General features: G+C 38.6%; 7 protein-coding genes across 10 annotated transcripts in view; 3 read left to right on the forward strand and 4 right to left on the reverse strand.

Moving 5' to 3' along the window:
* The window catches only part of kat7b (K(lysine) acetyltransferase 7b), an 8,360-nt gene extending 94 nt beyond the window's left edge, over nt 1-8,266 (reverse strand). The window contains exons 1-14 of the mRNA XM_030121990.1: nt 8,084-8,266; nt 7,230-7,380; nt 6,887-7,135; nt 6,675-6,757; nt 6,377-6,460; nt 6,158-6,256; nt 5,918-6,028; nt 5,591-5,782; nt 3,782-3,871; nt 3,527-3,667; nt 3,346-3,439; nt 2,742-2,888; nt 1,961-2,067; nt 1-947 (exon numbers count right to left, since the gene is read on the reverse strand). The exon at nt 1-947 is cut by the window's left edge and continues 94 nt beyond it. Coding sequence (XP_029977850.1) covers nt 846-947; nt 1,961-2,067; nt 2,742-2,888; nt 3,346-3,439; nt 3,527-3,667; nt 3,782-3,871; nt 5,591-5,782; nt 5,918-6,028; nt 6,158-6,256; nt 6,377-6,460; nt 6,675-6,757; nt 6,887-7,135; nt 7,230-7,380; nt 8,084-8,101 — 1,668 coding nt within the window. The 5' untranslated portion in view covers nt 8,102-8,266 and the 3' untranslated portion in view covers nt 1-845. The remainder of the gene's footprint in view (nt 948-1,960; nt 2,068-2,741; nt 2,889-3,345; nt 3,440-3,526; nt 3,668-3,781; nt 3,872-5,590; nt 5,783-5,917; nt 6,029-6,157; nt 6,257-6,376; nt 6,461-6,674; nt 6,758-6,886; nt 7,136-7,229; nt 7,381-8,083) is intronic.
* A 3,951-nt stretch (nt 8,267-12,217) lies between these two features.
* Nucleotides 12,218-15,150, reverse strand: ptges3l (prostaglandin E synthase 3 like). The gene is made up of 7 exons (XM_030122026.1): nt 15,015-15,150; nt 14,746-14,859; nt 14,564-14,630; nt 14,353-14,451; nt 13,775-13,864; nt 13,085-13,147; nt 12,218-13,007 (listed from the first exon to the last, which is right to left on the reverse strand). Exons 1-7 carry the CDS (start codon nt 15,047-15,049, stop codon nt 12,999-13,001), a joined length of 477 nt encoding a protein of 158 aa, XP_029977886.1. The 5' UTR covers nt 15,050-15,150; the 3' UTR covers nt 12,218-12,998.
* A 2,562-nt stretch (nt 15,151-17,712) lies between these two features.
* Nucleotides 17,713-23,490, forward strand: aarsd1 (alanyl-tRNA synthetase domain containing 1). Its single transcript, XM_030121843.1, has 12 exons — nt 17,713-17,838; nt 19,809-19,937; nt 20,091-20,250; nt 20,382-20,439; nt 20,524-20,680; nt 21,246-21,362; nt 21,639-21,769; nt 21,856-21,922; nt 22,111-22,202; nt 22,356-22,410; nt 22,489-22,583; nt 23,122-23,490. Exons 1-12 carry the CDS (start codon nt 17,800-17,802, stop codon nt 23,258-23,260), a joined length of 1,239 nt encoding a protein of 412 aa, XP_029977703.1. The 5' UTR covers nt 17,713-17,799; the 3' UTR covers nt 23,261-23,490.
* A 145-nt stretch (nt 23,491-23,635) lies between these two features.
* On the reverse strand, nt 23,636-54,540 carry LOC115410269 (myoferlin-like). Of its 4 annotated transcripts, XM_030121839.1 has the most exons (55): nt 54,331-54,540; nt 53,582-53,637; nt 52,683-52,774; nt 48,828-48,936; nt 48,614-48,707; nt 46,571-46,734; nt 45,862-45,990; nt 45,708-45,770; nt 45,571-45,621; nt 45,440-45,470; nt 44,974-45,089; nt 44,745-44,871; nt 43,533-43,636; nt 43,348-43,416; nt 43,212-43,255; nt 42,534-42,616; nt 42,265-42,303; nt 41,810-41,934; nt 41,573-41,686; nt 41,256-41,433; nt 39,812-39,936; nt 39,511-39,620; nt 38,873-39,065; nt 38,493-38,648; nt 38,261-38,392; nt 37,946-38,109; nt 35,740-35,854; nt 35,387-35,489; nt 35,024-35,166; nt 34,646-34,816; nt 33,566-33,659; nt 33,395-33,472; nt 33,078-33,259; nt 32,767-32,925; nt 32,463-32,564; nt 32,219-32,380; nt 31,272-31,437; nt 31,111-31,187; nt 30,897-30,956; nt 30,229-30,240; nt 30,030-30,128; nt 28,275-28,403; nt 28,000-28,155; nt 27,814-27,905; nt 27,535-27,705; nt 27,285-27,433; nt 26,358-26,497; nt 26,169-26,257; nt 25,993-26,088; nt 25,671-25,812; nt 25,436-25,535; nt 25,058-25,251; nt 24,710-24,819; nt 24,430-24,577; nt 23,636-24,230 (listed from the first exon to the last, which is right to left on the reverse strand). In XM_030121839.1, the coding sequence occupies exons 1-55, from the start codon at nt 54,416-54,418 to the stop codon at nt 24,192-24,194; spliced, it is 6,234 nt and encodes a 2,077-aa protein (XP_029977699.1). In that variant the 5' UTR covers nt 54,419-54,540; the 3' UTR covers nt 23,636-24,191. The 4 variants fall into 4 exon arrangements, with proteins under 4 accessions (XP_029977699.1, XP_029977700.1, XP_029977701.1 ...); XM_030121840.1 differs by lacking the exon at nt 42,265-42,303; XM_030121841.1 differs by lacking the exon at nt 30,897-30,956.
* Nucleotides 54,541-61,195: 6,655 nt separating this feature from the next.
* On the forward strand, nt 61,196-83,975 carry LOC115439425 (WD repeat-containing protein 49). The gene is made up of 18 exons (XM_030163263.1): nt 61,196-61,282; nt 61,898-62,044; nt 64,942-65,064; nt 65,146-65,317; nt 65,424-65,470; nt 65,565-65,702; nt 68,293-68,481; nt 69,614-69,805; nt 71,142-71,597; nt 71,723-71,872; nt 74,413-74,597; nt 76,621-76,760; nt 77,465-77,613; nt 77,859-78,076; nt 80,681-80,787; nt 81,383-81,435; nt 81,580-81,681; nt 82,450-83,975. Exons 1-17 carry the CDS (start codon nt 61,196-61,198, stop codon nt 81,658-81,660), a joined length of 2,634 nt encoding a protein of 877 aa, XP_030019123.1. The 3' UTR covers nt 81,661-81,681; nt 82,450-83,975.
* Nucleotides 83,976-84,816: 841 nt separating this feature from the next.
* On the forward strand, nt 84,817-102,132 carry fam20a (FAM20A golgi associated secretory pathway pseudokinase). The gene is made up of 12 exons (XM_030122344.1): nt 84,817-85,734; nt 85,979-86,636; nt 88,384-88,577; nt 89,735-89,785; nt 90,988-91,066; nt 93,923-94,015; nt 95,389-95,504; nt 98,797-98,977; nt 99,058-99,167; nt 99,269-99,350; nt 99,436-99,495; nt 101,391-102,132. Exons 2-12 carry the CDS (start codon nt 86,266-86,268, stop codon nt 101,659-101,661), a joined length of 1,608 nt encoding a protein of 535 aa, XP_029978204.1. The 5' UTR covers nt 84,817-85,734; nt 85,979-86,265; the 3' UTR covers nt 101,662-102,132.
* A 5,586-nt stretch (nt 102,133-107,718) lies between these two features.
* Nucleotides 107,719-121,628, reverse strand: prkar1ab (protein kinase, cAMP-dependent, regulatory, type I, alpha (tissue specific extinguisher 1) b). Its single transcript, XM_030163653.1, has 11 exons — nt 121,485-121,628; nt 119,635-119,850; nt 118,064-118,234; nt 117,866-117,957; nt 117,713-117,774; nt 117,204-117,250; nt 114,287-114,445; nt 114,107-114,167; nt 113,786-113,907; nt 110,908-110,989; nt 107,719-110,188 (listed from the first exon to the last, which is right to left on the reverse strand). The coding sequence occupies exons 2-11, from the start codon at nt 119,806-119,808 to the stop codon at nt 110,016-110,018; spliced, it is 1,143 nt and encodes a 380-aa protein (XP_030019513.1). The 5' UTR covers nt 119,809-119,850; nt 121,485-121,628; the 3' UTR covers nt 107,719-110,015.
* Between the last annotated feature and the right edge of the window lie 268 nt (nt 121,629-121,896).

Here is a 121,896-nt window from a genome sequence, read left to right on the forward strand (position 1 = left end):
TACTGATTTTAAAATGTTTGTGTTTATTACAGAATCTTTATCCAGAATATATCCATCTGTGACGACCACTGCGTTTGATGTTCTGGAGAAATCACACGAGGAAGGTAGGATTATGATGAGTCGTATATAAAAACCTGAGGGTTTTCTCTTATTTCCATGTGCATTCTTTCAGTGGTTTGGTCATGATTATTTCCATTGATGAAAAGATTAAAAAATAAACAAATGTTTCATTTCTTCATTTGGCAGGCTCACAAGAGGAATGGATTCAAATCATGTATTGATGGAGCCAGAAAAAGAAGCACACATTATTATCATCTATACAATTTTACACCAAAGAATGTAACCATACATCATACTAGTCAAAATACACTCCTGTTCATGCTTATAGTGTATTAACTTCAAACAAAAACTACTACCATCATCAAAATGCACAAATTCTGGAAAGAATTATAACAGCCTGTCAATGCTGCCAAATGTAGGTATGTTATTATTTTTTGCAAAGCAAAACATTCATTAATATCCACCACACTAGACCATTTATCATCAACATTCAAAGCTTGGTAGATGTAGGTTATATTAAAACAAATACAACAAAGACATTCTCTACAGTTTGTTTTTTGACAATGTTTTGAGAACAATCTTTCATTTTGGAACGTATGGGACTGATGACATAAGCTGAAAGTAAAAAATAAAAGTAAAAAAAAAAAAAAGTTCCATGACAAAAATAAGCAGAGGAAAAGCATGAAAGAAACAACACTGATCTTTACTGACAGTTAGCAGGTCGAGGCTACTTGTGGCTAGTGAGGCTAAAGGTGAGTTTATTCAGCAGCCTGAGATCTTAGTGCTTATGTCCCCTTGGGTGGGGTCCATTTTAGTGAAGTCGGATCAATGGTTTTGTTACTATTGCCTCGCTTGATCTCCTTTGCTTTCCACTCATCGATCAGATCCTAGGAGAAATGGGAGGGGCAGAGGGGGCCGTAAAGCAAAGATTAAATTCAAGTGTAAAAGCAGTGTCATGTAGTTATGATCCAGATGTAAACTGTCTCTAATGGCGCTTCAGGGGCCCTGGTTTTGACACCAGCTCCCAAATAATACTTCTCTCAACCACTTTTCCAACTATAAGACTAAGAAAATTACATGCCTTTTGTTTTTTATTTTCAGCTCGCTGGCATTTTACACAAAATACAAATCTATTTACCACAATTTGCTGTAACTTGTGTGTTTAATTTTACGTTTCAGCACCATTACTAGGTTGGTCACAATTACCCCGTGACCGTATTGTGACTTTTTTTTTTTTTTTACATATAACCATGAATATTGGACCTAGTTATGATAATAATGAGCATTCACTTGTATAAAAACTGTTTGGTGACACTAACAGAAATAATATACATCACATATCTGGCCAATTTACTATTAATAGGACCTTTTTTGTCCATAGTATGCTTTATTTTTGTACAGGGTTTGTGTGTTTAAGTCATGCCTTATCTGCCATGTTTGATGTGAAACCAACAAACAGAAATGTTTTATATGTTCCAAAATTCTGTCAATAAATGGATTTTCTTCGTCATAAGGTATATGTGCATAATTAAACTACGATCAGACTAGTAGTGGCATAACGTTCACAGAAAAGAGAATAGTATTGTTACATTTATTTATGTGCAATCAACACCTTACAACAGTCCCATGGGGCATTCTTCAACACACACCAGCTTTAAACATGAACTCAAGCCATTTATCATGACTTGACGCTGTCTGTCAACATAGTAACATCAATAAAGTTGTACAAAAGCCATGTGTGAAAACTGTATTCACTAAACCTGGTGTCATTTATGGAAGGTGGTATCAAACAATAGGACTTTTTTGATAGTTTCCAAACATAACATAAGTGAAAGTTCAGAACCCAGCTCTTAGTAAGACAGAAATAACTCAGAATAAAGTCAAAACAGAGTCAGCTTACCTGTCGCTTTAACACCAAGTGCTTTCCCTTCCAGTACTTGAGCATCTGAAGAGACTGAAGGGTACTCACGATGTCCACTGGGTTGACAGCAGTTTCCTGACTGATCTCTGTGCATCAAAACATATTTGGAAAATGAATGAATGAATAAATGAATGAACAAACCAATAGTAAATGTTTTATACAGGCGTACATGTTCTGTTAATAAACAACTCTACCAGAACATGTCCTCATCTAACAAATCAAATATTTCAGATCCTTCCATTGGATAGTTACTGCAGTGATTAAACATGTTCCATCTACAAGTTCTTTAACTGCTGCAGTGAGTAGTTTCTCATTTCTTAATCAACCACCAGTTTAACAGAAATCATAAAGACTGGACTGTGTTTCAATGCAAAAAGGTCATCTGGTCTGATGATTCCAGAATGCCCCTGTCCCAGACTGATGGGTGCATCAGGGTGAGAGGAGAGGAGGGTGAAGTCATGCCTAGCGCCTATAGTACAAGCCTGTGGGGTCAGTGTTATGATCTGGGGTTGATTTAGCTGGTCAGGTCTAGGTTTGGTAACATTATGTATCCAAAAAAAAAAAAAAAATGTTGTGACCCACATTAGACTTTCACAAATATGTCACGGCAAATATGTGCTGAAACTTCAGCTTAAGGCTATCCAAAGAAATTATCAGTGGGAAGCGTTTTTACAAAGCATATACTAAACAACACAATGCATTGTGGGAAGTCTTTCTAGAAAAGTTGTCAGCCTATACGTCTATTTGTGTTTTAACTCACCTTTAATGGAGATTTCCTTTCCTTGGAAGTTATACATGTATCTGAGTAGGACTTCCTTCCAATAGCTCCGGTAGCTGATGAGGCCCAGGTCAGACAGAGGCCTCTCTGGTGAACCCACCTTCTCCTCCACTTTGGACAGCAGGTAGCCTGATAAAAGCACACAGCAAAATAATATTATATTCAAGGCCAAAAATACAATAATCCATAGAAAGAGGAAATGACACACATATCCAGTTACTAAAAGTTGTACAGGATCCAAAAGACCAATGAATAAAAAATGAGATAAGATCCACACAAACTGTGAGCTCCCAGGGAGATGTGTGGTGAATAAACATCTCCTTGGGAGCTCACAGGTTGTGTGGATCTTATCTCACTTTTTATTCAAAAATAGAATAAAAGATTATATAAAGGGGATATCTATATCCATCTATAAAAATATTATATCATATTTATTTATTTTCTTTTTTTTTTTAGAAATGTATTATGTGATTCATGAAAGCTTAAATTGTAAGAGGCTGTTTAGTGATTTATTGTACCATAGAACAGTCTCATTTAATGCTGCCGTGTAAGAAACTGTCTAAATGAAATAAATACATGTACATACTGAAGTCGATGAGCATTTTTCCAAAGCCCTGCCTCATGTATTGTGGCATTGTCAAGATACAGGACACATTGTAGTTGAGGAAGGAGTTCTTTTCCTACAAATAAAAAGGAACCACATTTTAGCTGCTTCTCGACATAATTTTATGAGGATACACATTAATATATGTTTGTGTTTTGTTTACCTTGGAAAAGTATCCCACTAAATGGCAGCCAGTGTTGTCAGCCTCAGTCATGACGTAGAAGAGAAAAGGCTCCACGTCGTAGTACAGCGTTTTGTGGTCCAAGAAGAGCTTGGCAAGTAAACACAGGTTCTGGCAGTAGATCTAGGGATTAAAAAGTACTTCATCAACCTGAATCACATAAAACTCTGCAGTTTCCCCAAACTGTTAGTGAAAGTACCAAATAATAATAACAATAATAAGACACAAAACTCTTACTTTATTCTTCTTTCCATCAACTTCAAAGACAGATATGGACCCTTTTCTGTAGACCTCATCACCGGGAGGATGCTTCCACACACACTTGGCCTGAAAACACAGTCACACCACTGTTACTGCTCATACCTCAGTGTATGATGCAAAAACAGGGAGCTTTACACTTACAGTATCAGTCACTGGTTGGATTTTATGTATATGTGAGGGAGACAAAACAAACAAACAAACAATAAACAACCAAATGCAAAATTAAGTCTTAAAGTTCAGTTCATTTTTCATTGCTTGCACAGAGAGACTAAAATGGAGTCACAAAATATTTTAAGTTAATCCTTGCCACTCAGACACACCCTTGGTAAATTGCTGTGGGAATAATATACAACTCATTATATGAACATCCTGGCGGTGTGTGTTTAAAGGTCACATCTTCAGGCTTTACAAAATGCATTTTTTTCATCCTCAAAACCAGAGATATGATAGATTTAAAAACCCTCTAAGCACAGCACACACACTGGCATGTTTTCATGACGTTTTCGCTATTTTATTAATATTTTTGTTATTTTACGCCATAATAAAAATGGTTCAAATACTTCTGTGAACGAATAATCTTATCTTTTTGATACACACTCCATTGATGTGTTGAGATTCACAGTCAATCACAGAGCAATGTGCACGTCTTCAGCTCTGACTGTAAGAAACTGGATCGGTCCTTTGCCCCTCAACTTATGCAACATAATCAGCTGAATCCCGCGTCCCTCAACTTTTACCAATCAATGGGCACTTTGGAATCCCTATAGCCCTCCCTATTATAGTTTTAGCTGGAGAGGTATGGGGAGAGAGGTGAGAAATCCTGTAAATCTATCGAAAAAGCAATTTAATTTCAAGCACCAAAACACTTCGTCTACATGTGAGACTGTCTTTTCACAAGAGATTTGAACATTTTCACAAATTTGACTTCCAGCTTTCAGAATTCAGGCTGAATTATCCCTCTATAAAAGTCCTCAGTTTACATAAAGCTGAGACTGTCCTGAACATTTTGATATACAACACTTGGTTAAAGTTTGATGTGCAAATACCTTAAAAAGGTGGATTTGAGAAAGTCTGTAAAAATCAAGAGAATACTCTTGGAGCTCTGAGGGTTAAAAAGAAAATACAAATGTTGCCGTTTTAACAAACAGAGCTGTATACAACTCAACATTTTATAAATCTACTAAATTGCTAATTTCTTTCTCACAATTGATGCTTATGATGTTTTCATGCAATGGAATTCAGCATTTTACATAAAACATTTCTCCTTTGTTACAGTATGTACAGCATATATCACAGTATCATATCTTTATGAGTAACTATCACATGTTGTTCTGAAGTTGAGTAATATGCAACAAGGACACAGAGGTTGCACAGAGAAAACAGCCTTAGCTTAAGCTACACTCACTTGCTCATGTCTTCAGTTTACATCACATAACTCAGATTCCTCCATGAGTTAAACATGACAGCTACCTCTATTATAATTATTTCTCCTCACCTTAATCTGTTCTGACTCCCTTTGATGAATATGATCCTGATCTTTCAGAATTGTATGCATTTATATGGTATTTTGTCAATTTTAGCATTTAGCATATGTTTCTGCACTAACCTTTATTTATGTTACATCACACATATTTCTCTGGTTTTTCTGCAAACTTTAAACAAAAAATGCCTAAAATGTCACTCAAGTGATTATGTAAAAGTTTTGGATGCAGTTACTAAATCATTTTATACATTAATGATCTGTGTTTGTGGTCATAGGCCTTGACATGACACTCTGACTCTCACCATGTGTCGCCTGAGTATTGTTTGGCTCTTCATGTACTTGAGGCAGAATTCACAGACATAGAGGCGCCCCAGACGTGCATACTCCTCAGGATAAGGCGAGTGGTACCAGGTGTCCAGCTCATAGCGACCAAACAGGATGGTCTTGATCATGTTACTGCCCTCTGTGATCTGACCCTGAATGCGAAGCTTCTCCTGCAGAAGAAAGATAGGAAAGCACCGAGTTACTATTGGTATTTGTAGAAAATGGTATCTACACAGAATGGGAAGCAACAATTACCATCCAAAAGTAAGTGTGACACTGATTGAGATATCAGAAGAGTCCATTACCAGATCTTCAGAAGCTCGAGCCTGGGCTTTCCTGAAAAGCTCCAGGTCATATTCACTGGTAATGTTTTCTAGCAGCGGCTCTCTGGTGTTTCCATGTGTCTGTCGATGCTCCTGTGGATCAGACAGGGAGATGAAACATGAGACACAACATAAATAGTACCAGGTTTAACAGTGACACATAATGAGAATCAACATGGAAAGCTTCAACTGAATAACTGTGTTATGATGGTAACAATGTACCATGTGCTTTTCTTTCTGCTCCTTCTGCAGGCTAGAGTTTCGCCCTTTCCTCATCTCAGCCACCTGCTCTTTGTACCGGCTCTGTTTGGATGTTGGTGTCTGAAAAATTAAGGAAAACAAATAAACCATAAATGGCAACATACATTTCATAGACTTCCTGTCAGAGATTAAATGAAAGTACTTGAATGTCAGTCATAAATATAAAAAAATAAAAACTACCTGGTGACGGGTGGCATGGCGTGAGTTGCTTTCTTCCTGTCCCTTCACCTCCTCTTCCTGCTTCTCACGACTGATGGCTTTCACCTGAAAATAAAGAGTTGATGGGGAGGTTGTCAGCTCAGTGGTCAAAGTCTTCAGTTCTGTTTCAGCTCCGTATATTTTTCTGCTTATTTGTAGGAGATAATGACCATTAGCAGGATCACGGCAGATACTGCTAAGTAAACAACTGAAAACAACAAGTATAATATTAACAATTGCACGGAAAGAGAAAACTACCTACATTTTTTTCACTACTTACTTTACACTCATCAGCAGAAAGATTGTGGTACAGAGGGCAACCTGATACAGCAAAATGACGTTCATGTTTCCCTGTGAGATGACCTGTGCAAAGCAAAAAAAATAAACAACAAAAAAAAAAACAAGCTCATGATCAAATGATGCCAGTGTAGATGCTGAACAAGACTCCAGTTCAGTAGTCCAGTTTAAATCAAGAGTAGAAAAGGATTTTACCCAGTGAATTGCACCCTGGAGTGGGGCACTTCATGTTAAAGTTGTATGTCTCATGACAGCGGCGGCGCTTGGGTCTATGGGAAAGGTCCTTATCTGAGTCTCGGTTGGCTTGGTCTTTGGCCTGGCTCTCATCATGAGAAGCATTGGGGCTAGAAATGTCCAGCTCCGATTCAGAAGATGGGGCATTCCCTGTGGGCGTCAGTGGTGGAGACTCATCGTGATCAGCGGCTCGCTTCAAGTCTGGAGTATCTGGAGTAAAAGAGTCAAACCACAACTTTGACCTACCACCAGAAACACTGCAGCACAGAGACTCATGTTGCATTTAATTCAAGAGTTTGCTCACCCTGAGAGCTCTGGCTGAGGCGAGTGGAGGCTCTGGTAAGGCGCTGTCTCTTGGGCACATTCCCATCACTTTCTGAACTATTGGTTTGTTCTCTTTCAGCAGAGGAGTCAGAGTCTTCTGTTCCATCTGAGCCACTTCCAGGCATATGTCTCTATTAAATTTAAAAAAAAAAACCTGGATCAAAGGCATTCTTTACAAAGTCCTTACTACTAGGCAAAAAATTACAAGCTGTGATAGAATAAGTTATTTTTAACCAGCTCACTGAGAGGCAACTGACAGTCTCAGTTTGGGTAAATGGGCTACAAAACTATGTGACAAAACAAACCACAATATACAGAACTCTAGCGTTTAGTATTTCTCAAAGAGCCACATGCCAAGTTCTTAGGTTGCAAATGTACACAGATTCCTTAACGTCAAAAAGGAGCTAAGCTACTGTTAGATGTATGCTAAATTAGCAACCAATTAGCTCAGGTGGAACTCACGGATTTTAGAGACCAGCTGACTAGTCTTCTCAATCGACTATGAAGATCGCAACATAAATTTGGAAAAATTCACATCTTGCCTCGTGATGTTTAATGATAAATAGCTATTTATATTTTGTATAAATCAACATATCCATGAATACAGCACCAGCTAGCCATTGTAATCTGCCCTGCTATGCTAACTTCTGAATATATCTAGTGTTAATCGACTATGGCCTACGTCATTTTGAGCAGTCACGGTTTGGTTGTGTTAAAATGAAGAATATGCAATGAAATTTGGTGGAATATTTTGTGAACTGGGGAGATAATGGAACATACTGGTGCTAATTTAGCTAACGATACCCTCTATGTTGTGCGACCTACATTTCTTACCTGTCGTCTACGTGGCATGTTCTTCGTGATTAGCGTTAATCCCTGTGCGATTCGAGTCACGAATGACAATATACCCCTAACTTTCAAAGAAAATGGAGGAAAGGAAACTATTTATTGATCTTTTTTCACAGAAGTTCTTGGGTATACCCGGGTAGCCGGAGTCTCTCGCGCCACATTCTCCGCACAGACAGAATGGAGTATTGCATTTCCGGTAGAAAAAGTCAACCTGTTAAAGACATCCGGTCACCACCAGGGGGCGACAGACTTTTAAAAAAAAAATTAACTTATGTATTTATTTTCTGTTATATAGAATACAATGGGGGCATAAAGAATACAAAAAAACATTAATACAACATGAACAGAACATAACAGAACACAGCCAGGCGACAAAATATACAAGCAGAAATAATACATTAGTTTATGTAAAGATTATATGTGTTAAAGAAATCAGTGGTTTTGAATACTTGAAATATATTGTTTAATCTTAGTTTTAAAGATTAAAAAAGAAGATTTGTGATTTGAGAATTTAGATTTATGAACATGATATTTTGGTAGAAACAGAATTAGACTGATGATGTAATATTGATCTGATTTGGTAGCAGGATATGAGAAAATACCAAACAACATTTTTGCATAAGTAAGAGAAAAATCAGAATCAATATTATGATAAATAAAAAAGCAGCCATCTTGCCAGAAAACGCTTGAGAAGGGACAGGGCCAAAACAGATGATATAAGTTTTCTTCTGATTGCTTACAAAAAGAGCCATCCACACTGGTGTCCTTTTTATATTGTTGTAGGAACAGTTTGCAAGGATAGAAACGATGAATTGATTTGAGAGAAACTTCTCTTATCCTGTATATAATTAAATACTTAGAGGGTAGACACCAGATTTTCTTCCATTTCAGGTTAGGAATGAATTCTTAAGAAACCCCATTTGGAACAGAGACAACATTCTTTTGGAATAAACCATGTATATTGCGGTTGTTTACTCTGTTTTGGCCAGAAAAACAAATCTGGCCAACTTCAGAGTCAGGAGGATTCAAATTCAACAGATGTAGCTCAGGATCTGCAAAATTTTTGAGAAGCATTATCACACCAGACGGGATAGCATCAAAAACCATATTCCCTTGGAGGTATAGAAATGCCAAACTTATCTAGTAATTCAGAATAAGAGAGTAAAATATCTTCTGAATTGAAAAGTTGTTCAGCTAAAAAATGCATAGAGAAAGAGGGCCAGGTGTTCTGGAAAAGTAATATAAAATTCAGATGTTAAATCATCAACCCCAGGAGATTTATTGAGTCTTAAGCTTTTAATGGTAGATAGGACTTCATTTGGAGTTGAGTGGTTATTGCAGAATTTTTTTTGGTCATCACTGATTGTTTTTGTTTCAGTAAGATGTAAAAGAAAGTTGTCATTTTTTTCATAATAAGATTATATACATTTCTATAAAATGTAGCACCTTAGTTGGCTACTGTTTTGGGGTCATCAGTAATAACATCATTAATATTAAGTTTTAAGATAGACTCGAACTTGCCACAGGCTCTTTCTAGTTGGAAAAATTATGCAGTGTTCTGTTCCCCTTCCTCCAAACGTTTTCTTCTTGATCTAATAATCTTTGTTTTCATTACAGGGTGGGGAAGCAAAATTCACAATGAACATTTAGTTGTTTTTTTCTCAGCAGGCACTACGTCAGTTGTTTTGAAACCAAACATATACTGATGTCATAATCATACCTAACACTATTATCCATACCTTTTCAGAAACTTTTGCCCATGAGTAATCAGGAAAGCAAACGTCAAAGAGTGTGTGATTTGCTGAATGCACTCGTCACACCAAAGGAGATTTCAAAAATAGTTGGAGTGTCCATAAAGACTGTTTATAATGGAAAGAAGAGAATGACTATGAGCAAAACTATTATGAGAAAGTCTGGAAGTGGAGGAAGCAACAAAAAACGTGCCAAAGCTTTTATTAAAGCTCTCAAAGCCAAAATCCTAAAGGATCCAACCAAATCCATGAGAAAAATGGCAATTGAACTTGAGGTAGACAACAAGACCGTTAGAAATGCAGTAAAATATTATTTGAAGTTAAAATCTTACACAAGAACACCAAAACACTTGTTGACAACAGCAACAAATCCAACTTTAACAATTTTTGGGAATCATGTTTATGGCCGCCTTCTAGCCCAGATCTAAACCCTCTGGATTCTGCTATTTGGGGCGTTTTAGAACATGCTACCAATAGAACATCACACAGCAATGTCGACTTTCTTAAAGATACTATTAAAGAAGAATGGGAGAAGATGTCACCCGAATATTTGAGGAACGCTTGCGCAAGTTTCAGGAAGCATGTGAAGGCAGTTATTGAGAAAGAAGGAGGACACATAGAATAAAAACATTTTCTATTATGTCAATTTTCTTGTGGCAAATAAATTCTCATGACTTTCAATAAACTAATAGGTCATACACTGTTTTTCAATCCCTGCCTCAAAATATTGTAAATTTTGCTTCCCCACCCTGTATATATATCTCATTTAATTTATTTTGTAGTACTGTTACATCCTGTTGGTCCCTTTCAGAAAGGTTTTCAGGGGAAATTTGGGACAATGCAGTTATTCAAGAAATCACATTTGTTTCTTCAAGTTTTTTAGATATAACTAATAAGGCCCCAAACTCTGTAAAATATTTGGATACCTCATATTTGAAGAGTTCCCAATTTCTACTAAAACAATTACCAATTGAAGCCTCATTCCAGAAGTGATTAATTAAAGTTTGGACCTTTTTTTTTTTATTACTGATTCCTTTTTTTTTTACTTAATTTTTATTTAGTTTTGCTCGTATAAATATACAAGACATTTTACATACATCAACATATTCAATCAAACATCCACCTATGGCACACATGAAAAAAAAAAAAAAAAAAAAAAGAAAGAAAGAAAAAATGGATATCTGCGGTAGACATTGACCACAACCAATCACAAACAAAACATGAATGACAAAAAACATACATGTATGTGACCACTTCTTCCAAAAGCTTAATCATGCAACTCCATCTCTTTGTAAATATCTCTCCCTGAATTCTAAGTACATATGTAATTTGTTCTGATAGATTTCCCTCACTTTCTCAATTCAAATGCAGTGGTGTAGTCGACTTGATATGCAGGTATACACTGTATGCCCACTAGAATAGGTCCCAAATTTCCATATAACCACTGAAGATATGTATCAGCATGGTTTTATGACATACTTACACTTTCCCTTTTTTTTTTTTTTTTTTTTTTTTACACTTTGTGGACCATAGGGGCTTCTGTCAGGCATGACGTGGACATTGACTAATAAGGAATTAGCGAATGTATATGGTGGGCACGAGTCAACAACTTGAATTGGTCCAACAGCATTTTACGCTTTCGTTTCCTGTATCTGCGCTCTCTTTACTAAAGAATCCAGTATGGTGCACCACCACATTGGGGACTGCATGTTGGTGGGTTCCTAAATCTAACATTTCCAGACCAGTGAATTGGAAGGGATGGTCCAATTCCCTGGACACCTCCTTCACCAGATATTATTACCATGGATTTCTTACTATGATACAGCCAACATGGAAACAAATCCAGCACCGTCTGGATGTGCTTCATGCAACTAATGGTATCCATATAGAGGTGGATTAACCCATAAAGACCCAGTGCTATTTTTGTGGCAGTTCCCAAGTGACTGTTTCTCTATTTCTACCTTTCTTAACTGAATTATCACCATTTTTTTTTTTTTTTTAATAATATTGTCTGCATTTTGCATTTTTTGGTGGAAATCATGTATTTTACTACATTTAATTCACAGATCATGTAGATGTTCATAATAACTCAGAGTAAATTCAAATTATATCAAAACAGAGAAAAATGAAGAAAAAATTACTTTTTCTGCTAAGACATTGCTAACTGAATGTAAAAACAAGTGTGTCCATCCACTGTCATTGATCCAACCCCATGGGTTTTACTGGTGCATCAGTGTTGTAGAAGATGACAGTGTTTCCACGGTAACTACGCAGCCACTGAACATCCAAATCGGTCATATCTGATGACCATGAAAAGATGACAAACTGCAATTTACATCAATTATTTACATGGATTGATAGAATTAGTGGCTCAGCAGGGATTAAACAGTTTACATCAGCAGAGGGTTTTGGTCAGTGGTGGCTGTCTGGGTCTCTATGTGTCAAATGGCATATACATTTTATATGTGTGATATTATTTTCTGCTCTCACTGAATAATTTTTTAAAATACTTTACTCCAGATCATAATATTTGCTAATTTCAGAATTTCAATGTGAAATTCTGGCTTCATCAACTAGAACAGTATATATCCACCACAGGGAAGTGTCTCAGGCATGGTGTGGTTGGAGACAGGTGGATGCTCTCTCCTGCACCACTCATGATACCCTCCTATTCCTTCAGGAAATGTTGGAAGGGGGTAAATCCCCCTCAACTTTGAGGAGAATAGTGGCTGCCACAAAAGCATTCTAAGTTGGCTGCTGTCTGTGGATTGCTGTGACCTCGTACAATCTTCTGGAGATAAAGAAATATATATCCAGGAGATGGCACCATTCAATCATGATTAAGCCATGTTCCTACAAAAACTCATAAAACATAAATAACATCACTCCAAACAATATAAAACACAATTTTCAAAGCATAGTTGATGCATTTTTTAAATTACTATTACTTTGAACAATGCTATGATAGTGTCATTTGTCAATAAATAACCACATAGAAAATATCACATATGTAAAAATAACATTTTGAACAATATTGTATTAAATTGTCTGCAAATATTACAAGCTTTAGCAAACGTAGTACTGTCTGTAGTATCCAGAGCAAAAAAGTCCAAGAGATGTCCAACATACAGAAGACTGCTCTGAAAGACTCAGTCAGACTGCAAGAGAAAAAGAAGAAATTGTCAACAGACCTGTAAAATGAAGCTATTATTTGTCATTAAAAGTCTATACTTACATCACTGAGATCACCCATATCTGGTGCTGCTCCTTTGTTACTGCTTGCCATTTCTTGAATCATCTGAAAAGGTTAAATCACACTCGTCTAAATCCACTTGTCGAAGCCCCAGAGAAAAAAAATTACATGCAGTCTCTAAAGACCCATAAAGTTCCAGTGCTACTTTTGTGGCAGTTCCCAAATGAATTTTTCTCTGTTTTTAATGTTTCTTAAGTGATTTATCCTCATTTATTCTAATATTAGCATTCTGTTTTGTTTTTTTTTTTAAGAAAATCAGGTATTTTCCTATAATTTAATTTATTGATCATATAGATGTTGATAAAGGTTCAGATTAAAGTTGAGGGTTATTATATTAGAAATAGAGAAAACTGAAGAAAAAGTGACTTTTTTAGCAAAATATATCATTAACTGAGCATAAACCAAGTGAGTCCATCCACTGTCATTGATCAAACAGTGTTTCCAACTTCACTACAGAGTCTCTGAATGTCCAAATGCGTCATATCTGATGACCATGAAAAGATGACAAACTGCATTTTACACCAATTATTTACATGGATTGATAGGATTAGTGGATCAACAGGTATTAAACAGTTTAGATCAGTAGATGATTTTGGTTTCCAGTGGTTGTTTGGGTCTTTATGGGTTAAAGTCTGTAACTCTAAATGTATGTTCCTGAGCACATTCACTCACATCCATGTATCTGTCGTACTCTTCCTTTCCATCATCTTCCTCATTCTCCCAGTCCCTCCAGTTATCAAAGTCTACAGAAATCCAACTAGGCTGCAAAAAGAATAAGGAAATAATAAAAGAAACACAATAAGAATACATCTAAGTGCCATGAAAGCCACACAATTTAAGCCTTAACCTAAATTATTTCCTCTACATCACAGGTATTTTCAGGTTTCCAAAAGGAGCAGATGGATAAAAGTTTGCACCATTTTAAAGACACAGATGTACTCTGAACATCAAATCTTGTGATATTTCTTTTTGTACTGAATTTCATCAGTGTATTTTCCTCGTTGAACCAAACAAGTAGACTTAAATCACAATATTGTACATAATAATCTCATAGTAAACCTTTTCACCAACTCATGCTGCTCCATAAAGACATAAATATGCAAATTAATGCTAACAAAAAATTATTTCCTCAAAAAGTAACATATTAAGAGAGAGATACAGTGTAAACATAATTTTTCAATTTTCATTTATTTCAAGTTCATGATTTTAAAGACACACACACACACACACACACACACACACATACATACCCTGGCTTCATCCCTCTGGAGACGAGGCCATGCATAATCAGGCTTGACTTTTCTGAGCAGGATGTTGATGGTGCGGTCGTACACTCTTTCTCTAGAGTCCTTGAAATGATGAAACGACAAATATACTTTTATATATGACGTCATACAGGATAATAACACCGCACCATAATCAAATAAACTATTCAGTGAAGATGAAAAGCTGGACACTAACATGGATTTGGACTTTTTCAAAGAAGTGCAGCTCATTGTAGAACACGTCATCGACATCATTTTTGCAGCTGTTGTGGAGACAGGGAGGGATTGTCAAGGGAACATTATTGTACAACTTATACACACTGACATTTCACAGCCTTGCAAAAACCGTTACACAAGAAAGTGAAAAATGGCGCTCACCATAAAATCATTTTGTCTGGTTGGATATCAACCTGGACATCTTTAGGTTTCTGAACCAGGAAGTTGACGGTGACATATTTCTTTCTGTCAAACCATATTGCATGTGCTGGCTGGCTGTTGAGATATAAAGAAACGATTATACATTATAGACTATGGTTATCAAATATATTAGTCTTTCAAAGAGCAAAATCCTTTCTTAAGTAAATGGATTAGTCAAAAAGTACATGCTGCACACTGTTGTTACTTAAAGACAAACTTGCAGAACTTACCTCTCCTCTGGCCTGACAATTTTGACCTTGTTCATTTTAACTCTTGTCTAAAACAAAACAAACAAACCTTAAAAATCACTATATGTCACTCTTTTGCCTTGAAGACTAGAAAACATGTGGCACACTCATGTGTTCTGTGTTCTCTAATGGAGCTGCCAGGGCTTCTACTACTATTTATAGAGCAGTTAGTATCAGCAGCTGGGGGAGGGGGTGGGAGTGGGGCTGGGGGGTGGGGTTGCCTGCCACAGCCCATTTACCAGCCCTTTATGGCTTGTGAGTGGAACTCTCGAGAAAACAGATGCATTTTCTGGGATCTCTAAATTTCAATGTCCCCTGATGGTGGTGGGGGCTGGGAGATCCCAAACCGAGTGGTACTGAAAATGTACACACAGGAGACTGAACTACGTCGATATTTTGTTTACAATGAGAGAAATATAATGGGTTTGTAAGGGGTAGTGGAGAATGGAGAACCTACATGTAACACACTGGGGTGAAAGTCACTAATGTCCTTTATTTTGAGTTCATGGATTCAGACACAGAACTCTGACACAGGCAGGAACATGGACTGGAAATGGACTCTGAAGACACAGAAGACCAGTAGCTCATTGTCTCGTCATAGGAGTGAAAGTTCCAAACTGCATCAGATGACCTAAGAAAGCGGTTCCCAACCCTTTTTGGCTCGTGACCCATTTTAACATCACAAATTTCTGATGACCCCAGGCATTCAAAACGGAGACTTTTTATCCTAAAATTAATTTGTTTTCGATCATGTACTATGTTGCAAATAAATATTAATTTTAGGGGACATTTAGGCCACACAATGTATATTATTATGGACGGAGGCAGAAAAGCCAGGTGTAGATTACTGCACAAAGTGAGAATTTTATTTTCCTTGGTCAGGATATATACAGTCAGTCCAGCTTGTATTTACAAGGCTGACAATTAATATGGAAAAAACAATAACTCAAACTATGAATTATGAAAGAGCTGCAGCATCTGAAACCGACCACAATGAACATTTGAAAGATAAACAGTACTACAGTGCTTCAGTTTCAGCTTCAGAGTTTGTCATGTCTTTTAAGTATTGGGATTGTCTGTCAACTCACCACATCTTTTTTTGTTCGTAAGTTTTTTTTGTATTATTTTTATCAATTACTAGAAATTTTAGCTACCCCATTTGAATTCCAGGTGACCCCATGTGGGGTCCCGACCCCAAGGTTGAAAAACACTGCCCTAAGAGCTGGTGTGTCTTCATTAGAGTATGCAGCCTCAGCTTCATCAGAAGACACCCATGAGTGTTTGTCATAAGAGGCCGGTGCTGTGACTTCATCAGACGACATGGGTTCATCAGAGCCAGAGTTCGATGGGCAAACCTGCATCTCTGTTTTGGAGGTGATCAAACTCAAAAATGAACCAACTGATGTGGATGTTCATCTATCTAAAGCTCAGATTAAACCAAAGATCCACAATAACAAGAATCTTGCATGTACTTGCAAAGCACCCATCTACAGTGTTCTGAAACTGTACAAGTGCGGCTAAACAAGGTGGTGTATTGTTTACAAAGTACCAGCTGATGACTGGCAGCTTTTTTGTCACTGATAGTCGTACGTAGCATAGTGGAGCATTGCAGTGATGACAAAATAAAGACAAGAAATCATGAGGATTTGGAGCCATCCATGTGTTCTTCAGTGGAATACACTGGGAACTTGACCTAATATTTGCCCTACAGCAGATGTCCTGTCTTTTTAAAGTTCCTGGACCCAAAACTCTGCCATTTCAGCTAACTGAGGGTTTGTAACTGACACAACCAGTTGATTTTGCTACACTACACCCTAAAATCAGTGCTTGGAAATTGGATGTGACACCATCCGCTGACTGGAGTTGAGTTGAACACAAGACCAGAAAAAGTGCAGCAGCTTTTTTCTGCATTGATGCTGATGTTTCAGCCAGGATGGACATAGAGATAAAGGGATGCTGCAGAGCTTGATGGAGACAGATTCTCTGTGTCCTTTCAAGATGCAACATCCTTTTTAAAAGATGAAGGAATATCCTCCTGCCCTCCAATTCAACAGCATCTATTTCTGAATACATCTACATTTGTACGACAGATCATCCTGTTTCCACTATTCAGGTACAAATACATAATAGGTTCTGATTCAGTTATTCTGATTGAATGACAGAGAGCACCTACGTCAAACAGCCCATCCACAGAACTGTGTTCATTGTGTGTAAGACAAGACAGGATATACCATATCCACACATCAGAACTGTGGAATAAAATAGAAAAAGTCCTTTTTTTTGTATTAAGCAACAGTATGTGATTATGGGTTAGGTTTATATGTTACCTTAAAAACTGTCAGTTTCATATTTATAGTTCTACTCCATCCTTTAATTAAACACCTACTGTCTTACATATATGATATTTAGTGTTGGTTCCTGTGCTCTGTTTTAACACTTCAACTCTGTTCTGTTGGATTAATGTTTTATTTGTTGTGACCTGCTTTGTTTGTTTATTTTTACACTTTTTGGCATTTCATTGTGATAACTATGATTACAAACGAAATTTCCCGTTTGGCTGCAAGATAACATAATTATTTGGTGAATGTAAATCACAGGTATTTTCTTCGTCTTCAAAGGGATTGCGTTGATCCAAAGTCGAAGTAGCTCTGTTTGGTCTCTTTCGGTTGCCGTACTAAGCTGACAGCTGCATCCTCTGAGCAAAGTACTCAGGCTAACTTTAGTATCTCGTATGATAGACCTCAGGTTTTCATAGAAATTCTTCAGAATGGCATTTCAGTGTCAACGGGACTGCTATATGAAAGAGGTATTTCAGTGATTTATGCAGTTTAAAAGTTTAAAAGCATGCGAATTAAATGCAAGAAACGTGTCCTGCAGTAGAGGTTAGCATAGTTGCTAACTCCATGCTAAAGCACTAACAGATCAGTAGTTACCCAACTGCTGCAGCCAGTAACTGTCCAGACAACCCTGGGTTTGTTATTCATTGCATTGTCTTCCACTTAATATAGTGAATATATATATAGTGTTTTGGGGGTGTAAATAAGTTCTTGGTGTTATTTAAATTGTGCAGCCATATGATAAGGATCAATATATAATTGAGGGACTTTTTGAGTTTCCCTAGCAGGGTAACATAGTTGACAGGTATATTTAACATTTTTGCTGTTTTCAGGCCTAAAATCAACATAACCATAACACCACATGGCATTTTTACAGAAATATTCTTCTAAATATCATGTATACAATTGAGTAAAATTGAAAGTTATTTATAAAGATATTGTAGTAACAGTGTTGACATAAGAGTGTGATAAATACACACTTGACTCACACACTGCTTCATGTTAAATACCTAAGAAAGAGGAGAAAGAACAGATCTTGGAGTCTTGCCAGTGTTTTCTTCAGGACGAAATGACATGTGGAGCAGGTCATATGATTTGGAATTAACACACTTCCTTGAGAGGTGTTTTTATAATGGGTAACGTAGTTGAAAGTGATTTATCTGACACAAATGCTATTTGTTGTTTTCCATATAAAATTTGATATAGTGCCTAAAAAGAAATATCTCATGATTATCTCGACTTATTTAAAAGAAAACAATCGAAACAGTTTTTGAATAAGCTCACTGTATTATTGTTTAGCTTATTAGAAGGTGGTTGTTATTAAATTCAGACAGTTATTTAGTTCACATTTTAGTATATCTAGTAATTTATTAATTGTTTGTTAATCATTACCTCCGCCAAGGAGGTTATGTTTTTGCCAGGGTTTGTTTGTTTGTTTGTTTGTTTGTCTGTTTGTTTGTCTGTCCGTTAGTGTGCAACATAACTCAAAAAGTTATGGACAGATTTGGATGAAATTTTCAGGGTTTGTTGGAAATGGGATAAGGAAGAAATGATTAAATTTTGGTGGTGATCGGGGGTGGGGGGGCCCACAGGGGGGGCCACTGATCAGCCTTGGCGGAGGTCTGCGCTCTCAGAGTGCTTCTAGTTTATTAATATGACAACCCTGCGATGAACTGGCGACTGCCCATAAGTAGCTGGGATAGGCTCCAGCAATGACCCTAGTGAGGATGAAGTGGGTTCAGATAATGAATGATTTATTAATAAGTGATTACCTCCGCCAAGGAGGTTATGTTTTTGCCAGGGTTTGTTTGTCTGTCTGTCTGTCTGTCCGTTAGTGTGCAACATAACTCAAAAAGTTATGGACAGATTTGGATGAAATTTTCAGGGTTTGTTGGAAATGGGATAAGGAAGAAATGGTTAAATTTTGGTGGTGATCGGGGGTGGGGGGGCCCACGGGGGGGGGCGCAGCCCAGAAAATTTCATCAAAATCTGCCCATAACTTTTTGAGTTATGTTGCACACTAAGGGACAGACAAACAGACAGACAGACAGACAAACAAACCCTGGCAAAAACATAACCTCCTTGGCGTGGGGGGGCCCACGGGGGGGGGGGGGGGGGGGGGGGGGCGGGGCACTGATCAGCCTTGGCGGAGGTCTGCGCTCTCCGAGTGCTTCTAGTTTTTTCTGTAATTAAATAATCATGGAATTTTAAAAGATATGTTCATAATGAACATAACAAACATGAGGGTTTTTTTTGTTGTTTTTTTTTTTTTTACTTTTAATAAAGATGTATACAAGATATATCCTATGGACTTCAAAAGTCCCTCAATTATATATTGACCCATAAACATAAACAGTTAGATTCAACCCTGTGTCAGTATGCTCTTAAAACTGTGTAACAGTCCATTTATGTAACAGTTATTATAATGGTTCTGTTGTAGTTTGTCACATCTGTAGTATCCTGCTGCCCCGCCGAGCTGAAACAAGAAATCAACGGGAAGAAAGAAACTGTCAAGGGTTTCAATGTGAAGCTCCAGGACACGATCCTGTTCCCAGAGGGTGGGGGTCAAGTAAGTAGGAATTTCATAATCAGAGTTAAAGAGCTTCTACATCAAAACAGGGGATGAGCTAAGAGTTTACATGCTGCTTTTCAGAAAGCTGTCACTGAGCCCCAGACGCATTCACATTTATCGTTTTCTATTTGTTGTTTTGCTCTTCTCCAGCCGGATGATCACGGACTGATCGGAGACATCCCAGTTTTGAGGGTGACTAGACTTGGTCCTGAAGCTGTACACTTTGTCTGCTCATCACTGCAGGAGGGTCAGCAGGTGCATGTGAAGGTGGACTGGGAGAGGAGGTTTGATCATATGCAGCAGCACTCCGGTGAGGACTACTGAATGTGTGAGAGGACATGTGTGTGTTCTTAATGTGATATGAGGTCACTGTAACACATCTGTGTATGTCAATCAGCCTTTTTCTATGTCATAAGCTGAGTGTTTCTTCCTGATTTGAAGGTCAACATTTGATCACAGCTTTGGCAGATACAATGTTTGGATACAAGACCACATCCTGGTACTACGCCCTTTATCAACCTGAATTCCCTTACCTCTCTCCTCATCTTGACTTGTGTATGACCGTGTTGTCTTTTCATTCCAGGGAACTGGGACGTCAGAGAAGCACCATTGAATTGGACACTCCATGTGTGAAACCTAATCAGCTCCAAGCTCTGGAGGAAGCTGTAAATGAGAAGATTAGAAGCCAGACCCCTGTCACTGTTCAGCTGCTTTCTATAGATGACCCAGCTGTGGAAAAGGTGCACATGTAGATACTGAACATACAGTGTTTAACAAATTTATTGGCCCACCTTTCCCTGTTTGTCTCAGAGATCATCCAGCATCATAGTGTTTTAATGGGAACGTTTTACAATTATGATCAGGCATTTGAAACTGAATTCACCTTTTTTATTCCCAAAACATGAGCTGGCTCAATCAAGCATAACATTCAGCCACTAAAACTAATTATTATGTTTAGGAATGCAAGTGAATAACTATAATTTGACATAAATTAAAATGTACTTTACTATTTTTTCAGTTTTTTTGTAAAACAGGAGATTTGAAAATTCATGGTCAACAATATGAATTAAATTTTTTGTAATAAAAATATTACTTTGGTTACAGAGCTTCTACATACTACTACGTATTAACCATTATAGAAACACAAAGTATTTTAGTCATAACCAATGCTGTTAATTTAGGGCAGCTGTGGAATAAATAATACATTTCTTCAGCTCTGTACATGTGCAAAACAACAACACAACTGAAGTTATTCATAATAAAAAATATTTCTATGATCATCATGGTGCTGAATGTTTGAATCAGGTGAGGAGTCGGGGGCTGCCAGAGGACCATGCAGGGCCCATTCGGATCATTGACATCGAGGGAGTCGATGCCAATATGTGTTGCGGAACTCATGTGTCTAACCTGAGTCATTTACAGGTACAATAAGTACTCCTTATGAATTCATTCTAAGATTTATGCCATTAAATTGTAACAAACATCATACTATAAATCAACAGTAATAATGGATATCTTTCCCCTACCAGTGTCAGGTTGTCATGGTAAACACAGTTTTTAATGTTTGCCTGATTAAAAGTTTTTTTTCTAACATTTTATTTTAATCTGACATTAATAAGATTAAGAACATTAAAATGTTAGAAGCATTATGACAGAAAAAATATTTATATGCTTTAATTATATGTATCTTCCTTTTAGGTAATAAAACTACTGGGGACTGAGAAAGGAAAGAAAAACAAAACCAACCTGCTGTTCCTGGCAGGAAACCGGGTACTGAAGTACACAGAGAAAAGCTTCAACACAGAGCGTTCACTGGTGTCTCTGTTGAAGTAAGACCACAGTCTGAACCACTCAACCATAGAAGAAGACCTAAAGAAACCTTTTAGAAAGTGATTTACTTGATTTTGTTTCACAGAACTGGACCTGATGATCACGTTGAGGCAGTGGACAAATTACAGAAGTCTGTAAAGCTGCTCCAGAAAGTAAGATTATTTAATCATTTTCCTCCCACTTCATTCTTAGTGACTGTGGCTGAATGGCTCCTCGTGTTGTTTATATTTGATAATATAATAAAGGTGCAATTCCCGCTGCTTGCCAGCAGAGGGAGTCGTTTGCTGCCTGATAACAAATTGCACCACTAACCATCATAAAAATAAAATGTCTTTGGCAGACTAACCTGAACATACTACGAGACATGGCTGTGCTAATTGCTCAGAACTTTAAGAACAATCCACAGAGAGGAAACTTTTTCAGCTTCCACAAGTAAGATTCAAGCTCAGGCCATTTTATTATCATTCTACATTAAACCTGTGTTCTGTTGTAAAGTTAGTACCTTTGTCTTAGATATCACCACAGACACTTAAAAATATTTTTGACAAAGGAAACAATATCATGCATAGTGTTTTTTCTCCACAGAAAAGAGGGTGACAATGAGTTCATGAATATCATTGCCAATGAAATTAACACTGAGGTAAGACTGTAACATTAGAGCTAAGTGCTTGGAATAAAGAATTAAATAGTTTGGTTGAGTCATTTTGTGTGCTCTCAGGAAACATTAGTTTTTCTCACTGTTGGGGAGGAGAAGGGACCCGGTTTGTTTCTACTGGCTGGACCCAGTGGACCAGTGGCTGAATTGGGACCACGGTAAGACACACCACTATTCTATCAGGTTATAATGGTAATACAGGGTGTCCCAAAAAAATTGACATCATTTGAGATGTCCATATCGGAGTGACTACATGGTCAGGAGAAATGATACTCAAGAGGATTTATTTTGGACATAAAATGTTTTATTCTACAAATTTCAAACAAAAAATTCTGGGGTTAAGGTTTTTTTTCTGGACAAACAGCCTTCCTCTTGGATGCCCTGTCCAAATCTGCTTTCCTGTTGGTGCTTGTTTATGAAATTTTTGTTACAAATTTGCATTGTGCATTCACATTTGGCTGAGTTTGGGCGTACTTCAATACACATAGAATGGCTTTTCTGTTGCAGTAAACAGCATGTCTATTACTAAAAGCACAACAATAGAAATGATTTCACTTTTTTTGAGCAAAAAGAGCTAACAAATTTAAACAAATTATTAGGTGATGAAATGTCAAACTTTTTTGGACACCCTGTACTTACTATGAGTCAGTTGCAGTTAAGTTTGGTGTACAACAGTGTTGTTACTGTGTTTTCCAGTGTGTTGGAGATGCTGCAAGGGAAGGGAGCTGGAAAAAATGGGCGTTTTCAAGGCAAAGCCAACAGTCTGTCTCGTAGAGAGGAGGTGGAGGCTTTCCTCCAGCAGCACTGCACACATCACACCTCAGAGGAAGAATAAATATGAAATGTCTTCTATTTAGCAAATGGAAACCATAGACTGTAGGGTACTTTTTCCTGTCCTTCTTAAATATTCATGTTTTTTAACATCCATTTAGGTGCACACATCCAGAGAAATTTTTACCAGTGTATATATTGGTATGTGGGTACAACATGCGCTGTACATATGTCAATGTTGAGTTTCATGTACTGTGGCAATAAATTAAAATTTCACTGGAAAAATCCTCCATCTTTCATGATCAGGTTTATTTTTTTGGTAATACTGAATGACATCATGGACCTGTATGAAGAGACTTAAACATTATTCTTCACTTCACTTCCATTTTACAAACATTAACCAGTGGTTTCTCTAGTAAAAGAAGACAATTCATGGTCATTGAAGCTTAATATTTTTTTAATTTACAAGATATGTGAACATACAAAAACACAGGCACACTTGACACCGGTGGTAACTTAACTGTCATTTGCTCTGAGTGAGAAGAAAATAGAAAGTCCTGTACATTAATCCAATCGAATAGAACCATTTTACAATATAATACTTGGGTTTTTTGGTCTTCTCTACACCAAGTATACTAGACTACTCTAAACACTTAAAATATTGTGCGATCCATAAAAAAATAACCACAAATGACACTTTAAAAGCACCACAGAAGAGTCAATCTGTCCAACTTTTGGAGACTGTAAAATGTATCCATGAGATTACTTGATAGTGCACAGGGATTTCTATTTTCTAAGCATTCATGGTTTTGTCTGTCACAATAGTGCAGTGTGGGTCGAGTGTTTATGGTAAAGTAAGTGTGTAAATATATAGTGCAAATGTGCATAGTTCCCATCCCATTCAATTAAAAGCATAAAAAAACATGTCACTCATTTTGCAGTGGTTTTCCAGTTCCTGTAATCTTGCAGATGCGGATTTGTCCTCCAGAGTTATTTTAGACATTTGGTTTGACTATCTTCATTGAGATGTAGTTCTGAAAAAGACAAAAAAGAGCAATTAGAATGTTGTTTTCTGTGGACATAAACCATCTGCACAACAAGTAAACAGCCTTTATATAAAACAGTGATAGTTTATGTGCATTCAGTGTAGACATTATTGGATTTGAGAAATGGATCAAATATTTACACTCTTATTTAGATGTCAGATGACTTGTACTAAATGTTTTTACTTACCGGTAAAGAGTACAACAGGATGGCCACAAACAGAACCACTATTAACAGAATGAGGAGACCAAGGAAGAGCCACTTGAACCTTCGCCATACAATGAACTTCATGGTCTTGCATGGGTTGGTGAACCAAAAGAAGGAGGTTTCTGGGCGTCTGTTATGTTCAAAGAAAACAGGGAAGAGGTTTGTTAGATATTACAGCTTCATGTGTTTACTTCAGTGCTATATTTCATTATATCTTCATCGCTGAGGTTGAAATTATGTGTGCAAATATGTAGGTTTTTACTTGGGAGGGTCCAGTTTTGGATTCATGTTGGGTTCATCTCGGCCTTTTCCTGCAGGTCTCTCATCTACGTCTGCTTCACTTACAATCTCCAGTGTCATTTCCACTTTGCCCTATACACGTGATTACATCTTCATTAACAATGGGCGCCATTGATGATTACAGAATAATCAAAATATAGCAGTCTAGCACTCAGACCTCATAATTTATCATTTATTTATGAATGACTGTAAATTTCATTATGAAGCTTCATTTCGCACCGTATTATTAATGCAGCTTGAATTATGCAATAGATCATGTTTTAACAAGCCAGTATCCCCCAGAATGTAGGGAAATATTATCCATACTTACACCCAGGGCCCTGTTTCCTTCCTGTTCAATGAAACAAGGCCACCATCCATTGACAGACTGCTGAGCAAACAGAGACTTTGCCTGCTCCATCTTGTGTGGTGTGCCCATTTCCACATCATCTATCATCTTCAGGGAGCATTTCTCTGGGGTCTTGGCAGGGGGAACCAGGTTACGCAAATCCAGCTCCACCATACCTGAGATGACAGGGCAGAGATTTCATATTTAACAGAGATTACCTGTAGGCAGATGTTTCAGTCTACATAACCTACTCGGTATGTGTTATGTAAATACTGGGATCATTAAGGTTTAAACCATGGTACTTGTATTTGTCTAAAAATGTGTGCATCTCTCCTACAATTAAAAAAAGGGGTTGCTTACCAAGATAATCATCCAATGAGAACTTGTCATTATCCCATATTTGAATAATCAGCTTGGGGGGAATCCTGAATTCTGTTTTATCAAGACTCCAAAAGTGTTCCTGTGAAGACAATAGAGGATGTTTATTTTACATCACACTTTTTTTCTGTGCTATCAGCACATGATTACAAGATTTGTTACCACTGTGACGTCATTGTTCTTCTTAGCCACTTGCCTAAAAATACTAAAAGTTTACCTTCTTGGACACGAGGCAGAGTTGTTCCGCAGGCAGGTACTCAAACTCAAAGACGAACCTCCAGTTAAAGTTGCCATCACCGTCCAGAGACCTGTAATGGACATCGGTCTTCTGCTTGTCCTCCTCCATCCCAGGCATCCACCTGACACATGCAGGAACAAGAGTTACTCAAAGCATTTTATACTTCTATTACTGATTTAAGGCTGACTGTATACTATTAATGTAGAGTAATGTATTAATATAAAGTTCAACTAACATACCATTGTAAAAAACAGACTCAAAATTTACTTAAACATTTGTTTGAAGTTACAGTGTTACATACCCTTTGACGTAGATGTCGCTCATGTGTTCTCCTGTGATGCTGGTTTCATCTAGTGTGACATCAGTGGTGTTCCAGATGACCGCACGCAGGAAATACCTTCACAGCCGAACATAATGATGTAAACACCTTATGTATATGTTTTAACCACAGGTACTATCGATGAGTCCCACACTTACTTCTTAGGCTTCCGTGGTGTGATGTCAAAGGGAGGTCCAGGAATGCCAATGCTTTTGGGGAAAACGTCCACCCACATCTGAAGCCTTCCCTATTCAGCCAAATGTAGGGCTTATACAGAGCTAAACATGAGCCATATTAAAAGGGGATTGTACTGTAAAGATCGCTGTATGCAAGTCAAGACGTCTAACCTGAGACAGATTTGGCTGGAAGGTGCTGTAAAGTGTCCTGGTCTCCACATGTTCAGGGACAAGACCCTGTGTTCGCAGCACATGCAGACAGAGTCGTTCTCGGGGCGGACCCAGGTGCTGATGAATTTCCTTGGTGCCCTCTAAATGTGAGAATATTTGATCCAGTCATCACACACAATATGTTTTAACAAAGTCATCATGTGTGTGTTAAGCAGTGACTGAACAGGCTCAGGCAGAAGGTCTGACTACAATCTGATCAACTTAAGCTTTAAATGTTCAGTGTGTCATATTTTGTCACAACAAGTGGCATATTCATAGACTCCCCACCCTCCCCTACAGAAGCAGCAAAAAAACCTTCATTACTGCCAGTGTTTGGTTTGTCCAATCTGGACACACTCAGAGGTAATTCCATGATGGTAATAAGATGCCATATCCTTTAAAACAAGAAAAAGAAATTCGGTCTAATTTCCTACAGAATCATGATGCATGGACATGGTGGACTGCATGAGCAGAAACCAGGTGTGAATCTAAATGGTTAATTTTAAAGTAAAAAAGGAAAGGATATTCTTTTCTGTGTGATTATACACAGACTAACACGTAATTCTGATTGACATATTCCATTATCCAAATGCAAAATCCTCTTAAAATCCAACATAGAACCCTTTAATATGAAAAACAGAAAAAAACAAAATTTACACTTCAAAAAGTTATATTGCATTAATGGAAATGCGACTGCTTATTTTTGTACAATAAATGTACAGATACCTCTGATGGTATTTGCTCAACTGTCTTAAACCTACATGTTGGACATTTGAGAAAATGACTTTAAACTGATGCTGAGTGTGGGATGAAACTACTACTTACTCAAATCCCAATTAGAGTCTATCATATTTGTTTATATCACTGTATAGTAATAACAGACATTACCAAACTCAGCCAGTGTATACTCTTTGCCATTGAAGGTCAATGATGTGCCGTTGTCTTCAGTTCGAGGTCTGGACAGGCCTTTAAGCCGAGCCAGGTTGTCCAGGATCTGAGATGGCTTTAACTGGTCTCGCCATTGATTGATCCCTGTGCTGTGATTAATATAACAATTAAAGTTAATTGCCTGACGGGATGTATCTAAGAACATTTACACTTGTATCTTTTAACTGACTGTTCCTTGTATTATTCTTACATGCAGTAGGTTTGTGGCAGGCCGCAGTAGGAGTTGTACCGGGACAGGAAGCGGTTCTCCAGGTCAATCACCGTCTCGCCAACTTTCTCATCTCGGCTCAGGAGATCATAGTCATACACTGAGATTTTCAGGTCCTTGTCCTGGGGCAGGAAGCATGTCATCTCAAACATCCTAAACAAAAACCAGCGTTTGAAAAGGTTAATGATGCACTGATTCCCTCTCTGTTTTGTCATTGTTATTGGGTCAGTGTTTTCATTCCTGTTTATACATAGTGTTTACCTTCCAAACACTGGGCTGGTGGTGTTGGGCAGGTAATGGTCTTGGTCATCAATTGATTTCTTTCCCAGGGATATCTTTATATATGGATCACACTGAGCAGAAGAGACAGTCCAAATTCAATCAGAATAAGTGGAGCAGTCGATGTGTATTCAACTTGTTCTGCTGGTTTTACAGATTCATTCTTACTCTGCCATTGTTGTCCTTGGGCTGAAGATCAATGGCCCGAACCACATAAATCCTAACCAGACATTCCTGAGGACCACTTTCAGGCAGTTCTCTGAACTGGCGGGGAGGAGCAGCAACACCAGGGTCATCTGACAGAGGGTACACCTTAAATGAACCCTGAAGGACACACACAATCCATTAGTTTTCTGGTTTGGTTGAGAAAATGTAACATTATTTCAAACAACAAATATTAGCTACTACTAAAAACCTCCAAATCTGTAATGGGTTGAAACTACCTTAAACTCTCCAACCACAGTAGGGTCATCATCCCCACTTTCATTCTTGCCTCGCAGTAGTTTGAAGGTGTCGCAGAAATCAGTCAGACCTTTGAATTCTGGGACACTCTCCAAATCAGAGTCATACACCTGAAAGAACACATTCAGTGGTGAAAGAAAAATCATTTATTCAAGAAAAAAAATACCCCCCCCCCCAAAAAAAAAAAAAAAAACCACACCATCACAAGAAAAACATCTATAGGGTGTCCCATAAGTCTCCATACATAGGAAAAATAAACGTTTCTTGACATAAACCATTTTTATTTACATAATATGCTCTATTTGACTGCCATTTTGTTGGGAACACATTTCAATGCATGTCTGCTGAAGAACTATAAAGAAGAAATATAAAGAAATACATGTTAGAACTATATACACTGAACAAAAATAGAAACGCACCACTTTTGTTTTTGCTCCCATTTTTCATGAGCTGAACTCAAAGATCTAAAACTTTTTCTATCTACACAAAAGGCCTATTTCTCTCAAATATTGTTCATTAATTTGTCTAAATCTGTGTTAGTGAGCACTTCTCCTTTGTCCTTTGCTGAGATAATCCATCCACCTCACAGGTGTGGCATATCAAGATGCTGATTAGACAGCAGGATTATTGCACAGGTGTGACTTAGGCTGGCCACAGTAAAAGGCCACTCTAAAATGTGCAGTTTTACTGTATTGGGTGGTCCAGGGGGGTCAGAAAACCAGTCAGTATTTGGTGTGACCACCATTTTCCTTGCACAGTCTTCTTCATGAATTCTCTGAAACAGCTTTGGAGATGGCTTATGGTAGAGAAATAAACATTCAATTCACAGGCAAAAGCTCTGGTGGAGATTCCTGAAGTCAGCATGCCAATTGCATATTCCCTCAAAACTTGTGACATCTGTGGTATTGTGCTGTGTGATAAAACTGCACATTTTGGAGTGGCCTTTTATTGTGGCCAGCCTAAGGCACACCTGTGCAAAAATCCTGCTGTCTAATCAGCATCTTGATATGCCACACCTGTGAGGTGGATGGATTATCTCAGCAAAGAAGAAGTGTTCACTAACACAAATTTAGACAGATTTGTGAACAATATTTGAGAGAAATAGGCCTTTTGTGTACATAGAAAAAGTTTTAGATCTTTGAGTTCAGGTCATGAAAAATGGGAGCAAAAACAAAAGTGGTGCGTTTATAATTTTGTTCAGTATATGTATGGAATGTATTATGTCTCCTATGTATGGAGACTTATGGGACACCCTGTATATTCAAATCCTCTAGTACAAGTATGTTTTCCACTTATAATCTTAGTAACAAGTAGTAAATGTGTATCATAGGTTTGGCTTTCCTGTTTTTTATCTTTAAAAAGTCAACTTTTAACGTGTTAGAAAACAGATGTATTTCCATATTTGTGATGCGTTTTCTAGATAATACAAGAACATTTTTGGGTAAAAAATTTTTATTTAGCCTCAGAAGGATAATTTTTCTTAACACATAATGAAATATTTACCCTTAACTTTGCTAGACAAATAGTAGTGTACAACATTTGTCTCTCAGATGTAGTAGAGCCCAAGTATTTAGATACATAAATAGATGTGATCAAGTAAGAAAGGAGCACCTGAAATTTGTACTTCAGTAAAAACTACAAGTTACATTCCACCACTGTGCACTGAGGAGAAACCTCACGCTTAATTCACAATAAAACACACACACACACACACACACACACAACGTTCATCTTACTTTAAGCGTATCATATCCTTTCTTGAGGTAAGGGCCACATTTCTCCTGGTCTCCAGTTGAAGCGTAGAATTTACTCCACCAGTCAACTGTCTCCTTTTCCTAAGGGTTGAATTGCTTAGTGTTAAATTAAATGCAGTAAGAATAGGAGGAAAGTGTATGCAGATTAAGATTAATTGATTCATTTTTCTTGAATTCTCACCTTTTCTACATGCTTTGGAAAAGGAAGAGAACACAGAGAAAATCATAAGTAATTAGACAGTAACATAATTGTATGAACACATTCATACAGTGCACTACAAGTATTAACAGGCCAGTGAAACAGTGAATTATTGTGAAGAAAAGTGGAGAAAGAGATCCCAGGTGCAATTTCAGTGATGATGAAAGAACTGGAAAACAAGGGCGTAACCATGGGCGATGCAAAATTTGCTAAAAGGAACTAAAGGCAAACCAGCCCTGCCTTTATTTGGTCCATCTGTATTAGAACTTTGCATGAAAGACATCAGCCTCCAATTATGATCAAAGCAATTACACACTGATTTTACTGAAAAGTAATTCCCTTACTCAAGAGTCCAGCATATAGTATTATTTGTATCACATATGAAGCCATAGCATAGAACTGCATATGTATACATGACACTGCATAATATATGCTGAGCATGTTGCGCCCCTGCTCTGACAAACAGTATTAATTCACTGTGCTCATTAAATGCGTGCAGATTTATTGACGTACAATCACAGCTGTGACATTTGCCACATAGATTAATGGCATTGTGATATTACTCTGAGGCTGTGGATTGAGCAGTCTCTACAGTGTAATTGGTGCCCAGCCTTGTGAATTAGAAAGCTACAATAAGTGACCATACATACAAAGTGGGAGGAAGTGGGAGAAGCCATTTTGTCGACAGCAGCCGACATGCTGTACATAAACTGAAAGCCAGAGTGATAAAGGTCAAATTTGACTAGAGTCAAATTGTGTACTTGTCAGTGAAAAAGAGACATAGTGATGTGCATTTTTAAAGGCGAATCAGAAACATACAGATGCCAGTAAATCTATGTGAACTATCTGCAAAGCTAGAGTTACCTGAGCTTCTAGAAGTGGTCTTGTTTCCTCCATGTTAATAGAGAGATGTTTGGAAGGGGTGGCCGCCATCAGAGCCACTATTGATAGCAAGTACAGCATTAGTAGGAGGCTTTTGTGGGAGTGTAATAATTCTGCAGATAATTTTTTGTATCCTTCCATACTTTTAGAAGACATGGCTCCTTCTGCAGTGATGACATACGGGTCGCATCTGAACTCCTCCAGAGAGGTGATGGTGCATTGACCCACCACAGGCTTCCTGCCAAACGGACGGTGATCGATCACCTTCAGCACAATCGGAGGGGTGTACATCTCATCCTTAGGAAGAAGCTGAATTCATGGTGTAGAGTAAATCCAGAACAACCCACAGTTATGTATACAACTCTATAAAACATCTTCAATAAAGAAAATTCAATTTGTAATATGTTTTATCACTAAAAATTGAGGAAACAGTATATTAACCACATAGTATGCAATTTCTGCCACTAGATATCTCTCAATCAAAACAATAAGAAAATAATGTATGTAGACAATATTGGAAGTACAATGAGGTCATATAAGGTGATATTCTAGAAAATAGCATAAATAAGAAATAAAAATTTTAGTAAAGGTCATAAGATGCCATTGACAAATGACAGTTCATTTGAAACAGTCTGGTGTATTTAACCTCCTAAGACCCAGGAAATGTCAGCAAAGTACAAGCTTTTTTTTGTTTTTTATTAAATAAGTGCCTATATTGGAAACATCATGATGCAACAGTTTTTTCAGATGCAGTTTTTACAATTTTTATGGAATGTCCTTTGTGGTGGACAGTTTTCTTTTCTTTTTTTGTATAAAGTTGTGAAACTCTTGTCTACAAATGTGGACAGAAAACCCGTAGCTGGGTGTCAGGAGGTTAAAGTGCATAAATCAACAAAATCTATAACAGGGAAATGTCTTTTTTAGATTCTTTCATGCATAAATGTAACATATATTAACTTTATATCTTATCAGAAAACCTAGGGTGTTTTCACACTTCATTAAAGGATTTATGTATATTCAATAATTTGGTATGACTTCTGATGCTGGTATTTTTGTCCCTATTCAATATCTTGTGTAATGATGTTATTACCACTTTGATAAAGAGCACTGAGGTGGGGAAGTTGGGGCTCTTCTTCATGTTCTTGATGACAGCTGACTCCACTCGCTGTCCACCGCACTCCACCACCAGGCTGGGTGAGGACACTGAGGCCAGCTGAAAAGGCTTCATGTTCCTCAGACCCCAGGCTAGAATCTGAGAAATACAAAGAAGGATTAAGACACATCATATACAACAATATGATTATATTCTGGCATAAACTGAGGTTGTGCGCTACCTCCACAGCTGTGAGCTGCACCACGGGCCGGATACCCTGAGGAACCATGTAAAGGTTCTCTGCTCTCTTTGGGGGAACTAGAGGAAGATCTGTCTCACCTGACTACAGACACAGACACAGGTGAGCATCTGGAAGTTCATGTTTAGAACTGCACAGGATGATGTATAAAGGTTAGGCAGTTGTATGAATGAAAATAATGTATGGATTTGGCATTTTCTAGTGCAGGTTTCTGTGCCACCACAGGTGGCAGTCATGTTCAAAAGTCCTATAAAGTCATTGGTTTCCCATTGCTTTCAGTCCACACCTTGTCTTTAAGGATGAGCTCAGCAGCCACCAGTGCCTCCCCTGCCCTCTGGCCCTTCTGGATGATGGGATGCCACAGCAGTCTAGGTGTCTGCTCCATTCCTGGATTTAGCTTCACCATTGGGCGACAAACGCTACGGCCCAGCAGCTCATCTTTGCCCTGGAAAAATGACAGAATATTTACATTTTTAGAAAAGGTTGAGGAGATCATTAAGGACAGCCATTGAGTAGGTAACACGTGTTTCTATAAAAAAAAAATAAATAAATAAAAAAAGAAATGCTGGAAAATCTGAAAAATCGATCACAACCTACCACTTGGTCATGATCATAGAACTCCATCACAACATCAGGAGGGCGGCTAGCAATGCTCTGGGGATCTCCGTAAATTTGCACATCATTGAAAATCAGAGTTTGGTCCCAGGTGGGGTTCAGTGTTGCTTGCAGCTTCTCTGTTGTCTTACTGACATGCAAGAAGGAGATGTGTGCATATGGATCTGTGAAGTAAATAAAAGGAGAGGAGTTCATATTCATCTCATTTCCAAGTTACCACAGTGACAATCATTTCAACCTCTTAATATTTATTAAGTGATCTGATTGTGTGCTTCATGTTTGTCAGAGTTGGTTCTTACCAGAAAAACTATCTTTGTCCATAGATGCCAGGTTTCTTGCTTGATAAATATAGACACGAAGATGGTACATGTATGATGCTATGGAGGAGGGGAGAAATACAAGTGAAAGCTGAATGTATGTTTTCTGCGTATTACCATTACTCATATGTGTGTGTGACTGTGTTGACTCACTGTCAAAGGAGCAGGACACAGTGGGTGTATTGGCACCAAACAGTTTGGTGGTGTCTCCTTTGGAACCCTTCTCTTTCTCCTCAGTATCAATACCCTGAGAAGTGAAACAACCAAACACCTTAAAGCTTTGACGTGAAAACACACCACTGCTTTGTAGATGTGTTTAATGCATAAACAAATATTTGGCTGTCAGTGACTCAGTGAGGTTGGATCCGGTTCTTGCCTTTAGATACATATGATTGAGATTTTGCTGTCCTTGCCCACAGATCATGGACGGGACAGTAATAGTAGAGATAAGTGAAAACTCTACTAGATTAACTACTTTTTCTGACAACTTGGTATTTTCAGTCACATTTCAACAGAAATAGCTGTGCTTTCTCAAATTACATTTTCAAAAACAGAGGCATGGCTTTGGCTTTAGTTTATGTCACTCTGCACATTCATATCATCAAGACCAACACAACAAAGAGCTGTGTTGGTGTGTGCATCACTGCATATCAAAGTGAGAACACATTAAAGCCAAAACAGTATAGATGAGGTCAAACAAAGAAATTATACATAAAAGATGCAACAAAACAAAAAAAATTAAAAAGACAAAACTGACAATAAGAAAAGGTTGTTGGAATTTTTCAGGTTCTGTTTCTAACATTAAAAACTGGTTTGCACATTGGAGTAAAGGAAAGGCTACTAAAATATCAGTTTTAATAATTTGACATGATAAATATTATATCAAGAGTATTGCACTGTCAGTATGTGATGTTCAGTTAAAGTTCCACTAATACAGCCAGCAAAAATGTTCTTCAAAAGGCTTTTTTTTTTGGTCCAGTTTACACCCTACTTGTACATTTCTATATGAGTGAATAAAGTGTGTTCTTTTGCCACCTATGACATAGATCATGTGCATGATTTTGAATCTTTTCAGCTGTTTTTAATTAGCCTATAAATATATTTCCAATACATCTTTTGTTGTGTAACCTTTGTTCTGAAATCTGCCATCAGTCCTGGTGAAACCACATTCAGATTCACATTAAAAACATAAAGTGGTTTCAGCAAAACATTACTTTGACATTCATAACTCACAAGCGCCCCCTCCAGTTGGAAGATAGCAGATGCTCCCAGACGGTCCTCTGGTGCCATCTTCCGTCTCCAGCGCCTTCGACGAAATGTGTCAGATGAACGCTCCTTTTGGTGAAACTTCCATCCAATCAGAGAAGAGAATTCCCAGCCCTCTGGATCACCTTGGTCCCGCCTCTGTGAATCAACAAGCAGCAAAACATTGATTTGAGATTAAAAAAAGGCAGGTGGACTCATCAGTAATACAAAATGATAGAGTCAGTAATAATTTCTTCATAATCTGAGTTGTGTTTATAAAAATTACATTTAATTAAACCATTTTCAAAAACCTTCAATAGCTTCATATGAGTGATGATTATATAAATAACCCGGCTTCTACAGTACCTCTGCAGCTGATCCTGCTGGAACTGCGGCCCTCTTCCGGGGTCGAACCAGTCGTCTCCTGCGGTGGACGTGGTAAACCTTCTCCGCAGAGACCCAGGACCGAGGCTTGTCATCTGGTGGAATGGTCACTCCATACTCCCACCCTTAAAAAAGAAAATACAAACATATGAGCTTTTTAGAGGTCTTTAGAGGAAAATATGGACTACAGATCACAGATTATTGTTTTGTAATGAAATTCATCTGTGCAAGAAAGTTAGAGTGAATCAGAGCTTTACAAAACAAACATTGCAAACTAGGTATGTTAATAAATTACTCTAGAACTTGAAACATGCTAGTGTATAGATGTGAAGAAAATGTCCACACCCTGATCATCGACAGCTCTGTTGTCATCTACCGTCCACTCGTCCTCCCACATCCAACCAGGAGGACACTCAAATTCTCCAGGGTTGCGACTCTTTTCTCCATTCTGTCAATAAAATATCTCAGTTTGGTAGTTCTTACATGTATTGATGCTACACGTCCGCCCTGCAATAGGACAACTTAATAGTCACTATTCTATCAGAAGAATCTCTACTGAAGAAGGAGAAATAATCATGACATTTAAGTTAATGAATGTTCATCTAATGTGCCAAGCTGCACCAAGTAGACAAGGAAAAGAGTTGTGGTGTATGTGTCACCCTGTGCACAGTATTTGCATAGGAGCTCGTTGTTCTCACCACATCGGTGAAGGGCTCAGAGGCAGCTTTCCACTCTCCACCGGGGAAGCGCGTCTCATTTTGGAAGACCTCATCCATGAATTCAGTGTGTCCTGCATCAGCTTCTGTTAGCAGTCTAAAACGAAACACATGTAGCATGTCTATATGAAGAGCAAATGTACTCAACAAGCAATACTTAACTCTTTAAGTGCCAGACAGTTAAGGGGCTAATAAGCCTTAAAAGTGCCACAGAATTTGGCCGTTTTTCAGTATTTCGCGTTGTTTTTATAATATCTGAAGAATCCTGCAGGAAACCGCTCGGTAACATCCGACCGATTGCTGATTACATTCAAAACGCACCGGACGCAGCCGATTCATTATTGATCGTAATTTGCATAATTTATAATAATAATAATAATAATAATAATAATAATAATAATAATAATAATAATAATCTTTATTTATATAGCACTTTTCATACATTAAAAACTGTAGCACAAAGTGCTTTACATATCAGTTTAAAAATCAGTACCGCCCCCCACCCACACCCACCCACTCACCCGCACACACACACACACACACACACACACACACATATACATGCAAACCCACAAGCTCACACATACCTAAGAAGACTGACTGAGCACGGGTAGACCAGAACAAAAATGTACAAGTAAAAGTAAAACATCAATTTAGGAGGCGCTGTCTCAGGGAGCCATCCGCACCAGGATGCAGCCGCCGACCCCGGCGACCAGGCACCAGCAACACAGCCTCGCATCCCAACTAGTGGGAGAGGGCCAACTGGGACCCCCACCCACCAGAAAGGAGCGGACCCCAGTGAGAGAAGGCGCCACAGCCCCCGGAGTCCACAGCCGCCCCCCAGCATGGAGGGCTCCCTCTGATGAAACACCGGAGAATAAGAACCATTAAAAAGATATAAAAATATTATTCGGTCGCATGACCTCAAATTCCCGTCTGCTTGGTCTCAAAAGGGGGACACAGAAAGAACGTCATCGAAATGTGAGAAAGAAATGGGGGTGGAAGGTTTGTTTGTACACAAATATGGCGTGTTCTCCAAAGCCGATCTGATCGGCCCGTGGCACTTTACAGGTTGTTTTCGTAAAGCCGATTTAATCGGCCCATGGCACTGAAAGTGTTAAAACAGTGGGGGAAAAAGTCATGTTTTGATAAGGACTGTTTACACATTTTGGGAGTAACGCCATTGTTGGACATATTTATTGTTCAGGTTCATTTTGAAGGTGTGTTCTTCCTGATGTTCCTGACGGACAACTTTGTGTTCCATGTTCTCTAATGCTTCCAGTTATGTAATACACAATGAGGGCATTAACACAATATCTGGATTCTCCAAGTGCTGCACCGTATTTTTCTAGACATTTTTTTCAGCTTCCTCTTCCATCTACCATCTGTCTGCACATGGCAGAAAGTTACTAGTTTAGACAAATATATGCAGGATGTTGCTGTAGAAAACCAATTATACAGACTGGCTGCTGACAAGGACCCGAAAAAGAGAGCATATCACACCAGTGCTCAGGTCTCTGCACTGGCTCCCTGTGAGCTTCAGGATTGATTTTAAAGGGCTTCTATTGGTTAATAAATCTCTTAATGGTCTTAGTCCTATTTATTTATCTGATTTGCTTTTGACATATGAGCCCTCTTGGACCCACAGGTCCTCAGGTAGTAATCTTTTAAATGTTCCTAGAGTCCACACCAAAACACATGGTGAGGCCTCATTCAGCTGTTATAGTCTATTACTTAAAATCGTGGTCTATGGCATGAAAGGAATGTAAACAGTAGAGGGCAGATGTATCCCACTTCCAATTCCACACAACCAACAGAATATGTAGAGAAAAAAAGCACCTTCTATTGAACACATATCCAACCTCCAGTTCTTTAAAACCAACTCCCGCTGTAAATCTAACCCTTAAAACTTAGAATAAGGTCATTTTCCCCAATCAGTGAGTCACATAATACAAGACAATAGGTTAATGTGTCACAATAAATGTCCATAGTGAAGTTGAGGACATTAACTGCATTTCTGTTTTAAAATTAACTTGGAAAAAAAAAAAGGTTTCATCGACTATGTTGTATGTAAATGTAATGAGATCCAAAAAAAATAAAGTTAAATTCTCTTGCTTCACTTGAATATTTTAAAAGGGCGGTTGTAATATTGGGGGAAAAAAATATGAAGAAGTATAATGACACTCACGCCTTCTCTGGGTCGATAAACCAGTCTTCTTCCCACTCCCATCCTCTGGGGGGCATGAAGTACTCTTGTTTCAGCTTGAGCTTGCCTGTTACGTCTGAGTATTTGTGGCGCCCAACAAGTCCTGTGGTTCCCCACTTCCCAAATACTTTGGCCTGGTTCTCATACTGGAATGCAATGGACAGCATGCTCATTAGACTGCTGGCTCTAAATAGTGGTCGAATCCCTTTATAAATGGTGCATGTCAAATCACTTACAAAACAATACGTGCAATAACTGGTTAAATGTTGTGAGTATGAGTGGTATTTATTACTGTACCAGCTCAGCAAACACACTGAAGGTTCCCTCAGAGAAGGAGTTAAACTTCTTCTCATGTGCAGACAGACCCAACCACATGTTGACTCTTATCTGAACTGGGACCTTCGAGCCCTTAGCTTTATCCATGGGGTACTGGAGCAAACAAGACATCCAACATTAGGATTTCAGAAAACATTTGTTTGTGCATTACATTTCAATTATTCACTACTTTGTGTTTTGACTGAATGTTCACCTGTAAAAAGACGGTCTGCATCTTGCCACAGTGTTGACCACAGGCCTGCTCACTGTATGTGGAGAAGAGGATTTGATGAGCAGGGATGCGACTGTATGCAACCCTCTTCTCACCTCGAAGCATCCAGATGATGACGTCAGGCAGGCTGTTCTGGGGCTGATGAATGGAAAAACAAACCAGGAAAACTAATGACTAAATGACTGGAGAAGCTTTATTTGCTATGTATTTGTGCTGGTATGATTGTTCTGTTGCATTATTTTATCTCTCTGTGAAAAAGAATATTGTGTAAAGCATTATCGCTATAACAGTTTCTCTCAATTTACCAGAAAAAATCATTTAAACAACAAACTGAAGTGAGACATTTCTTTCTGCGTTTGTACCTCTTCTGCCAGCTGTTTAAGCTTATCCAACCAGGACTCCAAGTCAGTCAGCGTTTCCTTGATCTCTCTGGCCTCCTCTCTCATGCGTTTTGCTCCTTCTTTGATGGTATTTAAGGCACTGTCACGCAGCTTCTTAAGCTGGATGTCTAAGGATGTCAGGTTGGGGCGGCCCTCCAGCTCCGGAGTTGGGAAACTAAAGAACACAAAGGCAAAGTCACATCATTTAAAATAATATGGATACGATCCTTTAGTAAACTTAGAAATGCTCCATTATAAGGTCAAGTCCTTAAATAAAAATGTACATAAGTATCAGCAAAATTTGTTCATAATTATGAAAAGCAAAAGGAGTCATTATGTAGAGGGGTCTTTTCAGAGTGTTATTTTGATATAGATAATATGATTCTGCTTGTAAGTGCTGCAAACTTTAGATATTCGTAAACTACTTTGCAGATTAGTAGCATAGTAGTGCATCATACAGTATAATAAAGTAAGAATTAACAATAAACTTATCAATGCAGCAGCAAGTATAATATTTTCCTCGGAAATGTAAGGTATAGTCCACCACTGGTTTTTGTCAATCTCCCTTCTGGAGTCACTGGATCTGATCGTGTTTCTGTAACACCATTTCCTTTATTTACCTTTCTAGATCTTCAATCAACTGATTGAGCAACTTCAGCCACACCTCCACTAGTTGGTTGTCAGAGACTTTAGCCAAGACAGCAGTTTTAAACACCTCTAGGTTGGATTGCTACAACAAGAACCAAACAAAAGAGTGAGGATTATGTTCCCATCCTACACCTCTATGACTAACTCACATTGACACATGTACACATACAATATTTATATAATACAAGAGTATTAATGACCACAAGCAAAGATTAGAGCTTAAAATGAAATTAATCAAAGCAGGATGGGGTTGTAGAGATAAGGCATTCTTACCAGGTGGTTGGTAATGTAGAGGATGATGTTGACAGCGTCCAGGCGGTGGCTGATGTCCTCCCAGAATGAGTTAACCACAACGACCGGCTTAGTGCCAGCCCAGGGCAGGTAATAGTAATGGTTACCTGGTTAAAACAAAAAAAAAAAAAAACAGACCAGCTAAACTCCTAACATTAAAATGGCCTTTAAATTTTGGCTAAATCAAACTGAACCACAATGACTTTTTTCCTGCAAAATAAGCAAATTAACATACATTTTTAACACAACTTTATGTAACTCTTAGGCCACAAAATGTGAGGGTGAATGGTGTTTTATCAGATGTTCTTTTATCCTCTACGGGTTCTCCACAGGGCTGCGTCCTCTCTCCTCTTTTATTTGTTTCATATACAAACAATTGCCAGAGCAAGCACGATGGCATGGCCCAGTGGTAAATGATTGTTTGGAATGGTGTGACTCATTTTTATCCATTAACGTGGATAAAACAAAGGAGATGTGTATCAACTTCAGGAAAAATCCTCCTGCCTTCTCTCCTGTGGGGATGGATGGCCATACTGTTGAGAAAGTACAGGAGTACAAATATCTTGGAACTGTGTTGGATGACAAACTATGTTTTGAGCCTCATATAGATGCTGTGTGTAAAAAAAGCACACCAGTGGATGCACTTTTTACGTAAACTTTGCAGTTCTAATGTTGAAACAACTTTTATGGGAATGTTTTAGCCCTGTTTCATTGAATCCATTTTAACCTTTTCTTTTATCTGTTGACATGTGTCACTTTCTGCTCAGCAGAGAAATTGTCTTCAGGGAATTGTGAGCTTCATCTGCAACTCCCTAGCCTTTTGGATGTCTCTTATTAATGCAGTACTAAAGTTGCATAAATAAATGAAATCACATTATTAGTGTGTGCTTTTTTAAAAGTTGCAATTTCTAAAAGTCCTTTGTTTGGTAATATTTCAGATTCTGTGACTGAGTGGAGTACTGTGCAAAAAATATACATTACGAAAGTTGCAACATTTTTACCATTTTAGACCTTTTGTATTTTTTTGCTAGTTCTAGTTTTTGCTCTAAATTATTATTAGTCTGTGTCTCAATAACCTTACAAGCAGACTCAGAGTTAGGTGGCCTTCCCCCTCTATAAGATGATTTGAATGCTGGGTTTCATTAATTTCATTTAGACTTTATTCCAGAACTCTTTACCAATTCAAATGCTTATACTGTGTTGTAAAACCTGGATGCTTTTATTAAGAGGGCAGTCAGATTTTTGTTACTGTGCACTGCAAATTGGTACAAGCTTTAACATTTTTTATCTCACTTGAATTTGGACTTTTATTACTGTCCTAAATTGCAATTTATTGAGGTTTTTTTTTTTAACCTCAGTATATTTTCTATGTTTCAGTGAGTGGTGATTGAATGAATGATTGAATTGATTGAATTTTTAAACTCACCATCAAATACAGCACAGCTATACTGGGTGGTTGATGCCAATGGTTTGCAGGTAGTGTCCAGTTTGTTGCCGTAGTTACCGATGCTGACCTCAAACTGGATTGGCTCTCCGGGTTCCTGTATCATGGAGGCGCTGTGGAAAACTGCACACAGGCAATACTTCCTCCTCCTCTGATATTTCTGGGGTTTTTTTATAAAAGGAAACAAACATTTTAAGTTTGTATTTTGCCGTTTTACCAGCTAATCAATGTATAATGAATGGAATCACTCTGAGGTTAAACTAAATTTAACACAATAGCTCAGTAAATGAACAAATTACCTGCACCACGAGGATGTCATCGTTAGGGATACCATCAACTGCTTTGTCTGCTTTTCCCTCCAGTTTAGTACTCAGCTCCACCAGAATCCTGCCTCTGTACGCCACTCCATCCCCCTGAGAAACACATTCATGCGACAAATTTTAAGTCATTAAATGAGGTCCAATATTGAAGCACAAAATACAACTGTCCATTCAGGAAGCAAACAAAAGCAAAACATAAAAAGCTTTCACCATTACCTTTCCCAAATTGAGATCTTCATATGGGTCTGGCAGACCGGTGAACTCTCTGGGGCTGCCATAAAGATTTACGTAACAAGGTCCAAAGACGGGTAGAAAACCCACCTCAGACTCTCCTGTGTTAGCTGAAGAGACATGAAAACACCTTTCACTGTTGGACTTTAGCTCAGGTGAGCAAAGGGTTAATGTTAGTACATCACTGTAGCTGTATTTTAGGAGGTGGGGATGGACACACTGAGGTGGAAACAGTGAAGGCTGAGTAAGCAAGTGTGCAAATGCTACAACAGCATAAAGTTAGACGTTAACATTTGAATTCTGATGCCAAAACAGGACAAAGAGCAGCTGTTTTAGCAGTGTGCACACACAGGGTAAGTCTTAGCAGCTTAGCGCGCTAACATGCTTTACGCATCACATCACATCATGCAACACAAAGCAAAAAAAGAGCACAGGTGAACCTTCATAGGATGTCATTTCCCCCATCCCCGCATGTTCCTCTATTCCAGGAGAAAAAGGACAATTCAAATACCACTTAGAACAAAATAAACACAGGAATATAACAATAACAATGTGCACTTATTAAATGCAGTAATACAATAAGAAAAAGTTATATCTAGAAGAAAAAAGGCTGTCAATTCCTCAAATTATCCACTTTTAAGCTTTTTGTTTCAAACAAACTTAATATTTTGTGTCTTAATGGTTTATTTAATATTTCAATCAAACCCACCTTCCACTTCTCCACCAGAGGAGGCTATCTTGGCCAGGTTCAGGTATGTGGTGCCAACAGCATCATTTCCAGTTACACGATCCCTACAAAAAAACAACCAAAAAACAAAAAATGGACACTCTGAGAAAACACTGTACGTCCAAAATTAATGATGAAATAAGTGGCTGCGACACTATCAACTGCTTATTCACCAACTCTACAAATAAAGTTTATTTGCAGAGTTTTACTTTTCATGATTTAATGAGACTCAGGGACTGGAATGTGTATTCACACCTCTCGTATGTGGTTTCTATAACCTTTCCTCCTGTACTTATTTCCCTCCGGCCTTCCTGGACCTGTGTTATTTGACCGTGTGTTCACTCAGAAAGACACAATAATGAACATTAACAGCGAGACGGTGCCAGCAGGATCCCAGAGTCTGTTATTGTGAGGGAAAGGGAGGAGCCAGCACAGTCTGAGTCAGAGGACGCTATATTATTCTCATGTGGTTGGTAATGTGGCAGGGAGACACAAATACACACAACAGTCCCTCTGAGCACATTGTGCACATACTGCGGTGAACTTTCAAAGCTCCAAAGACAGAAAGAAAAGCACTACATCTATCTACTTCACATTCTTTCCCTCTTAACTTAAAGCGTGAGACGTAAAATCTGTAAAATGCAGTCTTGTTTAACTTACCAATCAAACACTGTCAATTTGATGCGCTCACACATGGAAGGGAACTACAGCAGAAAACACAGATTACAGACATTAACACTTTAACCTGTCCAAGCATTTAGTCAGAACAAGGCTGTTCACATCTAAGGTCAGTTACCTTGACTTGAAGATTCAGTACTTGGTTCCACTCAGGGTTTGCATTCTTCTCAATGATCTGTGTACACAGCTGAAAAGATAAAGAAAAGCACACACACCTGAGCATATCTTTTCTCAGAGAACAGGATCATGTTGAGCCCATTTACAGTCAACACTGAGGCTGAAGTAAGGAAGACTGACGCATACCTTTTTGCCAGCGAAGCGAGCCTCTAAGAAAGGATCCACTAGATTCTTCTTGTTTTCATCCCCTCCAAAAATTCCCTTCAGTGACTGGACAAATGCATCATCCACTACAAAAAGGAATAATCTTCAGAAACTTTAACAAATTTCAAGTAATTTATTTTTATAAGCATCTTTCACCATTTCCCCCCCTGCATATCGAAGTTTAAGGCCAAATCCCAATTTACTCCTTGGCCCTCCCCCTCACCCCTACCCTCCATTTTGCGCATTTACGTGAAGGGGTAGGGTGTCCTGATTCTCGATGAGTCAGAGGGGAAGGGCTAAGGGGGAGGGACCCTCGAAACTGAGATTTTTCAGGACCACACTACAAACGGAGGGGTATGAGAAATCTCCCATAATTTTGTTTGAATCATTGGTAAGATGGGGGTAAACACAGCAAAAAAGTGTAGTAATGTGATGAAAGAAACACACAAATGTATGCATTTTCTTCGTAAACAACAATCATTTGACTGACTGTTTAACGCCATTTGAATGTGTTATAGACCGCATTTCTGTGGTTTGCAGTTGATAGCTGCAAAAAGATACCCTAAGTCCATGCGACAGAGATGGTTACAGCTGATGGCACCGTGAATAGTTTCAGAAACAAAGTTGTCACATCTGTTTATAGCGGCATCAATAACTGCTGATGACGTAACAGGTCTCAAAGGGTTGTCCCATTTCATAGGGGAATGTTTCGACCCCAACCCCTTGCAGCTCTGTTTAAAGTAGTAGTGCCAAGTACAAGGGCCAAAGGGGAGGGGTAAGGGGGAGGGCCAAGGGGTGAATTGGGATTGGGCCTAAATCTTTAGTATACAATTCCTGCCACTACGAGTCTCTGAGGCAAAACAGTAACTGAAAAGATGGACGATGTGATGTAGAATGGGATCATAGGAGCCGTTGCCACCATCATTGCTGATAATAATATGACTCAGGAAAAAATTGTGTTTACAGATGAGGACACATTCATTTTCATGTTCACAAAATGATGCCAGTGACAGGCAACCAAATTAAACAGTTTGCTACACTAAATAAAATTAGGTTTTCTCTAAATTTACACAAAATGTTCCAAAAATATTCAATCTAATAACATGAGTTAACATAGGCCTTCATCTTAATGAGGAAATGTTACATCTAATAGTTTTATGACAATCCCATAATGACTTGCTGAGTTTCTCTTACTCTGGGGAATATCCTCAGCTCTGAACACCTTCAGTGACAGTGTGGCCCATCGCAGAGTCACCCCTGCCGGCAGCAGCAGGTTGTTCTCTATGTCATCCTGGTCATCATTCGACTCTCTGTTCTCCACCTGCACAAGAGAGGGGCGCAGCCACCAAATTTACATGAGGAAAGAGGAAGCAGCCCGAGCCAGTCAAAGTCATTTGAGAGCTACACTGAGCTAAAACTGTACCGGGGGCTCGTCTCCAGCACCCACAACAAAGAGGGTGACTTTGAGGTAGCCTTTAGCCCCAGAGCTGGACTCTTCCGGGTCATTCAGAAGAAGCCACTTCCGCATGACACAGTGGGCTGCAACAGACAAAACACCACATACAAGACAGTTTAGAATCACAGACTGACAACATGCAAACATTCACGTTTCATGTTGTGGTTATGACAATGTTGTGCCAGTCTAATGCAATCTTCAAAATAAGTATTCAAGAGTATTTTTTGATTTTGGTCCCACTAAGTACTAATTAAAGTGGAATATATCACTCATATTCAGGTATTCACACTGGTTTTATGTATATCCCATTGTGTGGATAATATTAAGTGGTTTATGAGGTCAAAACTGACATTCTGACCAACACACTACAAGCAACAACTTTGTCCAAGTAAATGCAAATGACACACAAATCTGTGGTTTGTGACGAGCGTACCTGGTTCATCATACACATATCCAACATCGAGCTGTGTGAAAGAATATGAAAAGATCAGCCAAACTGATATGAACACAATTATAAGGCAATACATATTCACAACTATGGGTAGAAGATGTGACACATGGTACCTTGAATTCTCCCATCAGACTGTCAGCCCTCAGTGAATAGGAATTATAGATCTGCAGAGAAAAGTGAAAATAAGTGAAAATGGCCTATTTATACATATTTATGGAAGACAGGACCTGATAAAAACAAATGTACTTACCCTAAAGCTGATATTCTGTTCAAACAGATCAGATGGTAGCATGTTGACATTGTAGAAGAACATCTGCAAAAATATGTAATATACAGTAACTTTGGATACAAAACCGTTACAAATGCAATTAAATACACAGTGACCAGGAAGGCATTCAGCGTACTTCATCAAAGAAAGGGTTGTTTCCTCTTTTGATCCTTGTTCTATGGGTCTGTCCACACACATTAACTTTCACTACTGGTTTGATGTTGTTGCCAGGCAACTGACGGGCCTCAATGATGCGAACTCGGATCTGAAAGGAAATCACAAGGAGTCAAAATCAACAGATGCAAAGGTGGTTGCATTACTACATCTAATTTTAAACCAGAGCACCCAAGTATATTAAAAAGCAGACTATAACCTTACAGTTTCTACAATCTATAAAGTTTTTGCCATTCATTTCCAGAAAAAGATCACAGTAGTCCATCAAAAAAAACAATCTATGTAGTCTATGTAAAAATGCCCCTTGAAAATCAGAGGCACCCACAATAATTTGCTTTTATTAGCTTCTGATACTTTTTTCCTCAGTCTCAGCAACACCATTATGAATTTTTGCTTTGAGTTTGTACATTTTACATACATTAAAGAGTTTGTAAGTGACCAATTTAGCCAACTTTACAACTGCTCATGAAATTACAAAATTTTAATATACGTTACAAATAAGTACTTTGACATGTCACTAACTACCATTACCACAGAGAAGAGGTTATATGGCCCATAATAACAGAGAAAAGGCATTGGATTTTGCCATAAAAATAAGACATAATCTATAAGACAATGGCCATAATGCATAGAGGGGAATTTTTCTTCTGTCCATCTCACATGCCACTGACCTGAAAGTCCTGAGGTTTATTGGCCAGTCTGCGGCGGTTCTTTGCACTCCTGGCCAATTTCTGTCTGAGGTTAACATGCTGACCGGAAGGAGAGGGACCACCTGCAGTCCCACCACCACTAGGGTCCCCGTCTGGCACAGTCTCATCCCCCTCCTCACCTCCACCTTATCACAAAAAGAGAGGCATTATAATCAGAGTTGAAACAGCAGACTAATAACTGGAGGCAAATGTTTTCAACACAATATAGTTTGACCAGTAAAGTTAAGGGTATCATCATTATTACCCAGAGAAAAGGAACAAACAAGCCAGCCAGACTAAATTTCTTTCCCTGGGGCCTACATCATAAGCCTTGTTCAGACCTGGCATCAATATCTGTCCTAACAAATCTGACGAAATGCAGACAGCACTAATGCAGCATTGGAACATGTTCAGGAAGATGTTGACAGGTGTCCCTGGCCACATCTAAATACAAGCTCCCAGTCTGAACAGTAATGCCTCCTGGGACATACTGAAGGAGCTGATTAACTGTGTGAAAGTGACAGCACACCAACAGGCTGAAATTTGTATTACAAATGTTTCATGTGCTGCTTGAGCTAAATGATGCTCTACATTTGTTCCTTCTTTTCTCCTCCATGATGACATAGAATACCCATAGTTTTCATAACTCAGTAGAAATACATCAACATATTTTAAGTGCGTGAAGATTCACTCATCACTTTTGAAGTTTAGCACATACGTTACATGGTCATGTGGTTTTCTGTTTACGACACCATATTGGTAGGCAAGCTTTCCTTGGATCGTACAACGTGTTAAACAGTGGACCTGCTAAACTCCTGTGTGCCATTTATTACTTAACTTTCACCAATTATAAGTTAGGCAGAAAGACTGCTCGGTTCCATTGGTGGCAGCGGTGGTTCTGTTCTGCCGACCGTTGTTTATAGTTATTACCGCGGTTATCGTAGCTTCTCAGTATAGTTAGCCTGTGTGTCTGTTGCGCTTAGCAGCGTGGAAAAAAAGAATTGTCTTCATGTGGTACGGTGATGAAGACCCCTTTAAACCTACAAGGAGGGCTTCTCCTGACCTATCACCCTACAGAGACAGAGCGATTGTGGATCTACCTGCTCCCTTTGCCGGCGATGGCAGCCAGAGTTTCCTCAGCTGGGTGAAGCAGCTGGAAGTGGCAGTCGGAGCTACGGCGGGTGACACCGGTGAGTTCAGCGGGGAGCTGGTGAGAATACTCCCCACCCGTCTGTGCAAGTCTGCTTTTCTACTATGGGACAGCCTTCCCGATGCGGTCAAGTCAAATTATGCGGCCAAGAAAGAGAAGATGGGATCGGCTTTTGGACAGAGACAGTTAATGGACCGTTTTAGAGCTAACATATCGGCTCGTTCACGAGATCCGGGGCAGAGCCTGGAGGTGTACGCGGCTGATGTGAGCCGGCTGGTAGCTGGTACTGGTGTTTTTGCCTCCGAGTTGCCCGCGCATCACTCTTGTTGGTAAAGACTGAAACTCATCTATGGCGCCTTTATTACAAGTAGACATACTCGCAAATAACAAAACACGCAAACACGAGTCCAAAGAAAAACACAATATAAAGCAACAGTTCTGACTTTCTGGATCCAGATCGTGTGCCTACCAATATGGCGGTGTAAACCACAATCACATGACCAGTGACGTCAGCTGCAAGTCCTCAATACCGTATATCTTGCGAGAGAACCAATAAGAGCTAACAGTACAGTGAGTCATGTTGATATTTGAGGTGTATTGATTTATTGATTCATGGTGTCACATAATGCAAAGGTTTACGGAAAAACAGCAACTTAAAGTTTGTGGTTTGTAGCCTTCAAGGAATACAATGAATTGAATTTGCAAAGAAACATAGTTTTAGTTTATGGATAAGTTGTATGTGTATTTGCATATGGAGAAAGAAAGTGAGATGTGATCAGCTGTGATTAGTCAAGAAATGCGGTTTAATGCCAGTGTTGTGCTTTGAAATCTCAGAATACATATGAAATCAAGGTCTGAACAGTGTCATAACATACCAGCATCTACTGTGGCATCCCCTGCCTGAGAGTCATTGGGGTTTGGTATAGCACCGGCAGGAGGATCATAGCCAATCACAAGATCAATTGAAGCCTAAGCAAAAAGGAAAAAAGAATGAACCAATCTATTAATTCAACTGTATTTCTGTCATTTACATGTTAAAATATACAACAAGTAAGATGGTCTATTTTTTATTAAGAGAGGAAATGTTACCCCAATATTTTGACCATTTTCATTGACCAAAGGCACATTTTTGGATGGCAGTGATTTAGCGTGACCTGATGCAAGGTCTCTCAGAGAGATTTTTGTTGACCCCAGGAATCTGTTTAAAAAAAGCAAAGCAGAGGTCATTTAACACACAAACCTGTATAACAGATATACTTTTGAATGTTACACAACTTATGTCTGGGTTATGTGATGGGTGATGTTTCAAGGAATCATTCAGTAGAGACATGTTGAGTTAAGCAAAACTCAGGCAGATATAGGCTTTTCATATGTCAGCAAACACGTAATTTGTCCAGTTATAGCAAACAAATGAAATGTTGTGTGTGCTCAGTATATTCACATTCACAAAAGGAAAACAAGGCATGTCACCACCCAGAGCTAATAAACCCTGCCTGCTCCAACAAATAAACGCACCCCATGGCTTAGCTCAGTCAACACTGTACAGAAGCTACTAACTGGTGATTTCTTTGGTTTATAAGAAACCTCAAGCACAATAGCCAAATAAATTAAAAAGACAAGTTTTTCCTTTGTCTCCACTTGTCAGCCCATGGTACTGATATCATATACACACACAGTGTATCTGTTATGCTATACGCAGGACAAATGATAAAACTCCCTCCAAAGTCATTTTGCCTCTGCAAATAAGTCAGCTATTTTCTTCACGTAAAGTTAACTACAATAGCAGTCAAGAAATAGGGTAATCAGTAACATTGTAATGATAAAGCGGATGATGAATGAAAAAGACAACACAGATGAAGGTGAACCAAAGTCAGTATGAGAACCATTTGTAACAGTAACATACTTCTGTTAAATCCTCCCTAGATGTGTCAGAAAATGGTGAAACTATGCGTTTACATCTACTTTTACTGCAACAGTTTGGGAAAAATTTACTTAGCACATATTAAAATGTGTCATACAGCACAGGTGCATGTTCCCAAATGTTTTACTGCAGCGTTTGTTGACAGCTGTGATGTTTTATTTTTGGCTGTTGTGGACTTGTTTCTGTCTGCTATAAAACTACAAAACTAGTGTGGAGCTCCTTCGTCTTTCAAAACTAAGCAAATGATAAGAGCACATTCCACATCTAAGTGCTACATAATGCTTATGTAAAAATCCTCACTTAAGAATTGTTGTTCTTGGAGTAATTATTTTGCTGGTGTTACTGAGATGAGGAGTCAAATGCTTCTCTTCACATATTTATGTTTCTAAACTTTTGTTACCCATCAATGGATTAATGTTTAAGTATTACAAGTGTGATACATTTACTGTAACATATGAAGCTGAATGCGATTTACTATGTACTGTTATTGCTAAAACAGCTGCATAACATGTTACCAATACTTTTGGTCACTACACAAATAGTTGGATGAAACCTAAATGGGAGGATTGAGAGTTATTGTTTTGGCAGCACTCATAGGTCTTTGTCAGGAAGGAGGCTGACACAGGGAGTCCCCAGGGCTTTCAGTGACTCTTTACCATGGTATGTCTTAATCTGACCAGAAGCCCAGCAATCCTTATATGTAGTTTATGGAATCCAGAAAAAAAATTAACAAGATCTGGACTTTATCAAACACTGGCTTTATTTCCCTCTTCCATAGTCTCATGAATAGAAATGAAAGAGTTCTGAAATTAGCAAACACACTCATGCTCCTCTGTGGCACAGACCCTTGGTGAGTCACAGACACTTCCTCTCATAAAGTAAGTCCACTTCCAAACAATCAGGCAGGATGAAATTATTACTGAACACAGATACAGTTTTTCCCTTTTGACATTATAACCCAGTGGAACAGCAGATAGTGGTGTTCATTTAAGTCAAACAAGTTTAAATTTTCCCCACTACTGAATGTGTTCCAAATATCACCAGTGCCAGGTAATCATAACCACCTATCCGTGGAGGAGAAAGCATGACTCGCTGCACAAGCAGCTCTCACCGCTCTTGGCTGGGTTTCATATCAAAAAGTAACACCCTCCTCCCTGTCACCATTAATTTCCTTTTACAGATCTGTTTAAGATTCATGTGTATGATTATTACAGTGTTGAAATGAAACAGGTCTCTTGCGTCAATAACAATCATCCACAGTTGTTATGTCACAAAAGAAAACATAAGCAAGTACCCACAGACAAAATATTTGGACTTGATTTTTTGGAGCACGGGAAACTAAACAGTACTGGTGGTAGACTGACCTGACATTTAACTTTTTTAGTCTTCTCACATTTCAACAATCTGCTGCCCTACTGCAGATCATTACAACCCCTCACACTCCCTAATACGTAAATGGATATCTGTGGCAATTAAACTGAGACACTGTCGGGGCTTTTATTAAAAAAAAAAAAACTGCTACATTGACATGCAAAAATGTAGGCAGTTAGGGTTGTGGGGGTTTTAACAAGTTAAGCATGAACTAAATTAACTGAAATATCTGTCTAGTGACTTTCAGGATCAGTTTTTGCCTACTTATGGAAACACATTTCATCTCTCAAAATAGTCTTTAAATTACTTGAATTAAAGGAGATTAACACAACTTCCATCTCAAATTCCATAGAATACATTAAATGAGATGTTGTCATTATATTCACTAACATAAACTTGACTTTAAAATATGAACTGTACATGTATGTCTTATGACTATGAGTGGGATGCAAGTAACGCAAGGGATGTTCGTATGATAATCTTCCAATTTCCTAAAATCTGATAAGTCAAGAAGACACAGATTGCTTGCTTTTTAGGTTCCCCCTTTAGTTGCCATGACAACAGGGATTACCCATAAACAGCATCTGGGAAACTATGTGTGAGAGAGACGTCATTTTTCTCTGCTCCCACTGTGGAGATCTTCAGGGAGTGTGTCAGATGGGCCGGCACAGTGGAAAACTTTACTCAGTTTAACATGGACTGGGCTGGAGACACATTTACAAAGCTCCTCCCTCAGTTATGAGTGTCCCATGAATTTGGGAAAACTCTGCTAAGAACATGAACGTGATCAGGCAGAAAATATACAGTTTATTATCTTTTTGGACATTTTTCATAAGAGAAACTATTCCATGCGCTTTACAATCGACTGTGATCACTGTAATTAGTGATGTTGTGGAAACATTCTTTGTGGCTGCTGTAAATTGGTCCCATATGTGACTCTGGCTTTGGCAAAAACTTTGAACTATTTTAGCAACATTTTGCATCACGATACTTCTGCTCACACTGTCTTAAACTGTTTCTATTTACTAGGACATAGAGCATATACTCAATAGCAGTAGATTTTGGCAAATAACTGCCACAAAAAAATGTTCCTTTGAGACCTTTTGTCCTCCTTCACAGAGGGCCACACAAATCCTAGCATGAGCACAAGCAGCTATTCATTTATCCATTGTTGCTTAATCAGGATCACTCATCCCACACAGTCCAGCAAGTCTCAGCATGGCAAAAAGGGTGTGAGTGGGTAGAGACAGCCTGCTACATAACTCAAACACTTGGTCACTATGAAAATATCTGACTTACTTTCCGTGTATATTACAGCGCCGGTGTTGATAACAATGTATATTATAACCTTTGGGCAGTGGCCCTTGGCTTGTGCAAATAATTATTTTCCAACCAAGGTACTTCAAAGGCTTAATCACAGCTCACACTGCACTACATTTTAAGACAGACCCACAGGTGAGCAGACCTCTACTACTGTTCGCTCACTCTTGTCTACCTGTAAAGACTTATTGCTAACAAAGTATTTGTTCAGACAAGAAGTACTTTGTAGTGTGATTCAATGAAGTGAGGCAAATACCCCCTTTAGTCTCTGTGATCCTGCTGTTGCACAAAGGCACAGACAAAGCTAACAGGGAGCTAAGTCATGTACTTACTTATCTTTCCCAATCGTTTCATAGTCTTTCACAATGACGTCTATGAAGGAGCTGGAGTCCAGTGGAGTGCCCTTCAGATCGAACTCAAGCACCTGCAAGACAAGATATAGGAATCTCAGTATGTCACATGTGAGCAAACATAATGCAGAGAGGAGTATAAAGATGCACAAATATATTAAATCAGCTCCACAAATACTGCTTTGCAAACAACACAATATTTATATTCCCACAGTAACAGTACATAGTCATACACTTAACAGTGAACACATCATGCTGTGTTGTCATGCTCAAACTTAGAAAATAACTTCTATCTGGATCACACCACGCCAACTCACCAAGGCCATCCAAGTTCATGCCATAGATTTTCTTGAACAAATTCATGTGACAAGTATTAAATTCACTTGACATTGAAAATTTTGGTTCAGTCCAAAGTACTTTCATAACTTATGAGCTTTCAAAGTTTGGCCCTTTTACATCACAAAGGCACAACTCCCAAAAATGAAACTATAAGAGCAAAATGAAAATATTTAGTCAAGATATTTTGAGTGGATATTTTAAGCTCACATCTCTGCAGAACCAAACTTCAAGCTCAAACATGAGTACATTAGTACTATCAAAATGAAATGTTAATAGAAAATGAATTGGAAGAACTGGTAGAAATCCTGCAGTTTCATTTTATTACTGTGTACAGATATCGACTTGATCCAATAAAAAAAATACACAACTGGTGATGCTTAGAGAAACGCAGAAAGAAATACAAGCATGATGAAAAGGGCCAACTTCAAGAAAATTCACATAACAAACAAGGACAAGTTTTGGCTGAGTTGGCACAGACTGACCCATCTGTATGTTTGATCCCATTGTGGGTGTGGACGTCTGTGTGTGTAATTGTGGTTTACCTCATTCCATACCGGATTCACCTCACTGTCGATTGATTTTGTTTTCTTCTTCTCATCTGAAAATTAAAGTTTGTGAACAGACACATTTACAGTCTCATTTATTTATCTATTTATTTACACATGCATGGTTCTGCCTCCATTGGGCTTTAGTGTTAGTAGTCTGCGTTTTCCAGGAAGGAGGGGGAAAAAGGACTATGGAAAGCTGCCACACCTGTAGGTGATGACACCAGTACAAAGAAAACAGCTGATTTCAACATTGGCTCATTTCCAGAATCATTAGGATGAAATAGATTTCTGCCAGCACTGTGAGATCACGTCATTTCATAACTATATGCTAATTTCACTACAATTTCTAACTTGTCTTTTTTCTTCCCCTTCCTTGCAATCCTACTCTTTTTTCCCCTCTACTTTTCTTTTTCATGCCTACACTGTGTATCCTACATCCAATATCCATTGAGATCCATGCCCAGCAGTCAAGCAAATGGACGTTTGACATCATGTGATAAAATGTACTGTTTCCTAATAAAAGGTTTACATAGTACTAGTTTGGAAAAAATGTACTCATTTTTAGAACCCACATTTCCATGATGGAACTGCGGGCTGAAAAAACCTCCAGTTTTTCCATAAGACAGAGAGACATTTAAAAACCTACCATTTAGTTACAGAGACACAGTTTTAGAGGCATAACTCTTTAAGAAATCCTCAGTTTTCTGCTTAAACTACAGAAGTTAATAAAATGGTGTTCTTACCTTTAAAAATCACAGATGTAATTGGATCAGGACTTCCAACTTTCTTTTTAGGGAGCCCTTTAGCTGATTCCACTACTACCCGCAACATGGCAGCAAATTGGTGGAAACTGACCCCAAAAAATGATTAAATCAATATAAAAACACTGCAATGAAGTCAGTCTAGGCTTGACTGTGGTGCTCTGCCATCCTCACCACCCCATCACTGAATCCGATAGGGCAGGACTGAGGAAGTACATGTCTGTCTGTCTGTGGGAATGAGGGGAAACGAGGGGCGGATCACGGGTGTGTAATTATCCCGTGGAGTGGATTGAGTGGACCGGTGCTGCCATCCTGTGAGGAGCCGACTGGTAATGATTTAACTTAACATCTGACTGCATTTAAACGAGAAACAACACAAACTACATACATTACTAACAGTACATTTAAATTAGCTTAGTAGCCTATTAGTTATAAGCTAATTGTAGCAGTAACCTTTCTTTAAATTGTGACAAATAAGGTACCCTGCAGCCGCCTAAAACTTTTATTACAGCCTAAATGCTATATTTTATTCAAGTATAGCATAGTATAACGGTCCAGGATTTAGTAAATGCTTGTTGCTGAAGAAACATCAACTTTTTTAGCTAGAAAATGTTCTCCTGTTGCTCTATCTAGTGGTCATTCGGAGGAATAACATGTATCAACTTCTTCAGCTCTTTTTACATACTCGAATAGTAGAAATTTTACCATCTACATAAACGAATACACAAGTGAGAATTTGACTTTATATTATCCTGTATTACCTTGTTTCTGTCTCTTTTCTTTTGTAACTGGTGCTACTCAAGCTAGCCGTTAGCTTAATTTTCCGCTTAATGCTAATGAAGAAGCTGTGCACACCTGAGAGTAATTAAACAAATGGAGGGATGCACCTGGGGTTGGTGTGGATGTTTAACTGCCTTTATTTTGGCAAATATTTGGTCTTGTTGGAAGCTTTAATTTATTAGGCTACTACCTATTATTATGGGTATTATTATTACCTCCGCCAAGGAGGTTATGTTTTTGCCAGGGTTTGTTTGTCTGTTTGTTTGTTTGTCTGTCCGTTAGTGTGCAACATAACTCAAAAAATTATGGACAGATTTGGATGAAATTTTCAGGGTTTGTTGGAAATGGGATAAGGAAGAAATGATTAAATTTTGGTGGTGATCGGGGGGGGGGGGGGGGGGGGGCACTGATCAGCCTTGGCGGAGATCTGCGCTCTCCGAGTGCTTCTAGTTATTATTGTTGTTTATTTTGGGTGTTCCATTGTGTTTTATGTGGCCATGTTTGTTTCAGGCCTGTAAAGTGTAAGTTGTGCACTCAAAACCATACTTTTAAGCTAAAATATGTAAGTTTTATCTTTTTTTTAAATTATCATTCCATATTGTTTAATTTGACACTGCGTTCATACACATGTTGTATTCTACTTGTGGTGAATCTCCATTTAAAATGGCGCAAAAGTTAATGTCTTCTAATGTGACTGTAAAGACAGATAGTACACTAAAAAAAAAAGCAGATTCAGAAACTCACATGGAAGTGGCTCAGGTCAGATTCAAAAAGATGAGATTCAGTGTGATTTTTGTTGTTCACACTGGCATGAAATTAACAAATCTTACACCCTGTCCACACTAACAAAGATATTTAAGAATTCTGCCCATGTAACCTTCATTTTACAAAGTAGCGCTTGTACATTAACATGATTAACTGGTACAAATGCTCTGGCCAGTCATTGCTTTTGGCAGACATAGTGAATAATCCTGGATGTAGCAAATGCAGTGGCTTTACTGTGGTCCTGAAAAGTGTTATAAACTTAAGTTACTTTGTGTATTCATTTGAGTTCTCAAAGTGTATTCTTTATATGATGTAGGCTACATGAAATGGTCAATTATAAGTCATAGACTGATTTTATACACCTGGATTTGATGTATCCGCTGCAGCTTCACTACACAAAGCAATAATCTTGTTTTCACCTGTGCATACCAATACAAACAAGCCAGAGTTTTTAAGAAAATCTCGACTTTTGCAGCCTAAAATGTCATTTATGTGTTGACAAGAAGCCCAAACATACAGAAAAATATCCATTTTGCAAAATATTTGCATTAGTGTGGATGGAGAATGAATCACATGAACAGGTCAGATGTGGTCCACTTTTTCCTGCACGTAGCCTTGTATATGTAATCTTTCCTACTCTGTCCTATAGGAAGTCACTCGCATGCTTTAAACTACAGTAGTTCAAATGAGATGGTATATTAAAATGCAACATATACATTGGTTCAGCGGTTAAATGAATCCAAAAACAGTATATACGGCTATAAATCACTGACAGGAAGCATTTTGTGCACAGTTGAGTATTTTCTCTGTTTACTTTAGTACTTTTACTGAGGGAAATGATCTGATCACTCCTAACTCTCCTGCTTTTGTGCCTGTAGCTCATTTCAGGACTGTGACCACCAGTTCACATTGGTGTCTGATATTTGCCACATTAAAAAAAAAAGCGAAGAGCTAAACAGAAAGACTTGATTTGAGCAGTAAGTCAGAACTGATCACCAAGGCTGACAGTGTGAATGTAACCATCGTCATGCTTTGACACAGCAACATGGCTGAAACGTCCCAAGATTTCATAGTTTACTGGGCTTGAATCATATCTGTCATAAGGTATTTACAAAATCACAGTTTAAGCAGTGAGTATAAACACAGAGGTGAGACACTGTTTGCTTTTTTACAACTTTTAGTCCAACATGGCCAGGGTGTAGTTCTGCTACTATACACTGATGCCATGTAACAAGCAAATTAAATTATCAATATAAGTTGACATTTGCAAAGATCAGAGACAAAGACAAAACCTATCGCTTTCAGTCCAAAACGACAGGACATTTAGCTCTGTTACAATGCAGTTCTTTTGCAGTGGAACCATATATTAATTGTTTAAGTTTAGTGTTTAATTTTGTGCCAGATATTCAGCTGTAAAGTGGACAATGTCATCATTAAAAACTATTGGGAATATGTACAACTTTTCTCTTCAAACTGCTTTTATTATTGAGACTGTTAACCAATTCACCACTTTTACCACCATTACAGTCACACTTGGTCACTCTCAAACATTGTGACTTCTAAAGCCTGGTGACTCACACAAATTGAACTTAATAAGCAGACATTTGCCTCTAAATACAGGAAAAAACACCTTTACTTAATTGCCATTCCCACAGTTTCCAATAAACCTATGTGCAGTTTTTAACACAACATTCTGCCATATATCCTGTACCTCATGGTGAAATGATTATAGTAATATACCTGACATAAATCAGCGTTGTTACCATCAATTACTACCCTTTGTCCTATTCATTTTCAACTGTAATACCCTGTTTTCATGCACATTAGACTACTGGGTCTTCTTGTCTTAGTACTTGCACTATATTGTGTTATCCTGTATATTTGAGTCATTTTATAACCTGTATATACCTGTAGATGTTTAAACACTTGTAGCCTCTAAGGAATGAGCTATAGACTTACTCCAGACATTGTATTGTAAAGATTTTGTTTATTTGAATGTTGTTGACATTATTATGTAGCTGTTGTAGCACACAGGTGAGCAAAAACCTAATATTAGCTGTGTCGGTGTAAGGCATAATCTCTTGCCCCGCAGATCCCACTCCACTGGGACTTGGGTGCTTTCATTAAACATTGTGGGAGTTCACTGTGGTTCACTCATGCTCATTGAAATAATGAAAGCTTTCAGTGGCCTGGGAATAATTAAAGTGCATTAAAGATGACAAGGTGTCATGGCTTCTCCTCACTCTTTTTACTCTTTTGAGAAGGCATTTGACTTGGATACAAACTACAGACTACCTAATTAAGTTATGCTGTTGAAATCCTAATTATTTTAGTGCTTTTAAAGTGAAGGCTACTCCTTTAACTCTCCAGGGTCCTGCCTAACTGCCTCCTCAAATGATTAACTCACTGAGGGCTTGTCTGTGGGCTTTGTGGCTCTGTTACCCCCAGCAGACTTGCAGTTATTTTGGAACTCTTTTCCACGGTCCTCTCTAGTGATGTGTTGACTCTCGTCTCCCAGTGCGGTCAAACACTTGTGACGGGTAGGCTACTGTTCTGTGGACCTGGACATTCCTTCTCTGTTTGGAGACCAGAGGCTTTGTTTGAGAAAATCAGATTTGCATGAAAAGACAGAGGAAGTGATGGAAACAATGGCCATAGACGTGTAGACCAGGGACAAAGTGAGGATTTCAGACTGGCCTTGGTATCTTTCAGAGGAGCCTGATCTTGCTCTTGGACACTGGTTTGTCATGGATTTAAGACCGTAAAACTTTGATTCATATGGATTAAATGGGGTAGTATCTGGTGTTCGGAAGAATCTGAAGAGAGATTCATGGCTCACTTTATCACAACAAAGAAAAAAAATCCATGGTTGGTTTACGAGACAGAGGTGCTCCACAGCAGGTCTTGGTGAGTTTTGTTACTTTTGATTTTTGTACATTTGATTTTATTAGTTTGTTAAAATGAAAACTGATCACTGTAGATTAATATGTATGCCCATAAGAAAGAATGTTTTCTATTTTGGTATAATGGATAATGTTGACTACTGTGTTATCTGAAGCTGTGTTTAGTTGTATTTAATAATTACTTAAGATCACACATACTTTACCTTTAACACTTTAAACATTGACAAGTATTTCTTCCTGACTCCACACAGTTTATACAGTAGCCTTTACACCTTCTTTTAGTGCAGCCTTTTATTGCTTAATTGTTTTATGGTTGCATTAGTTGATTGGGTTAGATGTAAACAATGTAAAAGACCACTCATGCATGTCCTCAGAGACCGGTCAGTGGACCCTCGTTCTGCATTGTGTGCTTATTGTTCCCGTCTGTAGTCTCCCTGGGTGACGGGGCCACACTGGAGTCGCTGGTGGTGATGGATACTTCTGATGCTTAAAACACATCCCCCAAACCTGAAGTCCTCCATCAGTTCTGTTCAACATGTGCATGCACAAAGATCAGCATGCATTTCTATGCTGTAAAAATGCTGCTGATTGGTTTCTTGAAAATACTATATAGTAATAGTTATAGGATCTCAAAAGACTTTTACAGGTATTTTAAAGGTCCATTTTATATATAGTGATATTGTGGATTCAGTGTAAAAATGCAAAATGAAAGGTTTTCTCAGTATTCATTCATTTATTCATTAATTTTCTGAACTGCTTTATCTTTTAGAGCAGGGGTGTCAAACATGTGGCCTGCCGTCCAAAGTCGGCCTGCCAAAGAGTCCAATCCAGCCCATGGGATGAATTTACAAAGTGCAAAAATTACACAGAAGATATTAACAGTCAAAGGGGAAAAGCATTTTAGTTTAGGGGCCACATTCAGCTCAATCTGATCTCAAGTGAAGTGAAGAATTCTGACAATTCCAAGTTTTTCTTTTGTTTTAGTGCGAAAAAAGTAAAATTACTTGATGAAAATGTTTATACAAACTCTCCTTTCACAAAAAATGTGAATAATCTTAACTATGATAATGAAATTTCTTAAGGAAAATATGAATTTTAACAATATTCTGCCTGTTAGTAAATGTTTGGTGTCACTATGATCTGTAGGCAAAGTTGTGATGCACATATTTAAATGATAAGCTGAGGCATTGTATTATTATATTTGCACTTTTATGTTTTTGCACTAAAACAGACAAAAAAATTGAAGTTCTTATTTGTAGTCTGTTATGCTATTATTTTACTCATCTCATCCACTTGAGATCAAACTGGGCTGTATGTGGCCCCTGAAGGCTTCTGCATAGTGCTGTATATTGAAAGAAACGGTCACATTTACTAATAATTACCAAGTCCTTGAATGTTTTTGTCATCCTATTTTTGTCAAGGTAAAGCACATTTAAGTTTGGTTACACTGACACAATATTCATTAACTTTAATTAGCAACTTTTTATCCATTAAAATCACGAGACAAGTATTTTGTAAGAATTGCAAAATAAGGTCGAAATTCAAAATGATATAAATCCCTTACTATCAAATAAACTAAATTATCTAACTCTTTCATTGTCCAAATTGTCTTCTCAATATTATATTGCAACAATTTTTTGACAGAAAATGGTACAAATTAATCGATGAATGATATGTTTGACTTCATTCACCTTAAAATTTGTTGAAACCTGTCGCCAAATTTCTGAAGTAAATATTGCTTTTGTTTGTATACTGAGTATTTTCACTCCAGTCACTACTTTTAATAGTGTAAATAAGACCATATCAAATGGAAGTTGGTCTATCAGGAGTGTGTTTCCCCAGTTCTGCCACATGGGAGCGCTGCATTCATTTGGATGCAGGGTTTCCACTTAATGAACAGTTCAGCACCATAAAAGTTATGAATTTGCCTGATGGCAGATGCTTTCATGTGTCCATATGGGCCATTATTGCTTCCACTGCTTGGGGTTATTTACTTAATGGATCAAAGAGAATGTACTTTATTATGAGTAAGTGGTTTGTGAGAAAACATAACCTTTAAAATGTGTGGTCCCAAATGGAAAGTTGAATTGTTTTTATGGTGACTCATCAGCAAAACCCCACCAGCAAAGACAATCCAATAACTCAAGATCTTCACTGACCTTTGGAAAAGGGCTCTACTGTCATTAGCTTTCATTTAATACTGTAGTTTTTCTCAAAATCCCACTTTTTTTCACCCCTTCAGTGATTCAGCTGGTGGAGTGAGTCCTGCAGAGAAACTGAGCCCTGAGCACTTGCAGCTACTGAGAAATGCATTTACCTGCTCTAAATCTGGACTGGCACAGGAAAGCAGACAGTGTGGAAGGACGGGGAGGAACAGAGGAGTAAATGAAGAATGTGGAATGAAGTTTGCGGAGTTTCGGGAGCTTATAAGGTCTGTGATTGGTCCTGGTGTGGAGGACTCATGGGCTGAGCAGTTCTTCAGTGAGGTAAACATGATTTTTTGACATACACTTTCTTTTTAGTGCAGGAATAAATTCAGTGTTCTATTAACAGAAGGAAACAAAGCTTTTAACCCTTTACAGGGCACACAGAAATACTCTGAAATTCAAAATTTCAACCATAGTGTGTTATTGGAGAACATAAGACTTTATTACTTTTGTGAAATTAAAAAAAAAAAAAAATTCATGTAGAAAATCAAGGTCAGTGTAGTTACCATATGTGGTTCCTTACTTGTAAGTGGCTTAAGAAAAAAATCCAAGAAGTGTATATAAAAAAAAATAAAAATACAAGAAAACACATGTAAGGTGAAAGGAACGTGTGTTTTGGAACATTAAGACACCTGTCAACACACACATAATCCCTTTAAACATCATTCCTTACATTAGTACCATTACTTCATGGTACCTAACAGAGCAGTTACACTCACTGTTCAAGCAGAGGTGGACCTTACAGATCACCTGTGACCTGATATTGTTGGCCCACTGTCCTCACTGTAACTGTTACTGTCACTGTCTTGTAATGTATGCGGAAATTACCAAAAATAGTCACTTGCCCGATAAAGGGTTAAACAGTCATTGTGTATTCCTTTACATCCTTGACAGGTGGATATATGTTGCACAGGGCAGGTGACGTGGCAGCAGCTGTGCTCCTACCTGCTTCTAGAGTACAGTGAAAGAGAACGAGCCTCCATCCCCATCGCTGCTCTCCTGGACTCCCCCCAAACAGTCAGACACTGCTCCCACAACAAGGTACAGGAAACACACGCTATAGACCTTTTTCACAACTTCCATATTTCTGACCAGAAATACACAATCATTGCGGAATTCTACTTCCTCACCTATCAGGGCAACTGTGGCGCAAGCAAAGAACAAGAGTTTTTTAGCATTTCAGGTTGCTCTTGTTATGCCCAAAAGCAGCAGTATCTGTCTTTTCGTTCTTTTTCTGTGGATAGTGAGGTTAGGCGGAAATGGATTCAGGTGATCCGGCAGGATGACCAAAGTTTGTGATTAAAAAGGATAGTATGTGTAATTCCCTCCAAGCACAGGCAGTCACAAGTGGCTGTCTTGTAATCGGTTTATTCAAGGCTTTTCCTCCAAATCCACCGTGAAAACTAAACAATATATAGATATGACAAAATATGGTTAACACACAAAATTCTCTGTACAAGCATAAAACAGATGTACAACATAAATTACGTTGTTGGCTGCATGCAACTTAAGAAGGAAATAAAAGTTTGTATCTTCCATCAATGCCGTGTCCTAGGTAGCTGCTGCAGCAAAGCTATAGTGAGTTGCATGAGAGCAGCCCAGTGGAACTTCAACTTGCTTCAAAATAAAACTAAAAACGAAACATCATTGGTTCTAAATCAGACATGGTTATGTTTGCAGCAGACATTTCACGTCTGAAGATTACGTGCTGGGAAAGATTTACTGCCTGAAACCCGGGGCCGGCCTTTTCTCATGGAATAGTTTCATTTCTGTTTAGAAAAGTACATAAACACAAACGTCGTACATATATAATATGTTCAAATATGTACGCATTACATATGCATATACATACAGATATGTAATGTACAAATTGGTCAGGCAGGTTGTGTACTCTCTTATCCATTTTTTCTCATTGTGTTGACGCTTGGCAGGAAGTCCTTTTCCGCAACGATTACATATTTCCGGCAAGTGTGAAAAAGGTCTATAGTAGACGAAGGGTACGCAACCTGTGGCCCCTAATGCACTCTGCAGTGGCTTCTATTGGTTTGACCAGACAAGGAAATAAAAGATAACATTTGCGATTTTTTTTTTTAGAAACTATCTGCATCAGAGATTAAAAGTGTTAAATCTTACATATAATATTAAGATTAATTAAAAAACAATTGATGAAAGTGCTGGCTAATGGATGTTTACAATGTATATGATAGTGTTATTGCACATGTATATTGGTTTAAATCTTCCAGAGAAGTGAATGTATTGTAATGTGCAGACTGTTTTGAAGTAGATCTTGTAGCTCTGAGACAAACATTCCACATTCTCTCATTAAATCTCAGAATTTCACATTTTCACCCAAGACTGTATCTTGAAGCTACAGCCAACCCGCATTTTTTACTTAATTTTTAATTGGTGACTCAAACTTTGCGAAGTTTCACTATTTTCGTTCTGGAGGCATTTTTCTTACAGACTCTAGTGTGGGTCAGGCATTAAGGGATGTTGTCTCTGGTCCACCATTTAACATAGTAATTGACAGTAAACCACCTAAATGCAAACTGTTATAAAACGAGGAAAAACAAGAAGTCTATACTGAGTGCTGGAGGCATTTTACTGGTTAACCAGTGTTACCAGTAGTCTCCTTACTTTTACATATGTATGTATTTTGAGCCATTTTGCTTAAGTATGAAAAATGCCAGTCAGTTAAGATGAATTAAACCAGACCTGAACTGTTACAATTCTTGGTCAAAAAAATTGTTTATGGGACCACTTCAATTTCATGTCCAAGAAAGATAACAGATTCAGTGTAAAGTATATGTTTTATTAAATCTGGACAAACTCTGCAAAATCTCTAATGTACAGGCAAATTCAACCATTCACCCACTGAAAATGAATAACAAGAATTCACATTTTGATGTGATTCTTTAAGGTCATAAGTCAGTCTTACAATATCCAGTTGTGAAAAAAGCACAGAAAACCACATATTACAACAAATGAAAAATCATTTTAAAATGCTATCATTAAAATCTGCATTGTATGTCACCTGTTACTTGTGTTTTAAGGTCTTGAATATTTTCTGAGACCAGACAGATTCTGGATTTTTCTTTCTGGACAAAACCGGCTCTTTAGACAGTAAAGATTCCCACCCTGTTAGATTCCAGAGGACAAAATTACAAAATGGAACATAATATTCAGAATTTGGTTTTCATTTGTTTCTAATCATCTGGGTATTAGTTGCATGTCATCATCCTTCCATCAATATATTCACTATTCCCTGACACATTTCTGCAGTTTTCTTTTTTATGGCACTTAATTGAGGAAGTATTATCACGTCACCTAGAAGTTACACTGAACATCTTGAAAGTACTGTAAATCTTCATATATCAGGCTTATGGCACGGGAGGAGTTGAAGACAAAGAAAGAAACGGAGAACTATTAGACATGCACTCATCAATATGTTGCCAAAAACATGACTCAAATGTGAGGGAGGACAGGGTGAGTCTGTTTTACTATGTTTAAGCACTCAGATGTTTTTTAATATTTAACCCTTTCAGCCAACGTGTAAAGCCTCTGTCTGCCTGTTTATTTAAAATATTCATATCCCCGGGTGGAATTCATTGTGGTTTCGAGGTTGTAAAGCAGATTCCATACATTTTTTAATCTTACCTTTACTATAGTAGCTCCAAGAAACAAGCTCAGTCAAATCCTAGACTTTGAATTTTGGTGAGTAAGTAATCTGGATATACATGCACATTATAACTCATATCCAGAAGATCTTTTTATTCATTAGACTTTTTCTTCTACTACTTGTATGTGATGTAGCAGGCTATAACAGCATGTTTCCATTTTTCTACTAAATTTGTTTTTCTAAACTCCTTTTTCATAAAAATAGTACTTTAATTTCTTCAGTAACCTTTACATAAACCTTACTGATTTTGTTTGTACAGCGGGAGCCAACAGTGCGTGCGGTGGCTCTTTCCTATCCACCTCCACTCCGCTACATTAGTGTCAGTAAGGGGGGTCAACTCACTGTCTGGAACCGCAGCCTACACATTGTCAAAACTCTAGGGGTGAGTGACATCATGGCACTTCTTGTACACAAATTAATCAAACTCAAAGACACACTCAGACTCGCTACGTCTATTCCCCAGCTTGCTGGAGACCCAACAGAGGAAGTAGCAAATACGAGACGATTCAGAGGCTGGACCACTGATGCCGTCTATATGGGCAATGTCAACAAGGTCGCTATATCAACCGATTGCAGGGACCTGCACTTTATCAATGTCTCCACCAACAGCATATTTGAAGACGTCCATCTGTTTGGTAGATGTGGTTTCTTATGCGTCACACTTTCTAATATGATAAACTTGACAAGAATTAAAAGTAACTTTACAGAATATGATGGGAAAATCACTTTTGTCTCATGCAGGGTTTCCTTGTGTCCTGACTGCTTTATGTTACTGGTGTGATGTCCAGGTAGGATCTCTACTCTTTTCAGATATCCTTTCACCTAAGCTTACTGCATACACATATTGGGTTAAAAGTACACTATGTTGCTGTTCCTTCAAAGTACCTAAAGCAACCATCTCTGCTGCTACTGGGAGATGATAGGGGTGGAGTTCACCTCATGCAGTTTCTGAACCCCTCTGAAGGCCTTTTCAAGAACCCCTCTAAGAAAGAGACCATGCCACAGAGGATCTTTTTCCAGGTAAGGTTGACCTCCTCTGTTTGCTTTATTTTACCTGCAAGCCAAAGGGAAACAGGCTTTTTTTCACCTGTGACTTTATATGTGAATGTATGTCCACTGTAACTCTTCAACAAATATGACTTCATGAATCTCCATACTAGTGTTACAGTTGAGACCCAGTCATTAGGTGTAAGGATATCATCACAACCAAGTATTTCAAATAGTTACACAAAAGTATACTTGGCATGGCATGATATCTGCAAAACAGTTATATTTCTGCCCATAACATTAGAAAAAGACGTATTTGAAGGTGGTTTAAAGGAAGTAGATATGTATAGAAAACTGAGTGAGCCCCAGCTGACGTTAGTTCAATGTTCAATCTCTTACAAAGCTAACGCCATCATAGCTACAATCTTCAATATATGCTAATAATGTTAGGTAGCCTCTGCACAGACCAGAAGGTACATAACTGGTTCTCTGAAACAGACAGGATAAACAGGTGGCTTCTACAAAAATTTTAAGTAGTAATGTGTGAAGTTATTGATTGCAGTGTTTTTCCAAAAACTAGTAAAATGCAAGACAAGACCCAGATCAAGAATAAAACTGGTCTCTGATACTATAACTCTGCTTCATACATTTACAGAGTGAAATTCTGGAACCATTTAGTTTCTCTCACTTCTATTAAATATTAACAATTTTCTTAGCTTCTATGCCATGAATATGCTCATCTGTTACATAAACATTTGTCTAATATACTTCCGTCAAATGACTAGTCCAGAGTTAACTTTCACTTTTTGTCAGCTGTCCTGTTTTTAAACGTGCTCTATAAATAAATTTAGATTGGATTTTGCCATAACGGAGGAGCATGTATGTAAAATATGTGTTCTCTAAAAGTTTGTTTGTACGTCCCATAGAGGTCAAACTAACATTTTTAAGTGTGTAACAATAATGCATGTTTAATTCCTGGCCATATTGATAACATTTGGCATCTTTTTATCCCATTTCATACTGTACAGAACTACTTATTTGTTATTCTCATACAACATGAGGTGATAATAGGGGTTTTAATGGGAGTGTCTCAGGAGACACTTATTTCATGAAACACTATACCAGTCACATGTTTGTATTTTTTCCATTTTCATGCACAGTAATAGGGATGTTTAGAACTCAACATATTGAATTTCCATTGGAAAATTCTTACCTTGATGAACATTGTTTCTTGTTGTGTGTGTCCAGCATAAACCAGTGAATGTCTTTGTTGGTTGTGGTACTTGATAGGTACAAGTAGAGAGGCAGATAATATAAGATTACTGTTCTTTGTGCTCTTTTGCATTCATGATGTGGTCAGTTTGACATGTAGAAGCAGATTTTCTTTTGTCTTATGAATGAAATAAATAAACTAACATAAACTAACACTGACTAAATACAGTTCTGGAAAAAAATGAGACCACTGCAATTTCCTCTGAAATCAGCATGTCCACATGTATGACAGCCATTCCATTCCTGTGTCTGTTGGATTCCAACACAAGCACACCTTATTCTACTGAATAAACACCTCCATGTCTTATTTAAGAAAGAGAAGCATAAAAACCACTACTGTAGCCATCACTATCTTCTTGCAATAGGACTAGCTGGGTGGCAAAAATAATGCTACTAGTACCACCAAAGTAATTTTAATCAAAAAATAACTATTGAAAACTACTCAACTTCTGCTCTGACAATGTTCCCAAACTCTGAGGCCTGGTTACCCTCAGCCACACTGGCCACAGGGTACTGTCATCCGTTGGTCGTCCGTCCGTCTGTCCAAAAACGTTGGCATGCAGTGATAAGTCAGGCCACTGGGGGAAGTAGTGCAGCTGATAAGTCACGCCAAGTGTTTTCAACTGCGCACACATGATGTTTTTTTGGTTTTTTAATCAGGACAATGCTCCTGGCCTCAGCTAGGTCTATAAAGGTGTGGATGACAGAACACCAGATGAAGACCCTGTCATGGCCAGCCCAATCTACAGACCTGAACCCACACTGAAAACTTCTGGAATATAATCAAGAGGATGGATGGTCACAAACCATCGAACATTGCTGAGCTTCTTGAATTTCTATGCCAGGAGCTGCATAAAGTCATCCAACAGCAATGGTGGAGAGCTAAGACACGCGAAAGCTGTCACTGAAAATCAGGGCTATTCCACCAAATATTGATGTCTGAACTTTTCCCAAATTACAACATTAATATTGTGTTGTTTAGAAATTAATATGAACTGGTTTTCTTTGCATAATTTGACATCTGCATCTTTTTGTTATTCTGACCATGCGTCATGTTCTGAAAATACATGCTGTAAATAATATTTTTATTTGGAATTTGGGTGAAATGTTGTCGGTAGTTAAGAGAATAAAACCAAAATATTCATTTTACTTAAACACATTCATATAAATGGTAAAATCAGAGAAAATGGTTAACCCAAACCCTAATTTTGCAGTGGTCTCTTATTTGTTTCCAGAGCTGTATATTGAAACCATTTTTGTCCACAATATAAGGTTTGTATCCATATTGGCACAGAAATGTAAGTGTTACACATCAGTTTCCCAAACAGCACTTTATTTGTTTCCATCACAGGACCTGAGCGAACATAGCAGCATGGTCTCGTACCATCACATCCCTGCCATCCACCAAGGACCAATCAACAGGGTGATGTTTGAGCTTGACACTAATGTCATCATGACATCATCTGAGAGCAGCAGCACCTCTGTGGTCTTTATCAACGTGTCACTGAAACAGGAGCCTTACATTTGGAAAATTAAGGAGGTAACTGTCTGACTTCACACAGTTACCCTTGGTAACATTTGGCTTGTGCAGTGATTTGATGACCAATATGTCATTTCCGGATAATGATACACAAGATGCTATAGGAAATTTCTGTATGTTTAGTAAATGTTTGTATAAAATGACCACATGGAAACATACATTTCCCATTTCTTTTGACTTGCATCTTATGAATTACCTACATTTCTTAAAGTAATTTACAATATTTGCCAACTATTGTCCTTCAGCATTTGAAAAACAAATATTAATTCTTTAATTGTTTGTCTTAGTTGCTCTCATTCATGTTTGTGTTGTCTTTATGCAAACTTCTTGCCATTTCCAATGTAATGTTACTACAAAGAATGTGAGTTGCAACACAACTAAATCAATGATAGAGCATAATATGAAATGGTAAACCTCTTTAAATCATCACAATAGCTATATCATCATATCGCAACTGTTCGTTTTGGGTTTTTTTTTTTGCGTTCTGTTTTATGTGCTTTGTGAATCACACATGCCCACTTAATTTGAGAGTAGATAGGAGTGATCATTCCACCATGGCCTTGAGGTCCAGTGGTCATGTTATGTGTCACAGTGCTCTACTCCAGGTGACACTGACCCAACTGTGTGGATCAAGGTTTGCAAATCACCTCTGACTGCTTCAAAGTCTGAACGTGTACAAAACTATTTTAGATTTCAGGGCATGTTCTTGTGCAGCAATATTTTATAACCCAACTTTAAATTACCTCCACACAAGATGAGTACAAGTTTATCCAGTAGAACAAATATCAGGCTCGATTGAAGTTTTTTATTTATAATATTTGCTTTCACTGAGCGTATAGACAGAGTCACTGACTTTGGGGGACAGAAGCTACACTGCGGCACAAAACCTTATTAAACTGGGAGGTGACATTTCCTGTTTTTCCACAATGTCTTTTCTGAACAAGCAGACTTCAATTAACTGTCTGAACAAATGTATAAAAGAAAACCACCCCTAGTAACGCATAGTGTGGACTAATAAAACCAAGCTGCTTTCATTTGTGTCCTTAAGTCATGTTCTAATTTCATGTTCAAAGCTGGAGTTTTGTCCCTGGTGACCCTGTCTACCATTTATTGTGATCCTTGACTCTTTCAGGGAGCCAAATGTTTTGACTACAATCCTTCTCTGCAACTGATTGTTACTGGAGGTTGTGACCGCGCAGTCAGACTGTGGGCTCGATTTGTCACCACGTGTCCTGTGGCTACACTGCTGGGTCACCACACCGCAATACTTGATGTTGCAATCTACCAACCTGTTGAGCAGATTTTCAGTTACTCCAGAGATGCAGTGAGTATTTAAAGCGCATAACAGAAGGCGATGGTGAGATAATTGCACAAATTAGAGGTTTAACTATCAGGACTTGTTATCACTTTTTTTTTAGCTCACTTTGCTTTACTTATTTACTTGGGCTTCCACACACACACACACACACATGCACACAGTTCCATATATGATGAACACATTGCTGTTGAGACAACATATCCAGAAGCCAGGATGTGTCATGGCCTGGGGTTGTGTAAGACTATGTTCAGCCATCAGATTTTATTACACAATTTGGATTTTTTGATGAAGTCCGATTTTTTTGTGTGCTAGTTCCTATTACACATTTAATGCGACTTCTATCAGTTTTGAGTTTGAACAGAATGTGACCCTGAAGTGACCCACATACGCAAAAGAGGCCCTTACGTAATACGTGACCATGCAGGCACGCACTGTGTTTACAGAAGTAACACTCCTGGGATGCAGAATTGTGACGTTTGTCGCATTTCAATGAAGTAAAGGTCAGATAAATGCAACCTGGCTGTCCAGACTGAAGTCGCATTGCAAAATATCAAATACGTATCAGATTTAGGACCACATATGAAAGTGGCCTGGGTTGGATTTGAGAAAATTGGATATGTGGTATTCAAACTGTCTTTAACAGATCGGATACAGGTCACATATGGGGGGAAAAAAATTGGATTTGGGCCACATTTGCCTGTTGTCTGAATGTAGCCTTAGTGTCTTTGACAAAAGTCATTTGCATTTCATCTCATCAATTACGCTGAAAAGTTCCAAGATTTAGGAACACTTACAGCCTGCAATATGGCAACGTTGACGTAGACGCTCATGCATAATTTCAAGATAATGCCAGGTTTTGGACTGGCACCTTGAAAATGAAAATTAATGTACTGTTGCAAACCTTAAGACTCATTTACGGGAAAAATGGGACAAAGTTACACCTCAAATGTTCTCTTCAGTCCCAAAATATCTTTAAGGGTTAAGGAAAAAAGCAATGCTACTTTATTGTCCCAACTTTTTAATGTGTTGTTAGAATCAACATTGAAATAAGACTTTATTTAAAAAAAACAAAAACATGCATCTCAAGAAGTGAAATGCTGAATAATGTTCTGTTGTATTGTTTTTAATATAATGCTGGTCAAAGATAATTTGCCAACTTCAAATTATTTAAATAATTTTTTAACATGCTATTTTAATGTCTGATTTGGGATTATACATTTCCTAAACACATTAATTTGGTAATACGCTTCAGAGCCAACAGCTGACTGTCCATATTTAGATGCATGATGTTGTATTTTACAGTTGCTAGCTTGGTTTATGTCTGCATCTTTCTTCCCATCAGGAGCTGAGGATTTGGGACATCTCCACTCATCACTGTCTGAAAAGCATTAGTCTGCCATTCCCCTGCCTGAAGCCAGGCCATATCCCAGAGCACGGCAACTTCCCTTTCTTGTTGCTGAGTCCTCCTCTTCCTGAACAGACACAGCCTCATTTACTGGTTGGATGTAAAGATTACCTGGTGCTTCTCAGTCTGGCTGAAAGAGGAAGAGGAGGATGGTTGACAGATGAAGGAAATGATCCTGGACCAAAGATGGCTCTGTCCTGTGCACTGTACAACCCCATTCTGAGACAGGTGGTGACTGGTTATGTCAACTCTACTGTGTCTATGTGGGACGTACAGACTGGAAGAAGGAGGCTACAAATCTCCAACGCTCATGGAGAAGAGGAGCTCACCTGCATGACCCTGGACTCATCACACAGAAGACTCATCACTGGGGCTCGGAATGGCACTATTAAGGTTCAACACCACAAAAATTTAGACAAATTGAATTGCACCTTTTATTTCATGTTTGGGAGACAAATGTTTTCAGGTGGATATTTGGTGTGCAGAGCAGGTGGTAAGTTTTTCATATTGACCAACAGGTGTGGAATATACTTAATGGTCTTAACCTGCACAAGCTGGAGCCTGTCACCGACTCTGACGTCACTGGGATGGTTTGTCTCCATGGCAACCAACTGCTTGCTGTTGGGTGGAGCCAGCGTATTGCTCAGTATGACATTGCATCCTCCAAGGTAAAATCTGTCATTTTTTTTCTCACGATTTATTTTAGAACAATAGGGTCATTAGCAGTTGTTTCACAAATGGTGCAGCACATTTAGAAACACAAGTCTTAAAGGGTACCTGTCGTGAATTTTCATTCCTAGCCATTTCAAAAGATCACATATAATAAAAGCATTTCCGTCAGGTAACTTACATCATAGCCTATTGTCATGTACATGCGACTACTAAGTCACTGCTCTGTGAGTCAGGCATGGTCAGCAGCATGTTCTTCATGTCCTTCACGAGCTGTTCCAGCGCCGGTAGTGATGCAGACTCGTTTTGTCCGATTGCCTGGGCTGTGATGGGCTAGTCACTGACCCCGTGCAGCAGACACCAGTCCAAGATGACACATTATTGGCCAGTGCTGGGTTGTGTCTCTAGGACAATGTCAGTGCAAAGCTTACGGCTGCACAAACAACTAACAAAAACACATGCTTTCTACTCAATCTCCTCACTGACTGCTGCTTGTTTACTCGCATTTGATCACCCGGAATCAAGGTAGGTACATCGACAATGGCTGCTCTGCATAGGTTCTGCCCCCGCCCATAATTCATGTAATATAAAGGTCCAGTTTGGTGCATTCATGGTGATTTTTTTTTTTCAGAATTTGCGCCTCTCTTGCTTATAAGTAATACACAAAGCACAATTAATGAAGTAAGGTTGACAAGTACAGGTTCACTTACATAGTAGAAATATAGTTGAGGAATTAACCATATAGAATGTACAGCTGTGGAAAAAGTTAACAAACCACTGCAATTTCCTCTGAAATCAGCATGTCTACATGTATGACAGCCATTCCATTCCTGTCTTGAATTCCAATACAACCACACCTTATTCTACTTAGTAAACACCTGAACCATATCTTATTTAAGAAGGTGAAGTATAAAAACCACTACTGTGGCATCACTATCTTCTTGCAGTAGAACTAGCTGGGTGGCAAAAAACAGTGCTATTAGTAATTGGAATCAAAAAATAACTACTGAAAACTACTCAGCTCACGTCAACTCATTCAAATGTCATTCAGAAACCGTAAGATGACATCAAGTGACCTACAAAAAGAATGACAAATGGCAAGTGAGTTGAAGTGCAGAATGAGAACAGGTCAAAAAAGTCTCGTATGGTCTTGGCTCAAGTCTAGAAGTTTGAAAGAAGCACTTTATCAATGACAAAAAAGAAGGGCCAGGCCAAGGTTTGCTAAAGACCGTAAGGTTTGGACCATAGAGGACTGGAGTAAGGTCATCTTCCTTGACGAGTCCAATTCTCAGCTTTGCACCTGGCTGCCTAATGGTGTGACACAGATCCTGGGGAGGCCTACAAGCCACAATGTCTCACACCCACTGTGAAATTTGGTGATGATCGGGGGGGAGATTTGTCTTTGTAAAGGACACATGAATCCCAGCCCAAGTACAAGGTTATCCAGGTGGGAAGTGGGCTTCCTTCTGCTCTGACAATGTTCCCAAACTCTGAGGACTGGTTTTTCTATCAGGACAATGCTCCTGGCCTCAGCTAGGTCAATAAAGGTGTGGATGATGGACCACCAGATGAAGACCCAGTCATGACCAGCCCAATCTACAGACCTGAACTCACTTTAAAAACTTCTGGAATATAATCAAGAGGAAGATGGATGGTCACAAGCCATCGAACATCGCTGAGCTTCTTGAATTTCTATGCCAGGAGCTGCATAAAGTCATCCAACAGCAATGGTGGAGAGCCAAGACATGCAAAAGCTGTCATCGAAAATCAGGGTTATTCCACGACATTGATGTCTGAAGTTTTCCCATATTACAACATTAATATTGTTTTGTTTAGAAATGAATATGAACTTGTTTTCTTTGCATTATTTGACATCTACATCTTTTTGTTATTTTGAACATGTGTCGTGTTCTGCAAATACATGCTCTAAATAACAATATTTTTATTTGGAATTTAGGAGAAATATTGTCGGTAGTTTAGAGAATAAAACAAAAATGTTCATTTATACCTATAAATGGTAAAATCAGAGGAAGTGATAATTTTGCAGTGGTCTATTTATTTTTTTCCAGAGCTGTATATTGTATAAATACCAGCATGAGCTGCAATGTGAGACAAACGTCTTGCTGTGTCCTCAGATTTTCACATCTCAACCCAAGCTGCTCAGTGTTTGGACTCATCCTAAAGTCTACAGTATTAAGTAAATTCTGGGCCTGTTCAGTCATAATATCTCCCACTGCCAATTCTCCAATGTCAGCAGAGTCAAGCATAAGAAAACATTGTAAGTAAATCCAAAAAAAAAAAAACTGGTAAGGAATGATTTTATAAGTAAATGATACCAGTGAATGACATGAATTAAAAATATACAAACGTACACACCTGATGAGATCAAAAGTCTCAAGTCAGAAATCTGCACCAGTTTCCAAATGCAAAATTAAACAGCTGAGCTTTTTTAGCCCAGAGACATAAAACTCCACTGGCAGAATACAACCATGTACTCCTTTCATCCTGATGGGACAGTGTGTATTACTTGTGCTCATAGGATTTGTATGTGAAATCCAACATGTCATGGAAGTGCAGCAGGGTCCACAAATCAGACATCCTGGCAGTTCATCACTGCTCTGCTTTGGACATCGTTGCCACGGCGAGCCATGATGGAGAGGTCATCATCTGGAGGCTGGAAACACAAGGGCCTCTTCTCCACCTACGGAGACAGACGCCCACGGGGTGAGATGTGGCTGTGACTTTGCTGAAACTTATTGAATGGTTTTCCTTTCATTCACACCATTCAGTTCTTGTTTTATAGAAATAAATAAAAAAAAGATTTCCTTCTTAGGGTGTGAATTGTCAGTTACATGATTACACTGGGAAAAGCTTAGTTAAACACAGATTCATGTTATTACAGAATGTCCAGGCTGACTGTAGTGTAGGAGTTAAGACCAACTAAACTGAAACAAAATCATGACCAAGAGTAAGACTGAGATGAAGTCAGGACCAAGATCCAACCTGTCAGTATCATTATTTATTTGAACCAAAAATCCAACATATGAACAACAGTAATTGGTCACATGTCCTGGCCCTTCTGTTAGTTGCAGCCTTCAACATGTATTGACTAAATTATGTCGCTTGTGCACCTAGATAAGTGGCAAATAACAGGCAAGGAAATAAAACTAGCAAGTATTAGTCACCTATGAAGTAACTGTATGTTTTATGGTACACACACATGCAGTTTTGTGTATGTTAGGGGTGTAACGGTGCTATCGTTAGTACTGAAACATTTTATTTCAGTGTGTTCGAGACAATATGGAGGTGTACCAAACGAATACATGTAGCCTATGTGAAGAACACAAACACTTGGGAAGCAGGGTGGCTGCAAGCAGAACCCGTGTACAGGCTTTCCCCTATATACACATTCGCGGCTGCTGAATTCTTAGTGCCGTTGGAAAAACAAAACACTTTATTCTGAGGCTGGGGCACCAATAACGGGGGGTAAACATGGCAACAGAGAGTATAACAGAGGCACAGGAGCTGGGTTGGACGTTCAAAACATGCTAAGTTTCACTTCTGGGTTTTCGGTAGTTACGGAGTGACTCCCACACTGACCTCCTTCACTGTACTGAAAATGTGTCGATCCGAAGAAGACCCCTATACTGAAAATGTACCAAACTGAAATTTTTTCTGTACCGTTAAACCCCTAATATCTGTGTGTGTGTTAGGATGGGTAAAATGTAGAGACTGAATTTCCCTTCAGGGACAACAAAATGAGTTAACCTTTGACCTTTAAACTTCTGTGATGGAGAGGTTTAGAGATTTCTGAGTCTGATTGCTAACATTGACAAGCTTGGCTAGTGGCACGCTTTTATACATTTTAAACTGTTTAACAGCAGAACAAACTATCAGACCATATCTGATTTAGTACAGTTCTGTAATTTTCATAAGTTTTTACCCCTCGGTCAGCTCTGGCCAGAGGGATATTGTAATCGTTTTGTCGTCTTTCTTTCTGTCTGTCTGTCCATTCAACGATGTGGTCACATTATCTGAAGAATGCATCAGGATATCTGCACCAAATTTATACTGTGGATGCATCTTGGCATGGAGCAGAAATCTATTGGAAATAGGTGACCTTGACCTACTTTTTCAAGGTTAAATGGCGACATGTCTTTCCAACAATGTAATTGCTATATTTGGCTGAGGGGCATTAAAAGTGCACAGCATGTTATGTTTATTTGGTCTGTCAGTTTGTTTTTTAATTTCAGTTAGCAGTTTTACTTTTTTCTCTTAGTTATTCAAATATCATGACAAATACTCTGGTTTTATAATAACATAAGTGTTTACAAAACATTAAATAAATGAATTGTCATTTTGTTCTTGTGCTGCTTGATCTAAAACAGTTACTTGAATACATGAAAACAACGTTAATTTTTGTTACATAGTCACCTTTGATTATTTTCTTTCCTTGTTTTAACTCTTGTTTTTATTTTTAATTCAGTTAGCACCTACCTTTTCACTGCTTCTTTTAGTTTTTGTTGACTATAATAACCCTGGAGTTTTTCCTCACTCATCTTTCTCCAATGTGCCCGGATTTTACAGTATGTTCATGAACAAATTGGACAAATGCACCTGTAGGTTTGTGGTATCTCTGCTTTTGTGTTGTTGACTGAATGAGTGGAATGAGTCAGTACTGCATTTGTAGTTGGTGATGAGGTGTTCCTTGTTTTAGCCTGTTTTTATGCCTTATTTCTGCATTTAGAGTGGAGTCTCCTGTGGACAGCCTTATATTCCTTCAGCACCGGGCTAGCAACAGAAATTTGAGAAACAGAGGTGTCTTAGTGTCATCACAGGCTGGCTGTCTCTGCTTTTGGAGCGTCACTGGTCAGACACACGCTTATGGTGAGTGGCATACTGAAGAGAAAATGATGGGATTGAGTCATTGAGTAAAACTTGTTGGAATACTAAAAGGAAGTGCCATTAAAATAGAGATCTCACAGTATGGTGTGAGGGAGGCGAGGGCAGCAGACTGAACAAGTGGTTGACATGCAGCTGTCAGTTTTAATTATCCGTCTGTAAGATGGATTTATAAACAGTCAGAGCAATGACAGTGAGGCTGAACCGTCGACTTGGCCTCACGCCTGTACCATTCCTGGCAGCCCACAACTATGTCTCTTTCCAGATCCCATCTGTGTTTAGTGGTGTGGGATTCAGGCACTGTGACCGCTACATATGTGTATGTGCAAGCATGACTGTATGCGTCTTTCAGACTGCGCCAGGGTGCATTTTTGTGCATATGGGTATGCAAATGTATGCCTGCATTTTTGCAGCAGAAAGGAATTCAAGACTGGGACATGGAGCGGTGATGTATGGCATAAGAGAACACATTAAAGGGCAGTAATTTGTCTCAAAACCACATTTGTCCTTTCAAATCAAATCAGTTTTCTTGAAATTGGCAGTTTGTGAATATAAATGGATTTGCCTGCATGCAACTTTGTGTGGACAACTTGTTCCCTTCTAGAAAACCCTACAGTAGACTATTGTTAGAATAAAACCTAATCTACATTTTACTTCTTTTATATGCTGAATTCTCTTCTTTATTCCAGGCCAATTTTATGCTCCCAAGCAGCCTGATGAACTTGTGCTGACCCTGAGCTCAGATCAGAGTAAAAACACTATCCTCATCTCTGGAGACACAATGGGCTGGCTTCAGATCTGGGACATCTCTGATTATGCACTGGAAATCCAAAATAAGGTGGCTGTATATGTATTTGTTTGTTTTCGAATGTGAAATATTGTTAGCCTCGTAGCATAATTGCCTGAATCATATTTTTGGCCAAATTGTGATATGTACATAAAATTAATCAGCAGTGTTGGGAGAATAAAGTTATGTAGTTATCACAATTTGGCCAATAATATGACTTGGGTAATTATTCTATGAGGCTAGCGATATATCAGTTTTATGACTTATATGACATGAGGTGTTCTCTGTTTTTGCAGGCAGGTTGTGAACAGCCTCCTCTGCTGCAGAGTTGGAGGGCTCATACTAGAGCTGTGGTGAACGTGGACGTCTTGGAGATGGCTGAAAAACTGTTTGTCCTCACAGCCTCAGCTGATGGCTCTGCTGGACTGTGGACGAAGGACGGAGGCCATGTGGGCTCATTTGGGCAGGAAGCGATATGGAATATAACAGACTCCAATACCTACCAGATTAACAGGTATATAGGCCTGTTTCTCATACACATGTCAAGAGCACATGTCTGATCATAAAGAAAATAACATGAGCTTGACAAATTCAGCCATTTAATTGTAGTTCGATAAGATGAGATTTAATAGGTTTTTTGGAGCTGCAACAGTTATTCGATTAACCATTATGTTGCCAACTACTAAATTAATCACCAACTCTTCTGATAATTTAATGTTTTAAGAAAAGAACAAAAACCACAGCGTCTGAAATTACTGATTTCTTTTTACTTCATTTTATGGTAGTAAACTGTTTTTGGGCTTTTGTTGAATACAATTAGGATGTCATGTTGGGCTTTAGGAGACATTTTTTTTTTTAGACCAACTAAACAAGAGAGACAGAAAAAAGGCCGTCTTGTTAGAGGTGAGGCAGTTCACCAGATCCAAATTAAATAACAAATAGAATTAGCATTGCCATTGGGAGTTGAAAAGGAACACAACCAGCGGTTACTGTAAACTCTGATTCAGGAACTATTTCCAGTTTTTCCAGTATCTTTCACATTTTACATAAAAATGCCTCAAAGAAAAAGTTATACGCTCCATAACGTAGACTTCATGTATTATTTCTGTCCATTCCGAAAGTGTTGGTGGTTCCTCATTCAGCCATTTGTGGGTTATTGGCTTTTTGCCAACAGCCAGTAATATTTGCAGCAGGTATCTGTCCTGTTTCCTCAGTCCAGTTGCTAAGTATCCAAATAAAATACACTGAAACTCTCCTCAAGTTATAACCCAGTAATCAGTTTGGGCTGTAGGAAGAACGGATCAACATTTTTCTGACATCCCTGACACATTAATTGATGAAAAGGTGAAACAATGATGAAAATAATTAGTTGCCGCCAAAAAAAAAAAGCCTTTCCATTTTGTTGCCACCATCATCTAGTGTTAAGATACTGTACATTACAGTCTCCTACTATGTCTGATTGTGGACAGGAGTTAATGCCTCTTTCTTCAAAAAGCCTAGAACAAACAAAAAGATTGACTCAAATGAGGGAATTGGACATTTTCCCTTGGTTGCAGTTTGTAAAATCACCACTAGGTCTTCCTAAAAATCATATACTGAACCTTTCAATATCTTTTCTCAGTTAGCCCTTTTCTAACAGCTCAAATCTGATTTTTAACTTATGGGAATTTTCTGGGTGAGTCGTTTTCTACAGGTTGGATGGAGACAACAACAATGTAGCAGTCTGAGAAACCAATGGAAAAAAACACCATGTAGTAACTACCGATAAACCCTGTGTTTGATGGCGACTTCGTTATGTAATGATTTAAGGAAAGGCTAGAAAGTGAGACAAGAAAGAGTGGGTGGAATGCTTTTACTTTTGACTGCAAGAACAAATAATAAAGAAACTGAAAAAAAAAAACCCGAATGGGTTATGATTTCCAGAACATGCTAGATGAGGGAATATGTTAGCATGTCATGGTCCGTTATACACTGTACACTCCCTCTGTTAATGATGCATCCTTGAGTAGAATGGTCCTGAACGGAACGTCCTGAAATCCTGAATGGAAAAGGTTCATGAACCAGAACTAATTTGATGGAAAAGGCCTGCGTATTTCTCAGTAGCTGCTAGGTCTCCCTTGGTTGGTTCATCATGCCATAGGGGATAGAAATGACTGCACACATGCTGGTATGAAGAATATTGGACTGTACAGTTAAGTATAAACATGGTAGTCTTATTGGCGTAAGAGGATTCGATTCTGGCTGCACGTAGGTTACCAGCACCTTATCAAGGCTGCCAATATCGGCTACAGGACAGGTCTGAACAAGTAATGATGTCAGCATTAAGCCCTGAATCATTTTAGCTAAATCTAATATAGAGAGAATGCGTCATTGTTGAATGGTTTCTCCAAAAGAAACTTCCCTCTGTTTTCCACAGACGCTTGAGTCTTTAATAGAAGCTTCAGTTTGGTTCGAGGTCATAAACTCTGGCTTGGCTCAGACGTAGTGTGACTGTATTTCTGTCACATGTTGGGTAACACTGGACCATAAAGGAGAGATCTGTCCGAGGTAGCTTAATTTAAGAGCACGAAAAAAGTGCAGACAGAGTTGGCACAGACGGATACATAAATAGACAGTATGTATACGTTTATGAAGGTCATGAGAGCAAGATTATTTGTAGTTACCATTGAGGATTAACTGATCAAGACGTGTTGCCACTTAGACAAATGTGTTGTGACTTCTTAAGTTGTATTATGTCATATTTATTGGACCACTCATGTCTTTTAAATATCTAATCAGTGTAAAATTGCCCTGTGAGTGTTTTGCCTTTCATTGTTAAGATCTTCCACAAGTTGAATTATAATGTCAGCTTTAATTTACTAGAAGTAGAAAAAATGACCTCAGACACACATACAGGAGACACATGTCGAGTGTTCATGGAGCAGCCAACTACAACACAGAGATGAGGAACCGTTACACTTCTGGTTTAAATCAAATCAAACATTCAAACAGATATGGGAAGGTTTGACAAAATATCCAGCAGGGATTACTGATCTTTCATAAGTCCTGTCTAGTTTGATTACCTGGTAAATGTTTGGTAAATCTGCATTTGTAAGAGGCTTTGTGTTTGCAAAAACAGGGAGACACAGAAGAACAAGACAGAACCGGGAATCGACAGGAACCAGAGCCAAGTGCCTGACCCAGCCAACAGAGGTCAAACTTCAGAGAGACACAGCTCTTCTGAAGGTAACTATTCAGCACAAACAGGTGTTTTCAGGTGCTACTCACACACACATGGACATACACACACAGATACTGTATGTCCTCTCCTTGACCCAGTGGACTTGGCTGTTCACAGGGAATGTCCCCAGCACTAATTACTACTTTTGTCAGAATCCCTCTGCATGCATCTGCATGTGTATGTGTATGTGCAGAAGAAGCAAATGAAAATAGGTTAAACCTACAGGTCAGGACAGCCTTCCAAACCAATTAAACCTGATACTCTGATTCAATCATGTCCAATTTCACCACATTATGAAGAGAAGATTCAGAGCATTCTTCACATTCTCCTCCTCAGAAAACTGGAGCTGGGCTTGGGAACATTTGGGCAATGTTCTGCTCCAGAGACACAAGCCAGATTTTAAAAGTGCAAAAATGCTGAAGGCTTGTGTGAGTGTATGTGTACGTGCAAGACATTTCCTACACTTTCCTTTCACTGTCTGCCCGTTGTTTAACTTGCCAAAATAAGCGATTAGCTGTGCTTTCTGTGCAGCCACACCCAGGCAGACACAGAAGTGCACACATTAACTTATTTAACATTGTCTTCTTTCGTCCACTTCAGCGTTTTCTCCCAGTGTTGAAGAGAATGACCACGAACAACCACAGCAACCCATGGTAACACGCAAACATATAATGAGCTGATGTGTGAAGCCTTGGTTGTCATCACTTATCATTCTCACCTCAATGTCCTTGTTCACTTCCTGCCATGCTTGCATGCACATCTGCCCTTCCAACATCATCTGTACATCTCTTCATCAGTATCTATGCGAGGAGTTTTGTAAGATGGGTGCTTGGTGGCGTGAGAGCAGGTTCCTATATGATGAAACCGATCACTGTTGAGGATTCAGACTCATGTGACAGGTGAGGTTTGGGCAAAAGACTACACCCTTTCCTATTTGTCGTTTATGGACAGGGAATAAATCCCTAGTAGTTGTATTCTGGGTCTACAGGGCAGTCATGGCAAATAATTCATGAAAAATTGTGTATTCTTTACATTTCACTTCTCTGCTGATGCAGAAGACGTACAAAGAAACTCACCGAACCCCCTGACCATGTGTAAATCCTCTGGTGTGACCACTGCCTGCGGCTGTGTCACCTTTTTGCATCCAGTAGTTGTTGCTAGCATAAAAATACAGGACAGTAGCACATATAACTCTGAACAGTTTGATCAGTTCTGTAGGAATGCAACAGCACAGTTCCACTTACTTTTGGGTGCTGTGGCTGCAGCAGGCCATGGTCAGGCTAAAGTTATCCAAAAAAAGGGATATTTAGCAAGGGATAATGAAAGACAGATACAAATGAAAAGCAGGAAAACAGCTTTTCTATTTTAGATTCAACTGATGGGAAAGAAAGATTTTTAGTTTTTGTTTTTCCTTAGAGTATGGTGCTTTTGCATGTTTCCCATTTTATTTTAGCGGCTCTAAATCTTTCTCTTAATTGTTGCCACTTTGTGCAACAGGCTGCCAGTTCATCTGCACTTCCTGTTCAAAGGTCAGAAAGGAAATCTAAAAAATCTTTAATTTCATCTCTGCATTTTGATGTTTTGTAAAGGAGGAATTTTAGAAATGCCTTGATGGTGATCTCTGTTTCATATTTATAAATCTCTTATAAGTCTCTTTTCTTTTTCAGGAGATTTTTTCTGAGAATTTACCCACAATTCCCTGCCTGGTATTGGCAGCAGAAAGCTTGGCTCCCAGCATCTGGAGGGAAAAGTGAGCTACCTGTCAAGTCAGACGTATACAGAGATACAGACTCAAACAACGCTTATATCCTGACACGCCTTCCATTTTTTGTCTTTGTTGTATGTACTTGTGTTATTGTTGGGATTGTGAATGAATGTCAGGGCTGCCATTATCAGATATTTGAGACTTTTGGGTCATCCACAAAGACCGACATCCAAGCCAACTCGCCTTCACAGCAACCTTCCCTGCACGTCATCATCACGGCTCGACTGAATTGCACAAATTGTTGATGCAAGACTCGGTGCCCTATTTTTTGTTTGTTTGTTTTCCAGATGTGATTTAGTAACTTCTTTGCATGTGCTCGTCTGCTCATCCCTGAAAACTGGGTTATTTTAAGCCCCGGTCTGGTTATATTTTTTCGCGGGGGAGGAAGTGAGCATGGAGCCTTTTCTTGACAAGCAGGGCTCAGGGATAAATACAAACAGACACAGCTGGGACAAACTGGGCAAGTCAAATGAACTTCACTTTTGCCCTTTAAGCAGCTCTGAGATAATGCTGCGGTACTGCATCTATGAAGCGTGTCAACTCAACCTCCTGTCTGCTGACAAGCACACATTAATGAATCATTGACTTTGTGGATATGTATTAATTATGTGACTTCTATGCACAGGCAGACTATTATTAATATTTGACATGTTTATTACTCTGTTATTTTTGTTCCTCTCCTTGAATTGTGTGTAAGTCACCCCATTATCTTCGTAACACACAAATTACACACTAGAACACATGCATATAAGAAACATTGCGTTTTCTCTATATGTAAGAGAATGTGAAAAAAAATGGTGTGCTATGACTTCTTGTAGTGATTTGAGTAACCATGGCAACAAAATTGCAACAACAACAAAAAAAGCCCCCTCCATTCATTTTCAATGGGAAGTCATGCAACTGATCAAACCCACATCCCCTTTCATGTCACATTACATTGTCATGCTTTAACATAAAACTTCGGTAGACCTGCAGACTCTTTAAACCTCGAATCAGAGTTTTAACAAAATCACATTTAAGTTTTGCATATTTTCTTAATGCTTTACAGAATGTTCAGCTTTACAGTGGGGTGGATTGTGGAAATATGTAAAACTTCTATTTATTGTTTAGTAAATGTCTACTGTTTCCTTCAGACCATTTGGAACCAGTTCACTATACTTACCAACTATGGAGACACATTTACCATTTTTTATCCAAGGAGAGACTCAAAGCCCAGTGACTTACAGAATTCAGACAATACAGAGTTCCATAAACTGCCCCATTAAACCTAATAATAATCGGAGCACACATTTGCACCCTTTTTACATCGTCTTTTCCACACTTCCCACTAAACATTAATAAAATTTACATCAGCACATTCAGAAGAGTCTCCCTACCCTCAAGGTGAAAACAGTTTAGCTATATGAGGAACCAGGAGAACAGTTTTGTTAAACTGAATCAGACTGTGAATGTGTGGAAGGGATGCACATTTAATATTTGGCAAAATTTCCAATCTATTTTACTTTCTAATTACATTTTCCATTAGTTTTTTCTGATGGCTTTCATTATGCTTTTTTGCTTAAGAAATATGTCACAGAATAACTTTTTTTTTTTTTTTTTTTTTTGTAATTTAAGTTTTTATTGATTTTATCATATTTTTAGACTTTTACAAAAAGGAAAAAACAGACCCAAAAAAAGACAAATTAAAACTTAAAAACGCAGCCACAAAAATCCCCCCAGCACCCCCACAATTCTTATATACATATATACACAAACACAAACATATACACATACTATCCACCAGCCCCCTTCCCGCGCTTTTTCTAAGATGTTGCCCTCGTAATATGAGCCACAAACATTTGCCATATTTGGCTATTTTTATTTGAAACCTTACAGAATAACATTTTTAAAAGACTATGTACAACCCCCCAAAATAAATATATAAATAAAGCTGATTCTGCTGTGAAAATTAGACCTGTGCCTGTCTAAAAATGGATATTTTTGCATCATGCATTTGGGTCAAAAGAATAACAATAGCTGCTCTTATCTTGGCGGCTGCGGTTGTTAAAAAAGCATACCAGTCAGTTTGTTTATGTGTAGGTGTGTGAGTGTGCAGGGGCGACATAGAAGCCCTGTACAATCTGGATAAATGGCAGGTTAAAGCTTCCTTTCACTAATTTCCAACATCAGTAAAGGCCCCTTTCAGCCTGTTTTCTCTTCAGAGATGGTAAAACACCCAGGAGAGTAGCTCCCAGACATTGACACGTAATTTTGCCAGACTTCCACGCATACACACCAACACACACCCAAACAGATGACAGATGTTCCAAAATACCACAGTAACAACAACAGATGCAGGCTGGGAAATGCCCTGTGAGATCTCCCTTGCTTTAGTGTAAAGCAGCTTAAGGCTTTCAAGCAGACATTGGCAATGTGCAGTGATCGTAATTTATGTACTGTGTATGTTTTTACAGGAATCAGGAAGAGCAAGAGTGAAGAAAAGGTGGCCTGTGAGCGAGAGGAGGTGTTATTTTCCCTACATGTTTCCTCATTTGAAGTAGTGGTTTTTCCAGCGCTGCCTTTTCTGAACTTGTGTGTCTCTGTAGATCAGCATGACAGGGAGAAAGTTGAGGGATTCATGTGTGGGAGCTGCAGCTGGGAATTTAGCCTGGAGTGAAACACAGTGAAAGGTCTGCAGCAAACAAAGGAGAGCAGAAGAGAAGAAAAGAATGGCAGAGGAATGAAGAAGATCAAAGTTTGATGCAGGGATGACATGACGCTAGGAACAGGAGGAGGAGAGAAGAATACTTGATGAGAAGAGGGAGGAGTGAAAGTGGATTTTTGTGAATGAGGAGGAGCAGAGACGGAAGAGATGACAGAGCGAAGCTGATGTCGCCTTCATGGGAAAATCGAGGATGTCCAGAAAAAGGGCAAAGTCGACTCAGATTAGAGCTGAAATTTCCACACCAACACCTGTAGATCTACAGTGCGCTGCCAGAAAAATACGGAGAAAAGGCAGCCAGCTTACACATGTGAAAACTGGACTTGAACCTGCAGTTGACCAAATACAAACACGTGTGTTGCATCAGAGTGGATAAGCCAGCTGGATATGGTTTCATTCAGATCAGTTGTGATAAGAAGTGCACTGTCTCCACCTCTTCCTGCTTTCAAGGACATCTGCTTTAAGCCTCGGGGTTTCAGTCAGACAGTGAGTAAAACAGTGTACTAGTGTGTGTTTGCACTCACTCTCTCAATCTAATAACCTGTCATTTGATGTTTAACTGCACACACACGCTCTCTGTCTCTCACACACACACACACACACACACACAATGTTGGTGCACTCGCTCCAGTTTCTCTCTCACACTGGCTCTCGTCCTTAGAGCAGCAGGTCTCTGGAAGCAGCCAAACTGTCAGTGACTGTTGCTAACACATGCTCGCTCTCTGCTCAGCTCTTTCTTCATTTCCTGCCAAGGGAGGAGGAGGAGGAGGAGGAGTAGAAGAAGAAGAAGTGAAGCTGGAAGGAACAGACTGAAACGCAGAGATAGAAGGCAAGAAAAGAGGGAGGGAGGGAAAGAGAGGTAGACCTGAACCAGCCTCTGCCTGTGTGGGAGACTAGAGGCAGCCTTCAAGTGATGCCTCTCACACTCTGGAGCAGCAGCACATTGTGATTTCTTCCCATCCTCAGGACTTTCTCTGCTGTTTTTATTCTTTTTTCATTTTCATTTTTTCTCCAACGATGAGAAGGGATCGTCTCTTCTTAGCTGCGACCCTCACCGCTGTCTTCTCTGCTGACCTTTACTTCATCCTCCTGCCAAAGCTGAGGAGCATCAGTCAGGGGTCAGGACACTCATGCTCATGTGGTCCCCACAACCTCAGCCTCCCCAGACAGGGGGGTCTCGCCACACCTCGGCTCAGCAACTGGACTTCAGTGCCACCTGAAGAGGGTGTTATATTGGAACCTGCTGATGCTGGGGGGTCGAAACTGGAGAGGCTGTTTGCTGACCCTCTGTATAACATCCAGATTCCAGTGGTAGGACCAGAGGAGAGGCTGCTGCAGGTAGAGCAGCTGATGGAGTACTATAGGAAGAAGGTGTCACGCTGGGAAAGGTCAGTTTCTGTGCTATGATTTGTAAATCACATATAGACACTGCTTACTTTTGCACATGGTGGCACTTATTTTGAAACCCAAGTCATGATTAATGTGCTATTTCCACACTTTTTTCTGTTGCTTAACTGTTGCAAAAAAGGAGTGTTTACTGTGAAATCACGTACTGGGGCTTGATGCAAGGTCATTAATACTAAACAAACCAGCTCTGACCCATACAGACACTCATGCACATAAACACACAGTGTAACGCACTCACAGGCATGATGGTGTGCAGACAATCCAGAGTGCTTCTCAAAGCCAACAAATCTTCTGAGGAGCGTGCGTCATAAAAGTCTAACGTGGAGTGAGCTGGAACAGAAAACCTTGCAAACATGTCATTCTGAGAGCTTGTGTCTGGAACGCTGTCTTTAAGGTAAACAAGGATTTAAAACTAGTAAAAACCCATCTTAATCTGTGGCAGCTGAAGCTGTCTTGGCTTGTGAAGCTGTCTTTATCGACACAGCACGTTCCCTTAAGAGAGATACAGATTTTGGGCACTTGTGGAAAATAAGAAATATGAGCAATGAATTTCTTTCTTCACTCTTGATTTTTGTTGTTCCCTTTTTCTGCCATAGAAATTTGCATCTGCTTACCCACTGGAGGATGCAAATTTATTTTAGCTATTGACTTTATAAAACTAGGACAAATGCCAAGAAGCTCAGGTGAAACCAGTTAGAAGCACATTTATTTGCATGTTGCAAAGGAAATGACGCTCACAACACTGACATGCTGCTCGTCCTGTCGGGACAAAACAAAGCAAAATTCTCAGTGAGACATTTTTAGTCCTCTTTTTTTTTTTGTTTTTAGATCTCCTTTACACTCTACAGTCTGCACAGTCTCCTTTGTCCTGGCTACCTTGAAACTGTCAGTCCAGGTTCTTGGATGACTGATGAACAGACTCTTACATTTATAGCCCTTTGACCTATCATCACTTTATTTAGCCCATGATGAAGTTTGTTTGAGTTGGGAGATGACCGTTCCATTCAGTGCGGTCAGCTCTCGCCATGCGGTGCCCCTCTCACCACAGGCTGTTTTGGACTCAGATTATTCTCGTTCACGCTTTAAGCAGCATATGTTGTATATAGATGATAAAACAGGAGAATCATAGGAGAACAGCACCCAAATACAATATGAATGAAACTGAATTCTTGCTCTTTTTGAAAGCATTTTGTATGTAGTACTCCAGCACTGCATTTTTCTAAGTATTAGGACTAGGATTTGGCATGAGTACAGTTTTGGGATGACAGGCCTGTTTCAGTCAGACTATAGTATGATATAGGGTAACACATGCAGATGTGTTCAGTAAAGCAGAAATAGAGGAACAGACTTTTCACAGTTTGTTCAAACCAGGCCCTGACATCACAATGGAAAGAGGACAGCTCTGGTTAAATCCACACAAATGTCTAATCATTAATATATGCACTTGCTTCAGTAGTTTGTACTTTGACACCCATACCCACTGTTTCTAATACTTATGATTGTATTTATAACTTTAATGTATTGCTTTTACATTGTCTTAATTGTTTGTCTGCCTGTTTCATAACTTTGTATATATAGTTATGGTTCTATCTCTGTATTAACTGCCGGTGGCCTGCCCAGAGACTACAGATGCAAGTTAGCTATTAACTTAAGTGTGTTGCCCCTGTCAAATGAACAATAAACTAAAATAAACTTTTATTATGCTCTGTTTAACATCTCACTCCTCAGACACATGAAAATCTACAGCGAAGCGGCAGCGATATCCAACATCACTGTGACCGAACATGAGGTGAGCTTTGACCCCGACGCCAGCTGGCTGAAATTTCACCTGGGAATCAACCGCTATGCTCTGTACTCCCGAGACGACCCCGCCGTCCCACAACTTCTCAAAGACATGCAGAATATGGCAGTCATCAGTGCAGGTGATTGATGGGATTTAAAGCTTGTGTGTCTAGAATTACTATAAAAAAGGTGTCCACAAACCTTTTCAGTTTGAGTCTGAAAAGGTCAATTTGGAGTGTCCCTGGGACCCAAATGTAAATCAATACTTTATGAAGGACCCTTACATGCACATTTCACTGAGTCCTCCACAATCAAAACACTGCACACGGCATCTAAGGACAACTTCTTTTTCTTCTTCTTCTTTAATTAGACCACGGTGGAAAAAGTACTCAGACCCTTTACTAAAGTAAAAGCACAAGCACATTACAATAAATAATCCATTACAAGTAAAAGTCCAGAAATACTTTGCACAATGAGTAGTTTGTATCAGAAGTAAAAGTATTACCTTCTCATTATACAGTGACTCTTTTCAAGGTGTTAAATTAATACAGGGTATAATTGTTTTTGACTGACTCATGCATGGAATTTGTCAACGTGGAGTCGGTTCAAGATTATTAGTATTTTACTGGATGGAATCATTTACTGCCTGTTATTAAATGTAAAAAGTTACAACTAATTATAGTTGCGCTTATAAGTTTTCATACCCTGGCAAAAATCTGTGCGGTATTAACCATTTTTCCCTATATTTATGTTTTATTTAATGTTTGTGCTTTTTAGATGCCTCATAGTTTAGTTTGAATCCAATTTGAAATAAAAAATTCATGAAAGAATGGTACATTTTACAAATCTTGCCAGGGTATGTAAACTTAGAAGCACAACTGTATGAGCTTGGAATTAGATGTAGTTGAGTACATCTACTTCACTTTGAAATTCGATGTAGTATAATTATGAAATACCATGACACAAAAACTGTTTGGTCAACCACAAGTTTGTTAAATGTGCACTTGTTGATTGACTAAATATATTCCACCACTGAAATTGGGAAAATGAGCTCATATATCGTAGTATTTTTATTACTCTGTTAATTGTCAACCCAATAAAAAAGGTTCCATGTCCCATTTTGGGTACTGACCCTAAGTTTGGGAAAGTCTTTGGGAAAGTCTGACTTTACACATTTACAATAAAGTCTAGAAAAAATCCATTTTCTGACCTAATGGACACAATTCAGTCATGTAGGTCTGTAATAGATGGACATAAATGCGGTTAATTTACTCTTACAATCTGTTGTTTCTTACAGATTACACTCAAGATGAGAAAGCCCTGAAAGGAGCATGTGACTGTTCTCAAGGTATATTCAGATGACAACATTAATCTGACCAACTGTGTTGTGTTACACCTTATGTACAGTATGTATGAGCAGAGTGTTGGATGTCTGACTAGCCTCTCTGTTCTTCTCTGTCTGTCTTCTCTGCTGTGCTTGGTGGTGCTGTCAGAAACAAACACACTGCGGCCTTTGTGATACTGAGGATTTTGTTTTGTTTTGGCACCAAAATTCAGATTCGTCTTTCTGTGTAAGACACATGCTTTGGGGCAACCAAAAAGACAAGAAAAAAAACTGGCAGTCAATGTGTTCAAAGAGGGGACTCTTAATTAAATGTTTGATGTGTTCATGCTCAGAGGGAAGCCAGGGTTTCAGCGCTTCAGCCTACACAGCAGCACCACCTACGCTGTCTTCTCCTCCATCTGAACAGCATGAAACCAAAGCTGCAAATGTATAGACACGTAACACAGTTAGTTGTGAAGTTATTTTCAATAGATCTTCCTGTTACAGAAACTACCTGTGGTTTTTAATGACTGTTGACTATAACTAACAAAGCCTCTATATACCAGAAGACTCTGATGGTTGGTTTTATATTCTCTCTTTAACTTTTGTCAGTGTGTGTGTTTTCTGACACACATCCATGGTTTGTGTGTGAGAAAAGTTTGGTGTTTTGGTTCTGTCTGTGCCTCACCACCATCTGAGCACTATGAAGTCGCAGACCACACAAACATCTTTCCCTGCCAAGAAGAAATGCATCAAAACAGCCCGTCCCTTCATTTTAGATCTAACCTCAGCCATTCTGATTATTTTCAGTAACCAGAGTGACGGCGTTTGATGCCAACATAGACTGTTTGTTCCTTTTTCCTTCTTTGATTCAAGTTGAGGAAAAGCAGATATTGTAAACCCTATATGATTGTTAACTATTAATACCTCAGGGTTTTATAAGGTGCAGCAGGGCAGGCGTGTGTGGGCTGTGTGGCCGACTGCTGTGACATAACAGTCTGACAGAGTGAAAGTCAGAGGGAAAAGAACAAGTCCAATTACTTTTAATACCTCCACTCTTTAAACTGAATACAGATAAATACAGACTCAGTTATGAACCTAAGTCAACATTTGCCAAAAGACAAACAAACTGCAAATGATTTATAGTCTGATCTAGAGTTTGTGTTTTTGTCTGATATTATTGACCCATTTTATCTGACTCTGTTGTTGTTTATTTTCTTTTCCAGTGGTCAAACCCAGTGGACACCACCTGAAACTGGCTCTGAAGATGCGCAACTTTGCTAAGGCCATGTTCAAACCCATGAGGTAAAAACTGAGTCCACTCTGCTTAAAGCTGCAGGAAGGAAAATCAGGGGAAATTACCAGAATTTAAAGTACAGCCTTTCTTCTGCAGGTTTCTCCTTTATCCAAAGCAAAAAACTAAATATAAAAGCAAATGAACCAGGTGCTGTTTTAACACGAGAAAAATGCAGGAAAAAAAGGCACTTTCCTAACCTTTGGTATCAATGTATTTTTACATGGTCAGTAAATTAAATATAGAAAATGCCTGATTTCCACTGAAAATTGTTTACAAAATCTATAGTATAATTACCTCCGCCAAAGAGGTTATGTTTTTGTCGGCGTTGGTTTGTCTGTCTGTCTGTCTGTCTGTCTGTCTGTTTGTGTGCAAGATAACTCAAAAAGTTATGGACGGATTTGGATGAAAATTTCAGAAAATGTTGATACTGGCACAAGGAACAAATGATTAAATTTTGGTGGTGATCGGGGGTGTGGGAGCCCACAGGGGGGCCCACTGATCGGCCTTGGCGGAGGTCTGCGCTCTGAGTGCTTTTCTAGAAAAGACAGCGCAGACCTCCGCCAAGGCCGACCAGTGCCCCCCGCCCCCGATCACCACCAAAATTTAATCATTTTTTCCTCGTGCCAGTATCAACATTTCCTGAAATTTTCACCCAAATCCGGGTCACTGATCTGCCTTGGTGGAGGTCTGCGCTCTCCGAGTGCTTCTAGTTTAATAATAAATGACTTACGACGGGTTAAATGTAGAGAAATTTTCATTTGGAACCCACCATAAAAACATTCCAGGTCTTAAAGAGGGACCTCCCTAATCTGAATGACAAATGGCATGGAATAACGAATAACCTAACCCCTAACCCCTAACTCCTAACCCTAGTGGTCATTCGTTATTCCATGCCATTTGTCATTCGGATTAGGGAAGCCCCTTAAAGAGTTAAACCAGGTCTGATACTCCGCCTGCATTAATGTGGATAATTTTCCCTACATTTGGGCTCACCAAAGTGAAGCTTTTTAAAAATTTCGGTTTGTGGGCATCTGTGTGAACAGGGAAAACTGGGAGAAAATAGTATCATAAGCCATTTTACTTTATTTAATGAAACTGCACCTGAAACATCCGATCCAGGTGAATAAATCAGTGTATGACCTGCAGTACATCGAGGTCAGCACTGGTACCTTTGGGAGACAGACTGGACCAACGTTATGGACAAAACCACATCTTAAAAGGAATACACAACCATTATCAAAACTTGAGGTAACTTGGGTTTATAACTGAACTTGACAGATGACAAATTAAAGCCTCTGTATGTGCTACGTCCAGAATTATCCACAGTGTTCAACACAAACAAGGGTTTGTCTGAACATTTTCACCACTTTGTAGTCGTTTTTGCGTTGTCATATGGATGGATATTTTGTAAAACGAAGGTCGTGTTTACGCAATTTTTTAAAGAACGGAAGAAGAAAATATTGTTAGCCTCATACCATAATGGCCTAAGTCATATTTTTGGCCAAATCATGATATCTGTTTAACTTTACTCTCCTAACCCTGCTGCCTCATTTTGCATGAGTGGCCATATCTAGAAAAAATTATGAGTTAGGCGATTATGCTATGAGGCTAATGATATGTTAGCGTAGATGGGCATAAGAAAACCATATCAGCAGTTTCTAATTTCAGCTGGTACATAATTAACCCCTACATGCCAGATAACACCTGTCATTAGCTTAAGTCTGTGTCACATGGCAGAGTTTCTACAGCCTGAAGTAGGTAGAATACTTGTTGCCTGTTGGACCAGAGGTTATGGAAATCTTGATCAATAATGATAAAAACCATGTCATCATTAGGAGCTTTAATGAGCCTCTAATTCCAAATGCAGTACTTGAAACTATTGCTCTGCATTCAAAACATAAATGGATGTCAAAAATATCAGGTTCTTTACCAGAGGTACAGGTACTTGTGTAAAACAAGAAGAAGTTGAAGATTACTTTGTTAACAGTAAAAATGTACAGATCCTCAATGTATAAAAGCAAAAAAGGACATGTTTAGGACATGTACACTGGCTATTTCTGTACAACATTAGTAGAACTTCATGTCATCCTTATGATCATGTAAAAACTGTTGAACTTAATAAATGCACATAAAATACTGAATATTAACTTGAGTGTCACATTATGCTGTTTTCATGTGTGTTGTGTACTGATGAATACACAGAAGGGTTGTCTTTACTCCGTGTTACTGTTCCATCCATATAGAAAATGAAATGAAAATAATCAACAACGGCCCATGACCAATGCATTAAAACTGAAGTGATAAAATATAAGGAGTAGAAGGTGCAGATTTTTGTGTTCAAACAGGATTAAAAAGAAGAAGCTTCAGAAAAACAAGCGCTGAAGTGACACACAGATACCAAAAGTACAGTACACTGAGTACAGCAAGTGTTTGTACTTCGGAATTATCAATCATAGAAATTCCACTAAAACATAAAATAATTAGAATTTGATTATATAATGTTTTTCTTTGTTCCAAAAATTTAAAACATGCATTTCTGTGCATTGAACAAATACTTTGCACTCGACCACTTGATAAAGAGCAAAAATTTAAAAGTTCAAAAAAAAAAAAAAGAGCAAAAATTAGAAAAAAAATTTGTGAATGCCACAAATCTATAGGTATTAACAAATTAAGAGAATATGGAGGATACTGACAAAATAGGAGAAAATGTATTCATTTAAGGTTTCTTTCATGAGGTCCATTATGTTACATACAATTATACTGCAGGATTTAGTCTCTTATGTCCGCTGGAGTTCATCCTGCAGCATCACCTAGTATTTCAGGCTTTTTGTCGTGTTGATCCATGACATGTGTGTATTTGTCAGGCAGCAGAGGGACGTGGAGACCCCAGAAGACTTCTTCTACTTTGTTGATTTCCAGAGACACAACGCAGAGATCGCTGCCTTTCATCTGGACAGGTGCTGCTTCATAAAGCTCATTATTATTGTGTTTTTTTCTTTCTTGTTTTACTGACATCTGTGTGGTATTTTTAGTGTCTTTTCAGTGAATTTATGCCGCAGTGGTGCTTGAGGGTAATTTTAGCTTTGGTTGCACATCTGTTTCTTTATTGGCTTCAGTTATGGCTCTCTTGCTACAAATGCGTTTCTTCGGGCGCTTTATTTTACAGAAACAATCCCTGATGCAAATGAAAAACTAAAAACGGCAACTAAAATGGACTTATTAATGGTTTTCAAAGCTGTGTACAGTGGTGTAACACAGTATCAATGAGACTGGTTAATTGTGTTCCTTGAAATTAAATGGCAGCAGTTTAAGTATTTATTGCATCTTAAAGGAATTAATGATGAAACTGGATTGCAATCACAGCGCAGACGCAACATACCAACAACAACATGCAATCATTGAAAATAATCCTAAAAACAATTACATTTCAGCCACGAAAACTCTCTTTGTGCCAGTATATAAATATACCACCCAGCCTCCACATGGATTGCAACATGTTTGGCCAACCCAGGATTTCCCCACAGGCTGATCACTATAAACCACAGTCTACGGACACACACACATCCATGCAATTGCACTGAGGTGAGGTGAATCACTCTGAAGTATAGTCATCTGAGCTAGACAGTATCATTATGAAGCCAAAAACAATGACAAGTTACCGCCTCAACCGCACACGATGGAAAACAACAGGATTGCCACATCAACAACAAACACAGTCACTTCATGCGAGTTATTATTACATTGGAACTGCTCACAGTACAATTCTCAATTAATATTTGATAACATCAGTATATTCCACCAAATCATACAGATATATCCCTCTGCTCACTCCTATGTTTGTTTTTTTTGGTCTGCCTGTGTCCGTCTCCATTTTGTCTGTGTCGTCTGCCAGAAGCCTTTATCATTATGTCTCACAATCAGCAGTTGGGGAATGCCAGTGATTTGAGGATCAGCAATTCAGCTCCACAGTGTGATGATTATTCTGTGATTACTGTTTTCGAGACACGGCTGAAATAGGGCCCTCGGGGAGGTATATAAGCGCATGTATATACATACAGCCAGTCGAATTACACAGTGGGGAGACAGTCAATGGAGCTCATTCATTGATAAGAATCAGTAAAAATGAACTGTAAGCGCCTGTGAAATGAGGTAAGGAGTCAGAGATAAAGACACCTTCGCTGTCAGAGGCGTCCTATTACATTTACATTACATTTATGTAACAGAGACGGGAGCGTGAACTTTGCGAACTTTTCCTCAGTCTAGATATAGAGATTCTTCTCTAAAGTTCTGTAAAGGTTTTCCTGTGAATCTCATCAATGTATTTTTTTAGGATCCTGGACTTCCGGAGGGTTCCGCCAGTGGCCGGCAGGTTGGTGAACGTCTCAGGAGAAGTCCTCCAGGTCACCCACAACGAAGACCTACGAGCCGTGTTCTTCACTTCTCCTGGTAAAACTCCAGCAGATTCACTGTCGACTACAACTGCCTTCTCTTTGTTCACTGTTTGGCAAATACTGAGCTTTTTTTATTCCCTCTGCTTCATTTTCTCAGTCAAATAATCAAGCTGTGATGTCATCCACTCTCCACCCAAACCCAAAAAAATACTATCAGGTCCACAAGCATTCAGACAGTGACACATATTTTGTCATTTCTCTTCTGTACACCACCCTACAGTGGACTAGAGATGAAGCAATAAGATGTGATTGAACTGAACTTTCAGCTTTAATGAAAGGGTTTAACAAAAATATTGCATTGACCATTTAGGAATTACAACCATTTTAAACATAGTCTCTACATTTTCAGAGGCAAAATTATAGAATGCGTGTCACAGTCCAAATACTTATGGACCTACCAGTAATAATAACAGTAAGAATAATCATAATAAAAACCTGTGCAACCAAGGAATGGGTGAACCACAGGTGTATCACTTTTTTTTCTTTAAATACATCTGAAACCACTAACCCACTTCTAAAAACTACTGTTGTCCAATTGAGCAAATTCTTTGTCTTATTGCCAACATGTGCTCCAGTCTTTCTTGTTTGCTCTACACAGAAATTAAAGCCAAGGTGCAGCATTCAGGTAGAAAAAAGCAATCAAATAATTAAAACTTAATCAAAATCTAGATATTAACTGTTGTACACATGGATATATTACATTTTCTGCAGTAAAGCTCCTAAGCATTTGTGTGACTTGTTGCACTGAACAAATTTTCTTTGCCAAGGGGAACTTCAAAGTATATGAGCTGGGTTTCTGTGGGTCTTTAAAAAGCATTAAAAGTCATTAAATAGACTTTGTGAAAATTAAGGCCTTAAATGGCATTAAAAAGCATTAAATTCGATGTCCAGAACCATTAAAAAATTAAATACACTTGATGGGGGAAAAAAAGCATTGTTATTTATGATTTATTTTGATTATATAAACACTTTATAATTTTGATCAAAGGTATAGTGTGATTGACAGGCGCAACCCTTTAATTGGTTCTTGTTTATGGCTGATACATGAAGTCACAGCACCGGATGCTTAGAATGCAACGTGAAAAAAATTTTAAAAAATAAAAAATCAGAAAAATGTGAAAATGCAAGGTTCAGCAGAAGATTTGTGGAGGAACTATTCAGAACCTGGCTGAAGCCTGTTGACAGTAAACCGTCATGTGTATATATAACACTATTTATAAATCTGTATCTGCAGTTGGACATGGGCACTAAATTTAAAAAGCGTTAAATTAGATTTGCTGATACCTGCAGAAACCCTGATGAGGCTCCCCTTGATATTCCACTGTCTTTATTTTGGGTTTTGTTGAACCACATTTTGATGCCGGACCTGACAGGATGGAACAGGGGGAAGGAAAAGAAAGGGGGAAGAGAGAAGGAGAGAGTGAAAGGGGGAGAAAGAAAAGAAAAAGAAGGTGGCAAAGACCTTCACAAGAAAATATCAGCAATAGTAACAATAACAACCATGGTGATAGTTATAGTGATAACAAGAACTAAAACAAGAACTGAGTAAACCCAGCAAAAAATGATAAATAAAACATATTAAATAAAAAATAAAATAAAAAACATGAACAAAATATCACAAACAACAACAGCACAAATAACACCAGCAAACAATCCACACAACAGCAGTGGTACACCTAAAATCAGCATCAGGCTTTGGACTAAACTGTACAGGTTCAGTGTGTGATATTGAGCGGCGTCTTGCAGTGAAGTTACCAGGTGTCCACGAAAAATGTAGAAGGCTTTCATTAGAGTCTGTTTGTTTTGTCCGTTATTGGCTTTTAGTTAAGAGAACATTAACTCTACAAACACAGCTGATGGTACTGCACCTTAACAGTGGATAGATACCAGACTGTGAAATGGAACAAAGGAAGAGGAAGTCTGGTCTGTGTTACTGCAAGTAAAGCATCACGCAGGCCTGAAACAAGTGAGAAACAGGATCAGTTTTATATAGGATATACAGGATATATGGGCTCACATAGGAGCCGTTCTGTGAAATCGGTGTCATTATGATTGAAACACAAAATGATAGTTAAGAAAAAAAGTTTAATGTATAGACTTTATAAAACAAGGATTTATAGGGTAGTATCAGTTGGGATGTGGTTGTCCCAAAATCCTATTCCCTGAAATTTCAACTTCCCAACTGATCAAATCTGAGTCAAATCTTGATCTGGTCAGTTTTGGTTTTGTTTTTTTTCCAATTGTGACGTTTTAAAAATGAATTTAATCTGTATTTTCTGTGTAAATCAGTAAACCTTATGTAATTATGTCAATTTAAAGGTACTTTGTGTAAGATTTAGAGGGATTTAGGAGTAACTGTATGTGCAGATGTGGAATATAATAATCATTATTATGTTTTCATGAGTGTATAATCACATGAAAATCACAACTGGTGTGTTTTCATTTCAATAGCATGAACTCTCTTTATATTTACAGAGGGGGAGGTCATGTGTAACTCAATCCGCCATGATCATACACTAATGAAAACATAATATATAATAATGGATATTAAATTCCACATCTGCACATATAGTTACTCCACAAAGTACCTTTTAAATGGACATTTTTTACATAAGATTTAATGATTTACACAGAAAATACCAATTCAGTTCATTTTTAAAAACTTCATGATAGGGTAGCTGTGACCTACAGGGCTGGAGTCGGCTTGTGACTGAAGGGTCGCTGGTTCGATTCCACAGACTGGCAGAAAAAGTTGTGCTATGGCAAGGCCGCTGCTCCTAGTTTGCAGTGTGTGATGTGTTCCTGCATGTTCCAGAGATGGGTTAAAAGCAGAGGCTGAATTTTAGTGTTTGGTAAAAATGTACTGTGTACTGACAATAAAGGAGCTTAATCTTAAAAAAACTGATCAACGTAAGTTCAAGAATGCTCAGATATGATTAGTTACAAAGTTGAAATTTAAGAGAATAGGATTTGGGGAAAACCACATCCAAACTGATAGTACCCTTTAAATCCTTATTTTATACTCTATACATTCAGCTTATTGTTATCTGAAATATTATTTTGCTTTTCAATCATAATGACACCAGTTTCATAGAACGGCCCCTATGTGACCCCGTATATCCTCGGTCTAAAACTGATCCTCTTTCTCACTTATTCCAGGCCTGTGTGATGCTTTACTTGCTGGTGGTGACGCACCATGAAAGCCAAAGCTGATCAAAAACCATGTAATTGTATGTGAACTGGAAGCTCATTTATATTCCACCCTTTTGCTCCGCTTCCTCAAACAGCCAACAACACGTGTTTCTTCGCCAAGTGCCTGTACGTGTGCAAGACGGAGTACGCGGTGTGCGGGAGCCCCGACCTGCTGGAGGGCTCGCTGTCCGCCTACCTGCCCGGCCTCAGCATCGCCCCCCGCATCTCCATCCCCAACCCGTGGATACGCTCCTACACCTTCACCGGACGGGAAGAGTAAGACCTCAACCGATGAAATGATGCACATGCTGCCGGTTAGACCTGAAGCATGTCCCACTAATGGCTTTGTTTTAAAGGTGGGAGGTGAACCCGTTCTACTGCGACACCATAAAGCAGATGTACCCCTACAACTCAGGCAACCGGCTCCTCAACATCATAGACATGTCCATCTTTGACTTCTTAATAGGTACTTTAATCTGCTTCTAAATACTCACTCCACCTTAAATACCAGAGAAAGTCCTTCCTTTTCATCTCATTGACTTTTCTGATGCTCTGTCTCTTCTGCAGGTAACATGGACAGACACCACTATGAAATTTTTACCAAATTTGGAGACGAAGGATTCCTCCTCCACTTGGACAATGCCAGAGGGTGAGACAGACTGTCCATTAATATCAGGCTGTGAAATTCTACCTTTTTTTTTTTTTTTACAAGTGGGATCATGTTCTGTGTTTAGGTTTGGGAGACACTCTCAAGATGAAATGTCCATCCTGGCTCCTCTGTCTCAGTGCTGCATGTGAGTTACTACACCTACCAACCCACCCTCTAAACCACCTACATGTGTCCTTGAATATTAGCGTTAATATGAAATCTGTGCATGAACTCTTAGAACAACTGCCTGGATTTTCCTAAGCTCATTACTTTACTTAGTTTTAATGCATTTTAGTGGAATATTCTATTATTTTTTACTTTTTTTTTTTTTTTTTTTTTTTTTTGCATAGAAACATCCGGTACGAACTTCCCTCAAAAGGCCACTTCTTACTTTTACACCTCGAGTACATTTCAAAAACTGTACTTTTTCACATTTACTGCAGTAAAGAAGTTGAATCAGTACTTCTACTTGAGTTGTTTTTTACCCAAGAATTTGTAGTTGTACTTGAGTAAAGAATGTGTATATTTTTGTACATTTTTAATCATTTTATCCAGGGTGTCCATGGATCATTAAAAAGTCTTATATGTGATTGTCTTAAATTATGCATAAAATTGATAATTTAATCAGACACTCAAAGGTCTTAAAAATTACACAGACACAATAAATGATATTTTAGTATTTGCTTTTGGAAAACTTTGTGAAGAATTAGTGTTGATCATTTTATCATAACGGAGATGGGAATGAGTGGAGAATCAGTCATAGGTGGAGGGGTTCAGGTATGAGTGATAACATCTTAAACATCAGTATCAGAAATATTAGTGGAGAAATGGAAACGTAACATCAGCTGTATTTAAATATAGTTAACACAGGTTCAACACAATAACTATGAGTGAATGTAAAATCTTAAATTTGATCAAAGACGCCTAAAAAACATTTTGAAGTCATGAATTTGACTTCCGCAAACCTTCAGATTTACAGATATTAGTATGTTTAAACACAGCTACTTAAAAACTACTGTCATTTTTCATTTCAAACAGATTCAATAATGACAAATACAGAAATCACATAGCAAAGATGGTCTCATTTTATCTCAGGTATTTAATAATTAGAAATATAATAAGAAAAAAATGGATCTTTCATTCACTGCAGGTGAACCCCTCTCAATTTTGGACCTATGCATGTCTAGTCATACCACAATTACGATTTCACTCTGTCTTACATATGTTTTTATTTATATTGTTTTATTGCAGTATTTCTCATTCCCTGTAAAAAGCATCAGAAACTGATTATCAGACACAAAAGAAGACCATTTAATAAGATCATTCTTATTTTATTGAGCAGGTACTGAAAATACCCTAATGGTAGCAAAGACCACATGGCCGTCACCCAGCAGGGGTTTGGGTGACTCAGTCCAGGGAGGAGCCTAATGTTCTGGTGACCAATCAGATTGACCAAAAACAGGGTTGAAATGGGGTAAAAAAAAATCCTACAATGGGAAGTATTTATACAGTTGATCCCATTAGGCATGCAGTCTCATTTATAAGAGACACCTGTTAAAACAACATGTAGTTCCAACAATACAGTACATGTGAGGGAGAGTCAAAAAGTTCTCAGACAAATGGCATAAAAATTAATTCATTTATTTATTTAACCTCTCTGGTCCAGCTGCTCCTTTTGGATGCCACTCTTGATTGAATTTTGCTCTGTGGGATAAACTGGTAGATTCAAGTTTCATCCCCAGTAACACAGCGTTCGTCTGAGAACTTTTTGCCTCTCCTTCCCTTGTACAGTGTATGAATTAGAGCAGATCAGGTTAAATACTAAGAACAGGAACAATCCAGAGACACTTTCCTCAATCTCAGAACCTCAGAAAACACCTGTGATACATTCCTTCCATACCATCATGCATGTTGCAATATTTCTTTCACTGTGATTCTCTTGAACTTAAAAAACTCATTGTTTTATTTTTTGATGTGCTCTATAAAACTTAACTCCTCATGAACTGACCTCCGTTGCTTCAACACCGTGTCGTTCCACAGGATAAAGCGCTCCACGCTGCTGAGGCTGCAGCTCCTGGTCCGACCCGAGTACAGGCTCAGCGACGTCATGAGGGAGTCCCTGGACGCCGATCCTTTACGGCCCATCCTGACAGAGCCGCACCTTTCAGCGCTGGACCGCCGGTTGCAGAAGGTCCTGCGAGCGGTCCAGCGCTGCATCCGGAGGCTGGGCGAGGATGAGGTGATCACCAATGACTTTGTAAAATCCACAACAGGACCTCAGACCACCACAGAGGGGAAGAAGGCCAGGTAACAGAGGACACAAGGGGGCGTGTCTCTGCGTTATGGCTGCTCTTCAGTGAAGAAACAAACGAGGCTCAGATGGTTTCAATCGAAGGAACAAGCTGTAAACAGAAGAAGACTGTGAACACATACAGGGCCTGGACGTGAACCAAAGGAGCCATGCTTTATTTTCTCCTTCCAGTTGTGGTCATGAATTCCCCTGAGGCTGCGTTTTATGATAAAGCTCTCACTTTTCATGTGCACATACATCAGGGTGGAAACATGTTTACAGATTTAGACAGAAACCCTTTAAAAAGCATCAGCATAATTCAAGACCAGCTGACAGAAGAAAAGAACATCAAGGTCTACAGCACTGGTGTGTCAAACATATGGTCCACAGGCCAAAACCGGCCCACCGTAAGGTCTAATCTGGCAAATGGGATGAATTTGTGAGTTCAGGAGCCAAATTCAGTCTTTTTCAATCTCAAATGGCTCAGATCAGTAAAATACTATCATAATAACAAATAAATAATGACAACTCCAAATTTCTCTCTTTGTTTTAGTGTTTAAAAAAAAAAGTCCATGAAAATGTTTACATGTATGAACTATCCTTTCACAAAAAATGTGAATAACCTGAAAAAATATGAACAACCTGAAATATCTTAAGAGAAGAGTGAATTTTATAATATTCTGCCTGTTACTAAATGTTTTGTGCCTTTGTAGATCCACTGTGATCTGTAAGTTGTAATGAACGTGTGCAGATGAGAAGCTGAGGCATAATATTGTTCAAATTGTGCTTATTTTTCTTAAGAAATATTAGGTTGTTCATGTTATTCATATTTTTTTAAAGGATAGTTTGTAGATGTAAACATTTTCTTGTTGTAATTATACTTTTTTCACTCTAAAACATAATGAAAAGTTTGGAGTTGACATTTTTTATATATTATGTTATTATTTTACTGGTCCACCCCACTTCAGATCATATTGTGCTAAATGACCCTGAACTAAGACTTTCAGGCCGTCTGTAGCTCTCATAACGTGAAGCACTGGAACAGTTGAATCTAATTAAAGCTGCTGAAAATTGACTGTAGAATCAAGAAAGTTTTATGTCCATGTCGATGAAAAGTTGTATAAGATAATAAATGTATTGTTTTATGTGACCACACGGTGTAGTTTTTGGTGCCTCAGAGGAGCTGTGTAAATAGCTGTGTGTGAGTAAAGTGCTACCTATTAAACAGTCATTTAGTTTGTTACTCCACCCCACTTTCTAGACCTGTAATCCTCCTCTGTCATATCAGACAGTCTTTAAGTACTTTTACGACATCATTGTCAACTAAAACAGGCTCAGACAGACTTAAATACCTTTAAACAACTCTCAGGTATGTGTCATATCGAGCCACTGTAATTATTTTTATGCAAACTGAAACTGCAGGAGCACTTCACATGATACGTCCTCCTTTGTTCCCAGATGTGTTTTCTTTCTTCTTGCCTTAAAAACCTAGTGCATTCCAGGTCTCTGTGTGATGGGAGTTAAGATTAATAACCACAGCTACTTTTAAGAGATTTTAGAGTCTGAATCATATCAAATGGAAACAGACACCAGCTGACAAAGCAGACAGAGGAGGCTGATAATCATTAAATACGCTCTAAACTACAGGTAAACGCCATCACATCAAAGCAGCGACACAGCATGTCTCCACTAAAACCTAGTGACAGGAATAAACATTTTAAAGCACTATCAAACATGAAGGATGACAGATTAAAGAAAAGGAGGGAACATGCTGTATATTTCCAACTCTGTGCCTCCAAATAACCAACAGAAAGGGCTTAAAAGCTTAAAATGTTGGTGTTCTCCAGAGCTAGGGACAGTTGTTAATGATTGAATGTAAAGGTTTAGCCTGTTACGTGTAAATATCCTCACATGGACAATGACAGAAGTTATTTTCAGTCACAAGCCGAAAAATGGAGTGATGTAGAATTTATTAATAAAGAAAAAACATGTTGAAGAATACAGGTTTAAGAGATGGAAGAAAGGAAGTGTGGCCATAGACTAAAATATGTTGGACCATTTTTGTGTAAACAGAATAGAAGTCCAGCTTTTCAGTGGCTCTTTGTCTCCCTCTAGTGGATGAATGTCTTTTTTTTTTTTTTTTTTTTAAACAGTTCCTAAACTTTCCAAACACCTGCCATACAATCATAGTTCTATTAACTTGCATAACCATGTAACAGATATTATTCTGAGCCTCTAGATCTGACGGCAGTTTCTCATATCACCAAAACCTTTCCACCATAAAGGACAAAGGACTTGGCTGAAGGTGCTGAATTTTAAGACCATTTTTGACCCAAAAGTGAAACAAAAAATCTGAAGCCATAACAAAAATATTTTAACTCCTCTACATTTTCCTTTAGTGTAGAGAAGTTAAGATATTTATCCACTGTGTAATTTCATAAGGGATGCACTGATATATCACCAGATATTATTATCGGCTTCTATGAAACTGGTCCCTAAAAACAGGACATGGGGGTTAAAAATTCAAACCAGATGTAGACTAATGTTATGAAACAAGTTTGGAAGGGCTTTGGGTTTATTTTAAGAATAAATACTGAGTTAAAAAAGAAACTACTTTTCAGATAAAACACATTTTTATATTATTTTACATTATATTTGATACAAAAATCTGTATGTAACACAGTCAAAAGGATATGATAATTATGTGCTACTATTTTTTTTTTATATATTTCTGTATTCTCTTACAGGTACATTTTGGGAATTGAACTAATGCAAGGCAGCATGTTTCACAAAAATGACAGCTGTTACAAAGTCAATCGCGATTTATATGTGTTTAACTGGGCAGATTCTGCATGTAACACAAGTGGACACGATGGGTTACATGCAAAACCTGGAATGAGACTGAGATTCATAAAAAACCCTCATGGGTTAGAAAAACCACTAGGATCATCAAATTTAGCACAGTGTCTTTATTTATAGTGGAATATAAGACCATTTCAAGCCATGTTTTCCAGATCAAATGCACTGACACCTAGGTAGCTTTTCATGTCCCAATGTTGGTCCTATTTTTGGCTCCAGTATTTTATTATAAATTCATTAATTTTGGGATGGCTCAGAGCAAGAGTGTAATTTTTTTTTTTTGCATTCATCTGAGGTCATCATTAGGTCCATCCTGGGGGGAAATATGTCTAAATTTCTCTTATTATTGGGTCTAAAAAGCTGGCAAAGTGACAGGTACCAAAATGAACCCAGTTTCATAGAAGCACCCATGTAAGATGTCTTTTCACTGACAGCAATAGTAGATATTTATCATTCATGTCAGATTGCATGTATTTTTGAATCTGTGTTCATTCAAAGATATTGCAATGAAGAGCTGAGAGACTTTAGAATTATAAGTGTAGCAACTTCAACAAAGAGTCGCTGAGAGGCTGAGAACGGGGTTTTCCTTTGTCTGGCACTTAACGGACAAAAATCACTACCATACGAAAAATAAGTTTAACTTTTTATTCATGAAAAAAGAATAATCAACTCATGATACTGTGCTGAAACTCATAATTGAAGCGATCGCAGTGAGCAAAGAAAATAGCGGCCCACAAAAAATTTGGCGTCCCAGCTCACCCTCTCTCTCTGTCCATCTACACAGGTGAGCAGGTGCCTATATTAACATCCCCAGGGCCGCTGCTAACCATTTGGATGCCCTAAGCACAGCTGATTTAAAAATTGTGTTGAATGGTTATAATAAACCCTCAAGGGGCTTAACAAGTGGCAACCTCCAGGTTTCAAAGATTATTACCTCCGCCAAGGAGGTTATGTTTTTGCCAGGGTTTGTTTGTTTGTTTGTCTGTCTGTCTGTCTGTTTGTTTGTTTGTCTGTCCGTTAGTGTGCAACATAACTCAAAAAGTTATGGACAGATTTGGATGAAATTTTCAGGGTTTGTTGGAAATGGGATGAGGAAGAAATGATTAAATTTTGGTGGTGATCGGGGGTGGGGGGGCCCACGAGGGGGGGCCACTGATCGTTAGTGTGCAACATAACTCAAAAAGTTATGGACAGATTTGGATGAAATTTTCAGGGTTTGTTGGAAATGGGATGAGGAAGAAATGATTAAATTTTGGTGGTGATCGGGGGTGGGGGGGCCCACGGGGGGGGCCACTGATCAGCCTTGGCGGAGGTCTGCGCTCTCCGAGTGCTTCTAGTTTACAACTGCAATTAAAAATATAGATAAATATATGCAAGCTGCACAAAAGTACATTTTCTACAAATAAAATTCCACAATGTATCAAACTTAGAAAAGTATCCCATGTGGAAAATTAAGAATTTTAACCCTTTCATGCACAGTGGTCACTCCAGTGGACAGTTCTTCTCCAGCTGTTCTCTTGTATATTCATGGGTTTTGTTGGTTTAGTTCCTTATTAGCCAACACAGTGGACACTTATGCATCATCCTATAATAATACACTAACATTTATACCATTACTGTAACTTTACTGTTCTATATAAACCTGATCTGCACTAACATGTTCAAGTGGAAATCAATTACTAATTGTTATTAGACAGTAATTACCAGTTTCCTTAAACAAAATGTTGTTTTTTTGCATATTATCTCCATGAAGTGAGTAATAACTAGTGTTAGAGTATGATAAAATGTGCGAAAACATCAAATTAGCAGCATTAAAAATGTTTTTATTTCATATTTTCACACAGTATATCACTTTCTGATGATGGGTTTAAATACATGTTTCTTTGCTTCAAAAATTAAATGTATGGTGTCGATCTGAGTGGACATTTTTGTAACTCCATGAAAAATAGGTTCATTAAAAAAAAACCTCAATTGCATTTTTTTTTCACGTGCTTAAAGAGGAATAAAATCACTCAAGAAAAAATTATTGACTAAGGTTCTCATAATTCATGCATGAAAGGGTTATAACAGTTTAAACCTTTAAAACTGGAGTCATGTTGCAGTCCAACCCCTTTTACACCACAGCACTTCTTGATCTTTAAAAATGGACTTCTGGAAGCACTATATGCTACTGTTTAAATCAGTGTTTTTCAACCTTGGGGTCGGGACTCCACGTGGGGTCACCTGAAATTCAAATGGGGTCACCTGAAATTTCTGGTAATTCCTAAAAAAAAAAAAAAATTACTAATAAAATATATATTGTGAGTTGAGAGAGACAATCTCAATCCATAAAAGACATGACAAACTGTGAAGCTGAAACTGAAGCACTGTGGTACTGTTTATCTGTCAAATGTTCATTGTGGTCGGTTTCAGATGCTGCAGCTCTTTCATAATTTATAGTTTGAGTTCTTGTTTGTTCAGTATTAATTGTCAGCCTTGTCAGCCTTAAGATGAACTGACTGTACATATCCTGACCAAGGAAAATAAAATTCTCCCTTTGTGCAGTAATCTACACCTGGCTTTTCTGCTTCCGTCCATAATAATATACATTATATAGACTAAATGTCATCTAAAATAAAAATTTATTTGCAACATAGTATAGCAAACTATTACATGATCAAAAACAAAATAATTTTAGCAAAAAAAAAAAAAAAAGTCTCCATTTTGAATGTCTGGGGTCGTCAGAAATGTGTGATGTTAAAATGGGGTCACGAGCCAAAAAAGGCTGGAAACTACTGGTCTACATGGCCTATGCCAGGTGCCGGCCCTGATCCTTCCACACAAAATGCGAACAAATGTGAACCTGAAATGTCTTCTGCCTGTTACTAAATGTTTTGTGTATTTGTAGACCCACTGTGATCTGTACGTTATAATGCACGTGTGTAAATTATAGACTGAGGCCTAATATTGTAAAAACTGCACTTCTTTCTGTCAGGATATTTCAGGTTGTTCATGTTATTCACATTTTAAGGAAATTCTGTAGATGTAAGCACTTTCATAATTTGTTTTTTCAGTTATATGGCCCACTCATATCATCATATTGGTCTGAATGTGGAACCTGAACTAAAATGAGTTTGACACCTGATATAGTGTATTCGTATTTTCATGCTTTCACATAACAGCACACAACCTGGACTCCAATAGAGAGAATGAAAAAAAGAACAGGCGCCGAGACAAAGGTTGATGATTTTTACTTTTTTATTGCTTAAACTGCCATCTGGAACAATCTATACCAAAAGGATAAACATTTTTGCACATACAGGAGGTCAAACTGAATACAGGGAGGAATAGAAAAAGAATGGTCCGCTGATCGCCTGTAGCTTGCGCCGCAGGTTTAACAAACTCCTCACTGAAGGTCGGGCTATAGCAGGAGTGGACTGACGACTACTGTAAGCCCAGGTTAGGTAAGCTAAGGCAAACCGGGACGACTGCTGTGTGACTAAATCTGATGACGATGCTGCTCCTATTTACATGAAAACAATAAGCAGAGTTGAACCCTCGCTTCTGAAGGAGTCCCGTAGATCAGGAGAAACAGGAAGTGTCATCATACTCCAAAAGTTATGACACAAATCCCAAACCGAATCCACAACCTGAGGGTGAAGTGGAATAGATGAAAAACTATTCATGTAACTGTAAAGAAAAACACACGCGCCTTCATCGTCACTAACCTGACTACTCTGCAATCGGCACCGAAATCAAAACAGTTTTGGAAATACATACATGTCAGCTCTAAGTGCTTAAAATAGACACAAAGAAAACAGAAAAAACGACTGGTTCTGGTAACAGACTGTGAGTCAGGAATGAAGAGTTTAAGCCTTATATCCAGAAGTGTGATTTGGTAAAGAGCTTAAAACAAAAACAAACAGAAAAACCAAAACATTTGATGCCACCTAAATAGTCATGAAGCAGTTAAGCTAAGGGAGTAACAAACCAAATTATTTGACAAAGGCCCTGCTCCTCGCACGCAGCCGCAGGGCACGTTTTTCTACTACACGCTCTCCGTTCAAACCGGATCACTGGATGTCTAAAAACATCATGCCAAGTAAGCATAGAGAACAGATCACAAGCTACTCCGATGAAAAGACAGCCACCTTTTCAACAGGCATAAGCAATGACACTAGTTTTAAATAAATATCTGTTCACTCGGCCCGTCGGCACCAACCCGCGACGCATCGATACATAAATACTTCAGTCGTCCTGAAATCCGTTCACCGTTAACGTCTCAAGACTTCACTTCAATAAACCTGGAATTCCCCGTTTGATCTACATTGTAAAAGTTTAAACCCATGATGTTTCACACAATACAATTACATACTGTTTTGTCAGTTGACAAGAAGAAGCATTTATTTACTTTGTGGCACTGGACACCTAAAATAGAATTCATGGAAAAATAAGTGTTTACAAAAGACAGTTAAACTTTTTTTTTTTTTGTTTTTGTTTTTTAAGATTCACCATCACTCCAAACCATAAGTTTATCATTTAGTCAATGATAATTATATAACTATGATTAGTTTAACTATACTATGATAACATTTTAATTACAAACCATAGCAGAAGAGTGACCAAGTTATTTGGTATATACTAAAAAAAATTGAATACTGAAATACACTTAATACTTTTTTCTTTGCTTTTTTAATTTTTTTTTTTCCTCAGAGTAGTCAAGGCTGTTCTTGTATGGTCTTCTACTGATTAAGGGGACAACGGGGGAAATGACTACTTCCTGTGTGGAGCTCCGAAACTGCATTTTCCACAGCTATGCATCTTTGCGTTGTGACAATAATCAACATTTGGCACTAGCCTGGTAGCTGCACAATAGAAAAAAAAAGAAAGAAAAAAAAAAAAAGTTGTACAAGCTCTCTTAAACTAAGCAAAAAAGTTCATCATTGTCGAATCATACCAACAAAAACAACAAATTGAGCACAATGTCGCTGAATTGTAGCTGAACATTGATGTGATTTGATGCGATCTTCCTGCTTTTTACAGTTTTAGGTCCTACACTGAACCAGGTGAACTGATGTCAAAAGGGAACATGAAAGAAGCAGTCCTCTCCTCACTCAACTGTAAAACTGTAACAAATTGACCGAGAGCGCCGTATAAGTTTGATTGTCCTGTCTCGTCGTTTTCAGATCCCCTCTCAGTCCTGTTTTATGTTTAAGGTTGAGTCTAAAAAGAAGCGTAACCAGCAAATACATATAATAACATAGGTAACAGGAAATGTAACTGTGCCTACAAGGTAGCGTACAGCAGCTGGTACAAGCGCTGGTGAATGGCTAAAAGTCGCCTCTGCGTGACGGCTGGAACGAAAAAATAAAAACTGTACGTGTGTAAAATGAAAAAAAAGGGGGGGAAAGGGAAGCAATCAGAAGGAAGAAGAAAGTGACAAAGAAAAGCAAATTGCATTGTGGACCCTGGGTCTAAAAGGAGAAAAGAGGGAGAGGGGGTAGAGGAGGGGGGCGGAGTGGAGGAGGGCGCCCCCCTCAGACAGACAGCGACACGAAGCTGTTGTACTGTTGGATGTTCCGTTTGAGAATGTCTGAACAGGGGCCCAGGACGCGCTCGAAGCGGGGCCGGTCGAGCTTCACGCACTTCAGGGGGCCGCGGGCGACCACGGTGGCAGCGCGGGGACGGTTCATCAGCAGAGCAATCTCACCTGGACAAAACACACACAGATAGAGGTAAAATCATTAGTCACATGACCACATCGTCCACACGTTTTTACAGATTGTTTCTGTGAGTTTTCAAAGATTATAAATAGAAGTATGTTTACAATATTCAGAAAAACTAAAAAGCAGAGTCACTTACTAGGGATTGGAATAATATAGATCAAAATTACCTTTTGCCAAATAACACCAAGAACAACAACAAAAAAAGAATTCCAGCCCCTGTGTCCTCCATAAACCTAAACTGTGTTGCTTCAATGTCGAAACATGACAGGTTTTGCTCTTTAGTTTCGTGAATTTACACAAAAACTCAAAAATATGACAAAGACTAATTCTCCAGAAGGTCTGTGACATAAATGTTCAGCTAAAAATGATGCGTAGAAGTCAGTAATGATGTTCTTATAAGGAAAAGTCATTCCCTAAAATATCTCAGTTCCTTATTTTATGTGCCTTTTTAACTAGGATTTTAACTACAGTCAACTATAGTATCGGCGATTTAACCAAAGTGGAAAAACACAGAAAACCAAAAAGACCTAAAATACCAAAATAATTTCCTTACATCTTAACCCATACTACATTTCTTGCACTTGTTTTGCCTTTGTATTTTATTTATTGTCTTTTATCCTTTGCTGTACAGTGTCCTTGGGTTTCCAGAAAGGCACTTCAAACTAAAATGTATTATAATAATTATTAAAGCTTCAGTTCTCACCAAAATAGTCGGATGGTGCTAATCTGCCCACTTCCACAAACTCCTCGTTCTCTGAGCGACGCTGCAACACAGCTGCTGAACCCTGGAAAACACAGACACGGATAAGATTCAGTCAGCTTCATCTTATCCATCGGTACCAGTGGTGGTACAAAGGAGAAGCTGATGACTATTGGTTGATATTGAAAAGGGTGATTTAAAAAAAAAAAAAAAAAAAACTGTTCAGATTAAAAACAATCATTGCACAAATCTGTACAGTTGCACTAATTATTATTGCAAAATGGGTTTATAGGTGAAATTTCAAAACCAACAGCTGTTTGCAATAAACAAATCACACAAGAACAATTCAAAAAGAGAAAACAGAATCATATTATAACCAGTTTCTCCCAAATTTAACCCAAAATGCCACTTTAATACCAACTGCAGTCTCAAACAAATACATGGACTGGCTCAGGGATCGTTGATGGTGACATTTGATCTCATGTTAGAGAGTTAAGAGATGATGAGATCAATAAATGATCCTAGAGGGATGACTGGAAACATAGTTTGCAAGTTCAGTGCTAAAGGAACACTGGCAACACGACATACAGGGGTTGGACAAAATAATGGAAACACCTAACATTTTGGCATCATAGAAGGTGTTTCCATTATTTTGTCCAACCCCTGTAGATGTGACAGGAAGGGGAAGCTATCAAGAGCACCAGATTACCGAGTCAGCAGGTGGTCAGAAACCAGTGACTGTTTAACACCTGCAGCAAAACCTGGTGACAGCACCGAGGTTTCAGAGATGACATACAAACACCACTGACCCAAAAGAACAAGAAAAGGTGGGTCCAATAAGCACCATGAAAGACCATAAGAACCATCAAAATAAACTATAGAAGTTTGGGGCTTCTGTTGTGCGGAGATGATGACAAAAAACAGACCTTCTCCCGCCTATGGATCAGCACTACGTCTGGAGGAGGAAGAACGTGTAACCTACAGTGAATGGATTCAATCAAGTGTCAGGAAATGAAACATCATGTCTCTGTGTAGAAGGTGAAGCCTGGGCATCACTGGACAATGATTCCAAACTTAACCCATGAAGACCCAGTGCTACTTTTGTGGCAGCTCCCAAATGAATTTTTCTCTCCATTTAACCTTTCTTAAGTGATTTATCACCATTTATTATAGTATTATCAGGGGTGAATGCAAAAAAAAATAAAAATCTCAAGCCTGAAAATTTTTCTTCAGGTCAGGTCATGAGGAATAGGTCATTGGTGTCCCTACATCCTGCAATTCGCAGGTCTGCATAGGAGCAAATTAAGAAATCATAGGCGCCTGAGCAATAAGGTCTCGTGACCCCTCAACCATCCAACTCACACTGAACACACACCATGTAAAGGGGGGTTCGGGGGGCCCTCCCCCAAGAAAATTTAGAACATTATAGCACCCAAACTGCCTTGTCATTGAATGTTAAATGGAAACTACTCGTTTGGGTATTGCGAAAATACAATGCAATTTTGCTTTTGCATTAGGAAGTATGAGCTGAGCTTTCAACAGTGATGGATTAAGGCTGGGTTTGGGCTTTCACTTCCCCATAAATAAGAGGTTGGGGCCAAAACAACATTAATACATATAATCTTATTTTTTCACTGCTGTTTAATTCACATTGGACCACATATTTTCCTATATTTAATTCACAGATCATGTACATGTTCTTGAGTAAATTCAAAGGTTATATCAAAACAGAGAAAACTGAAGAAACACTTTTTCAGCAAAGCTATCTTTAACTGAACATAAACCAAGTGTGTCCATCCACTGTCATTTATCAAACTCCATGGATTTTACAAGTAAATCAATGTTGTAGAAGATGACAGTGTTTCCACGTTCACTATGGAGCCTCTGAACGTCCAAATGGGTCATATCTGATGACCCTGAAAAGATGATGAACTGTATTTTACTCCAATTATTTACATGTATTGATAGGATTAGTGGATCAACAGCTATTAAACATTTTAGGTCAGTAGATGTTTCGGTTGGAGGTGGATGTTAGGGTCTTTATGGGCTCAAGTCCAGTAAAGCTTGGTTTCAGAGGAAATCATGGAAGAAAATCTCTGGTGGGATTTGAAGACAGCGGTCACAGCCCACAAAGCCAGGGATGTTAGTGAACTAGAGGCCATTGCCCATGAGAAATAGGATAACATTCCTCAGGGACGCCATCAGAAACTGGTGTCTGGATCATATTTGTAGAAGGATGTTCTACTAAAGAATGAAGATACTCGTCATGACAGGGTTGAAGAATTTTGAGACGGCACTAGTCACCAAACGTAAGGCTGTAACAATGTGTCAGTTACATAAATATGTCCATTTGTGTGGGATACGTTTACTGTTTACATTCATTCCCAATTATGCTGATCTGCAATCCTGACCATGCAAGGCTTCAAAACTTTCTGAAATGTCATGAAGTCACAACTAGACGCCTTGTTGAAGGCTTTTTCTAACAATGTAAGTGATGACGTGAAAAGTGTAATTTCGTAATGAATTAGAATAAACCATTAGTGCTAATAGTTGTGTTGAGGTGTTTAAATTGTTCTTTCTTGATTTGTTAACTGCAAACTGAGAGAAGTTTGTAAGTTTTGCTAGTAAACCCAGTTTGCAATAATAGCTGAATCATTTTGAGTGGAATTTGCAAAAAACTACTATTAACACTAAAAGGTAAAACAGCATTTTCATATAACTACTACTAGAGGGCGCAGTTGTACGGCTCACACAGTGTGTTTCAATAGCTGTAAATCCAACAAATGCAGAAATTCAACCAGACAGACGCCAAAACTTAGGTAAAAGCTATATAATCAACTGATGATTGTTGGTGTCAAAGGTGAAAGGGTCGAGTGTCTACCTCTAAGATGATGAAGAACTCATCTCCAGGTTCTCCCTGCACAACAATCTTCTGTCCATCCTCAAACTGGACGGGCTCCAAGGCATCAGCGACTGTCAGACGCTCCCATTTGTCAAGAGACTCTGAGGGAGGGGGACAGGAGAGGTTAGACATATATTCTTTTTTGGATGGTTGGAACTATTGCTGTTTCTTTCCGTCATTTGTTTGAGGTATTTTTAGAGGCTCTTTTGAGTTATTTTAATCTCAGTATCAAACTCCACTGATGTACTTCTATTTTAGATTCAGGATGACGTGAATAACAAGACAGTTATTATTTCTCACCTAAAATGGACACTTTCCTGAGGAATTCCTCGTACATCTTCCTCTTTCTCAAAGTGCTTCCCTAAAGACAAATTAGTATTATTGTAATTAAAGAAACACAAAAAACAAACAACTACAGAAATTAATTTATCAAAAACATCTGATATCTGAGCTACAAACACACATATAACATGTCCTGACCATAAGTATTCTCCTGTAGCTGTCTCTGTCGATGCCCCACAGCTTCACATTGGTCTTGGCTCTAACGGTGGCAGCCCTCGGGGTACCGTAGATCAGGGCCAGCTCTCCAAAGCTTCCGCCCTCTCCAATACTGGTCACCCATTCATTGTTTACATCCACCTGTTAGAGAAAGTGCAAAATATATGAAAAAAAACCTACAGATAAAACCTGATTATCACTTAGATGTGTAGAGATCACCAGTTTCAATGAGGAAGTGTAAAGTCAACATGTACACTGGGTACAGAAAGTATTCAGACCCCCTTAACACTTTCAGTGCCATGGGCCGATTAAATCGGCTTTACGAAAACAACCTGTAAAGTGCCACGGGCCGATCAGATCGGCTTTGGAGAACACGCCACATTTGTGTACAAACAAACCATCCACCCCCATTTCTTTCTCACATTTCGATGACGTTCTTTCTGTGTCCCCCTTTTGAGACCAAGCAGACGGGAATTTGAGGTCACGCAACCGAATAATATTTTTATATCTTTTTAATGTTTCTTATTCTCCGGTGTTTCATCAGAGGGAGCCCTCCATGCCGGGGGGCGGCTGTGGACTCCGGGGGCTGTGGCGGCGCCTTCTCTCACTGGGGTCCGCTCCTTTCTGGTGGGTGGGGGTCCCAGTTGGCCCTCTCCCACTAGTTGGCATGCGGGGCTGTGTTGCTGGTGCCTGGTCGCCGGGGTTGGCGGCTGCCTCCTGGTGCGGATGGCTCCCTGAGGCAGCGCCTCCTAAATTGATGTTTTACTTTTACTTGTACATTTTTGTTCTGGTCTACCCGTGCTCAGTCAGTCTTCTTAAGTATGTGTGAGCTTGTGGGTTTGCATGTATATGTGTGTGTGTGTGTGTGTGTGTGTGTGTGTGTGTGTGTGTGGGTGCGGGTGTGTGTGTGTGTGCGTGTGCGCGGGTGAGTGGGTGGGTGTGGGTGGGGGGCGGTACTGATTTTTAAACTGATATGTAAAGCACTTTGTGCTACAGTTTTTTAATGTATGAAAAGTGCTACATAAATAAAGATTATTATTATTATTATTATTATGAATTATGCAAATTACGATCAATAATGAATCGGCTGCGTCCGGTGCGTTTTGAATCTAATTAGCAATCAGTCGGATGTTACCGAGCGGTTTCCTGCAGGATTCTTCAAATATTATAAGAACGACGCGAAATACTGAAAAACGGCCAAATTCTGTGGCACTTTTAAGGCTTATTAGCCCCTTAACTGTCTGGCACTTAAAGAGTTAAAGTGTTCACTGTTGTATTGTAGCCATTTGCTAAAATCATTTAAGTTCATTTGCTTTCCTCAATGTACACACAGCACCTGATTTTAACAGAAAAAAACAATTGTAGACATTTTTGCAGATTTATTAAAAAAGAAAAACTGAAATATCATATGGCCATAAGTATTCAGACCCTTTGCTCAGTATTGAGCAGAAGCAACCTTTTGAGCTAATACAGTCATGAGTCTTCTTGGGAATGATGCCACAAGTTTTTCACACCTGGATTTGGAGATCCTCTGCCATTCCTCCTGCAGATCCTTTCCAGTTCTGTCAGGTTGGATGGTGAACAGCCATTTTCAGGCCTCTCCAGAGATGCTCCATTGGGTTGAAGTCAGGCTCTGGCTGGGCCATTCAAGAACAGTCACAGAGTTGTTTTGAAGCCACTCCATTATTTTAGCTGTATGCTTAGGGTTATCGTCTTGTTGGAAGTGAACCTTCGGCCCAGTCTAAGGTCCAGAGCACTCTGGAAAAGGTTTTGGTACAGAATATCTCTGTACTTGGCCCCATTCATCTTTCTCTCAATTGCAACCAGTCATCCTGTCCCTGCAGCTGAAAAACTCCCCCACAGCATGACGCTACCACCACCATGCTTCACAGTTGGGATTGGATTGGGCAGGTGATGCCTGGTTTTCTCCAAACATACTGCTTAGAATTAAGGCCGAAAAGTTCAATCTTTGTCTCATCAGACCAGAGAATCTTATTTCTCACAGTCTGGGAGTCCTTCATGTGTTTTTTTTGCCCAACTCTATGCAGGCTTTCATGTGTCTTGCACTGAGGAGAGGCTTCCATCAGGCCACTCTGCCATAAAGCCCCGACTGGTGGAGGTCTGCAGTGATGGTTGACTTCCTCCCATCTTCCCACTGCATCTCTGGAGTTCAGCCAGTGATCTTTGGGTTCTTCTTTACTTTTCTCACCAAGGCTCTTCACCCCTGATTGCTCAGTTTGGCCAGACAGCCAGCACTAGGAAGGGTTCTGGTCGTCCCAAACATCTTCCATTTAAGGATTATGGAGGCCACTGTGCTCTTAGGAGCCTTAAGTGCAGCAGAAATTCTTTTGTAACCTCGACCAGATCTATGCCTGTCCACAATTCTGTCTCTGAGCACTTGGGGCAGTTCCTTTGACCTCATGAGTCTCATTTGCTCTAACATGCACTGTGAGCTGTAAGGTCTTAAATAGACAGGTGTGTGCCTTTCCTAATCAAGTCCAATCAATTAAATTAAACACAAGTGGACTCCAGTGAAGATGTAGAACCATCTCAGGGATGATCAGAAGAAATGGACTGCACCAGAGTTAAATATACGAGTGTCCCAGCAAAGGGTCAGAACACTTGTAACTGTGTGTCATTTCAGGGTTTTTTTTTTTTTTAATAAATCCACAAAAATGTCTACAATTATATTTTTTCTGTTAAAATGGGGTGCTGTGTGTATATTAATGATGAAAAAAATTAATGAAGTTATTTTAGCAATAGGCTACAATATAACAAAGACTGAAAAATTTAAGGGGGTCTGAATACTTTCCGTACCCACTGTACATAAATTATAACAGTAAAATCATATTTTCATCCATGCAGACCATGATTAGAAGAATGTGCATTAAATACTCACATCCATCTCTCCTTGGTCGATTACATAGAAATTATCTCCCTCGTCACCTGGATGCAAACAAAACACATTGTTACTATCACAGTCACAAAATGAGAAACAGATGTTTAACTCAGCAATGAAAAAAGAAATGGAGATGTACAAATATACTGGACAAATGTGGGTACTGGCCAATAAAAGCAGAACACAGGATGATACATTACAGATGGCCGTGTCCAACATTTATATGACAGGTTGTTTCATAAATTTGTATGATTAAATGTGTTCAAAGACAGTGACATGAAGACCTGAGGACTTCGAAACAATATTTTGATGATAATCAGTATTTCTTTGCTTCCCTGGCACAAAGGGGGGAAATAAAATAAAAACAAAATAAACAGAAAATAACATTGAGTCCGTTATCTGCAAAATATTATTCTAAAAATAATAATAATGTTGTTTCAGAATTTCACAAATGGCCATCCCTTTAAAAACATAAATCAATAAAGAAAAAAATTTTTAAAACATCCTACCCTGCAGAATAACCGTTTCCCCAGCAATGTAGGTGACTGGAAACATTGCATCAAATATGTCACTGTAAGAAAAGAAAGAAAACAAGTTACACATTTATCTAGGAATTTACAAACAAACCTTGAAAAAAAAAGAATCCTGTCTAATCCATCTACCTCCTTTCATTGTCATCCAGGTGTGAGAAGAGCACATTCTTTTCAATAGCTTTGGCCAGGGCTGCCATTGTCTTGTAGTCTTTAGGAATGACCTTGGAAAACCACACACAAATGTCAGGAGTTGGAACGTCAGTATTAGGTACTTTGTCAAAACACAGCATAAAGTGTTGCAGTCTTCACAGCTGTGTGTGTGTTTACCTTTCTGACGTAAGAGGCGGCATCCTCCTCTGTGTAAACCTCTGCGCTGAATGCTCCTCTCCGCCGGCGACCCTTCACCACGGGGTTCATGGGTGGAGACACCTCCTCATCACGTGAGTCAGAGCGGGAACTGCTGGCCTTCTGCTGGTTCTGGATCTGCTTGGCCTCCTCCTGGAAATGACAGGGTTAATGTCAATAATGGAAAGCAGAACTGGCAGCCAGTATGATTTCAGACTTGTCCAGTTGACTCAAGTACAAGCCAAAGGTTACCAATAAAAGGCACTTTTTCACATTTGCAAACTGCTTTACATTGTGGAATAAAGTAAAGATTGTAGAGGAAGCTTACACACTATTAGATCAAACAAAAGCAACACTACAAACTAATGTCAGAAGTAACTCCATAGAATCATCCAGTGTTTCATCAATACACAGTCCCTTTGATAGAGTGTACAACTACAAAAATATATGTAAACATATTTTCAGCTAAGTTTCTCTGAGCTTTAATTTTAAGTACAGATCATACGTTGGCGTTATCCCAAAGGTATCCAAAGGTTACTCTACAGTGTACATCATAGAAATAAACATAAAAAAGCTGAAAATATGAAATAATACTTTATTTTACTCACTACTGTAAATAAACATATCATAAATATATTAGGTACCTTGTTTTATTCCTTGAAAACACACCTTTATTATTAGCCAAACTAGGTTTCTTCCAAAAAAAATTATGTTCTCATCAATTATGTCAACAAAATGTTGGGCACTGTATTGAATTATGGTAATTCCATTAATCACATTTTTGCTTTCTGAAAATGGTGAAAATGCCTAATTCACAAAACTGAGATTAGTCTTTCACTTCAAAAATTTAAAATGCAACCTAGTTTGTTATAGTTAACTGATTATGAACATGTTTCTCCTTTTATTGTTTCTTATACCTCACAAGTGCTGCTTTTTTGTAATTGTTTATTGATACTGCATATACAGGGTATACTTTCATCATCATATTTTGTCTTGAGTCCATGCACACAGAAAAAAAAAAATGATGAAAATGTTCATTTGTCAAAAACACTCAAAGCAGGGGTCACCAACCCTGGTCCTCGAGAGCTACTATCCTGCATGTTTTAGATGTATCCCTCTTCCAACACACCTGATTCAAATGATAAGCATATCATCAGCTCTGCAGAAGCCTGATAACAACCCGTCAGGTGTGCTGGAAGAGGGAAACATCTACAACATGCAGGATAGTAGCTCTTGAGGACTACGGTTGGTGACCCCTGACTTAAAGTAATTGAAATAATGCCCAGTCTTCCAAAATATATTTACACAATAAAATGAAGAGAACAGAGTGTCGTAAAATGGTTTGTCAGTAACTTCAACTCTTTTGTGAATCTGGCAACTGGTAACCTCTTTTACTCTCCATTAAGAAATAAAACAAAATCCAACATTCCTACAAAAGCCAACACAAGCTAGTTCCACAGTGTAAGTGTACATAATTGTACAGTGGCTTCACTGTTCAGTGATGAGTGATATAAAGGCAACCAAATATCAAATGCTCAATTAGGCAAATATACCTTCTCCAGCCTCTCGAAGTACTCCCTGAGGAAGGCCATGGGCCTGTCTGGCCTGGAGGTGCATAGCTGGACAATGCAGTCCTTCAACAGCTGCTGAATGTTGTGTTTCTGCACGTACTGCTCACATTCCCTCAGGCTCCGCTCCTCCTCACTGCTAGTACTTCCAGATGCCATGATGACAACCACAACCCTGATCTGCGACCTCTAACCTTTGAGCTGGAGAGTGTACAGTGAGAGGAAAAAAGGAGCTTGATTTCAGATAATCACAGTACAACAGGGATTAATAATGTCGGCCAGACAGCAATTCAAAGGATGTGTGTCTGTATGACACACAGGCATACATAAAACGTAAGAATGTGCAGAAAATAGAGCCACAGTGAGAAGACACAGAGAGATCGGGTGTTGTTTCACCACTAGAGACTCCTAAACGTCAGGAGTGAAAACTGGTCATATGATATGATCACACATTTTGACTACAAACAACAAACTAGGACAGGAACATCATCTTTCTTGTATACAGTTACTGAAAACAGTGTAAGTTTTTCACATGCCTAAATGAAGCCTTCTGTCAGAGATGGTAAGTAGCTGTGGCTGAAACAGTATCATACAGGATCAAGATCTAATTTTAGATGAATGGGCCAAGACTGCCAGTGAATCAATCTGCTGTGAGACTGAACAACCATACAAGACAGTGCACTTGCTTGAGGTTTCAAAATTTCAGGCCACAATACTGCTTCTGAGAAAAACAGCCTGACAGATCTCAGATCATCTGATGAGCCTGTGATATAAACTCCCTCAGATAGCTCTGAGCTTGATTTAGCCATGCAGTCTAAAAACAGGAAGGCCTGTAAAGCTTTGTTGTAACCAACATGTACATTTTAAATGTGCAAATAAGGGGACAAGTTCTTTAGGACGGACAAATCCATCATGTGCCTACACGTATATCGTGCATGTGCATCACTATAATTGGATTCATATAATTTCTAATCGGACAAGGCCCAGAGAGGATTACTAGCCTTGTTATCAAAGATGAGGCTGGCTCTGGCTTTATGCAACTAACTATACTGAGAGTGAAATCTTGGTATGTCTGATTTAAAGTAAACATAATGTAAAAATAACTAATTTGCACCTAAAACTAAAGAGGGTGTCCAACAGCTAAGACACCAGACAAGCCCTAATCTCTCTGTTTATATAAAGCTCTCCTGCTATATATAAACAGTAAGTCTAATTATGCAAGAATTATCAAATGCAGTGAAAATATACTGCAAATATTTATTATTATTTATACTGAAACTATCATTTCTCCTGTCGACTAAAAAGAGTGCTGGAACCTAAACGACATAAAACAAATTGAAGCACAAATGACCTTGCAAAACAAGTGACAGTAAAGTATGAGTGAAGCCTGATAATAATAACACGTTAAATTATCTATATAACAGAACAAACGCGTTTTATTTTACAGAATTTACAAAGCTAATGCACTGTCTTTAACACGGTGTAGGTCAGGAAGGCTTCATGATGATGAGGGTGACGGCTGCAGCCAAGTAACTTACACCGAGCAAAGTAAATTCAGAAAACCCACCTTCCTTACATCAATCAGTCTTAACTACACATTAGAAACATGTGTAAATGACTGCAGGTGTTCTGGGTTTGTTTAACCACCTCTGGACTGCGATGCATTCAAACGTATGTGTAGTTTGATGCCTAGCTAGCTAGCTCCGTGCAAAGGCAAAGCGCTTCGCGAATGACGCCATCTTGAGTTCTATCATAAACAAACGGTAGACGGAGGAAATAATTTCACGTATCCACAGAATATTTGTTCCAACGACTGATAATCTGCAAATACTCACAAGAAGTGAAAATTCCTGCCGAGCCCCTCGATAGTGACTCGGGATGGATAATTGTCAAAGCGTACCGTTACCAGATCCTCCTCGCTTCGATTTTTTTCCCGAGCCTTGGACCGCTGCCCCACCGGATACGGCTGAGAACCAATCAACAGCCGTCACTGACGTCAATTCTCTTCGTTCTGACATGTGAACCCGTAACCCCTGGCAACCTTAAAGGAGCCGCGCGGAAACCGTGACGTCAAGGAAATAGTTTTCAAAAATCCAGTGATATCTGATTAACAATGTGTCTTTTTTGAGATAAACCGTCCTCCCATCCTTATTCACAGACAAATATTGTTGTAAAGCAGCGCATTAGTTTGAAGCACTACTTTATAACACGATTAAGAATTTATATGGAAAATCTAAATGTAAAGTA

The sequence above is a fragment of the Sphaeramia orbicularis genome, chromosome 19 (genome assembly GCF_902148855.1).
Source record: "Sphaeramia orbicularis chromosome 19, fSphaOr1.1, whole genome shotgun sequence".
Classification (NCBI taxonomy): Eukaryota; Metazoa; Chordata; class Actinopteri; order Kurtiformes; family Apogonidae; genus Sphaeramia; species Sphaeramia orbicularis.

Excerpts from the sequence above, each read along its gene's own strand:
- LOC115410269 (XM_030121839.1), bottom strand. The coding sequence starts at position 54,418 with ATGTTGCGGGTAGTAGTGGAATCAGCTAAAGGGCTCCCTAAAAAGAAA. Across the intron at positions 45,771-45,861 it reads ACAACCCTTTCTTTGATGAA|ATGTTCTTCTACAATGTCAA; the intron begins GTACGCTGAATG and ends ATATTTTTGCAG. Across the intron at positions 28,156-28,274 it reads CTGTGGTTGGAGAGTTTAAG|GGTTCATTTAAGGTGTACCC; the intron begins GTAGTTTCAACC and ends TGTGTCCTTCAG.
- LOC115439425 (XM_030163263.1), top strand. The coding sequence starts at position 61,196 with ATGAAGTTTGCGGAGTTTCGGGAGCTTATAAGGTCTGTGATTGGTCCT. Across the intron at positions 78,077-80,680 it reads AATACCTACCAGATTAACAG|GGAGACACAGAAGAACAAGA; the intron begins GTATATAGGCCT and ends TTGCAAAAACAG. Across the intron at positions 81,436-81,579 it reads AACAACCACAGCAACCCATG|TATCTATGCGAGGAGTTTTG; the intron begins GTAACACGCAAA and ends TCTCTTCATCAG.
- fam20a (XM_030122344.1), top strand. The coding sequence starts at position 86,266 with ATGAGAAGGGATCGTCTCTTCTTAGCTGCGACCCTCACCGCTGTCTTC. Across the intron at positions 91,067-93,922 it reads GCCATGTTCAAACCCATGAG|GCAGCAGAGGGACGTGGAGA; the intron begins GTAAAAACTGAG and ends TGTATTTGTCAG. Across the intron at positions 99,496-101,390 it reads CCTCTGTCTCAGTGCTGCAT|GATAAAGCGCTCCACGCTGC; the intron begins GTGAGTTACTAC and ends GTCGTTCCACAG.
- prkar1ab (XM_030163653.1), bottom strand. The coding sequence starts at position 119,808 with ATGGCATCTGGAAGTACTAGCAGTGAGGAGGAGCGGAGCCTGAGGGAA. Across the intron at positions 117,775-117,865 it reads CTGGATGACAATGAAAGGAG|TGACATATTTGATGCAATGT; the intron begins GTAGATGGATTA and ends CTTTTCTTACAG. Across the intron at positions 113,908-114,106 it reads CAGGAAAGTGTCCATTTTAG|AGTCTCTTGACAAATGGGAG; the intron begins GTGAGAAATAAT and ends CCCCTCCCTCAG.
- ptges3l (XM_030122026.1), bottom strand. The coding sequence starts at position 15,049 with ATGAACAAGGTCAAAATTGTCAGGCCAGAGGAGAG. Across the intron at positions 13,865-14,352 it reads TCCAGAGGGATGAAGCCAGG|CCTAGTTGGATTTCTGTAGA; the intron begins GTATGTATGTGT and ends TTCTTTTTGCAG. Across the intron at positions 13,148-13,774 it reads AGTACGACAGATACATGGAT|ATGATTCAAGAAATGGCAAG; the intron begins GTGAGTGAATGT and ends TAACCTTTTCAG.
- aarsd1 (XM_030121843.1), top strand. The coding sequence starts at position 17,800 with ATGGCATTTCAGTGTCAACGGGACTGCTATATGAAAGAG. Across the intron at positions 22,203-22,355 it reads AACTTTTTCAGCTTCCACAA|AAAAGAGGGTGACAATGAGT; the intron begins GTAAGATTCAAG and ends TTTTCTCCACAG. Across the intron at positions 22,584-23,121 it reads GTGGCTGAATTGGGACCACG|TGTGTTGGAGATGCTGCAAG; the intron begins GTAAGACACACC and ends TGTGTTTTCCAG.